Source organism: Phyllobates terribilis, unplaced genomic scaffold, assembly GCF_046119375.1.
Source record: "Phyllobates terribilis strain yellow unplaced genomic scaffold, ASM4611937v1 Scaffold_11__3_contigs__length_659146591, whole genome shotgun sequence".
NCBI lineage: Eukaryota > Metazoa > Chordata > Amphibia > Anura > Dendrobatidae > Phyllobates > Phyllobates terribilis.
In genome coordinates, this window is record NW_027362771.1 from 225,104,108 (window position 1) to 225,248,286 (window position 144,179).

A 144,179-nucleotide genomic window follows, 5' to 3' on the forward strand; every position below is an offset into this window, starting at 1 on the left:
TCAATATACAGGAAACCAACAGCAAAAAACAGCTTGTTGCATTGGGAGAGCCACCACCCGACTAATTTGAAACGAGGCATCCCGAAGGGTCAGTTCTGTAAATTATGCAGAAACTGTTCTAGTTTGTGGGACTTCTGTTCTGAGAGTAGAGATCTCAAAAGGAGATTTAGAGAAAAGGAAACCCGCAGATGGTCATAGACACAGTTTTTCATCAAGCACACAAAGAGGATAGGATAACTCTACTAATACCTAAACCCAAACAAAATACTGAATCACTTACCCTGATCATAGGCATGTATGATGACCATGTGGACCAGGTGATAAATATTCTAAGACGCCATTAGGGGATCTTGAAAGCCAATCCGGATATTAGCAACTGTATTCCATCTACACCATCAGTCACGTTTAGGCGAGGAAAATCACTCAAGGATCACCTTGTTCACAGCCACTAGGACGCCTCGAGGTCGATGGGGACGTGACTTGACAGAGGTGTGGTTGACACATATAGATGCGGTTTCTATCAATATATAACATAGTAACGTAGGTTGAATAAAGACCTATGTCCATCCAGTTCAACCTTTCTCTCCCAATTGTACTCCCTACACTAACATACTAACTTACTGGGACTAAGCCTCACAAATGTATTATTACCATTTTTAATATTGCTGCACTATTACAATTAAAAATTAACCCATTTATAATGTTTTAATTAGTTTTATATTTTGTATTACTCTTGTGATTCTAATAATGGTATTACTAAGATTACTAGGCCTAAAGCTGTTGATCCAGAAGAAGGCAAAAACCCCAGGACACATTCAGCCAATTTGCATCACAGGGAAAATTTCCTTCTTGACCCCGAGAAAAGGCGATCAGTCCTAGAACCTTGGATCAAACCTAATTATGATACTAGTTATGTAATTACTATTATCGTATTAAATGTACTATTAGGCTGTGTGCCCACGATGCGTTTTTTAAGCGTTTCCGCAGCGGCAAAAATGCTGCAGAAACGCTTAAAAAACGCATGGTAGAAGGCCTGCCATGTTCCCCAATGATAATCCGCATGTGCTGTGCACATGCTGGGGACATTTCCGCTGCGGATTATCATTGCGGAAAAAAACGAAGCACTACCAATTATTTTGCGGAAGTGCTGCGTTTTCGCTGCCATTGACTTGCACTAGAATGCATGGATTATGCATCACTGTATATGTAGATGCACATTCCATGCGTTCCAATGTGCGGATGGTTCCCAGGTCTAGAGGAGAGGAGACTCTCCTCCGGACCCGGGTACCATAGAAACTGTGAAAAAAAGAATAAAATAAAAAATAAATATGATACTTACCTTCTGACGGCCCCCGCTGCGCTCCTCCTCCCATGCCGGCAGATCACGATGGACTGAAGGACCTGCGCTGACGTCATAGTCATGTGACGGGTCACGCGACGCTGACGTCGGCAGGTCCTTCAGTGCAGTGTACCGCGAGCTGCCGGCAGTCAGCTCCGAGTGAAGCAAAACTGCGGGGGGCATCGGAAGGTAAGTATAGATTCATTTTTTATTTTTATACATTCTCTCGGGTCACACTATATAAATCCATGCCAGTTGCATGGATTTATATAGTGTGACCAAGTTGTCAAGCACTTTCCAAGTGATGCTAAAATCGCTTGGAAAGCGCTTGACAACCCGCATGCGGAAATGTATGTGAAGATCGCTTCACTTCCACATGTCCCTGGCAGGAAAAACGCATGTACAATCCGCATGCGTTTTTTTCTGCCAGGGAGATGCAGAAACGCTCAGGAAAAATCCGGAGCATTTCTGCATCGTGGGCACATAGCCTTATAGGTGTAATATTTTGTCTAATTTAACTGTAATCCACAATGTTATGTGTATCAAGGAAATCGTCCAGCCCTTTTTTGAAAGCTGTTATAGTGTCTGGCATTCTTCCACCTGTAATGAGTGCCCCCTGGTCCTTAGTATAGTCTTTGGAAGGAATGAGTCATGTGCTAGTCCTTTCTACTGACCACACATATATTTATACATGGTCATAAAGGAGGAACGAAGGAGCTTAAATGTTAGAAAACAGTGAACAATTTTATTACATCAAATAATTTAACACCACATAATAGTGTAACCATTGCATAGACAAAATAGTGTTGTAGCAGATTGATGCTCAGAAATGTATACTGATATTGCCCACAGCCACCTCTTATCCACTTAGCTTGCCTTGCCCTGCTTTCCCTAAACTCACTGATTACATGCAGTGGGTACGGGTCTGTGGGCTATAGGGTGCTGTGTTTCCTGACATCATGCACCCCTTTTTGTCTATGCAATGATTACACTATTTATTATATGGTGTTAAATTATTTGATGTAATAAAATTGTTCATTGTTTTCTACCATTTAAGCTCCCTCGTTCCTCCTTTTTGACCATGTTCCTGGAGTTGGTATACTTATGCTGATTCTGGCACTGTCCAGTTTGTCAGTAATGTTCCTCTCTTTTTGAGTATGTATAAGGCCGATTTGTGTATACTAATATATTTATACATGTAAATGAGATCTCTGAGGCGTCGTTTTTCTAAGCTAAACAGACTCAACTTTTTCAACCTCTCATCATATGAGAGGCCTTCCATCCCTAGTAATAATCTGGTTGCCCGCCTTTGAACTGACTAACTTTTGAATATCCTTTTTAAAATGTGGAGCCCAAAACTGGATCCCATATTCCCAATGTGGCCTCACCAGTGATTTATAAAGAGGTAACAGTACATTGGGATTGCCAGATTTTATTTCTATTCTTATACATCCTAAAATCTTGTTTGTTTTTGCGGCTGCTGCTTGACATTGAGTACTGCTGCTCAGCTTACTTGTAACCAGAATACCCAAGTCTTTCTCCTGTTCTGTAGTCCCAAGTATACTCCTATTTAATCTGTATGCAGCAACAGGATTACTCCGTCCTAGGTGCATTACTATACATTTATCTACATTAAACCTCATCTGCCAAGTGTTTGCCCATACAGTCATCTTACCCAGATCGTTCTGCAATATTGTAATGTCAAGATCAGATTTTAATATCCTACATAGTTTGGTGTCATCAGCGAAAACCGACGCTTTACTCTCAATCCCATCCCCAAGGTCATTAATAAAGAGGTTAAAAAGAATCGGTCCTAGCTCAGATCCCTGCGGCACTCCACTGCTGACTATATCCCATTTAGAGAACGTACCATTTATGACGACTCTTTGTTTCTTATCATTTTGCCAATTCCTTACCCATCTGCATATAGTTCCCCCAAGTCCTTGCTTCTGTAGCTTCAGTATAAGGCTGCTATGTGGTACAGTATCAAATGCCTTTGCAAAGTCCAGATAAATCACATCACCCACATTACCAACATCCAGATTTGCACTGACCTCCTCATGGAACCCCAAGATGTTGCTTAGACACAACCTGTTTTTCATGAATCTATTCTGATTATCATTTATTATATTATGATCTGCGATATAACTCTGCAGGTCATCTCTTACGATGCCCTCAAAAACTTTGCATACTACTGATGTCAGACTTATCGGACGGTAGTTACCTGTATCCACCTTTTTATCTTTCTTAAATATCGGTACCACATCAGCTATCCTCCAATCCTATGGCACTACCCTGTTACCAGATAGTCTAAGAATATGAGATACAGCGGTTTGTCAATTACTGAGCTTAATTCCCTCAGTATCCGTGGATGAATACCATCTGGACTGTGGATTTATCAATGTTTAATTTTCTCAGACGCCGGCGTACTTCTTTTTGAGTTAATCTATATTTATTATTTGGTGAACTTTGATTTTTGCCCTTATAAAAGATCCCTGGAATGGACGGTTTGTTGGTGAACATGGATGAAAAGTGCCTGTTTAAAATCTCAGCCTTTTCTTTGTCCTCTATAATTATCTTGTTGCTACAGTTTTTTAAGGGGCCAATACCATCTGATTTTTTTTTGGCATTATTGGAACATCAAAAACCTTTACAAGCGCTTCCACGTGGAGGACCTACAACATGAGCAGCTTTGCTAGTTGTAGAACTACTGGCGTCATCTATTTGTACACATGCTCATGTCCCATCAACTATGTAGGGAAAACAAAGAGACAATTAAGGATCCAAATAAGCGAGCATTTGGGCAACATCAGAAACTTCAGGGACACGCCTCTGGCTCGCCATGTCACGCAAATACACAACGGTGATCTTAGGTCTATCTTGTTTGCGGTACTAGAGGTTGTTCCCCGCTCTGTGCGTTTGGGCAACTGGGCTAGAAAAATACTACAGCAGGAGGCCAGATGGACTTATTGGCTTGACATAGTGTCTCCTAAGAGATTAAACAAACATCTAAGTTTTATTAGTTTCATTTAATCACCAACCCTTCGGTCATTTTTTACTTGTATATTACTCTGAGCATATAAAAATCTAGCCAATATAAAATATAAAAATAGGATGGCTTGAAACCCTAAAGAAACTATCTAGTTTCTGTCCCAATGATTATTATGGAAAAACATAGATTGACAATAAGAAAGATAGGATTGCTAATAATGATCCTATAGGATCCTTCATTTTACATGTTAAAGGTGTGTAATATACCCCTGTATCTACACTTTAATGCTTCCTGTACACTATGGACTACATCACCTCTGGATGGGGAGACATGTAACGCCCACAGTATCAAGCCAGGAAGACTGAGGTGGAACTCGATCTGTGCTCCAGTACGCAGAGGATCGCGTCACTTCCGGGCAAGGTACATAGGTCATTTCTGCTGACGCAAACAGCAAGACTGGGGTGGAACGCATTTTGCGTTCTAACATTCACGATGCTCCGGTAGGAAGTGAGGTCACTTCCTCCCTTCTATTTATGATCCACGTGCCACAGGCGGTGTGCACGCAGTGTTCCACTGAGTCACTTGCTGTGCACTTGGGTGCACATTGGAGCAACTAGGTGACTTTCTCTGCCACCCCTGATGAACCTCTACAATGAGGAAGGGGGGAAATGCGTTGGGTTTTGGTGTTTCTGCTAACTAAGATAAGTGTCACCTTTTCTATATTATACACTTATTGAAGTGTCATTCCATGCACATATATTAGAATGGACATTTGATACCCTTTGTCCTTTTTGAGCTGCAATAATCATTATCTATTTATCTGTAAATAGAGGACAGAAAGGAGTCCCGAATATTTAGATACCTCAATGTAGTGCGACTTGTGTATCTTGTATTTTCGTGTCTTTGTTGATATCTGAGCTGTCAATGATAATATGGGACCATTAATAACATTCACCCCCTTTTTTCTGTGCTGTCTGACTGGTTCCCTTTCCTTTCTATTAAGGGCCTTATAAGGAATTATAGGACTAGTCAACGAGGAGCAGGGGCGCCAACCTCCGCTGACAGGTAGGGGCAACTATAGGGTTGGACTTAGGCCTCAGATAGTTTGTTTTTCTTTTTCTAAATCACCTGTCTGACCTTGTTACCTGACATCAATTCAACAAGTGATTGGGTGAGGAGACACCACGAGTTACACATATACATATCCCTCTGCTCATAACTAATTGAGGATATAGGGACTTTCAAGGACCTATAGGGTCAGCCTACGTGGATCGGGGGCGCCATTTTGACCCACATTAGGGTTCCAACCTCAGCTGGCAGGCATGGGCAAGAACAGGTCTCCTACTAGGGACCTTTCAGTATTTTTGAGTCCCCTAGTATTTTAGCTACCTAACAGTTTAATGTGTTTGTGTGTTGTGACTTTGTATAAACTTTTAATACAATATATAATAAAGAATAATTTTAGAAAGGTTTTTTTTTCTGGTTATGTCAGCGGCAAGAAACACAGATCTGCCTGGTCTGTTATTCCTTTAAGTAACTCTGCCACGGTGTGCGGTTTGTCTCCTAGACAAATTAGTTTCAGCAGAGTCTGTTGTCGCTTTCCTGAGGTACTGCTGCAGAGCTTCTGGCTGATGTGAACGATGTGCTCTTAAATAGTACATCAGAGATTGAGGATGAGGAGGAGCCAAAGGGGGTGCTGGAACTGATGTAGGACGTGGAGAAAACTCCGATAGAAATAGGGCCAGCAATTCTCGGCATTGGGAGCACATGTGCTGTGCCAGGGTGTGACTCGGCACCAGCCTCCACAATGTTCACTCAGTGTGCCATCAGGGAAATGTAGCGTTCCTGGCCATAAGCGCTTGTTCACTTGTATGTCATTAAGTAGACAATACTAGTAAGTGCATTGGTAAGGGCATGGGTGATGTTTCTGGACACATGCTGGTACAAGGCAGAGATGCCACAGCAGGAGAAAAAGTGGTGGCTGGGGAACTAGTACCAACTCACGGCTGCCACCATGAGTCAGTGGAAATCCTCCGTGTCTACCAGCCTAAATGGCAACATTTCCATGGTAAGTAGCCTGGAAATGTGCCCATTTAGCGTTTGGGTGTGTGGCTGGGAACTTTTTTTTTCATTCCAAGGCCTGGGGTAGGGACAGCTGGACCCTGTGCTGGGACAAGGATTTGGAAGTGACTGATGCAGGTGCCTCAGAATGTGCAAGGACAGGTGCAGGGTGGAAGGCATCTGCACCAATGTCATGGACTGGGGATTGGCAAGCACCTATCACAGGGAAAAAAGCAGTGATGTCACCCACTGGCGCCAATCATGGACCCAGGCATTCGGCCCACCGAGTCGGGTGCTTAGATGATGTGCCTGATCATGCTGGTGGTGGTTAGGTTCTTAGTGGTCAAGCCCCTGCTGATCTTGGCATGGCACAGGTCTGTGCTTTGTGGAACAGTTTCCCGCCTCCTCCATCTGGTCACCCCTCTGCCTCTTTTTGTCTGTTTTGGTGCTTCCGATATCTCGCCCTCAGCGCTGCTGGCCTCGCTCTGCATGCCAGTGACGCGTCCCCTGGGCCGTGGGGTATTCCGTAGCTGGGCCGGTCCTGTATTGGGGTAGTCACGGTGGCAGTGACCCGGTCCGTGGCTCAGGGCGGTCAATATAATAAAGTGAATTGGGAAAGTCAATTTGAGAATAAAGAAAAGAGGAATAAAGTTTGTGACGCCACCCGTGGTATGCGGCTGTAGGGGGCCGCCGCTGCGGTGCAGATCCACTGGCGCTGTTGGTGACACAGCAGAGATAGTGCAGAGCTAAGCTCCAGAGCAGTACATAGGACTTGATGAGATAGATGTTGGCAGGGACAGTGTAGTGCAGGGCCGGTGACGCAGCAATAAATCAAGGACACTGGGGTGCAGTCTTCAGGCTTTACTCACAGTTCTTAGGCAGTTCCAGGTTACCGCTGCAGCCGGTTATAACCGCCCACGTCGTCCTGTGTTCTCCAAGGAAGGGATCCAGCCAACTCCCAGGCAGTTCAGGTACACTTAGTCGGGATCCCCTTCTTCTGTGCCTCTCTGGCCGTCTCCCTGCTCTGGCTCTCGCCCTCCTGCCCTGCACCTCACAATCAGTGTCCCAAGCCGAGTGGCCTCGGGCCTTGTCGGGCAACTTACTCTCAGTCCCCTGGACCCTATGTGGCCAACTTTTCTGGTGTTGTAATTGTGGATTTCGACTGCAACACCTTGAAAATGCTGCGGCCTCCGGTTGGCTAGCTGAGCCTGGTTGTTCTCCACTAGTCTGGGGCCGGTCCCCTTCTGCGGCCTGGTCCCTCCACTCGACGGCGGTCGGGTGGATGCGGGTCCCATGGAGAGAGTCCACGCTCCCGTGCCCCTGAGACCCCCTCTGTCTCTTCTTCCTTCTTCTGGGCTCCTTACTCTGGGCCCCCTCCTGTCTGGAATTTTCACTAGCAGGACCTCCCTCCTGGGCTTACAGCCCTGACTGAACTGAACTCCTTCTAGAAGGTTCCCCTTCTTCTTATACCCTCTGCTAGGGTGCTCCTCTTTGCTGCTTCCTCCACCCACACCCATTACATGGTTCCCTCTCCTTTGGTCCCCCCCCTCCAGCCAGAGACAGGACTCAGCCGTGACCAAGTGCATCTTGCCCCGTCTGCTGGTCTGAAGTGGTGTAGAGCTGGATGCAGGTGTGTCGGTCCCGGATAGTGTTCCTTCCTTACCTGGGAGTGGGGTACCACACCTCTGGGTGAGGTGCAGTACCTCTGTGGCAACTGGACCCGCAGGGGTGCCACATACCCCCCTTGTTAAACACAGCACGTCCGCGGGCTGGAACAGAGTAAAAAGGTTTGTAAGACATGTAAAAACTTTTAGGATGCATCCACATAGAAGACAGTAAAACTTTTTCTTCCCTTTATGGGAGGCACTTTCTCTTAAACGTTACACATAACTACTTCGTATATAATTCAATATAAGATCATTTTAAATAACATTTTATCAAACAAGTTCAGTAGGCCGTATTGAGATCCTTATCAGAGTGTCCATCTCACTGGTGTAAGTGCAAAGTGGGGGGACCCGTCCACAACAAACCCCCAACGTAGGCCCTGGGCGTGGCTGCAGGGCATATCTGATCCACGCATTGGACCACGTCTTCGACCACGCCAAACGGGTTTTTGTTCAGTGGTCTATAAAACCAACAAGAAGCACCTTAAGAAGTGCTAACTTTTTACAATTAAAGTTTGCGAGTTAATCATTGTCCTTAACCACAATGTCCTTTTTTTCAACCGGGTACACACAAAATGAACAAAAACTTTTCACACATGAATTATACTGATACCCTTCCAGGTAACTATATACAGTTTCAGATTTTTCAACTCGGTTTAGTTCAGTAGTGGTGCTCCCTCCGGGGAAACACCTGTCCACCACTGGATGGCCCAGCCAGGTCATCAGCCTTCGATAGCAGGGGTGCACTCTCCTCCTCTCACACATGTAGGGCGTACCACCCACGTTCTCCATGGTGATGGGTGTAGGTGACCCTGTCTCCAGGGTACTTAGCTGCAGCCAGCGCAGAAGCTGCTTGTGGGCGGCCAGGGTCAGCGACACCAGTTAGCTGACCAATTAGAATGCTGACCTTCTGCCCTTCGGCCAAGGGATAAACATCAAACAGGCTACGCAGTCTCTCTTTGAAATCGCTAAGGGTATGCGACTCCCCTGAGTATTGTGGTAACCGCTCCTGGGATATATGGCATAGACAGTGGAATTATGGGGGCTGCGGCAGCCCCTGCTGTTGGAGCTTCACCTAAGTTGGGCATCTTTCTTCCCCCTTAGTTCACCCTTGTCAGGGTAGGACTCACCACTCCGGATGCTTATGTCGTCACTCCTTGCACAGCCGGTCAACGAGACTGCTCTGCTGGTCACTGTACAGCCGCACTCTTGCTGCACAGCTTCTCACACTTGTGTTGTATTCACAGAGCTGCAGCAGCTGGGATCACACAGCACAGGGCTGCAGCAGCTAGATGGATGGGATTACACAGCCCTCTGCAGGGGGAGGAGACAATCTCCCCCCTCAGTCTGATGCAAAGGGGAAGGCTGGCACCTTTCAGCCTGAGTGACAGACAACTCTGTTACAGTCTATGCCAGTGGGAGGTGCCTATTTTGGCACCGTTTTCGAGGCTCCGCCCATTATGGGACACCCCACATATCATTAACTCCACATGTGCTACAGTAGTGACTGCGGTTTATACAGTTGTACACAGTCTTTGTGACACACAAGACCTAGTTAATAGGTTGGTTCATCTTGTTCGTGACGCCAAGTATGATGCGCCCCCTGGGCCGTGGGGTACTCGGTAGCCGGGTCGGTCCTGTATTGGGGTAGTCACGGTGGCAGTGACCCGGTCCGTGGCCCAGTGCGGTCAATATAATAAAGTGAATTGAGAAAGTCAATTTTGGAATAAAGAAAAGGGGAATAAAGCTTGTGACGCCACCCGTGGTATGCGGCTATAGGGGGCCGCCGCTGCGGTGCAGATCCACTGGGGCTGTTGGTGACACAGCAGAGATAGTGCAGCTCTCCACGGGCAGAGCTAAGCCCCAGGGCAGTATATAGGACTTAACCATAAGAAAGAAAAATGGGCTGCACTCACCAGTCCTTAAAAGCAGTATCTTTATTCCATGAGGATAAAAAGTCCGGCAAGCAGAGAGACCGGGAAGAAAAAAGCAGACAACAGCTGTTTCGCGTGAAAACCTTAAATTGAAATCCAAACCTTTGTCATCACCTATTTCTGTGGTTGCAATTGATAACACTCCTTTGAAATGTATTACTCACAAGACTGCTGCATTTCCCCTCACTATCAATGGAGTTCACCAAGAAATTTTGGACTTGGTTGTTTTGGATAATTTGCCCTCTCCAGTTGTTCTAGGATTGCCTTGGTTAAGACTGCACAATCCTTTATTGGACTGGTCTACTAATGTGATTAAGTCTTGGAGTCCGAAGTGCTATGATAAATGTTGTAATGGTTTTATTGTGGCTGTGGAAAAAGGGGAATTACCGATACCTATTCAAGATTTTTGGAGTTTTTTCGGAGGAGGAGTCGCAAGTTTTACCTCCTCATAGGGATTATGATTGCGCCATTGAGTTTGTTTCGGGTGCTACTCTTCCCAAAAGTTGCTTGTTTAATCTGACTATCCCTGAAAGAAAGGCTTTGGAGGAGTACATAGAGACTAGCCTGGCTGCTGGTCACATTAGACCTTCTAAGTCGCCTGTGGCAGTTGGATTTTTCTTTGTTAAAAAAAAGGACGGCGGTTTACGTCCATCTCTGGATTTTCGTGAAATTAATAAGATTACTGTACACAATTCCTACCCATTGCAGTTAATTCCTGTCTTGTTTAACCAGTTAGTGGGAGCCAAGTGGTACTCCAAAATTGATCTCCGGGGGGCATACAATTTTTTACGTGTGAAGGAGGGTGATGAATGGAAAACTGCTTTTAACACTCCGGTAGGTCATTTTCAGAATCTGGTGATGCCTTTTGGTCTTACCAATGCACCTGCATTTTTTTCAGAACCTTATTAATGACATTCTGAGACCTTTGATTGGTAAGAATGTGGTTGTGTATTTGGATGACATTTTGATTTTTTCACCAGATTTAGAGTCCCATTGGCAGAGTGTACGTGAAGTTTTGCAGTTATTGAGTGATAATTCACTCTTTGCTAAGCTGGAGAAATGTGAGTTCGCTGTGCAGAAAATTTGTTTTTTGGGCTACATTGTCTCCAGCGAGGGCTTTGAGATGGACCCTGTGAAGGTTCAGGCTGTGCAGGAATGGCCTAGGCCTATTGGTTTGAAATCTAAACAGAGATTTTTGGGTTTTGCCAATTATTACAGGAAATTCATTAAGAATTTTTCTGTAATTGTTAAACCTCTAACCGATCTCACCAGGAAAGGTGCGAATACGGCCCAGTGGACTACTGAGGCCATTGAAGCATTTGAGTATCTCAAAGAGAGGTTCAGTTCTGCCCCTATCCTTATGCAGCCTGATGAGACCAAGCCTTTTTTGGTCGAGGTCGATGCTTCATCTGTGGGGGTCGGAGCAGTTTTGTCTCAGGAGAACAAGGGTGGAGTACATCCTTGTGCCTTCTTTTCGAAAAAATTTTCAGAAACCGAACTGAATTATGATGTTGGAAATCGGGAGTTGCTGGCTATTAAACTTGCGTTTGAACATTGGCGTCATTTTTTGGAAGGCGCTAGATTTCCTATTCAGGTTTTCACAGATCATAAGAATTTGATCTATCTGGATGCTGCCAAGCGCTTGAATGCCCGTCAAGCTAGGTGGGCACTTTTTTTTTCTCGGTTTCATTTTTCTGTTACCTATATCCCTGGTACTAAGAATGTTAAAGCCGATGCTTTATCTCGCAGCTTCTCTCCCACGGTCAGTGCCGAGGAGGAGGAGAGAAGTTTACAGAAAGGAGTTTTGGTGGCGGCTTTGGACTCCCTTTTGGAGAATGGGATTCTGAAAGCTCAAGATGATGCTCCATCTAACACTCCCCATAGGAGGTTGTTTGTGCCTAGAGCCTTTAGGAGAGATTTGTTTGTGGAGTGTCATGAGTCTCGGTTGGCAGGTCATCCAGGAATTTCGGAGACTAAGAGACTTATCAGTCGCAGTTTTTGGTGGCCTGGATGGCAGAAGGAAGTCATCAAGTGGGTGCGTCAGTGTACTGTGTGTGCTAGGTCAAAGGCTTCACATACTTCTGCTGCGCGGTTGCTTTGCCCTCTGGAGGTTCCTAGTGCGCCTTGGACGCATCTCACGATGGATTTTATTACTGATCTTCCTGTGTCCGAGGGTTTTACTGTCATCTGGGTGGTCGTGGACCGTTTTAGTAAGATGTGTCATTTGGTTCCATTAATTAAGTTGCCCTGCACCAAGACACTCGCTAAGGAGTTTGTTAAGGAGATTGTCAAGCTCCATGGCGTTCCCACGGATATTGTTTCTGATAGAGAACCTCAGTTTGTGGCTCACTTTTGGTGTGATTTTTGTGACAGGTTGGGAGTCCATTTGTCATTTTCGTCTGGTTATCATCCTGAGTCTAATGGACAGACTGAAAGAAAGAACCAGGATGTTGAACAGTGCGTTGTTTTGTGGCGGACAATCAAGAGGTGTGGTCTGAGTTTCTGCTTCTCGCAGAATTTGCTCTTAACAGTCATACATCCTCCTCTGCTGGGTGTTCTCCTTTTTTTTGTTGTACTGGGAGACCTCCGTCTTTTGCTTCGTTCTCCAAATTGGGGTCGGCGGTGCCGGAGGAGGAGAATTTTTCCGGTGATTTGGAGAGAGTTTGGACTAATGTACATTGTAACCTTCAAGAGGCTAACAAGAAGTCCAAGAAGTATTTTGACAGGAAACGTAAAGAGGTTTTGTTTACTGTGGGTGACATGGTTTGGTTGTCCTCGAAGAACCTGCAGTTGAGGATTCCCTCTAAAAAACTGGGTCCTAAGATTGTGGGTCCATTTAAGGTGCTTCAGGTTGTTAACCCATCTGCTGTTAGGTTGGATGTCCCTACTTCCTGGAAGATTAATCCTGTGTTTCATGTTTCCTTGTTGAAAAAGGCTGACATATCTGATAGGGACGCAACTGTCACAGTTCCTCCTGTGGTGGAAGACGGCGAATATGAAATTTCTCGTATCTTGAATTCTAGATGGCATAGATGGAGATTACAGTATCTTGTCTCCTGGAAAGGTTTCGGTCCCGAAGACAACTCCTGGGTAAGGACGGATGATGTCTCTGCTCCTAGGCTTGTTAAAGCTTTCCACAGGAGGTTTCCAGATAGGCCTGGGCCTGGAGGATCTGGAGGATCCTCATAAAAGAGGGGGTACTGTTAGAACCCTCCTGTTTGTTTTTTTCTATCTTGTGGTTTGCGGTCACGTGACCATCTGCCTTTATATTCCAGCTCCGTCCTTCTGGCTGTGCTGGACTTCAGTGTTTTACTGTTTCTCTAGCCTGGTGCTTCTGTGTCTTTCTCTGTCAAGTTCGCTTGGTCCTCTGGGACCTCTAGTACTTTTTGTCAGTTTGTCTTTTTGAGTTCTGCAACAACTTCTGTTTAGGAGGTGTCCCATTTTTGTCCCAGTCCTTAGTTCTTTTAGGGATCCCTTCCTTAAATCTATAGGTCTTTGTTCAGACTAGCCGAGGACTAAGGCGGGTCTGTTCACTAGGAACAGGCAGCCAGCTACATCGTAGGGATTCAGCTTAGTCTTACTGTAGGGACAGCTTTCCCCTATCTTTCCTTAGTACATGTTGCAGATCATAACAGTAAGAACCTGTTCACACCTATTTCTTGTATTGGAAGTGCCGTCAATTTTTTCTGATCCCTCTACAGTGTGACAGCCCTTGAGATATTTGTAGACAGCAATTAAGTATCCTCTAAGTCTTCTCTTTTGCAAACTAAACATTCCCAAATCCTCTAACCGTTCCTCATAGAACATGGTTTGCAGACCAGTCACCATCTTGATAGCTCTTCTCTGAACTTGCTCCAGTTTTTTTACGTCTTTTTTAAAATGTGGCTCCCAGAACTGGACACAGTATTCCAGATGAGGTCTGACCAAGGAGGAGTAGAGGGGGATAGTTACATCACATGATCTAGACTGTATGCTTTTGTTAATGTAACCCAGAATTGTGTTTGCCTTTTTTGCTGCTGCATCACACTGTTGGCTCATGTTCAGTCTGTGATCTATTCGTATACCTATGTCTTTTTCACATGTGCTGTTGCTTAGCTCTATTCCTCCCATTCTGTATATGCTTTTTTCATTTTTTTCCCCAGATGTAGGACTTTTTCCCTGTTAAAAACCATTCTGTTAGTTGCTGCCCACAGCTCCAGTTTGTTTAGATCTTTTTGAGCCTTCCCTCTCTCTTCTCTAGTATTAGCTATACCTTTTAGCTTTGTGTCATCAGCAAATGTAATCAGTTTACCCTCAATTCCGTCATCTAAATTATTGATAAAGATGTTGAACAACACAGGGCCCAGGACAGAGCCTTGTGGTACCCCACTTGAAACATTCTTCCATCTGGCTGTGCAACCATTTATGACCATTCTTTGGGTCCGATCACTAAGCCAGTTATGAATCCACCTAACAGTTGTCTTGTCCATTCCATAGTTGGTCATTTTTTCAATAAGGATGGTATGAGATACTTTGACAAATACTTTGCTGAAGTCAAGATATACTGTATCTACTGCGTTTCCTTGATCTACCCAGTCAGGAATTCTGTCATAGAAGGAAATTAAGTTTGTCTGATATGACTTATCAGTTACAAACTCATGCTGGCTCTGGTTAATTACTGTATTCTTATCCAAGTACTTACATACATGCTGTTTAATAATTTGTTCAAAGATTTTTCCTGGTATAGACGTAAGGCTTATAGGCCTATAGTTCCCTGGGTCTACCTTCCTCCCCTTTTTGAAGATAGGGACAAGATTCAACAAGAAGAGGCCTTCACAAGGGAGCATCACACTGGTCCTACTCCTGGGATCATGGTGTGGGTGGAATAATGTACAGTAGCAGGACCCCTTAGTCTTTATTCCAGGTACACAAAGCACAAACTGCTCGACATTACATTGATTAGGTGATGAAACTAGTGGTACGGACATTTCTCCAAAGTGTCCTAGGAGTTGTTTTTCAACAAATCAACGCCAGACCACATGGTGCTTGTGGTATTGTGGCCAGCCAGAGTGGCCTAAACATACTACCATGTAAACCTATACAAAGAACTAGCAACCAGGAATATAAAAATCCAATGAAAGAAAGAAAAAAGTGGAGAAGTAAAGCCAATGTCCGCAGGCTATTATGTGGAAGGCACGACTCACACATATAGAGAACAGGAATACCATTTAAGGTGCAAAATAGTATAAATTTTATTGTACATAATATTCCAACTATAAAAATAGGTGCAAAATGTCAGACAATTAAGATACAAGATGGCTAAGATGAGATGAACAGTGAGGGATAAGATGGAAAAAGAGCCCCAGCAAAGAGAAAAGAAGGCTCATACCCTGCTACAGAAAGCACTCCAAAATTGATGCCTATGGGATTTATCACAGAGCCCCAGCCTGTATCCAAAAAGTATAGGAGGCAATGGGGTTCTGAGAAGGTAGATGTAGAAGGTAAAATGGGCTAACAAATAAATGCAACAGTGTATAACAAGAAATAACATATACATGGATAGTCAGCATTACCTTGAGACATGGCAGATAAAGGAGATGCAAATAAGCAGCACGGGTCAAGAGTGGCGCGCCTCGACACGCGTTTCACCTGAATGGCTTCATCAGGAGGCGTGGCCAAATAAGGCAGGTGAATATATTTATAGGAGATTACATGGGAAGCTGTCCAATGGGTGTGTGCCTCCGACTGCAGCGGCCAATCCCCTAAGACGCCCGGACGAGCCCACCGCCGCCCGGCAAGACAGGAAGAGGAACAACGTCACCTCCCCATCACCCGGGCAACCATGGGCACGCCCACGACGCTCAGGCCGCCGCACAGCAGCGGAGGACCGCAGAAGTCAGAGGCAGACCGAGAGGTAGGAGCCAAGAAACGCGGTCATGAACTCATCATCGATCGGCAAGTGGGTGGCCAGTCCACAAGCCGCCAGGGAGTCGTTCAGACACGCATATACAAAAAAAAAATAAATAAAATAATAAGAATACATCAATGGAAGTGAATAAAGAAACAAAAATTATAATTGTGAATAGAGAACAAAAATGAAAAAAATAAATAATACGAAAATCAAAATAACAGTAGAAACAGGTAAACAAAAACACATAAGAAAAATATATAACTGCAAAATATAAGAGTGGCCTAAACATACTACCATGGCCTGTAGTGTCTCTGGACACGTGTCCCATCAATCATATTTGGGACATCATTGTTTGGCAATTGCTAAGGAAGTTGAAAGCAGTGGATCCTGATGATTTGCAAATTGATTCATTGTTGTTTACTGTAGGTGCTGAATAATGATTTATTCACAATTATGTAATTCAAATACATATTTAACCTTGTCCAGGGACCCTACATTTGATGTTGCCAGAGAGATACATACTGTTGTAGACATATTTAAAAGTCAAGGTATTCTTGACACTAAACTAGCCGATTTTCTCATCAATGTACACCCAATTACTCCTGTGTTCTACACTCTTCCTAAAATCCATAAGGATATACTTCATCCCCCAGGCCGCCAAATAGTTGCTTCTATGAATTCATTACTCTCTCCCTTGGCTATTATTCTAGAGAAGATTCTGACTCCCCTTACACATGATATCCCTTCATATATTAGAGACAGATCTCATTTTCTGGACCATTTAAAGACAGTGGGTTTAGCGCCTTCATAATGCCTACTTGTAACACTAGATGTCAACAATTTATACACAAGTATTGACCACGATAGAGGCATTTCAGCCGTACGTACCTTTTTGGAGAACACTCCATTTTCTCAACCTCAAAAAGAATTCTGCTTGTCGCTTTTGACTTTAATTTTGACAAAAAATGTTTTTCTATTTTAAGACCAATTTTACATCCAAAAAACTGGCAGCAATGGAATTGAATGTGGCGCCTCCATATGCCAACATCTTCATAGCCCAATTCGAGACATCTCATATATATAACAATGTACTTTTCCAGAGACACTCGGTTTTCTGGAAAAGATAAATCGATGATATTTTTTTTATCTGGAGGGGCGACAAGGACACATTGACATCTTTTGTCCAAGAAATCAATAACAACATTCCTGGTATAACTTTTACTATGCATTGTGACACACAAAAATTTATTTCTTAGATACTGTCATTCTGAATGATGATGGCTCCCTTTTAACCTTAGAAACATACTGGTTAGGGCAGACATATTAAGGCTGATCCACAAACTTTTTTGGCCACTTCTAAGAAGGGCACCTTCCCATGTCTCCACTGTCCTCGGTGTTCTAACATTATTAAAGGGGAAACATTTATCCACCCAAGATCTGATAAAAGGTTTCAAATCAAAGGTTTTTGTACATGTGACTCCTCGTGTGTTGTCTACAAATAAAATGCCCATGCGGTCTCGGATATGTTGGTGAGACCACCCAACATGTCCGAGACTGCATATCCCAACACAAATCGACCCTCAGGTGCAAAAGAACAATGCTTTCAATTCCTGCATTTTTTATTTCTGCAGGGCACAATGTATCCCGACTTCGTTTCCAAGTTTGAGATAATCCCTATGCCCATACGTAAAGGCAATAGAATCCTAAAATTGAAAGAAAGGGAAGCATTTTGGATTCATAAATTACACACATTAGAACCCCTCGGTCTCAATATAGAATACAAGACTTTTCATTAATGTCAATTTATTAGGAGGTATTTCACTGTCCTTGTATTGTTATGACCTTAATAATTGTGATTATATGTTCTAATCTATATATTTTGCTTTTGTTCCAAGTTCCATAGGGCTCCGTAAGGTATTTGCCCCTTTTCTTTTCTGTTTCATTTTTCTTTGTTTCTCTGGTCTGTCGTCTCCCCTTTCCCACCTCATAGCTATTACAGGACTTGTTGATTTATATTTTATTCTTGTACCTTAGTGGGGCATACCCCTTTAAAAGAGCACTTCACTACTACACAAACCATCACGCAGGTCATTTGACCAATTCTGGATATTTTCCAGTTATAGCCATAGCACAGATCACACAGCGCATGCGCGTGTGTGGAACGCAACATTACACATCACTTCCAGTTTCTAGACACCCATGTCACTTCCGATGTTGCCGCAATACACACAACACAGTGCAAGTGCCACAGGTGGAACGCAGTACCACGCCTCACTTTCAATCCTGTCCCCGCCCACTTTGTACAGGGACATCCGCCCCAATGGCAGATTCACGCCATTCCCAGCTCGTCCTCGTTCGTTTTGGAGCACCAAGCACTCAAAAAGGAATCTTTATGATTATGCTATTCCACGTGTTCACACATTGTTTGTTAGATCTTTATCCACCATGTTCTTGCCTTGAACTCTTTCTGATATATCCACTTGGACAGCATTACATATGTTTATCTTATAAGGGACAGATGCCTATATATTTTTTATATTTTTAGTAACTCCCCATGGGTCTCATTTACCAATTTGTTTCCTTTATATTACAGGTATATCCTGACTTGAATGTGAATACAGCTGCTTGATTACTAGTTTACCATAATATAGTTCTACTTAAAGAGCATATTACATAAATAACATATATATATGATTTCATTTTATCTAAGTTTGTACAATCTTCCAGTGATTATTTGACTGAAAAAGTGACATTTATTTTCTTTTGTAGATAACCTTGACAAAGGCAAAAGCCGAAACGTTGGTTTACACTTTCTTGTCTCACTGGTCGCTTGAATATAATAAAGCATTTGCAAAGAAATAACTCTTTTGCTTATATATTGTGCCGAAGGTTAACATATTGGATAAAGTCTTTTCCGTCTGAGCACAGAATATATTGGCCGTGCGAACCCTCTTTTTCTACTATATTTTGAAAAGTTTGTTTACATTTTTCATCACCTACATATCATTTCCATAATTCCAGGACTTTTCCTTATTGATGCTTGAATGCAATGTTGAGTAATATACACTGCTCAAAAAAATAAAGGGAACACTTAAACAACACAATGTAACTCCAAGTCAATAACACTTCTGTGAAATCTACCTGTCCAGTTATGAAGCAACACTGATTGTGAATCAACTTCTCCTGCTGTTGTGCAAATGGAACAGACAACTGGTTGAAATGATAGGCAATTAGCAAGATACCCCCTATAAAGGAGTGGTTCTGCAGGTGGTGACCACAGACCATTTCTCTGTTCTCATCCTTTTTGGCTGTTGTTTTGGTCAATTTTTCATTTTCCCATCGCTCTCACCCCTAGAGGTACAGGAGCATGAGGCGGTGTCTACAGTACAACCCACAGAAGTTGCTCAGGTAGTGCAGTTCATCCAGGATGGCACATCAGTGCAAGCTGTGGCAAGAAGGGTATCGGTGTCTGTCACCACAGTGTCCAGAGCATGGAGCAGATACCAGGAGATGTGGAGGGAGCTATAGGAGGGCAACAACCCAGCAACAGGACCGTTACCTCCTCCTTTGTGCAAGGAGGAACAGGAGGAGCACTGCCAGAGCCCTGCAAAATGACCTCCAGCAGGCCACAAATGTGCATGTGTCTGCACAAACAGTTAGAAACCGACTCCATGAGGGTGGTATGAGGGCCCAACGTCCACAGATGGGGGTTATGCTCACAGCCCAACACCATGCAGGACGCTTGGCATTTGCCTCAGAACACCAGGATTGGCAAAGTCGCCACTGGCGCTCTGTGCTCTTCACAGATGAAAGCAGGTTCACACTGTCATGTGACAGACATGACAGAGTCTGGAGATGCCGTGGAGAGCAACATCCTTCAGCATGACCGGTTTGGCAGTGGGTCAGTGATGGTGTGGGGTGGCATTTCTTTGGAGGGCTGCACAGCCCTCCATGTGCTCACCAGAGGTAGCCTGACTGTACAATTTTCAAAGTCATGAAAATACAGAAAAATCTTTAAATGAGAAGGTGTGTCCAAACTTTTAGTCTGTACTGTATATATATATAATATATATATATATATATATATATACTATGAAAATTGTACATTCACACTGAAGGCATCAAAACTATGAATTAACACATGTGGAATTATATACTTAACAAAAAAGTGTGAAACAACTGAAAATATGTCTTATATTCTAGATTCTTCAAAGTAGCCACCTTTTGCTTTGATGACTGCTTTGCACACTCTTGGCATTCTCTTGATGAGCTTCAAGAGGTAGTTACCGGAAATGGTTTTCACTTCACAGGTGTGCCCTGTCAGGTTTAATAAGTATTATTATTATTATTATTTATTATTATAGCGCCATTTATTCCATGGCGCTTTACATGTGATAGGGATATACATAACAAAAGCATTTACATAATCTTAACAAAACGAGTCAGCGACTGGTACAGGAGGAGCGAGGACCCTGCCCGCGAGGGCTCACAGTCTACAAGGGATGGGTGAGGATACAGTAGGTGAGGGTAGAGCTGGTCGTGCAGTGGTGTTTACTGCAGGTTGTAGGCTTGTCGGAAGAGGTGGGTCTTCAGGTTCCTTTTGAAGGTTTCCACGGTCGGCGAGAGTCTGATATGTTGGGGTAGAGAGTTCCAGAGTAGGGGGGAAGCACGGGAGAAATCTTGTATACGATTGTGGGAGGAGGAGATAAGAGGGGAGTAGAGCAGGAGATCTTGTGAGGATCGGAGGTTGCGTGCAGGTAAGTACCGGGAGACTAGGTCACAGATGTATGGGGGAGACAGGTTGTGGATGGCTTTGTATGCCATGGTTAGAGTTTTGAACTGAATTCTCTGGGCAATGGGGAGCCAGTGAAGGGATTGACAGAGAGGAGAGGCCGGGGAATAGCGGGGGGACAGGTGGATTAGTCGAGCAGCAGAGTTTAGGATAGATTGGAGAGGTGCAAGAGTGTTGGAAGGGATGCCACGGAGCAGGAGGTTGCAGTAGTCGAGGCGGGATATGATGAGGGCATGCACTAGTGTTTTTGCAGAGTCTTTGCTGAGGAATGCACGGATCCGGGAGATGTTTTTGAGTTGGAGTCGGCAGGAGGTGGAAAGGGCTTGGATATGTGGCTTGAAGGAGAGATCAGAGTCCAGGGTTACCCCAAGGCAGCGAGCTTGTGGGACTGGGGAGAGTGAACAGCCATTGACGTTGATGGATAGGTCGGATGGGGGATGTGAATGAGAGGGTGGAAAGATGATGAACTCTGTTTTATCCATGTTGAGTTTTAGAAACCTGTCGGAGAAGAAGGATGAGATGGCGGACAGACATTGTGGGATTCTGGTTAGTAGGGAGGAGATATCGGGTCCAGAGAGGTAGATCTGTGTGTCGTCAGCATAGAGGTGATACTGAAAGCCGTGAGACTCTATGAGCTGTCCCAGGCCGAAGGTGTAGATGGAGAAGAGCAGAGGTCCTAGAACTGAACCTTGGGGGACACCGACAGATAGGGGGCGAGATGAGGAGGTGGTGCGTGAGTGGGAGACGCTGAATGTCCTGTCTGTTAAGTATGAGGAGATCCAAGATAGAGCCAAGTCCGTGATGCCAAGAGATGAGAGAATCTGGAGTAAGAGGGAATGGTCCACTGTGTCAAAGGCAGATGACAGGTCCAGAAGGAGGAGGATGGAGTAGTGTTGCTTGGATTTGGCATTTAGTAGGTCATTGGTGACTTTGGTCAGGGCAGTTTCAGTCGAGTGATGCGGTCGGAAGCCAGATTGTAGACGGTCGAAGAGGGAGCAGGAGGAGAGGTGGGAGGACAGTTCAAGGTGGACATGTTGTTCTAGAAGTTTTGAGGCAAAGGGGAGGAGTGATATGGGGCGGTAGCTGGTCAGAGAGGAAGGGTCAAGGGAGGGCTTTTTGAGGATGGGTGTGATTGCGGCATGTTTGAAACATGAGGGGAAGACTCCGGTTGTTAGTGATAGATTGAAGAGGTGGGTTAGGGTTGGGATGAAGACTGTGGTGAGGTTAGTGATGAGGTGGGATGGGATTGGGTCAAGTTCGCAGGTGGTGAGGTGTGATTTGGAGAGTAAAGAGGAGACTTGACCTTCTGTAATGGTGGAGAAGTGGGGTTTGGAGGAGGAGGGTTGAGTAGATATGAGGAGGGGTTGTGTGGACTTTAGGCCAAAGTTTTGTCTGATGGTGTCAATCTTCTGTTTGAAGAATGAGGAAAGTCGTCGGCTGAGATGAGAGAAGAGGGAGGAGGTGCTGGGGGACGAAGGAGAGAGTTGAAAGTGTTAAATAGCTGTTTAGGGTTGTGAGATAGGGAGGATATGAGAGATGAGAAGTAGGTTTGTTTTGCTGTAGTGAGTGCAGACTTGAAATTAGTGAGGGATTGCTTGAATGCGATGAAGTGCTCGATGGAGTGAGACCTTTTCCATCTCCGCTCCGCAACCCTGGAGGCCCGGCGCAGTTCTTTGGTAAGTTTAGTGTGCCAGGGTTGCCTGTTGAATGTGCGAGGTGTGGTGTGTGTGAGAGGGGCGATCGAGTCTAGAGCTGAAGCTATTGTGGTGTTATATGAAGCAGCAGCAACGTCTGCATCGTGCAAGGAATTTATGTCTGTGAGAGGAAGGAGGGATTCAGAGAGAGAGTGTAGGTCAAGGTGTTTGAGATTTCTGCGAGGGTGTGTGAGTTTGTGGAGTGGGGATTGTGCACCCGGAGAGGAGAGGGTAGAGAATGTGAGGAGGTTATGGTCAGAGAGAGGGAGTGGTGAGTTAGAGAGGTTAGATAGGGAACAGAGGCGGGTGAAGATGAGGTCCAGTGTGTGGCCATCTTTGTGGGTGGGTGTGGAAGACCATTGAGTGAGTCCAAAGGAGGAAGTGAGGGATAGGAGCTTAGAGACAGACGAGTGGGGAGTGTCAATGGGGATGTTGAAGTCACCCATTATGATAGTGGGGATGTCAGTGGAAAGGAAGTGAAGCAGCCAGGTAGTGAAATGGTCTAAGAAGGTGGTGGCTTGCCCTGGGGGTCGGTAAACGACGGCCAGTTGGAGGTTGGAGGGGGAATAGATGCGCACACAGTGCACCTCAAAAGAGGGGAGTGTAACGGAGGGTGGCAGTGGGATTTTGGTGAAAGCGCAGAGTTCTGATAGGAGGAAACCTACGCCTCCACCATGTTTGCCATTGGGGCGGGGGGTGTGGGAAAGGTGGAATCCGCCATATGAAAGGGCAGCTGGGGAGGCTGTGTCAGAGGGGGTGAGCCAGGTTTCGGTGATGGCGAGGAAGGAGAGTTTGTTTGTAATGAAAAGATCGTGGATGAAGGAAAGTTTGTTGCAGACAGAGCGAGCGTTCCAGAGAGCTCCTGTTAGTATAGCTGAGGAGGTGGGTATTAGTTGGATGGGTATGAGGTTAGAAGGGTTGCGACAGTTTGAGGAAGGTCGTGGATAGGAGGTAGAAGTGACTGTGGGGATATGGCGAGGAGGACCAGGATTTGGAGAGATATCTCCAGCAGTGAGGAGGAGCAGAGAAAGTGTTAGCAGGTGGGAGCAAGAGAGAGCATGAGGTGGCTGTCTGTGTTTGGAGATCCAGGATTGAATGTTGAGGAATAATTTGGAGGAGGAGGTGAGATGAATGGGAAGAATAGAGGGAGAGATGAAGAGTTTCTTACTTGGTGTAGGGATTTGAGGGGTTATTAGAAAGTGGAGGACTATAGAGGAAAAAGTGAGAGCTAACAGAAACATGGTTAAAAGAGAGTAAGTGGTCAAAGTGTTGGTTACCTGACTCCTGCCCTGACTAACTGCCACTGAAATAACTGCCACTTCTCTCCGAAGCCACTTTGCACAAGAAGACGCGTGCACACCCCAGCACGCGTGCACCCCTTACAGAGAGTCTAAATATATAGGCCACATTGAACTATATCAGGTGTAGGGCATTGTGGGAACGGCTTGTGGATAAATTAACAGCTGGTCATTTCAACAGGAGATGGCTGGGTGATCAAAGACAGAGCCAGGACGCAAGTCTCTGCAGTTTAGCACCTCTAAAAATCAGATAAGGTATATAGTGGGGAAAGGACAAACATATGTGAATATTGATTGGAGTGGGACAGATGAAGCAGGGGAATTATGCAGAGCATGTACCAGAGAGATGGGTCAGCAGAGCATTAGATGACAGCATACATAGGAGCAGGGGAATTATGCAGAGCATGTACCAGAGAGATGGGTCAGCAGAGCATTAGATGACAGCATACATAGGAGCAGGGGAATTATGCAGAGCATGTACCAGAGAGATGGGTCAGCAGAGCATTAGATGACAGCATACATAGGAGCAGGGGAATTATGCAGAGCATGTACCAGAGAGATGGGTCAGCAGAGCATTAGATGACAGCATACATAGGAGCAGGGGAATTATGCAGAGCATGTACCAGAGAGATGGGTCAGCAGAGCATTAGATGACAGCATACATAGGAGCATGGGAATTATGCAGAGCATGTACCAGAGAGATGGGTCAGCAGAGCATTAGATGACAGCATACATAGGAGCAGGGGAATTATGCAGAGCATGTACCAGAGAGATGGGTCAGCAGAGCATTAGATGACAGCATACATAGGAGCAGGGGAATTATGCAGAGCATGTACCTGTGGAAAGAGAAGAAGAAGACGAATGTTAGTCCATGGCCTCTGAAATAACTGCCACTTCTCTCCGAAGCCACTTTGCACAATAAGTGGGATTTCTTGCCTTATAAATGGGGTTGGGACCATCAGTTGTGTTGTGCAGAAGTCTGGTGGATACACAGCTGATAGTCCTACTGAATAGACTGTTAGAATTTGTATTATGGCAAGAAAAAGCAGCTAAGTAAAGAAAAACGAGTGGCCATCATTACTTTAAGAAATAAAGGTCAGTCAGTCTGAAAAATTGGGAAAACTTTGAAAGTGTCTCCAAGTGCAGTTGCAAAAACCATCAAGCGCTACAAAGAAACTGGCTCACATGAGGACCGCCCCAGGAAAGGAAGACCAAGAGTCACCTCTGCTTCTGAGGATAAGTTTATCCGAGTCACCAACCTCAGAAATCACAGGTTAACAGCAGCTCAGATTAGAGACCAGGTCAATGCCACACAGACTTCTAGCAGCAGACACATCTCTACAACAACTGTTAAGAAGAGACTTTGTGCAGCAGGCCTTCATGTTAAAATAGCTGCTAGGAAACCACTGCTAAGGACAGGCAACAAGCAGAAGAGACTTGTTTGGGCTAAAGAACACAAGGAATGGACATTAGACCAATGGAAACATGTGCTTTGGTCTGATGAGTCCAAATTTGTGATCTTTGTTTCCAACCACCGTGTCTTTGTGCGATGCAGAAAAGGTGAACAGATGGACTCTACATGCCTGGTTCCCACCGTGAAGCATGGAGGAGGAGGTGTGATGGTGTGGGGGTGCTTTGCTGGTGACACTGTTGGGGATTTATTCAAAATTGAAGGCATACTGAACCAGCATGACTACCACAGCATCTTGCAGTGGCATGCTATTCCATCCGGTTTGCGTTTAGTTGGACCATCATTTATTTTTCAACAGGACAATGACCCCAAACACACCTCCAGGCTCTGTAAGGGCTATTTGACCAAGATGGAGAGTGATGGGGTGATACGCCAGATGACCTGGCCTCCACAGTCACCAGACCTGAACCCAATCGAGATGGTTTGGGGTGAGCTGGACCGCAGAGTGAAGGCAAAAGGGCCAACAAGTGTTAAGAATCTCTGAGAACTCTGGGAACCATTTCCGGTGACTACCTCTTGAAGCTCATCAAGAGAATGCCAAGAGTGTGCAAAGCAGTCAACAAAGCAAAAGGTGGCTACTTTGAAGAACCTAGAATATAAGACATATTTTCAGTTGTTTCACACTTTTTTGTTAAGTATATAATTCCACATGTGTTAATTCATAGTTTTGATGCCTTCAGTGTGAATGTACAATTTTCATAGTCATGAAAATACAGAAAAATCTTTAAATGAGAAGGTGTGTCCAAACTTTTGGTCTGTACTGTATATATAATATAAATATATATATATATATATATATATATATATATATAAATATATATATATAATATATTTAAGATTTTTAAGCAAGCTAAAATTATTGGCCAGTCTAAATGCAACTGCCAGTGATAGTTTATGTACATCTTCCATGTCCATTATTTCTATTCAGAATGAAAATTCAGTCAGATAAGAGTAAGTAAAATAGGCTTACTATGACATTGCCCTTTTGCTGACACTGATACAAAGAAGTCATTGACTTGATGGGCCATCACTGTTATAAATGGCATTGTGGCAAACCACTATGAAATACTCTTACTATATGTTATGGAATGTCTATGGGCTTATGCACATGTTGATGTTGCATATCGGTATAATGTCTGGTATAGAAACCATAATATGGCACTCGAAATTTGTGAGACCCTAATGTATGTCAAATTGTATGCCTAAAATAGCATACAGATTTATAGTGGTGTGAAAAAGTGTTTGCCCCCTTCCTGATTTTTTAATCTTTTGCATGTTTGTCACACTTAAATGTTTTAGATCACAAAACAAATTTAAATATTAGACAAAGATAACACAAGAAAACACAAAATGCAGTTTTTAAATGAAGGTCTTTATTATTAAAGGAAAAAGTAACCCAAACCTACAGGGCCCTGTGTGAAAAAGTGATTGCTCTCCTTCCCCCTTAAAACATTAATTAACTGTGGTTTATCACATCTTTGGGAAGCTGAGATCAATTTCCCTAGCCACACACAGGCCTGATTACTGCCACACCTGTTCTCAATCAAGAACTCACTTAAATAGGACCTGCCTGAAAAAGTAAAGTAGACCAAAAGATCCTCAAAAGCTAGACATCATGCTACGATCCAAAGAAATTCAGGATCAAATGAGAAACATAGTAACTGAGATCTATCAGTCTGGAGAATATTATAAAGCCATTTTTAAAGCTTTGGGACTCCAGCGAACCACAGTGAGAGCCATTATCCACAAATGGCAAAAACATGGAACAGTGGTCAACATTCCCAGGAGTGACCAGCCAACCAAAATTACCTCAAGAATGCAGCTACAACTCATCCAAGAGGTCACAAAAGACCCCACAACAACATCTAAAGAATTGCAGGCCTCACTTGCCTCAGTTAAGGTCAGTGTTCATGACTCACCATAAGAAAGAGACTGGGCGAAAATGGCATGCATGGCAGAGTTCCAAGATGAAAACCACTGCTGAGCAAAAAGAATATAAAGGCTCGTCTCAGTTTTGGCAGAAAACATCTTGATAATCGCCAATACTTTTAGGAGAATACTTTGTGGACTGATGACACAAAAGTTAAAATTTTTGGAAGATGTATGTCCCATTACATCTAGTGTAAAAGTAACGCAGCATTTCAGAAAAGGAACATCATACCAACAGTAAAATATGGTGGTGGTAGTGTGATGGTCTAGTTCTGTTTTGCTGCTTCAGGACCTGCAAGACTTGCTGTGGTAAATGGAACCATGAATTCTGTCTACGAAATAATCCTGAAGGAGAATGTCCGACTATCTGTTTGTGACCTCAAGTTGAAACGCACTTGGGTTATGCAGCAGAACAATGATCCAAAACACGCCAGATAGTCCACCGCTGAATGGCTTAAGAAAAACAAAATTAAGACTTTGAAGTGGCCCAGTCAAAGTCCTGACCTTAATCCGATTGAGATGCTGTGGCATGACCTTAAAAAGGTGGTTCATGCTCGGAAACCCTCCAATGTGGCTGAATTACAACAATTTTGCAAAGACAGGGGGGCCAAAATTCTTCCAGAGTGTTGTAAAAGATTCATTGTCTGTTATCGAAAACACTTGATTGTAGTTATTGCTGCTAAGGGTGGGCCAACCAGTTATTAGGTTTAGGAGGCAATCACTTTTTCACACAGGGCCCTGTAGGTTTGGATTTCTTTTTCCCTTAAGAATAAAGATCTTCATTTAAAAACTGCTTTTTGTGTTTACTTGTGTTATCTTTGTCTAATATTTAAATTTGTTTTGTGATCTGAAACATTTAAGTGTGACAAACATGCAAAAGAATAAGAAATCAGGAAGTGGGCAAACACTTTTTCACACCACTGTATATGGAAAATTGCATATGGATGTAATATTTTGGTAGCATTCTCTTCTTGCAGCATTGATTTTAGGAAAAATTAACCTTGTAATACACTGTCATACATAGGACGCATATGAAGTGCTTATGGCTCAATGTGCTGTACAGAATTTATATACATGGCTCTGCTGTAATGAGCTCTTTAAACTGTCTTTTACCTTTTTCTCACTCTTTTTACGTGCCTGAACAGATCTACAATGTATATGTGAAGCAATGTTTTCTTTCGTTACTCACTGACACTATGGCAGCGTTTGCTGTAATTCTCGTGTTGTTCTTTTCTCTGAGAGCACATGTACTTGGTTTGCTGCTCCACAAGGTCATAGCTATATATAACACTACACTTCAGGTTTAATTTTAGAAGGCATGTATGGCCTGTGTGCTCCAGGCTTCTGCTCAGTAAAGGCCTCTGTTTAGTCATACTCTAATGAGGACTGGAAAAGGTGAGGAAAGCTTTATCTATTAACTTGAAACAAATTTAATGTAAAATAGGCAAACTGTATAACTGAACCGCCAACTTATTACATTTCAGTTATTCGAGATTTTCTCTGGGACTAGAAACTAAAGCTTTGTAATGTGTCCTCTATAGTAAATTGATTTGCTACGAGCTCCAACATAATGCAGTTTGATACATGTTGCTCAGATCTACACAAGCTTTATGTACTGTAACAGTAGCCTGCTCCCTGGGATCTACACATAGGAAGCCGAACCAAAACTTCCCTGTATATTATAGTGACAGTTGTGTTAGTGCTGGGCACTTTCTTTCACTAACTAACATATCACAGATATTGCAGTTGTGTGTCCACCATCAGAAATAGCAGTATTTTACAGCTATTTAAATGTTTTCTTTTCTACTTTATGTAAGGCCCCCTTCACATGTCTGTATAATACAGGTACTGGAAAAAACAGTACCGATGTCATCAGTTTTTGGATCAGTGTGTCATCAGTAAGCTATCAGTGTGCCATCCGTTTTTTCCGGTATGGCTTAAGAAAAATCAATTCCAAAGCTTCTCCTATACATTCATGGCCGAAAGTGTTCATACTCTTGAAATTGTTCCAGAAAATTAAGTATTTCCTCCAGAAAATTATTGCAATTACCCATAGTTTCTTATACTCATGTTTATTTCCTTTGTGTGTATTGGAACATCACAAAAATTGAGAAAAAAGGCAAATTGGACATAATTTCACACAAAACTCCAAAAATGGTCCGGACAAAATTTTTGGCACCTTCAACTTTAATATTTGGTTGCACACCCTTTGGAATAAATAACTGCAATCAATCACTTCCTATAACCATCAACAAGCTTCTCATACCTCTCAACTGTAATTTTGGACACTCTTCTTTTGCAAACTGCTCCAGGTCTCTCATATTTGAAGGGTGCCTTCACCCAACAGCAATTTTAAGATCTCTCTACAGGTGTTCAATGGAATTTAGATTCTGACTTATTGCTGGCCACTTCAGAACTCTCCAGCGCTTTGTTTCCTTCAATTTCTGGGTGCGTCTTGAAGTATGTTTGGGGTAATTGTCCTGCTGGAAGACCCATGACCTAGGACACAAACCCAGCTTTCTAACACTGGGCACTATATTGCGGCCCAAAATCCGTTGATAATCTTCAGTTTTCATGATGCCTTCCACACAGTGCCAGAGATAGCAAAACAACCCCAATACATATTTAAACTTCCACCATATTTGATGGTAGGTACTGTGTTCTTTTCTTTGTAGGCCTCATTCCATTTTTGGTAAACAATAGTATAATGTGCTTTACCAAAAAGCTCTATCTTAGTCTCATCTGTCCATAAGACGCTTTCCTAGAAGGATTTTCGATTACTCACGTACATTTTGGCGAACTGTACTCTAGCTTTTTTTAGGTCTCTGTGTCATTAGTGGGGTTCTCCTTGGTCTCCTGCTATAGCATTTCATTTCATTCAAATGTCAACGGAAAGTTCGCGCTGATGCAGCCTGAGCCTGTAAGACATCTTGAATTTCTTTGGAACTGCTTATCCACCATCCGGATTATCCTGCGTTGCAACCTTTCAGCAATTTTTCTCTGACGTCGACGTCCAGGGAGATTAGCTACAGTGTTATGAGCTGTAAACTTCTTGATTATGTTGCACACTGTGCACATAGGAGCAAAAAGATCTCTGGTGATGGACTTGTAGCCTTGAGATTGTTGATATCGTTTAACAGTTTTTGTTCTCAAGTCGTCAGAAAGTTCTGTTCTACTCTTTCTGTTCTCCATGCTTAGTGTGGCACAGACACAATGCAAAGATTGAGTCAACATCTCCCTTTTTTATCTGGTTTCAATTGTGATTTTCATATTTACCACATCTGTTACTTGCCACAGGTGAGTTTGATAACACATAGATGACACATGGATGCCATCCATCTGCTGTACGTGTTTTACACGGACTCATAGACTTGTATTGGCCCTTGTCATCCATGCTGCTAGTAAAAAACGGACATATCTCCATGTGGTTTGCACGGACACAAGGTATGTGCAAACAAATGGACATGTGTGCAGGACCATAGATTATAATAAGTAGGTGTGGTATCCGGGAAAAAAATGGATGACGTACCTGAAACACGGGCATGTGAAGAAGGCCTGATATAGCATCATGACAGAAAGGTGGTGCGTCTCTAATGAAGAAATTATTGTTTTCAAGTCAGCTATCCAGCGATGCACAAAAGGGATTGGGGAATTGATTCAAAGCAGATAGCTACAGAATATCACAAAAGTGAGTGCACCCCTCACATTTTTGTGAATATTTTATTATATCTTTTCATGGGACAACACTGAAAATATGATACTTTGATACAATGTAAATTAGTCAGTGTACAGCTTGTATAACAGTGGAAATTTGGTGTACCCACTAAATATCTCAACACACAGCCATTAATGTCTAAACCGCTGGCAACAAAAGTGAGTACACCCCTAAGAGAAAATGGTCAAATTGTGCCCAAAGTGTCAATATTTTGTGTGGCCACCATTACTTTCAAGCTCTGCCTTAACTTTCTTGGGCATAAAGTTCACTAGAGCTTCACAGGTTGCCACTGGAATCCCCTACCACTCCTCCATGACGACATCACGGAGCTGGTGGATATTGGAGACAATGCGCTCCTCCACCTTCCGTTTGAGGATGTTCCACAGAGCATTTAGGTCTGGAGACATGCTTGGCCTATCCTGAACTTTTACTATCAGTTTCTTTAGTAAGGCTGTGGTCATCTTGGAGATGTTTGGAGTCGTTATCATGTTGGAATACACAGTTTGTGAAGGGAGGGGATCATGCTCTGCTTCAGTATATCACAGTACATGTTGGCATTCATGGTTCCCTCAATGAACTGTAGCTCGCTACAGCCAGCAGCACTCATGCAGCCCCAAAGCATGACACTTCCACCACCATGCTTGACTGTAGGCAAGACACACTTGTCTTTGTACTCCTCATCTGGTTGCCGCCACATACGCTTGACACCATCTGAACCAAATAAGTTTATCTTGGTCTCATCAGACCACAGGACATGGTTCCAGTTATCCATGTCCTTAGTCAGATTACCTTCAACAAACTGTTTGTGGGCTTTCTTATGCATCAACTTTAGAAGAGGCTTCCTTTTGGGACGACAGCCATGCAGACCAATTTGATGCAGTGAGTGGTGCCATGCTGGCAGCACTGATACATCTACTTTGAAAAGACAACCTTTGGATATGATGCCGACAATGTGCACTCAACTTCTTTGGTCAACCATGGCAAGGCCTGTTCTAAGTGGAACCTGTCTTGGCCACCGTGCTGCAGCTCAGTTTCAGGGTGATGGCTGTCTTCTTATAGCCTATGCTCTCTTTATGTAGAGAAAAAATTCTTTTTGTCAGATCCTCAGAGAGTTCTTTACCATGAGGTGCCATGTTGACCTTCCAGTGACCAGTATGAGAGAGTGTGAGAGCTCCCAATTCACACCTGACACCTTGTAACACTAAGGAGTCACATGACATCGGGGAGGGAAAATGGCTAATTTCGCACAATTTGACCATGTTTACTTAGAGGTGTACTCACTTTTGTAGCCAACTGTTAAGACATTAATGGCTGTGTGAGTTATTCAGAAGGCACACCAAATTTACACTGTTATACAAGCTGTACACTGACTACTTTACATTGTATCAAGGTGTCATATCATCAGTGTTGTCCAATGAAAAGATAGAATAAAATATTTACAAAAATATGAGAGATGTATTCACTTTTGTGATACACTATAACTCATGGGACTAATATGAGAAATCTTAATAATATCACCTTATAAATTTGGAAACAAATTGTTATACTGGATTTAAAATATTATGCAGTATGTTTAATAAACCAGTCACAGAAAGTTAGAATAGAGTTAAAAATGAAACACGTCATTCTTCAAAGGAGTTGTCCAACAGTAAAATATTTTTTATACATAGATTGATTAAAAATAATAAACTGAAACAAACCACCCACTTCAAGTTTCCCCACGGATTCAATGGAGCCTACTTTGGAGATCTGGAAGTGGTGTCTGAAGTCACAGCACCACTGTAGCCTGTATTTGGCTGCAGCGGTCAGATGAATAGAAGAACGCATCATTGGGTGTTTCTTTGACAAAGCGCTCTTCTACTCAGCTGACCTTTGCAGCCAATTACAGAGTGCCGGATTGCTGTGACTTCCAAATGGAGCAGACACTTTCAGAGCCGGCATATTCCGTCAGAGTGGCCTACACTGGATCCGCAGGGACTAGAGTATGCCTCCAATTATTATTTTAATCAATTCATTTCTAAAAAAAAGTTATTTTACAGTTAGACAACCTCTTTAAAGGGATTGTGTTACCAGAAAATGACCTACTATTTAAATCAAGTTGTCATATTAAATGTATTTTATTAATTTTTTCCATATCACAATTTATATTAATACAAATAAAACAAATTGCAAATCCTAGCCACAACGCACACTTCAGTCAGCCAAGACTTTGCCAGTATTCCCATTCATTTGTATGTGAATTCAAACCATCTCTCCAATAAAATCAGCACTTGACAGGACCAGTTCTCGAGCTAGACACATATCCCATTGGTGGGACCCAACATCTACTATAAACTTATGGCATATACTGTTGATATGCTGTAAGTATACAAGATGGGAATACCTATTTGAACGCTATGTGGAAACTTCATATCAATTTTTTTTGTCCTAACACATCTAAAATGCAAAATCTTTACAGCAGATTTTACATTGGTTTGTAGCTACAAGTCCTATCTAGACCTATTCATGATATTGGACAACATAAAAGGCATTTGTAGTCTGATCCTGCTTTTATTGGCTCTTTGCCTCTTGTTAACTAACTTACTGTACATTTGCATAAAATAGAGTGCAGATGGAAGGAAATATGACTATAGGGTAAAGACTACACAGGGTTTGCTTGTTGTCTGTTATCATGCTCTAGGAATAATTGTGTTAAAAATCTTTCATTATTAAATTAGTGTGAACATAGCCCAAGTTTTGATAAATATGGGCCAGTTCAGACTTTTAAAGTTTGGTTTTTGTTTTTTTTTAACACAAAACTGGGAACAAATACAGAAAGGAGTTTAAACTTTAAAATTATGTTTGGCTATAAAATCAATATCACAGTAGAAAATGTGAATTGATGGGGACTAGTGATGAGCGAGCATGCTCGTTACTCGAGATTTACGATCATGCTCGAGTGTTTTCCCGAGTATCTTCAGCATGCTTGGGTGTTATGTTTTAGTCACTCCGTGCGCATGATTTGCGACTGTTTGACAGCTTTATTACATGTGAGGAATGCTTGTTTCCTAGCGATTGGGAATTTATCAGTGAATAGGGGGTAACTTCCAAACTTGAAAATACCCCCTTAATATTGTAACTAAATTCTCCTTAAAATTTCCATTGTTTAGTTGTTCATGTATTTATCATTTTAATATCAAATAGCTTTTAGGCATGGAGGAAACTGAGGAAGACCATTTAGACAGTTATGAAATCCAGTTGAGTATTCAAGAATCCCTGCAAGCTATTGTACCTTCTGTTCTTCAAGATGGGTAAGAAAGCAGATTTCTTTTTACAAGTAGAATAACCATACTGTAAGATTTTTTTTATGTTCATAGCCTTCCTAAGTAGCAAGCCAGGCATAATACAGCTTTGTGTTATAGGTAAAAAGTTCACTTCCTATACCAAAAATTATCTTACATACAAAAGAAGACTTACATTTTAATGACTTAAGTGTTATTTTCACAATGACAATATTGTTTACAAAGCAGTGTATATGCATCACTATTGCTAATGTACTGTACAAGCCCGATATAACGTTTCTTTCTTGTACCATAGTGTCTTTTTTTAAATTTTATCTCTTTTTGCTCCTCTGTGCAACCAACTTCACAGACCTGAATAGGCAGTCCTATTCTTGTCTGCTAACACTACATTTCCCAGCAGCACACTGCTTCTTCTCAGTGCTTCAGGTTTCTCTCTGTGCTTTCATGTATGCATTATGATAGACATATATATCTCAACATGGGCAATATTTATTTATATGCATGTGATGACCATTGATAGTTTAGAATATAGTGACTGTCACCAGCTATTTGACCAATATTTTTATTTGTAAACTCAACATTTCATTAGTAGTTCATGGGGATCTTCAAAGCTTAATCATGGTCTATAGCAGAGCTGAGCATACAATAGATCACCTGTTCTTCAACACAGCTGTCAGAGCAGTGAGGATGTAGTGACTGTCTAGGGGATGTTTTATTAGTTTTATTATACAGGGTCATAGGTGCATCTTTTTTTCATTAACTAGACAGTCATTAGATGCAAAAGCTGGTGTCAGAGAGATCTTCAGCATAGCATAGCTGAACTGTGCTACAACCCAGCTATCAGATGTTTTATAAGACAGGGTAAATAGGTGCATCTGAGCATGCTCATCTGACTGCATTAGAACTACTGGAGGACAGATCCAGTAGCAATGGAGGGTAAAAAAGACCTGGTGTGGGAGAGAAAGTCATCAGTTGGGGGTGATAGTTGCATATCTGTGCAGATTTAAAAATATGGTGTATTGGCACATGGTTCATTCTGTATGTACAGAAAACTGAGACCACATTATGATTGTGGAAATAACCCTTTAATTGAGTAAGGTTTTGTGTAGTTTAGGCACTCAGTAGAGCATGGTGGTTGTATAGATGCAGATGATTTTGTAGCCCAAAATAGCAAACTGGGAAGGTGCATGAAGCAAACATGAAAACAATTTAGTGTGCCAAAAACCTGCATGTAGACCAAAGATATAAGCAGGTTATAGCTGCTGTAAATTGTGGAAGTGAATAATGGATCCTGTTTGATGAAGAATATGAGAAGGCTAAGCTCTATTTTAGTATAGGGTGATAAGTTGGCTTGGATAAAATTACTAGGGGTCAGTTAGTGATCTATGCTTGAATCTGAGCTGTAGGATTAAAGACTGGCATGTCCATTTCACTATCAGATTCACTCCATTGTGTAGGCGTAAGTAAGAAGAAGCACTCTGAAATAAAGGGAGATGACTCAAGAGTAATACATGAGATGTACTGGCAGGATATAGAACTTGGTAGCAAAGTAAATGGACACGCACCTTTAGGAAAGATAAACTAGCATTCCACATGAAGGATCCAAAGAAGATTTTCATAATTTATAAGCCTATGCTCAGGAGCAGAAGCTAACAGCTTGGGGCACATATGCACAAAATGTGTCTCACCCCTCTTTTTTTTTAATAGCGACAAAGTTACAGATTTTCATTAGACCCGGAGAACTCCTTTAGTGCATTCTCCCCTTTTCAGCAGTGCCATACATGTTGACATAAGTGTGGTTTGGACATACTGCGGGGTCAGAAAGGAGACCATTTCACTTTTGAGTTTGGATTCTACTGGGATTTTTTTGGGAGTCATGTCGCTTTTCCAACACCTCACTTTTCCAATACTGGAACATGGACAACCTCTATTTTTCGGTTGAAAGACACATCTGAGTAGGGGTTAGTTTTTTATGGGGTGAGATGAAGTTTTTATTGGTGCCATTTGGGGGTACATAAAAAAGCTTATTTGATTTATATTTACATTTTTGAGAAACAGAATGAACAAATAAAAAGTGTAATGCACACGCCCGTGTGCGTGTTTAGTGGTTCAACTGTTCCATGAACCGGGCAGTGCCCGGAGGGGCGTAACTAAGTATCTGCTCGATCCGACCAAGGTCGCACGATGGCATAGGACGCCAGTGCACCAGGGAGGAACCGAGCAGAGGGACCAGGATCTACTCCAGGTCAGACTCCGGACACGGCTGTTGACCCACACCGGGGAATACAGGAACAGGCAGGCTAGAGCGCATGCTGGGTAGGGTCCAGTACAGACTGGGAGACGAGTTCAGAGCCGCAGATGCGGTAATCAAACAGAGTAAAGCGAAACCGCAGGTGCGGTAGACAAGGCTGAGCAGAGCGAAACCGCAGATGCGGCAGACAGGGCCGAGCAGAGCGAAACCGCAGACGCGGTAGACAAAGCTGAGCAGAGCAGAACCGCAGACGCGGTGGACAAGGCTGAGCAGAGCAGAACCGCAGATGCGGTAGACAAGGCTGAGCAGAGCAGAACCGCAGACGCGGTGGCCAAGGCTGAGCAGAGCAAAACCGCAGACGCGGTGGACAAGGCTGAGCAAAGCAAAACCGCAGACGCGGTGGACAAGGCTGAGCAGAGCAAAACCGCAGACGCGGTAGACAAGGTTGAGAAGAACAAAACCACAGACACGGTGAACAAGGCTGAGCAAAGCGAAACCGCAGACGCGGTGGACAGGGCTGAGCAAAGCGAAACCGCAGACGCGGTGGACAGGGCTGAGCAAAGCGAAACCGCAGACGCGGTGGACAAGGCTGAGTAAAGCGAAACCGCAGACGCGGTGGACAAGGCTGAGCAGAGCGAAACCGCAGGCACGGTGGACAGGGCTGAGCAGAGCGAAACCGCAGACGCGGTGGACAGGGCTGAGCAGAGCGAAACCACAGATGCGGTGGACAGGGCTGAGATAAATCGCCGAAGAGGTAAACAAAGACAAAGCAAAGGGGACAGAGCTCTGTTCACACGGAACAGACAGGAAAAGAAAGGCAGAACCAGATACACACAAGGTACTTGCGAAGAAGTAGCGAAAGGACTCCAACTCACAAACGCAAGTACAATGACAATGAGTAGAAGTTAGGTGCAGGTTCAGACTCTACAGAAAAACTGAGCAAACGGACATAAAGACAAAACAGGCAAGAAGCTAGGAGACAGTTCAAACAAGAACAGTTACTGCAACAAAATGCAGGAACGAGCCTAGGTAAAGCCAAGTGCTAGTTCAGACACTGCAGAAAAAGGGAGCAAATGGACATAAAGACAAAACAGGTAAGAAACTAGGAGACAGTTCAGACAAGAACAGTTACTGCAACAAAATGCAGGAACGAGCCTAGGTAAAGCCAAGAGCTGGTTCAGACACTGCAGAAAAAGGGAACAAACGGACATAAAGACAAAACAGGTAGGAAGCTAGGAGACAGTTCAGACAGGAACTGTACTGCAACAAATACAGGAGCGAGTCTGGGTATGCGGCCCCAGAGGGCGAGACAAACAGGCTAGGAGCGTGTTCAGACAGGCCTGGAAATACAGCCTCCAGGAAGGCAGAGAGACAGCTGGCTAGTGTGCACAGACAGGACACAGTTCAGACACGGGAACTGATACCGTAAGGCAGGAAACATAGACAGGACCTGGCATGTCAGCGACCAGAAGCCAACTGACAAAACAAGATGCTCAGGCATGTATTCCAAGAAGCAGCTGGTTTAAATACCAGGTGACAGACAGCAATAGGCTGAGGACGCATTAGGGGTGTGTCTGCAGCAGCTACAAGAATCAGGAAGTTCGGCGGGCGTCACCCTAAAGAGCAAGAGCAAAGCAAAGCAGACAACATGGAAAGAAACCAGAGTGGCAGTCTGGACTGGAGATCAAGTGCGCGCTCTTGCACAGTGAGAGATGGACCACTATGCAAGGACGCCACCAGGTATGTTACAGTACCCCCCCTTACGTCCCCTCTTCTTCAGGCCTGCCAGAATCTTCTGCAGGGAATTTGAGGGCCAATCCTTCTCTTCAAGGAGATTACTTCTACTGTCCACAGGAAGAGACAAAACTGGTATCATCTGGGTAGCTAGGATGCTACCTCCTATCCAGCCATCCTCAGCACCAGACGAAATGGATGGAATACCAGGAACAGCACACAAGGAAGTCTCTCTCCACTCATTATCAGGTAGCACCCCAGAGGGTTCAGGAGACAACTGGAAGTCCTCCCCCGGGTTGGAGGGGTGCAGAGACTCGGGGGTAACCTCTGCTTTGGGGTACATCTTGTCAAGCTCACAGGATGAAATAGGCGAGGTATCAGGTACAAGGTGTAGAAAAGTCACTGTCCCTTTGTTATCTGGTGGTACCCCGGAGGATTCAAGAAACAACTGGAGGTCCTCCGCCGGGTTGGAGGAGTGCAGAGACTCGGGGGTAACCTCTGCTTCGGAGTACACTAGGTCGGACTCACTGGACGAAGCAGGCGAGGTATCAGGTACAGAGTATAGGAAAGTCTCAGTCCATTCGCTACCAGGTAGCACCCCGAAGGGTTCAGGAGACAACTGGAGGTCCTCCGCCAGGTCGGAGGGGTGTAGAGACTCAGGGGTAACCTCTGCTTCGGAGTACACTAGGTCGGACTCACTGGACGAAGCAGGCGAGGCATCAGGTACCGAGTATAGGAAAGTCTCTGTCCATTCGCTACCAGGTAGCACCCCAAAGGGTTCAGGAGACAACTGGAGGTCCTCCGCCTGGTCGGAGGGGTGCAGAGACTCGGGGGTAACCTCTGCTTCGGAGTACACTAGGTCGGACTCACTGGATGAAGCGGGCGAGGTATCAGGTGCAGAGTATAGGAAAGTCTCTGTCCATTTGCTACTAGGTAGCACTCCGAAGGGTTCAGGAGACAACTGGAGGTCCTCCGCCTGGTCGGAGGGGTGTAGAGACTCCGGGGTAACCTCTGCTTTGGAGTACACTAGGTCGGACTCACTGGAGGAAGCGGGCGAGGTATCAGGTACCAGGTGTAGGGAAGTCTCTCTCCATTTGTCATCAAGTGGTATCCCGGAGGATTCAGGAGGCAACAGGAGGTCTTCCGCCAGGTTGTAGAGGTGCACGGACTCGGAGGTAATTACTGCTTCGAAGTTTCCTTGGACAGGCTCACCGGTTAAAGTGGGTGAAATATCAGATACCGGGTGCAGGAAGTCCTCCTGTGTGGATTGTGGGTGGGAAGCAGTCTCTTCGGGCAGGAGAATTGGTGCGCTACCCATGCACATTACCCGTCGGGGCTGCTCCGGGATACTGGGAAGTGAAGCTTCAGCAGGGACTTCAAGGTTGGGGTCAGGAGGTCTTTGGGAGGACAGACCCTGGCGTGACGGCTTGCCTCTACGCCTAGCACATCTGGACTGCCTCTTGAGGTTGGGAGAAGTATTCCGGAGAGCGTAGTCATCCTGTGTGGATTCTGGGTGGGAAGTAGTCTCTTCGGGCAGGAGGACTAGTGCGCTACCCACACGCATTACCCATCGGGGCTGCTCCGGGATATTGGGAAGTGAAGCTTCAGCAGGAGCCTCCGGGTTAGGGTCATCGAAGACCATTATGAAGGCCACCAGAAAGGCCTGAAGGTCCAGGAGGATAGGATCCTGTGTTTCCCATAGGGTGTTGATCCATTCCAAGGCATCACCCACTAGGTTAGACATCATGAATCCCACCTTAACCCGATCGGTGGGAAAACAAAGAGGGTAGAACTTGAAGTGTAGCAAGCATTGCTCCACAAATGCACTACTAAGTCTTGGATCCCCATAGTACCGTGGCGGATCCCCAAGAACGAGTGCAGATAGACCCATCTGGACGGGTGCGTAATTCGCCTGGAACTCAGCTGGTAGCAAAAAATAAAAATAAATAAATAAAAATAAAAATAAATTTCTTCTAGATGCACGTATTCGCTGAAAAACGTCTCAGAGAGCGAAGGCCGTGGGGCTCAGCGGGAACCATGGCCTGAGCATGCTGTAATGCACACGCCCGTACTGACTGGGGTGTGCGTGTTTAGTGGTTCCACTGTGCCATGAACCAGAGAGTGCCTGGAGGGGCGTAACTAAGTATCTGCTCGATCCGACCAAGGTCGCACGACGGCATACGACGCCAGTGCACCAGGGAGGAACCGAGCAGAGTGACCAGGGTCTACTCCAGGTCAGACTCCGGACACGGCTGTAGACCCACACCGGGGAATACAGGAACAGGCAGGCTAGAGCGCAGGCTGGGTAGGGTCCAGTACAGACTGGGAGACGAGTTCAGAGCCGCAGATGCGGTAATCAAACAGAGTAAAGCGAAACCGCAGGTGCGGTAGACAAGGCTGAGCAGAGCGAAACCGCAGACGTGGCAGACAGGGCCGAGCAGAGCGAAACCGCAGACGCGGTGGACAAAGCTGAGCAGAGAGAAACCGCAGACGCGGTAGACAAGGCTGAGCAGAGCGAAACCGCAGACGCGGTGGACAAAGCTGAGCAGAGCAAAACCGCAGACGCGGTAGACAAGGCTAAGCAGAGCAGAACCGCAGACGCGGTGGACAAGGCTGAGCAGAGCAAAACCGCAGACGCGGTAGACAAGGCTGAGAAGAACAAAACCGCAGACACGGTGAACAAGGCTGAACAAAGCGAAACCGCAGACGCGGTGGACAGGGCTGAGCAAAGCGAAACCGCAGACGCGATGGACAGGGCTGAGCAAAGCGAAACCGCAGACGCGGTGGACAAGGCTGAGTAAAGCGAAACCGCAGACGCGGTGGACAAGGCTGAGCAGAGCGAAACCGCAGGCGCGGTGGACAAGGCTGAGCAGAGCGAAACCGCAGACGCGGTGGACAAGGCAGAGCAGAGCGAAATCGCAGACGCGATGGACAGGGCTGAGCAAAGCGAAACCGCAGACGCGGTGGACAAGGCTGAGTAAAGCGAAACCGCAGACGCGGTGGACAAGGCTGAGCAGAGCGAAACCGCAGGCGCGGTGGACAGGGCTGAGCAGAACGAAACCGCAGACGCGGTGGACAAGGCAGAGCAGAGCGAAATCGCAGACGCGGTGGACAGGGCTGAGATAAATCGCCGAAGAGGTAAACAAAGACAAAGCAAAGGGGACAGAGCTCTGTTCACATGGAACAGACAGGAAAAGAAAGGCAGAACCAGATACACACAAGGTACTTGCGAAGAAGTAGCGAAAGGACTCCAACTCACAAACGGAAGTACAATGACAATGAGTAGAAGTTAGGTGCAGGTTCAGACTCTACAGAAAAACGGAGCAAACGGACATAAAGACAAAACAGGTAAGAAGCTAGGAGACACTTCAGACAAGAACAGTTACTGCAACAAAATGCAGGAACGAGCCTAGGTAAAGCCAAGTGCTGGTTCAGACACTGCAGAAAAAGGGAGCAAACGGACATAAAGACAAAACAGGTAAGAAGCTAGGAGACAGTTCAGACAAGAACAGTTACTGCAACAAAATGCAGGAACGAGCCTAGGTAAAGCCAAGAGCTGGTTCAGACACTGCAGAAAAGGGAACAAACGGACATAAAGACAAAACAGGTAGGAAGCTAGGAGACAGTTCAGACAGGAACTGTACTGCAACAAATACAGGAGCCAGTCTGGGTATGCGGCCCCAGAGGGCGAGACAAACAGGCTAGGAGCGTGTTCAGACAGGCCTGGAAATACAGCCTCCAGGAAGGCAGAGAGACAGCTGGCTAGTGTGCACAGACAGGACACAGTTCAGACACAGGAACTGATACCGTAAGGCAGGAAACATAGACAGGACCTGGCATGTCAGCGACCAGAAGCCAACTGACAGAACAAGATGCTCAGGCATGGATTCCAAGAAGCAGCTGGTTTAAATACCAGGTGACAGACAGCAATAGGCTGAGGACGCATTAGGGGTGTGTCTGCAGCAGCTACAAGAATCAGGAAGTTCGGCGGGCGTCGCCCTAAACGGCAAGAGCAAAGCAAAGCAGACAACATGGAAAGAAACCAGAGTGGCAGTCTGGACTGGAGATCAAGTGCGCGCTCTTGCACAGTGGGAGATGGACCACTATGCAAGGACGCCACCAGGTATGTTACAAAAAGCAATTCAGGAATTGTCTTTCATTTTTTTTATGTTATTTACATTGGGTCAGTACAATTACCGTGATGCCAGGGTTATTTAGTATTTTTGTACTTTGCTATTTTTGTACGCTAAAACACTGATTTACAAAAAAAGTATTTGTTATTGCATAACCCACTGATTTACAAAAAAAGTATTTGTTATTGCATAACCATAATCTGAGAGCTGAAACTTTTTTTATTTTTACACTGAATGAACTATGTGGGGGCTTAGTTTTTTGTGGGATGAGTTGACTTTTTTATTCGTACCATTTTGGAATACACATTTTTTGATCCCTTTTTTTCGATTCTTGAGTGGCAGAGTGAACAAAAAACAGAGATTCATAAATGTTTTTTATTTTTTTCACGTCATTCACCATGTGGTAAAAGTGATTAGGAAACTGTATTCTTCGGGTCATTCCGATCAACTGTCATACGAGATTTATATAGTTTATTTATGTTTTGCTACTTTTGCATCTTTTGCATGGCAAAAATTTTTTTTTACAAACAACAATTTTTTTTCTGTAATATTCTGTATTTTTTTTTTTTTTGTCAAAGGAGCTACAGTTAGGTCCATATATATTTGGACAGAGACAACTTTTTTTGAATTTTGGTTCTAGACATTACCACAATGAATTTTAAACAAAACGATTCAGATGAAGTTGAAGTTCTGACTTTCAGCTTTCATTTGAGGGTATCCACATTAAAATTGGATGAAGGGTTTAGGAGTTTCAGCTCCTTAACATGTGCCACCCTGTTTTTAAAGGGACCAAAAGTAATTGGACAGATTAAATAATTGTAAATAAAATGTTCATTTCTAGTACTTGGTTGAAAACCCTTTGTTGGCAATGACTGCCTGAAGTCTTGAACTCATGGACATCACCAGACGCTGTGTTTCCTCCTTTTTGATGCTCTGCCAGGCCTTCACTGCGGTGGTTTTCTGTTGCTTTTTGTTTGTGGGCCTTTCTGTCTGAAGTTTAGTCTTTAACAAGTGAAATGCATGCTCAATTGGGTTGAGATCAGGTGACTGACTTGGCCATTCAAGAATATTCCACTTCTTTGCTTTAATAAACTCCTGGGTTGCTTTGGCTTTATTTTTTGGGTCATTGTCCATCTGTAGCATGAAACGACGACCAATCAGTTTGGCTGCATTTGGCTGGATCTGAGCACACAGTATGGCTCTGAATACATCAGAATTCATTCGGCAGCTTCTGTCCTGTGTCACATCATCAATAAACACTAGTGACACAGTGCCACTGGCAGCCATGCATGCCCAAGCCATCACACTGCCTCCGCCGTGTTTTACAGATGATGTGGTATGCTTAGGATCATGAGCTGTACCACGCCTTCACCATACTTTTCTCTTTCCATCATTCTGTTAGAGGTTGATCTTGGTTTCATCTGTCCAAAGAATGTTCTTCCAGAACTGTGCTGGCTTTTTTAGATGTTTTTTAGCAAAGTCCAGTCTAGCCTTTTTATTCTTGATGCTCATGAGTGGCTTGCACCGTGCAGTGAACCCTCTGTATTTACTTTCATGCAGTCTTCTCTTTATGGTAGATTTGTATATTGATACGCCTACCTCCTGGAGAGTGTTGTTCACTTGGTTGGCTGATGTGAAGGGGTTTCTCTTCACCATGGAGATTATTCTGTGATCATTCACCACTGTTGTCTTCCGTGGGCGCCCAGGTCTTTTTGCATTGATGAGTTCACCAGTGCTTTCTTTCTTTCTCAAGATGTACCAAACTGTAGATTTTGCCACTCCTAATATTGTAGCAATTTCTCGGATGGGTTTTTTCTGTTTTTGCAGCTTAAGGATGGCTTGTTTCACCTGCATGTAGAGCTCCTTTGACCGCATGTTTACTCACAGCAAAACCTTCCAAATGCAAGCACCACACCTCAAATCAACTCCAGGCCTTTTATCTGCTTAATTGAGAATGACATAACGAAGGGATTGCCCACACTTGTCCATGAAATAGCCTTGCAGTCAATTGTCCAATTACTTTTGGTTCCTTTAAAAACAGGGTGGCACATGTTAAGGAGCTGAAACTCCTAAACCCTTCATCCAATTTTAATGTGGATACCCTCAAATGAAAGCTGAAAGTCTGAACTTCAACTGTATCTGAATTGTTTTGTTTAAAATTCATTGTGGTAATGTCTAGAACCAAAATTAGAAAAATGTTGTCTCTGTCCAAATATATATGGACCTAACTGTATATAAGTGCCTGTTTTTTTGCGGGACAAGATGGTGTTTTTACTTATACCATTTTTTTATATGCGATTTTTTGATCACTTTTTATTCCATGTTTTGTGTGTCAGTATGACGAAAAGTTATATTTTTGTTGTGTTTTTTTTTTTTTTTTAAACTGTCATATTATTTAACCCAAATAGGTTAAATGATATTACAGTTTTATAGATTGTTTCATTCCAGACCAAATATGTGTACTTTTTTCCTTCGTTACTTGCGTTTTTACTTGCAAAACATGTTTCCATTTTTTTCTACTTTCAGTTTTATTTTTTCACATTTTTACACACTTTATTTCACTTTTTTTTTATTTTTTTTACTTAGTCCCAGGATGGGACATCAACTTTCCCTTGTCTGATCGCTGATATAAGGCTATGTGCTCACAGTGCGTTTTTTATGTGGTATATCCACTCAGAATTGGTCCCAAAAACGCATTGCAAACCTTATCCCAGCATTTTCTCTGAGAATTTGCAAGATCTGTGCATATGATCCGGAATTTTCCTGACAGAATTTCATGTGTGTTTAAATAAGCAGCATGTCTATTCTTTTTGGAAAAAATGCATGGCAAATCCGCAGGCAAAAACGCATCAAAACCGCTGCGGAATATCTGCAGCGTTTTTGCTGCTAAGAGGTGCAGAACCTTGCAAAAACGCTGTAGAAATTTCTACAAGCAAATACTGATCGTGCGCACATAGTCTAATACTCTGCAATGCTTTTACAGGGCATTAGAGCTGTCAATCAGACACAGGCATGAGGAGTATCAGGTCCTGGTCATTATTCAGACCGGGGTCACCATGGATCCTATCGGCACAATGTGATTGCAATTGTGTTATGCCGATTGGAGTAAAGAGGGATCCCCCTCCCTCTGTAAGCAGATCGATGCAGCTGTTGACAGCATCTTCTTAGGGATTTAAAGGCCTGCTGTCTGCGCTAGCACCTATCGTGTGTGTTACTGCAGGGTGTCAGCTATGATGTATAGCTGACACTCGCTCATGATATTGCCAGCTTTGCTAGTGAGTTGGTGTGATCGTCACGTCATACTTGTACGGCGGTTTGCGGTAACGCACTTCCCACTCATGCCATGAAGGGGTTAAGGATGGCTGCTTGCCAGTCTAATAAATGTATGTTATTAAGAAGTAGGGTACATGTGAAAGGGAGAATTACTGCAGGATCCTACTACACAGAATTTGTTTGTTTATTTGCAATATTTCTCCTTTTCTTCTTATAAATGTATTGGAGGAGTAATGATAAATTGGTTGCAAAAGTATTGATGACCTTTGAAGGTCTTGTCCTCTTTCAACTCTTTGTAACCCTTAGGCTAAGTGATGTATAAAATAACAAACTGAGCTTTACTTCCAGCTACATCTCTGCCACTTCTGTGATCTTTGTTGATCGTCAGCATCAGTGACATCTTGTAAACAGCGCTGCAGCCAGTCACTTAGCTTAGTGGCTTGAACTACTGTACATCGGCTATTTAATAAAATAAAGTTTAATAAAAAAATATTTAATAAAAATTATCCAAAAAAAATTCTGGAAGTAGAAAAATAATATATGCTAAAGTATTTTTGAATACTTTTGTAGGCTTTGCTGTTATGTGTCTATTAGAACAGTAAAAAAAATTGGAAAAAAGTCAACATTATTATTTTTTCCATTCCCTCCATATATGACAGTAATAAAAGTTATTAAGTAAAAAATATATACAGCAAAATTATGCTTCTAAAAAATACTACTTTTACCTCCGAAACCTTGGAAAATAAACAATTTCCACATCCTTATGGAGTTAATAATATCTGATCATATAAAGCTAGGGATTGCGTTTGTACACTATGCCTTTAACATACGCGGAGATGTTTCATTTGGAGCGATGCCGCCATAAAATGTGCACTTGGCCTTTTAGACCATAGAGCGTGTAATGCTTCTTTATCTAGTGGGACCACTGATAACAATGATTTTCTCACTCACTCACACATTGCATTGATCAGAAGCTGTGCCCAACTCTTACACTTTTCCAATGGTTTTGATAAATCTCCCTTTGAAGTAACTAATGGAGCAAGCTTTAACACCCAGCGTGTCAAACACAGTCACGCACTTAAGCTTGTAGAGCTCAATAGAAAATGCTGGCCTGCTAGGAATTCTGTGTCATACACCAATAATGTCTGATGACCAAATGGTTTACACAGAACTGTCTCAGCTTTAGATGCTGATTTGTATGTTCCAAATGACTGGAATTGTTTTGTCAAGATAAAATTAGAAGAAGAACATCCTGGTTTAAGCCTATTGTTAGAAGTTATTTTAGAGGTTGTTATGGATTAATGGAATTATTGTTTGGATAGTGGATCATGGATTGGCTATTATAGAACATATTGCTTCTTACTAGTGTGAACAAATGGATAATACATGAGCATGTACAGATGTTTGGTGAATTTGCCTATTAAATTAAAGAGTTTTAAGACAACCATGTTACATGTGTCATATTAGGGCATATGGACACCAGCCTTGGTTACGGGGCTAATACTCAACATTCTCTGCTTTGGCAGATTTGGCTGTATTATATTATGAACAGGACTCAAAAAACACTAAAATTCACCCCGTCAAAAAATAACACCTCTGAACATAAAACATTTTAGAGGAGTTGTCTGGTGATGACTAATTGATCAATGGGCGCCGACTGATTTTACACGCACTGATCAGCAAAATGGAAAATCTTTATCCCCGTTAGAATGGAGCAGCTGTGCGTATGGCCAACAGCTGCTCCATTCATTCCCTATGCCGCTGCTGAGCGCAACACTGTTTCACACAACCGCTCCACTCTAATGGGATAAAAATAACATGTCTGGGATTAAAATTCCATGTTTTACCTTTCGGTCTGGGTCACAGTGATCAGACCCCACCATTCAAGTTATCACCTATCATCCGAATAAATGATAACTTGTTTTCATCAGACAACCACTTTAATTACACTTATAACTAAATCGTAACCTTGATTAAGAAGTATAAAAACTCCTTATTTTCTGGAGTGATTTACAAACACGTGTCGGTCTGTGGCCTCTGTATGGGAATGTACTGTCAATAATTGTATCCACTCTGGCAGGCGGTTTTCATATTGATGGGTGGTTGGGAGGTCATCCTGCCTAGCACTGACCCTGACCCCTAATACACCCCCATATTTCTCTGTATGCTTTTCAAATGTAGCAGTTGCTCATTACCCACTATCCCTGTTGATGAATTTAAAAATCATAGGAAGAAATACCAGGGTGTTTTAGGTTTGAATGCTCTTTCACGTTGATCAACCATTTATCAGACTGAAAATAGGTCTTGCAAGGGTGGATACAGGGAACGAACTGGACCTAAGTCCTAGCCATTTTTAAAGTAACACACACTAAGACTGGGATGTCAAACTCAAATACACAGAGGTCTAAAATAAAAAAACTTGTACAAAGTCGCAAGCCAACCTTGATATATACCGTATTAAAAAAATGCCTACAATTGAGGAAGTTTTTCCTTATCAAAAATAACAATGAACTTTTTTTATATGGAAACAAACTTAAAGGGGTTGTCCCACATGCAAAATATATTTTAATTAATAGATCTTAGGATAAAATAAACACATAATCACAAATGGGACATACTGTAATAATATATATTATGTAACAGCGGTAAAAAGCAGACGGCCCAATGGCCTAATTTAAATATGGAATCGCAATAGATAAAAAACCTTGAATTAATAAATACTGATAATAAAGTATGATGCCATCAAAAGTGCTCCCCCCCAAACACAGTATGATACCCTCACAGTGATTTATTCCATAGTACCCTCCACACACACGGTATGATGAACCTGCTGTTATCCCCCAGCAAAGTATGGTGACCTCAACACAGTATGATGCTCCAACTGTGATCCCCACACAGCCCTCCATGCAGTATAATGGGTCCCACATAGTTCTCCATAAAGTATAATGGGTCGCACATAGCCCTCCATACAGTATAATAAGCCCTGCATAGTCCTCCATACAGTATAATGGGCTCCACATAGTCCTCCATACAGTATAATGGGCCCCACATAGTCCTCCATACAGTATAATGCCCCCCCACATAGTCCTCCATACAATATAATGGGCCCTGCATAGTCCTCCATACAGTATAATGGGCTCCACATAGTATTCCATACAGTATAATAGACCCAACATAGTGCTCCATACAGTACAATGGGCTCCACATAGTCCTCCATACAGTATAATGGGCTCCACATAGTCCTCTATACAGTATAATGGGCCCCACATAGTCCTCCATACAGTATAATGGGCCCCACATAGTCCTCCATACAGTATAATGGGCCCTGCATAGTCCTCCATACAGTATAATGGGCTCCACATAGTATTACATACAGTATAATAGACCCCATATAGTCCTCCATACAGTATAATGGGCTCCACATAGTCCTCCATACAGTATAATGGGCCACACATAGTCCTCCATACAGTATAATAGCCTCACATAGTCCTCCATACAGAATAATGGGTCCCACATAGTCCTCCATACAGTATTATGGCATCACATAGTCATCCATACAGTATAATGGGCCCCACATAGTCCTCCATACAGAATAATGGCCCCACATAGTCCTCCATACATTATAATGGGCCCCAAATAGGCCTCCATACAGTATAATGGGCCCCATATGGTCCTCCATAAAGTATAATGGGCCCCACATGGTCCTCCATACAGTATAGTGGGCCCCACATAGTCCTCCATACAGTATAGTGGGCCCCAAATAGTCCTCCATACAGTATAATGGGCCCCATATGGTCCTCCATAAAGTATAATTGGCCCACATGGTCCTCCATACAGTATAGTGGGCCCCACATAGTCCTCCATACAGTATAATGGGCCCCATATAGTTCTTAATACGGTATAATGGGCCCCACATAGTTCTCCATACAGTTTAATGGCCCATCATAGTTCTCCATACAGTATAATGGGGGGCGGTCACAGGCAAAATATAATCACTCTGAAGGCCAGATTTGGCACACGGACCAGAGTTTGACATATGTGCACTAAGACCACAACCATTTTATCTTATGTTTTAGTTCAGTCGTTGTCAAATGCATACAAAGATGTTGTGGAAAGTGATCTAATAATCTTTATATAATGAAAGTGCTGCAATGTCTAAATAAAACTGCTATATGCAGTGGCGTACCGCCAATGGCGGCAGACCACGCGACTGCTATGGGGCCCGTGAGCTGGGGGGGCCTATAGCAGTCCAGGGGCGGACATACCGCTGCTGGTGCAGCTGTGCTGGGGGGCCCGCCGGTGCAGCGTCTCCCTGCTCGTGGCGGGCACGGAGCGATCCCTGCAGCTCTGCTGCTGACAGGACAGAATGTCAGCGGAGCTGCAGAGATCCGTCATTTGCTTCCTGCCCGCCGCTTCCTCCCTCACACAGGCACGCGCTGCTTGATGACGTCATCATGCAGCGCGGGCCTGTGTGAGGGAGGAAATTGCAGACAACAAGGATGCTGCGGCCTGCGGGGGAACGGGCAGAAAGGTAAGTGTTTTTTTTTTTTTTACTGAAACGCTGGGGAGAGCAATAATGGGGCTGATGGGGCTGGAGAGAGCAATAATGGGGCTGGGGAGAGCAATGGTGGGGCTGGTGGGGCTGGGGAGAGCAATCGTGGGGCTGATGGGGCTGGGAAGAGCAATCGTGGGGCTCATGGGGCTGGGGAGAGCAATCGTGGGGCTCATGGGGCTGGGGAGAGCGCTGATGGGTCTGTGGAGAGCAATGGTGGTGCTGCGAAGAGTGGTGATGCTGCAGCTTGCGGGGGAACGGGCAGAGAGGTAAGTGTTTTTTTTTATTTTTAATGAAACGCTGGGGAGAGCAATAATGGGGCTGATTGGGCTGGAGAGAGCAATAGTGGGGCTGATGGGGCTGGGGATAGCAATGGTAGGGCTGATGGGACTGGGGAGAGCAATCGTGGGGCTGATGGGGCTGGGGAGAGCAATGGTGGGTCTGGGAAGAGCAGTGATGGGTCTGATGGGGCGGGGAGAGCAATCATGGGGATTAGTAGACCAATGACGGGGATGGGGAGAGCAATGACGGGTTGCTGGGAGAGAGCAATGATGGAGGTGCTGGGAGAGTAATGACGGGGATTGCTGGGAAAGAACAATGATGGGGGTGCTCGGAGAGAGCAATGACTGGGGTGCAGGGAGAGTGCAATGACGGGGGTGCTGGGAGAGAGCAATGACGGGGGTGCTGGAAGAGAGCAATGATGGGGGTGCTGGGAGAGAGCAATGATAGTGGTGATGGGACAGAGCAATGATGGGGGTGCTCAGAGAGCGCAATGACGGGGGTGCTGGGAGACAACAATGACGGGGTGCAGGGAGAGAGCAATGAGAGGGGTGCAGGGAGAGAGCAATGACGGGGGTGCTGGGAGAGAGGAATGACAGGGGTGCTGGGAGAGAGCAATTACGAGGGTGCTGGGAGAGCAATGACAGGGGTGCTGGGACAGAGCAATGTTGGGGGTGCTGGTAGACAGCAATGACGGGAGGTGCTGGGACATAGCAGTGACGGAGGTGTTGGGAGAGAGCAATGATGGAGGTGCTGGGACGGAGCAATGATGGGGGTGCTTGTATATTTTCCGTGTGCACATAGCCTTACAGTTAATTGGGGAGAGTCACAGAGACTGAATCATTTATATTATTGGCAGGTGGAGATTATAGTTAATGGGGGGCACAGTGCTGCTTATTACTTTATATTTTGATTACTAAGTGGCTAATAGTATATTAATGGGGGGTTACAGATCTGTATTCAGGGGCGCAGTGCGGGGGAGACACATGTATATATACAGTATATGTGACCTTCTTATTATCTAGGCTGGAGATCATCATGACAAGACGAATGTCGACATGAAGGTCTGACCAGATGGAGAAGAAGCAGCAGAAACCGACTCTGATCAGACGAGATGTCAGCGGTAAGTGCCTGGATGTAAATATTATTCTGTATCTGCACTGTGTGACTTGGAGTGATAATGTTACATGTAAAATCCCTTAGGCTGCATTCTCACATTTGTGTGAAATGTCAGATTTTTCTATCGTATGGTCCACGGACTTGTAGAGTTTTATAGATCCATTCACACATCCGTGAAAATCACGGATCTGAGAATGAGATATGTGAGAGTCAGAGAATGTCCTGTTCTGATCCGATTTTGAGGATTAGAATAGGACATGCTCAATGCGTCTGTAAAACAGGGCAGCACACTGACACTGCACACAGATGCAGGAATGTAGCCGTATTATGTATAGCACAGTCCCTTAGTACATGGTGTACTCACTTATTATGTATAGCATACGCCCTTAGTATATAGTGTACTCGCTTATTATGTATAGCGCCGTCCTTAGTTATATAGTTTCATCTTTTATTATGTATAACACCCTCCCTTATTACCTACCATCCTCTCTAGCTCTAGGGCTCACAATTGGCTGATCATACTGTGTTGGGGTCAGCAAACTTTGCCCTGGGAGTTGAGGTGAGGTACAGTAGGGTCATTATGCTGCGCATGTGGAGGATTTCACCATGGGGATATCATACTGTGTTTGGGGGACACTTTTGTTGGTATCACACTTTATGGGACAATGAAAGAGGGGCCTAGGACGTCAGCAGGAGGAAAATTACTATGTAAAGGCTGGAAGGTTGTGTGATCTGCTCTTCTGTGACCCCGACAATTATTTACATTTTTTTTTGGGGGGGGGGGGGGATTTGAACTTCTGCTATGGGGCCCCATGAATCCTATGTACGCCCCTGGCTATATAGTTAATTTAAGACTCATGGTGGTCACAAGCTTAGGGCACCAGGTCTTCAGTGGTGCCCCCTTCAGAGCTAGTGCTTGATAACCCCTGTGTGATTGCACAGGTCACATACCTCTAAGGCTCACTCTGGGTACATTTCAAAATGTTTTTGTTTTCAAGGACTACTTTAAGTTAGATAACAAACCTCTATTATGATAGAAATAAAGATATGATGCTAAAATATTTTCACAGATTTGTACCTCCAAGTGATATAAACAGAAAAATAGTGGCTTCTATAAAACAAGGTAAGTTTCAAACTTGTGCTAATACATTTTGGTTGCAGAAATAAAATTATATTTGGTAGAGAAATAGTTAAATTTATCCTTTTTAGGAGAAATTACAGAATTGCAGAAATATATGGAATATAAGTACGCTTTAGATGAGGCTGATGAAAAAGGCTGGTTTCCCATACATGAAGCAGTTGTCCAACCAGTCCGTCAGATAACAGAAATCATCCTTGATGGTAAGTTGCTATGAAATTCAGAAAGATCCAAATTACTATGATATGTAATGTGCTTTTTAATATATTTTTACATGACACAAACAGAACTTAAACGGAAGTTTAATTTTTAGTCTTTCTCTGTTATACTTCATAACTGATCCATAACCATGCTCAAATATGGTACAGCATGCCACTTCTCATGATTGTAGCGTAATGATTCTGTTACAGCAAAGTGTATATGTAATATACTGTAATTGAAATATAACATTAAAGGGGTATTCCAGTCTTTCAAGATCCTATCCTAATATGTAGTAGGTGTAATAACAGTAATATTAGCAAATAATTACAATTATAAATGTAGTACAGTTCTTCAGATTCGCTATGTCTCTTTCCCCATAAAGGTTATTGCAGTAACTTAGGTATCCATGGTTATGACCACAACAACTAACTGTCATTATGTCAGTGGCTGTAACCATGGATACCTAAGCTACTACAATGCCCTGCATGGAGAAAGCGACATAGTGAATCAGAAGAACTATACTACATTTCTAATTGGAGTTATTTGCTAATATTATTATTATTATTACTACGCCTACTGCATATTGGGATAGGATCTTGGAGAAGGGAATACGTCTTTAAAGGCGTTATCTAGGACTAATATGTGTTTTCACTATGTGCCAAAGAACTAACTGCTAATTGCTAACTACCAGTCTGTTGTGCCCGGCGTCAATCTCTGCCGGCACAGTGCAGTCACAGACCACTCCTGCCAGCTGTTGATGGGGCGTGACTGCCGATGTCATGCTGATTGAAAGCTGGTACCATGCTGCCTAAACTGCTGGAAGCCATCTGTAAATCAACATAATGCCGGCAGTCTCGCCCCGTCGATATAGCAGCCCAAAATATGAATACTGCTCTGTTGACGTGTATCAACTGAATCGCCAGCAGCAGCAGTCAGTGACTGCAATGAGCCAGCGCCGGGTTGAACAGGCAGGTAGTTACCTCTGTTAGCAACTACCGGCCTGTTAGGCTTTAGGCCCATAGTAAGAAAAAATAATATGTCCTGGACAACTCGTTTAAAGGAGTTATCCCATGAACAAAGTACATTTTAATCAATGGATCGTATAATAGTAATAAGTGCCACAATTGTATGTGTTAAAAAAAATGTTCCTGTGCTAAGATAATCTTACAAATGCGCTCCTGCTGTGTACTGTGTAATGGCTGTGTCTGACTGTGCAGGAACATGGTCTGATCATACCACATCTCCTGGGCAGGAGAGAAGAATAAGTGATTATACAGATGACATAGCAGTGGCTATCAGCTGCTGCTTTCTTTGAGGTAAAACATTTCCCTGCCTGTTTTATCACATGAGCAAGTGTTTCTGTTGCTAAGCAGCAGCCGGAGCTCCTATTTCACTGACTTGATTTATGATGAGCTCAGAGTGCTGAAGATGCAGCAGAAATACTCGCTCCTGTGATAAAACAGGCAGGAAAATGATTTACATCACAGAAAGCAGCAGCTTGGCCGAGCATTCATATGTTTTCATTAGGAATAGTACCAAGGAAAAGATGAAGACTTGTCTCTAACTCCGCACTCCTCCGGAATAAAAAAAAAATAATAATAAAAAAAATTATTATTCTTTCACATGTTTCTCATCACAATTTGGTCAGAATAATTGATCTGTGTATATATATAGATGCAATACCTTGGGTTTTAGCATTGGCTATGTACCTAATAAAGTGGACAGGACGTCCATGAAACGCGTTGTTTTTAGCCTTATCATGTATGAATAAATAAGTTATTAATTTACTTATTTTATTAATCCACTGTTTTAATTCATCACACGCAGGAGTGCGGAGTTAGAGACACTTCTTCATTTTTTTTTTGGTACTAGTCCTCACCCACGGTGGGTTGGTGTCTGCTGCAGCACTCCGTAAGTCAGCTACATGAGTTCTGCATTCTCACAATAGAAGGTGAGCAAAGTTATTCCACTTTCTAACCTTGGTTATATCTTGGTAACGCCACTATTTGCGCCCCCTTCTTATCTATTTTCATTAGGAATAGGGGAGAAAGGTGCTGACAGACACCCTGGCCGCAGCTTACCACCACAAGAACTAAAGGATCTTGTGAATAAATTCAAACTCCCTAATTCTTATCTCCCCAACATCACAAGTGGGAGAAGATTCAGTAGATCTTCTTACATATCTAGTGGTCAGCCAGTACCGCTGAAATCTAATGTGTATAGCGGACTTTTACTTTTGTGTTATAGCTTTAATATCCTACTAATTTGGGCTATTATTAAATTCCTACAGCTATACATAAAACACAGTGTGAACAGAGGACAAATGATGGGGAGACACCACTGACCCTTGCTACGAAGTCTGGATTGATTGAAAATGTGAAAGCTCTTCTAGAGAAGGGCGTTTGGCCAAATACCAAGAATCGCAGAGGGGAATCTCCTCTTCTTACTGGTATGGCTTGCCCTTATATTTTTATAAGCTTTACCTTTTATTGATCCTTCACTGTCTTACATATTAAGTAATTGCATTTACAACACCAACGTATTATGTACCCAAATAGTTACTTTTAGGCCACGTTCAGTATTTGGTCAGTATTTTACCTCAGTATTTGTAAGCCAAAATCAGGAGTGGAACAATCAGAGGAAAAGTATAATGGTAACGTGCGCCACTTCTGTATTTATCACCCACTCCTGGCTTTGGCTTACAAATACTGATCAAAAATACTGACCAAATACTGAATGTGTGAAAGTGGCCTTAAAAGAAGAAATAAGAACTCTTCCTTACTCATCTTATCAGGTTAAATACACAGCTATACCAATATCTTCAGAGCTGCCGTGCCTAGTTCCTAAGGAGAATACAGTGGTGGCCAAAAGTATTGGCACCCCTGCAATTCTGTCAGATAATACTCAGTTTCTTCCTGAAAATGATTGCAATCACAAATTCTTTGGTCTTATTATCTTCATTTAATTTGCTTGCAAGGAAAAAACACAAAAGAGAATGAAGCAAAAATCAAATCATTGATCATTTCACACAAAACTCCAAAAATGGGCCAGACAAAAGTATTGGCACCCTCAGCCTAATACTTGGTTGCACAACCTTTAGCCAAAATAACTGCGAACAACCGCTTCCGGTAACCATCAATGAGTTTCTTACAATGCTCTCCTGGAATTGTAGACCATTCTTCTTTGGCAAACTGCTCCAGGTCCCTGATATTCGAAGGGTGCCTTCTCCAAGCTGCCATTTTGAGATCTCTCCACAGGTGTTCTATGGGATTCAGGTCTGGACTCATTGCTGGCCACCTTAGAAGTCTCCAGTGCTTTCTCTCAAACCATTTTATAGTGCTTTTGGAAGTGTGTTTTGGGTCATTGTCCTGCTGGAAGACCCATGACCTCTGAGGGAGACCCAGCTTTCTCACACTGGGCTCTACATTATGCTGCAAAATTTGTTGGTAGTCTTCAGACTTCATAATGCCATGCACACGGTCAAGCAGTCCAGTGCCAGAGGCAGCAAAGCAACCCCAAAACATCAGGGAACCTCCGCCATGTTTGACTGTAGTGACCGTGTTCTTTTCTTTGAATGCCTCTTTTTTTTTTTCCTGTACACTCTATGTTGATGCTTTTTCCCAAAAAGCTCTATTTTTGTCTCATCTGACCAGAGAACATTCTTCCAAAACGTTTTAGGCTTTCTCAGGTAAGTTTTGGCAACCACCAGCCTGGCTTTTTTATGTCTCGGGGTAAGAAGTGGGGTCTTCCTGGGTATCCTACCATACAGTCCCTTTTCATTCAGACGCCGACGGATAGTACGGGTTGACACTGTCGTACCCTCGGACTGCAGGGCAGCTTGAACTAGTTTGGATGTTAGTCGAGGTTCTTTATCCACCATCCGCACAATCTTGCGTTGAAATCTCTCGTCAATTTTTCTTTTCCGTCCACATCTAGGGAGGTTAGCCACAGTGCCATGGGCTTTAAACTTCTTGATGACACTGCGCACGGAAGACACAGGAACATTCAGGTCTTTGGAGATGGACTTGTAGCCTTGAGATTGCTCATGCTTCCTCACAATTTGGTTTCTCAAGTCCTCAGACAGTTCTTTGATCTTCTTTCTTTTCTCCATGCTCAATGTGGTACACACAAGGACACAGGACAGAGGTTGAGTCAACTTTAATCCATGTTAACTGGCTGCAAGTGTGATTTAGTTATTGCCAACACCTGTTAGGTGCCACAGGTAAGTTACAGGTGCTGCTAATTACACGAATTAGAGAAGCATCACATGATTTTTGAAACAGTGCCAATAATTTTGTCCACCCCCTATTTTAGGTTTGGTGTGGAATTATATCCAATTTGGCTTTAGGAGAATTCTTTTTGTGTTTTTTCATTGAAGACAAATTAAATGAAGATAATAATACCAAAGAATTTGTGATTGCAATCATTTTCGGGAAGAAACTGAGTATTATCTGACAGAATTGCAGGGGTGCCAATACTTTTGGCCACCACTGTACAGTCCCCAAAATGAAAGTAATGAAAAGAGCAGATAAGATATCATGTGTCAGCTCCTCTCCTTTCTACATTTAACTTTTAATAGCATTTTTATTTTACAAAATTGAAAAATTAGAATTTCCTGTAATTATTCTTACCATTTACCTTAAAAAGGAAGTGATCCATGCATAGTAATATATTAGCAATTGCTATATATAAAAGATTCACCAAAGGTGAGCAATAAATCCAATGATTTCTAAAGATTTTTTGTGTTAGTTTTTGACATTGAAAACACATCCCATTTATATCACCTAACTGTTCTTTAATTATTCTGCGTTTCAGCTGTTCGGATAGGAAGTTATGAAATTCTATCCCTTTTGATCAGTTACAACTGCACCATTAACCAGCCCTGTGTGAAAAGATGGTCAGCAATACATGAAGCGGCAAAACAGGGACGCAAAGATATAATCTCTTTACTCCTAAAAAATGGTGCAAATGTCAACCTTAGAGATGGTTTTGGCGTGACGCCATTAGGAGTTGCTGCTGAATTTGGTCACTGTGAAGTATTGGAACAACTAATACATAAAGGTATGTGAAATATATTAAAAATACTACTGACACTTCCATTTTCTAGATTTGATAAAGAAATTCTAAATATTTAAAAAGCACACATATAAAAGTTTCATGTCAAGTCTGTAGATGAAGGCAGCACCCCCTCCCAAATACACCATGCCTCAGCACACTGCAATTCATTAATAAATGAACTCTACTGCATTATATCTAAAACATAAGATGCTTAGTTAACGTTTTTTGATCAAAAATGCAACAGCAATCCAACCACGACAAGGTGTACCTTTTTATATGTGGCTTGACACATAGATAGGTGAGACATACAGTAAGTTATATTGGGGACTGTGGGTCCTCCAAGGCTGAGCTCCTTTTCCGCCCATTTTTTCCCAAACAAGGTCTTAATCATAAGCTATGCCTGGTTTCCTTTTACTTTCCCAGTGCAGATAAGACATGGCTTGTCACATAGAGAGGGGAGACATTAGGGATAGGGAACACCCATATTGTCACATAGAGAGGTGAGACATTAGGGATAGGGAACACCCATATTAAAGGTACACCTTTTCATGGTTGGATGGATTTTTTACTTTTTGTTTAAAAAATGTTAACTAAGTACCTTTTGTTTTTAACGTGTATTGCTATAGCAGAGTTCATGTATACGTTAATCACAGTGTGCTGACTCATAGTGTATGTATACAGTTGTGCTCAAAAGTTTACATACCCCGGCAGAATTTTTTCTTTCTTGGCCTTGTTTCAGAGAATATGAATGATAATAAAAAAACTTTTTCTCCACTCAAGGTTATTGGTTGGGTGAAGCCATTTATTGTCAAACTACTGTGTTTTCAATTTTTAAATCTTATTGACAACCAAAAACATCCAAATGACCCTGATCAAAAGTTCACATACCCTGGTGATTTTGGCCTGATAACATGCACAGAATTTGACACAAATGGGTTTGAATGGCTACTAAAGGTAACATCCTCACCTGTGACGTGTTTGCTTATAATCAGTGCGTGTGAATAAAAGCTGAGTGAGTTTCCGGGATCCAGACAGACTCTTGCATCTTTCATCCAACCACTGACGTTTCTGGATTGTGAGTCATGGGGAAAGCAAAAGAATTGTTAACGGATCTACGGGAAAAGGTAGTTGAACTGTATAACACAGGAAAGGGATACAAAAAAATATCCAAGGAATTGATAATGCCAGTCAGCAGCGTTCAAACTGTGATTAACAAATGGAAAATCAGGGGCTCTGTAAAAACCAAACCACAGTCAGATAGATCAACAAACATTTCGGCCACAACTGCCAGGAAAATTGTTCGGGATGCAAAGAAAAACCCACAAATAACATCAGCTGAAATTCAGGACTCTCTGAAAACTAGCGGTGTGGCTGTTTCAAGATGCACAATAAGGAGGCACTTGAAGAAAAATGGGCTGCATGGTCAAGTCGCAAGAAGAAAGCCATTACTGCGCAAATGCCACAAAGTATCCCGCCTACAATACGCCAAACAGCACAGAGACAAGCCTCAAAACTTCTGGTACAAGGTAATTTGGAGTGATGAGACCAAAATTGAACTTTTTGGCCACAACCATAAACATTACATTTGGAGAGAGGTCAACAAGGCCTACGATGAAAGGAACACCATTCCTACAGTAAAGCACGGAGGTGGCTCGCTGATGTTTTGGGGATGTGTAAGCTACAAAGGCACTCGAAATTTGGTAAAAGTTTATGGCAGCATGTTATCAACAAATACTGGAGGCAAATTTGCACTCATCAGCCCAGAAGCTGCGCATGGGACGTACTTGGACGTTCCAACATGACAACGATCCAAAATACAAGGCCAAGTCAACCTTTCATTGGCTACAGCAGTACAAAGTGAAGGTTCTGGAGTGGCCTTCTCTGTCTCCTGACCTCAATATCATTGAGCCACTTTGGGGAGATCTCAAGCGCGCAGTTCATGCTAGAGAGCCCAGGAATTTACAAGAACTGGAGGCTTTTTGCCAAGAAGAATGGGCAGCTTTACCCTCTGAGAAATTAAAGAACCTCATCCACAACTACCACAAAAGACTTCAAGCTGTCATTGATGTTAGAGGGGGCAATACACGGTATTAAGAACTTGGTTATGTGAACTTTTGATCAGGGTCATTTAGATGTTTTTGGTTGTTATTAAGATTTAAAAAGAGAAAACACAGTAGTTTGACAATAAATGGCTTCTCCCAACTAATAACCATGAGTGGAGAAAAAGTTTTTTTGTTATCATTCATATTCTCTGAAACAAGGCCAAGAAAGGAAAAATTCTGCCAGGGTATGTAAACTTTTGAGCACAACTGTATATGATTGTATATTGACCACAGCATATTTGTACACCTATACATGAATTTAATACTAACATTGTGGAAGCCTTTTTTTTTGTTTTTGTAGTCTTCCTTAAATGCAGTCACATGATTGCTTTAGCCAGTCCCCAGTCACAATGGTGGTCAACATGTCACATGTCTGAAAACGAGGAACAGGATAAAAAAAAGCCACTCTACCAGCATTTTTCTCTTAAGCAGATCTGTCCAGTCTCGTATGCTATCTGAGGCCTGCATTGGAGAGAGCTTAGCTTAGCAGACCTGAAAGAAGCAGAAAAATAATTACATGTTAGGGGTTAGTAATTTCTATTCTTTGAAATACTTAAAGGGAACCTGTCATGGAAAATAAAGCTATTAATTTGTAGATGTGGGGTTAATCTGCAGGTTAATAGTGTTCTGACACCATTCGGCACTGGCACTGAGAGCCCTGCTGCCAGGAGTAAATTAACTTTATTCCCCCGGCAGCATTTGCCTTCCAGTCACAGGGGTGGTGCCGGCCCGGGTTTAGTGTATAGAGAGCAGTGGCTGTAATCGCATCCACGACACTGACTGAGAGCAGCTCAGCATTATGGTCGGATGTCAGTCAGTGCAGGGGGTGCTGTTAGAGCCACCACTCTCTATACACTGAATGGTGACTGAAACCGTGCAGCGCCACCCTTATGACTGGAAGCTGAATGCTGCCGGGGGGGAGTAAAGTTCGGCTCTCAGTGCCAGCGCAGCAGTGTCAGAACGCTATTAACCTGCAGAATAACCCCATATCTGCAGGTAAAAGCGTTATTTTACATGATGGTTCCCTTTAAGTTATTTTTAAAATTCAGCCTGTTTCCTTAATGTTACCTTCCAATTTATTTTTCTTTAGTATCCCTTACTTAAAAATCTTCCAGGTGGCGATATCAACATAGAAGCAGATGATGGCTCCACAGTGCTCTCTGATGCAGCTACTGGAGGAAATCCAGATTGCATTGCTCTCCTTTTGGAATATGGCGCTAGTGGAAATATGCCAGATAAAGAGGGTTATCTTCCCATTCACAAAGCAGCCTATGGAGGACATTATCTGTAAGTATTCTACTGTTGGGAAGCTGCAGTGAGTACATTTAACAACACCAGATAGACTAGAAGAACATAAACTAAGATAAGAATTTTTATTCATATGGAACTTTTTGTCTTAGCATATGAACAAATCATTTTAGAATCATATATGTATGAATATATTTTACGTCATGATTATGCTTTACTATAGCTAATACATTGTGACCCACCTGATTTTACTTGGTATTTTTCAATTAAAAAGTTTGCCCAGAAATATTTTTTAAGGAATCAAGCCTTATGGGATACATAATATAGTCTTCCATGTAACCTCTCATTTACTACTGAGCAACAGTGGATATCATTGTTAGTGACATGACATCTGCTAAGGGATGGGTTAGTAGGCAAGATGTGAATAGCCAGTTTTTGAAGTTGATGTGTTTGAAAATATGTACAAGCATAATTAGTGATGAGCGAGTATGTTCTGTTAACCCTTTCGGCGAGTATGCTCGGGCCGAGCACCGAGTATTTATAGCTGCTCGGTGATATGGTTGAATCGCTCCCGTGTGCATGATTTGCGACTGTTTGACAGTTTTAGTACATGTATGGAATGTCTATTTCTTACACATTCCTCACATGTATTAAAGTTGTCAAACAGTTGCAAATCATGCACACGGGAGTGATTCAAACATAACACCGAGCAGCTGTAACTACTCAGTGCTCGCCCGAGCATATCCGGCGAAAGGGTTAACAGAACATACTCGCTCATCACTAATAAGGATCTAACTGACTGTGTCAAGGGCTAAAGTAGCATGGCTAGATGACTAGGACATAACATTGCCAAAAGATCAGATTTTGTTGTATGTTCACGATATGCAGAAGTTAGTACCTACCAAATGTGATTCAAGAAAAGAACACTAGTGATCTGAGAGGTTTAGCAACACCAAGACTGATTGATGCTTGTTGGGACCAAAGGCTAGTTCATTGGTACACCTACCAAAATATTGTATTAGCACTGTTTGCTAAATGCTAGTTGTGATAGAAAGGTGTCAGAACACAAAGTTTACTGGACATGGTACAGCATAGCAGCCATACTATTAGAGTGCTTATGTTCACTCCTGGACACTATGGAAAATGCCTACAATTGGTGTCAGAACTGAACCACGGGGCAATTGAAGAAAGTAACTTTGCCTCATGGATCAGTTTGTCTTTCACATCATGCAGATGGTCCATTGCGTGTGAAGCACTTACCTGGGGAAACGGTAACACCAGGATGCACTAGGGAAAGAAGGCAAACCAGGAAAAGCAGTGTGATGCTTTAGATCAGGGGTCTCAAACTTGGCTGGGTATATGGGCTGCACACGGAAAAAAAATTAATTTGGTGGGCCGCATTCTTTGCAGGACAAAGTGACATTTTTAGTGATACCATTTTTTTCTATACTCCTTTTGAACATTTTTGCTGTTTTATTTTATTTTTATAGCTTGGGTCGTTACAGATGTGGCAATAACAAATGTGCACTTTTTTTATTTACTTTAGTTTATATATAAAGCAGCATTTTTAGTGGCAAAATAGTTTTTCATGCTTTATTTTGAAGTTTTTCTGGCAAACATCTTGTAGTAATGTGCCCCATCCTGGGATGCATCTTGTAATGTCCCCCATCTTTGTCCCGATCTTGTAATATTCCATACTGGTCCCCATCTTGTTGTAATGTCTCCCATCCTGGGCCCCATATTGTCGTAATGTCCCATACTGGTCAACCATATTGTAGATATGTCCTCATCTTGTAGTAATGCCCCATCCTGGTCCCCATCTTGTTGTAATGTCCCCATCTTGTAGGAATGTCTCCATCATGGTCCCCCTCTTGTAGTAATGTGCCCATCCTGGTCCCCATCTTGTAGTAATGTCCTCCATCCTGGTCCCCATATTGGAGGAAGGTCCCCATCCTGGTCCCCATATTGGAGGAATGTCCCCATCCTGGTCCCCATATTGGAGGAATGTCCCCATCCTGGTCCCCATATTGGAGGAAGGTCCCCATCCTGGTCCTCATGTTGGAGGAATGTCCCAATCCTGGTCCCCATGTTGGAGGAATGTCCCTATCCTGGTCCTCATATTGGAGGAATGTCCCTTGTGCCGTTTTTCACATACACATACAGTACAGACCAAAAGTTTGGACACACCTTCTCATTTAAAGATTTTTCTGTATTTTCATGACTATGAAAATTGTACATTCACACTGAAGGCATCAAAACTATGAATTAACACATGTGGAATTATATACTTAACAAAAAAGTGTGAAACAACTGAAAATATGTCTTATATTCTAGGTTCTTCAAAGTAGCCACCTTTTGCTTTGATGACTGCTTTGCACACTCTTGGCATTCTCTTGATGAGCTTCAAGAGGTAGTCACCGGAAATGGTCTTCCAACAATCTTGAAGGAGTTCCCAGAGATGCTTAGCACTTGTTGGCCCTTTTGCCTTCACTCTGCGGTCCAGCTCACCCCAAACCATCTCGATTGGGTTTAGGTCTGGTGACTGTGGAGACCAGGTCATCTGGCGTAGCACCCCATCACTCTCCTCCTTGGTCAAATAGCCCTTACACAGCCTGGAGGTGTGTTTGGAGTCATTGTCCTGTTGAAAAATAAATGATGGTCCAACTAAACGCAAACCGGATGGAATAGAATGCCGCTGCAAGATGCTGTGGTAGCCATGCTGGTTCAGTATGCCTTCAATTTTGAATAAATCCCCAACAGTGTCACCAGCAAACCACCCCCACACCATCACACCTCCTCCTCCATGCTTCACGTTGGGAACCAGGCATGTAGAGTCCATCCGTTCACCTTCTCTGCATCGCACAAAGACACAGTGGTTGGAAGCAAAGATCTCAAATTTGGACTCATCAGACCAAAGCACAGATTTCCACTGGTCTAATGTCCATTCCTTGTGTTCTTTAGCCCAAACAAGTCTCTTCTGCTTGTTGCCTGTCCTTAGCAGTGGTTTCCTAGCAGCTATTTTACCATGAAGGCCTGCTGCACAAAGTCTCCTCTTAACAGTTGTTGTAGAGATATGTCTGCTGCTAGAACTCTGTGTGACATTGACCTGGTCTCTAATCTGAGCTGCTGTTAACCTGCGATTTCTGAGGCTGGTGAGTCGGATAAACTTATCCTCAGAAGCAGAGGTGACTCTTGGTCTTCCTTTCCTGGGGGAAGGACTCCATTAATTAATTGGGATGGGGAAGAGGACAATACAGGGCCTTAAAATGAATTGGGGGCTGTAGGAGAGAGAATAATGTATGGTCTTATAATGAATTGAAGAGGAGGAAAGGACAATCAAGGGTCTTATAATGAATTAGTGAAACAGCTGTAGGTGTCCTCCCCTGTTTCACATGTTGCAACTTCCTTAACATTGTTGTAAAACATTTACATCCTGAAGAAGGGTTCACATCACGTTTGACCCAACGTTCTAAGGTAGAACCTCCATGAATCAGGATTGTCAGGCTATGTCCACATAGTGTTTCGTCCTACGTTCCATGGCTCCAACTGGGCTTACATCCCTGTATTCGGGCGTATGCACTGACAGGGCCATTGACTATAATGATGCAGACAGAGTCACAGTGTGCTATCTTGTACATCATTTTTAGCCATATAGAAGACAGCATGATGCTACCAGCCTCAACTAGGCATAAAACAGTGCCCTATAGAACACACTGTGACTCTGTCTGCATCATTATAGTCAATGGCCCTGTCAGTGCAATCCTATGTTGCAGGTGTTCAAACGTAAACCCTGTTGGAGCCACGTCAGCACACCAGTCTGAATCCCATTTTGCGGGGGTTCAGACGTAAGCCCCGATGGAGCTGTGGACAGTAGGGTAAAATATTATGTGAACATAGCCTGAAAATCTAGATCCATGGAGGTTCTACCTTGGTACTTTGAGTACCTATAGAGTTTTCTTGTAATGTCACGCTGGCAGATACTATTGAAAACCTTAGGTCTTGTGGAGTTCATGCCTCGAAGGTTCAGAACTGTTTTAGTGGTACGAAGGGACCTATACAATATAGGCATGTAATTTTAATGTTATGTCTGCATAGGGATTATTCTAATTTATCTTTCATTTCTATTTCGTTCTTTATTCCATATTTTTCTCATACTCTGATTTGAAAGAAGCCTTGCCATTTGCTAAATGTAAAACATCATTAAGATACTAAGCTTTTACATACACATTTGCTAGTTTTTAGCAAGATTTTATGACTGTTTGACAATAGCGAAATACAATATATTGGCTCAATCATGTTGAGCTTTTTGCCAATAAGGTTGAGAGGGAAAATTAATTACATACAACACATGCTATAAAGCAGTGCACTCATAGATTGGAATTTTACATGTATTTCAAAAACTGCAGCAACTCATTAGAAGCCATCAACTTTCTTACAGGATTAAAACTCTTGATGAGCGAATTGCATCTGTGAATCAAATTTCTGTCAAATTTTATGAAATCCGAATGTCTCAACAAATTTGAGCAATTTGCTATTTAATGTGCATGAATTGACGAAAAAAATGTCTACTTTCATTTTACATTACAGAAATTTGCAATAACCACAGCCACAGAAAGTTGCAATGACTGCATGGGTTGCCCCATAGTGTTTTGCTCCTATGGCATCAAATGCAATAGCACAGTCAATCAGGAGGGACTATTATAGCCAGTATAAAAGCGAAAGCAGTGAATGCAACAGCCATTTTAAGATAATTTAGGATATTGAAAGTATGTCAGTGTCAGAGCACAGCAATAGAGATTGGGAGTGAAAGTCCTAAAACATTGGACAAAAACTCCAAAAAGTAATGTGTTATACAACTGCAACACTGAAGAAGATGAGTGTAGTAGCTTGTGAATAATGCAGAGATTTAATTCATAGAGGGAGAAATAGAACAGGTGTCAGCAGCAGTAACAGACCCAGTGTGGTTGATCAGTGACATTGCGTTGCTGGCAACTTCTTTTGAATTCCTATTGCACTTTTTTTTCCCTTCACTGTTAGTCCACTTTAACCCCTTCATGACATTTGACATACTTATACGTCATGGTCTGATAGGGGTTTCCGACCAATGAAGTTTAGGTACGTAATGGCGATCATGTGCGGCACAGAAGCTGTGCCCCAGCTCTCACAGCCAGGATTGGTGCCTGCACCGTCTCTGGCTGTTTAACCCCCTCAATATCGATCGCAACATTCAGGAGACGGGGAAAGGGAGGGGGTTCCCTCTCCAGTCTGATCAGAGCCCCCATGACATCGTCGCGAGGGCCTTATCGTCGTCATGGCAACCCAAGGTCAGCCAGCTATGCAAGCCTGTTAGACTATGTAGCACTGACACTTATAATATTTTGCAATGCTGATGCATTGGAATGCATTATACCAATGATCAGAGTGATAAAAGTTAAAGTCCCATAGGGAGATTAAGTAAAAAAGTAAAAAAAATTGTAAAAATATTTCAAAATAAATAATTACAAAATAATAAAAAAAATAAAAAAATATTATACCTATATAAAAATAACCACATATTTGGCATCGCCACATCTGGAACGACCTGATCTATAAAACTGTCACACTAGTTAATCACTTCAGTGAACACCGTAAAAAAAATAAAAAACGAGGCAAATAAATATACTTTTTCATCAAACTGCCGAACAAAAAGTGAAATAAAATGCAATCAAAAAGACAAATGTAAGTAGAAATGGTATAGCTGAAAAAGCGATCTTGTCCCACAAAAAAATAAGCCACCATATAACTCCATCAGTGGAAAAATAAAAAAAGCTATAGCTCTCAGAATACAACAATGTAAAAACAATTCTTGTTCTATATACATTTTTTATTGCATAAAAGCAGCAAAACATAAAAAAATATATAAATGTGGTATCGCTGCAATCATACTGACCCAAAGAATAAGCTGTCATATTAATTTTACCACACGCGGTACGGCATAAAAAACAGAAAACAATTGGTGTTTTTTGTTCATCTTGTCTACCAAAAATCAGAATAGAAAGCAATCAAAAATGTTATGTGCCCAAGAATGGTACCAATAAAAACGTCATCTCATCCCTCAAAAAACTATCCCTCAAATGACATGAAAAATTATAGCCTTCAAAATATGGCATGGCAAAAACTTGTTTTTGCAAAAAAAAGCGTCTTTTAGTGTGTGACAGCTGCCAAACATGAAGAACTGATATAAATCTGGTATCTCTGTAATCAAACCAACAGGAAGAATAAAGTCTTCTAATCACTTATACCGCACGAGGAATGGCATAAAAAATAAATGAAACCAATTCTTGACCTGCTATTGATTTGTTCATTTTGCCTCCCAAAGATTGTTGTAAGCCTGGGCGCACATTTATCCTGCGCCCTACGCTAAGTGCTTACATCGGAGTTTCTGTGAAAATCTCTGAAGTATGTGATATGGAACCTTATGAATCCTTTCTTTGTCTTCTCTAATGTTAGCTATCCTTCCTAGCTTTGCATCATCTGCAAATATGATTAGTTTGCCATTAGTTCCCTTATCTAGATCATTTATAAAAATGTTAAACAACACTGGGGAAAAGACAGAGCATTGTGGTACCCCAATTGAAACTCTTTCAATTGGATGTGCAACCATTTATTACCACTCTTTAAGTACGATCACTGAGCCGTAGCCTTGTCAATCCCATACTTGGTCATTTTTCAATAAGGATAGTATGAGATACTTTATCAAATGCTTTGCTAAAGTCGAGATATACTATATCTACCGCATTTCATTAATCTACCCAGTCAGTGATTCCATCATAGAAGGAAATTAGATTACTCTGGCATGACTTGTTTGCTAAAAACCCATGATGACTCTGTTTAATTACTGTATTCTTATCCAAGTACTTACATACATGCTGTTTAATAATTTGTTCAAAGATCTTTCCTGGTATAGAAGTAAGGCATGTAAATTCCTGGCTCCATCTTCTTTCCTTTTTTGAAGATAGGGACAACATTTGCAATACTCCAATCTTCTGGGACTTCTGTTCTCCAGGAATTTTCAAAGATTCTGGCTAGTGGATCTGCAATTTCCTCTGTTATCTCTTTCAGTACCGTAGAATGTAATTCATCTGGACCAGGAGATTTAAATTCATTTAAATTAGCTAAGTGTTCCCTCACCATCTCAGATGTCTTTGTTCTCAAAAAATTACGACATAGTGATCATGGGAGATTTTAACTATCCAGATATTTGATGGGAATCTCTTTCAGGCAAAAATAATGTGTGCAGAAAATTCTTATATTCTCTTGCTGACAACTTTATCTTTGAAAAGGAAAAAGAGATAACAAGAGTATCTGCACATGGACCTTATCCCTATCGACAAGGAGGGAATGGTTTAGGAAGTAAAGGTGGCTGGGAATTTAGGAGGCAGCAATCATGTTATTCTCTAATTTTGGATTACAAGAGAAGGAAGACCTGCGAGGACTCAGACTATAAGGTTGGACATCAGAAAGGCAGATTTTAATGAACTCAGAAAGAAGGTAGGAAAAATCCAATAGCTGGATGTTCTAAAGACAGAAATGTCCAAGAAGGATGGGAGATTTTGCTAAATGAAATTACATTGCACAATCAGTAACAATCCTGAAAAGAAGGAAGAATTGGAAGCATTTAAATAGACCAGGAGTGATGAACACAGAACTTAAACACTTGCTAAAAAGGAAAAAAATAAATGTATATCAAATGGATAGAGGGGGGTAAATCTAAAGAAGAATATAATGCTATCTGCAGGGAATGCAGGGCAAGCGTTAGAAGAGCTAAAGTCAGTAATGAAGTGATGCTTGCAAGAGAGACCAAAAGCAACAAAGAGGGATTTTGGGGGTATGTCAAAAGCAAAAGAAAAGTCAAAGATGCTATAGGATTTTTACAGGATGAAAAGTGTGAAGTGGTCAAAAATGATGTTGAGAAGGCTGAACTTTTAAATTCCTATTTTGCATCTGTGTTCTCTAAGAAAGAAAATGTTACATTAACTGATCTTCAATGCACTATCGAAGGAATAAAAGAATCCACGCTATCTATAAACAGAGAGATGATGAGGGAACACTTAGCTAATTTAAATGAATTTAAATTTCCTGGTCCAGATGAATTACATCCCAGGGTACTGAAAGAGATAGCAGAGGAAATTGCAGATCCACTACCCAGAATCTTTGAAAATTCCTGGAGAACAGGAGAAGTCCCAGAAGATTGGAGAAGGGCAAATGTTGTCTCTATCTTCAAAAAAGGAAAGAAGATGGAGTCAGGAAATTACACACCAGTGAGCCTTACTTCTATATTAGGAAAGATCTTTGAACAAACTATTAAACGGCATGTATGTAAGTACTTGGATAAGAATACAGTAATTAACCAGAGCCAGCATGGGCTTTTAGCAAACAAGTCATGCCAGAGTAATCTAATTTCCTTCTATGATGTAATCACTGACTGGATGGGTCAGGGAAATGTGGTAGATATAGTATATCTCGCCTTCAGCAAAGCATTTTTATTAAAGAATCTCATACTATCCTTATTGAAAAAATGACCAAGTATGGGATTGACAAGGTTATGGTTAGGTGGATACATAACTGGCTCAGTGATCCTACTAATAGAGTGGTAATAAATTATTGCACATCCAATTGGAAGAGTGTTTCAAGTGGGGTACCCCAAGGCTCTGTCCTGGCCCCAGTGTTGTTCAACATTTTCTATAAATGATCTACATAAGGGAACTGAAGCTCAACTAATCAAATAGGCAGGTGATGCAAAGCTAGGACGGATAGCTAACACTAGAGAAGACAGAGAAAGGCTCCAGAAGAATCTAGGTAAGCTTGAACAATGGGCAATGACTAATAGAATGGTATTTAACAGGGAAAAATGCAAGATTCTACATCTGGGAAAGAAAACAAAAAAAACTTCTAAAGAATGAGAAGAATAGAACTAAGCAACAGCATGTGTGAAAAAGACTTGTGTATATTAATGGATCACAGACTGCACGAGTCAGCAGTGTGATGCAGCAGTAAAAAAGGCAAACAGAGTTCTGGGATGTATTAAGAGAAGTATAGAGTCTAGATCACATGACGTAATCATCTCACATCCTCCTTTTTCAGACCTCATCTGGAGTACTGTGTCCAGTTCTGGGCACCACATTTTAAAAAAGATATAGAAAAACTGGAGCAAGTTCAGAGAAAAGTTACCAGATGGTGAGCAGACTGTAAACTACTGTATGTCCTATGAGGAATGGTTAAAGGAGCTAGCAATGTTTAGCTTGAAAAAAAAGGGCTAAGAGGAGACTTAATAGCTGTCTACAAATATCTGAAGGGATATACTTATTCTCATTTGCACATGGAAACATGATAAACAATGGAATGAAACTGAAAGGGAGAAGATACAGATTAGATATCAGAAACATTTTTTGACAGTGAAGGTGATTAATGAGTGCAACAGGCTGCCACGAGAGGTGGTGAGTTCTCCTTCAATGGAAGTCTTCAAACAGAGGCTGGACAGACATCAGTCTGAGATGGTTTAGTGAATCCTGCATTGAGCAGGGGGTTAGACACAATGACCCTGGAGGTCCCTTCCAACTATAACATTCTATGACTCTATGAATCACTGAAATACGTTGAAGCATTCCAGAGTTCATACCTCATAAAGTGACACTGGTCAGAATTGTAAAATTTGGCTTGGTCTGGAAGATGAAAACAAGCTCAGGGGTGAAGTGCTTAAGTATCAGTAAGCCACAGAAAGAAAATCTGAAATAAATTTTGGTCATTGCAAATAAATTTTTTAGAAAAAATATATGAACTCTGAAAATTTAAATCTCAGAAGATTTGATCATCTCTAGTTAACTCTTTTATAAACTCTATAGAACTCCCTTTATACTTCTGAGTAAGCCCTATAGACCTCCCTTTACACTTCTGAGTAGATTAGTGATGCACTAAATTACCAAGTAATTTGAGAAGTAAGTATTTTGTGTGGTGTCAAATTTTAATATTTTATTTTTCCTTTTAGTGCACTGAAGTTCCTTATTCCTGTAACATCACGACATGCAATTCAAAAAAGCGGATTAAGTCCTATTCATTCTGCTGTGGATGGTCAAAACATGCAGTGCCTTGAACTACTTATTGAGAATGGTTTTGATGTCAACGAGCTCTTAGCTGAACATTTATCTGAAAATTATGGTGATAAAAGAATGACTGCATTGTTTTTTGCAGTATCTAATAAAGATGTTTTATGCACAGAGATACTATTAAAAGCTGGCGCTAATCCAAATTTGGACCCTCTGAACTGTATTTTAGTAGCTGTACGATCTGGAAGCTATGAAATTGTTAGACTCCTCCTAGTTCACAATGCCAATGTCAACTGCTACTTCATGCTTGTGAATGATACTCATTTTCCAAGTGCTATACAGTATGCTCTAAATGATGAAATCATGCTACGGATGTTGTTAAATAATGGATACCAAGCTGAGAGGTGTTTTGATTGCATACATGGGGACATGTATGGAGGATCATTTACGTGGACAACCTCTGAAGAAGTGCTGCCTGGTTGGACATCATGTGTCATAAAGGACACCCATGTGAGTTGTCATACTAGATGAAAGTATTTTTTTACTATATATACTTGCACGTAATGTACAAATTATTTTTACTTGCCCGTCTCAGCTATTAACCCCATCCTATGAGATAAAATGGTACAGTAAAACTATACCTGTCGATATAACTATTTGCTTAGAAGGGATAGGAGAAGAATGTCCGATTAGCTCAGAGCAGACAGCACCACTTTGTTATTACATCAGGAAGACTATATCTTCTCAGCAAGCAAAGAGAGAGAGAGAAAATCTAAGAATATGAAGAAACCAGCTAAAGGAAGTAAAATGAACCAATTGAGGTTATAGACAAAATCTTTGACTATGCAACAACTAGTATCTAGATGTTTCTATATTACATGTAATGAATCTAGATGTTTCTTTTTTATCCTTACTGAGTATAGTTCCAATGACTTGTCATATCCATTAACCCCTTTAAGGGTTATTCTGAATTTTGAAAGTTATCCCCTATCGTTACAGGGTTTGACTCCTGAGACCCCCACTGATCCCAAAAACCAGGCCTCTACACAGCACCGTGTGAATGGAGACATGATTGATCATGCACACTGTCACTCCATTCATTCTTATGGGAGTTCTGAAGACCAGCCTAGTGTAGCACTCGGCTATCTCTAGCAGTGTTCTGCTATCCTTCCTCCGAGATTAACAACAGCATTTAAATGGTATATAAGTATAAATTAAAGCTCTGCTCTGACCACTGCTATTAGACACAGATACTAGCTATGTAATTGTCACGCTAGTGAATCACACAGTTTGTAACCGCAGTCTTACTCATTACGTTCACTGCACTGCTCCTCCCAGTGTCAGACCATCTTGCTGAGCTGCTTCTTGCATCACGTCCAGCACAGCTACATCCTCCTGTTGCTGGAGAGTCTCCACCCATATATAGAGAGGTGTGTCAAGACTCTGCAGGAATTTAAAACCTTTGTGTCCTGCAGAGTTTTGCTTCCCTGGCCTATCCCCTGTCTGCAGTGGATAGATAAGGCAGCTCCTCCCTCCACACCTTGCCTGAGCTTAGGTTCTAGTTCAGTTCGTTACTAATTCCCTGTCAAGGTTCTTTATCGTTTTGACTCTTCTGTTACCAACCCAACTAGTTTACTCATTTTGTCTGATCTCTCCGCTCCTGACTTGGGTTCGTAATTTGAACCTGTGCTGCCCACCCAGACCTCAAAGTTTTTGACCACATCTCTGTCTTCATCCTCTGTACTTCATATCTATGACTTGACCCATTGGTAAGCTGCTGCAGATCCGGGTACTGCCCTGGAGTGGCACCTGGGGACTCCCCCCAATGGCGCAAGCCTATCATCAGAGACTTTAGAGAAGACCAGGTAGTCACTCAGTTATGCCCCTGGGTAAGTCCAGCCAGTGGGGTCCACACCCACCTCCATAACAGTAACATAGATGGCATCAACCAATTGTGGAGGGAGCTCAACTCCAGTGTCTCAACACACAATAACTCACGCAATTACATACATTTGCTTGATTATGTATTAAGGGGTTAATTTAATTAATCTTCCTGGTTCTCAAAATGTTTTTTTCCCAAGGCTATGTTCATATACATATTGTGCATTTGCAACTGTATGATGTATGCATAGGGCATATTCATCAAATTCATATGCAAGCATGTGCTATACTTCGAACTATATCTGTCTGAATTTTGACATATATGTCATCTGTGTCCATTTATATCCTCCCGCAACTATATACTTTAAAATTATATATATATATATATATATATATATATATATATATATATATATAGATATATATATATATATATATAGATAGATAGATATATACTGCTCAAAAAAATAAAGGTAACACTCAAATAGCACATCATAGATTTGAATGAATGAAATATTCTCATTGAATACTTTGTTCTGTACAAAGTTGACAACAAAATCACACAAAAATCATCAATGGAAATCAAATTTATTAACCAATGGAGGTCTGGATTTGGAGTCACTGCCAAAATTAAAGTAGAACACATTTTATAACATATATATAATATAGTCATTTTATTATTTTCTCAACTAGTTTTCAATGGTATAGACAGGGAAACATATTAAATGTTTTGAAACGTCTATACAGTGGTGGCCAAAAGTATTGGCATCCCTGCAATTCTGTCAGATAATACTCAGTTTCTTCCTGAAAATGATTGCAATCACAAATTCTTTGGTATTATTATCTTCATTTAATTTGCTTGCAAGGAAAAAACACAAAAGAGAATGAAGCAAAAATCAAATCATTGATCATTTCACACAAAACTCCAAAAATGGGCCAGACAAAAGTATTGGCACCCTCAGCCTAATACTTGGTTGCGCAACCTTTAGCCAAAATAACTGCGAACAACCGCTTCCGGTAACCATCAATGAGTTTCTTACAATGCTCTGCTGGAATTGTAGACCATTCTTCTTTGGCAAACTGCTCCAGGTCCCTGATATTTGAAGGGTGCCTTCTCCAAACTGCCATTTTGAGATCTCTCCACAGGTGTTCTATGGGATTCAGGTCTGGACTCATTGCTGGCCACCTTAGAAGTCTCCAGTGCTTTCTCTCAAACCATTTTATAGTGCTTTTGGAAGTGTGTTTTGGGTCATTGTCCTGCTGGAAGACCCATGACCTCTGAGGGAGACCCAGCTTTCTCACACTGGGCCCTACATTATGCTGCAAAATTTGTTGGTAGTCTTCAGACTTCATAATGCCATGCACACGGTCAAGCAGGCCAGTGCCAGAGGCAGCAAAGCAACCCCAAAACATCAGGGAACCTCCGCCATGTTTGACTGTAGGGACCGTGTTCTTTTCTTTGAATGCCTCTTTTTTTATCCTGTACACTCTATGTTGATGCTTTTTGCCAAAAAGCTCTACTTTTGTCTCATCTGACCAAAGAACATTCTTCCAAAACGTTTTAGGCTTTCTCAGGTAAGTTTTGGCAAACTCCAGCCTGGCTTTTTTATGTCTCGGGGTAAGAAGTGGGGTCTTCCTGGGTATCCTACCATACAGTCCCTTTTCATTCAGACGTCGACGGATAGTACGGGTTGACACTGTTGTACCCTCGGACTGCAGGGCAGCTTGAACTTGTTTGGATGTTAGTCGAGGTTCTTTATCCACACAATCTTGTGTTGAAATCTCTCATCAATTTTTCTTTTCCGTCCACATCTAGGGAGGTTAGCCACAGTGCCATGGGCTTTAAACTTCTTGATGACACTGCGCACAGAAGACACAGGAACATTCAGGTCTTTGGAGATGGACTTGTAGCCTTGAGATTGCTCATGCTTCCTCACAATTTGGTATCTCAAGTCCTCAGACAGTTCTTTGGTCTTCTCTCTTTTCTCCATGCTCAATGTGGTACACACAAGGACACAGGACAGAGGTTGAGTCAACTTTAATCCATGTTAACAGGCTGCAAGTGTGATTTAGTTATTCCCAACACCTGTTAGGTGCCACAGGTAAGTTACAGGTGCTGTTAATTACACGAATTAGAGAAGCATCACATGATTTTTCAAACTGTGCCAATACTTTTGTCCACCCCCTTTTTTAGGTTTGGTGTGGAATTGTATCCAATTTGGCTTTAGGACAATTCTTTTTGTGTTTTTTTCATTGAAGACAAATTAAATGAAGATAATAATACCAAAGAATTTCTGATTGCAATCATTTTCAGGAAGAAACTGAGTATTATCTGACAGAATTGCAGGGGTGCCAATACTTTTGGCCACCACTGTAGATTTCAATAGGTCTCCCATTGAGAATAATATACACATCTTTCCCATATTTTTTGGGGACCTATGTTTTTTGTACGTTCAAAAATGGAGTTAAAGGCTGAAACACAGAATTCAGGGATGTGTCACTTGTCAAAGTGTGTGCTGTTTACTTACTGTGAAGGATTTATCACAGATTAACATTGCCTGACTACATCAGTTTGGTAGTGCCCCCTCTCCCTGTGATGAGCACCTCACTGTCTATGGACTTTGTACAGGGATAGCCTGGTGTGGGCAGGGTTAGCTCTGATTGTATCACAACTGCTGCACCCAGTAATCTAAGTGATACACCATTGGATTCAGCTTCTCTTTGCCTACATCATGCTGCTCTCAGATGAGGTAGCAAAAACCTGCTGACAGATTCCCTTTAACTATGTTTACGTCACATAAAAAAGAACAGTGATTGTACTACATTTTGATGATATTTTCCAGTTTTCTATGTTTTTTTTTTAGTTTTGTGATTTCATCACAGTATCATGGATGAGGCATTTGGTCGGAAAAGTTATTCGAGTGTTAGTGGATTACATGGATTATGTTCCAATTTGTACAAAACTGAAATCCATCCTTGAAGTACAAAATGAATGGACAGAGATCCAGGAGATTATAGGTAAAATAGCTTACATCATAATTTACACATGCTTTCTTGAAAGCATCAGCATTTTTACTCTCAACAGAGGCAATCACATTGCCCCCCTATGAGGTACGCAAATTGTGTGCTGTGTCAGTAATGACATGACTGTGAATCCCATTGCAGAAGGAACTTGCTCTGTGATTTCAGCCTCCTGTACTTGTCTGTGTATGTAGATCACTAACTCCCTATTAGTGAATCTAGGCTGTTACCATTAGATCACTGTTATCAAAGATCTGTATGTACGAAAAGCATGGCACACATAGATAACGTGTTCTTTGCTAACCTGTTTCCCCATAGTAAAGGCCCCAATACATATTACACTAATGTCGGTGAAACCCACCGATATTGATGAGTTTGGCTGACTGTCTAATGTGTATGGGGTCGCCGGCCAACTGATTGTCGAGGACTGCTGATCATTGTTCTTTCAGAGATAAGCCGCCAGCCAACATGTAGGAGATCCCCTTCTCATAGAGACAACAGGAGTGCTCGGCTGAATGAACACTCTTGTGTGTGGGAGAGTCAGGCTAAGATGGCTGTTAGCCCAATGATCGTCTGAAGCATCGTTCGGCTGACAGCTTTCTAATGTGTATGGCCGGCTTAAAAAGAAAAAAAAAAAATTGATTAATTCATATACTAGAATGCACAAAAATACCTACAAAATAATGAGCAAAATGTCTTTTGGGGCACTCCTCAATAATGTACACCTCTTCGAACCTAAAATTACCAAATTTAGACATTTTGTGTGGTACAAACGTGTTTTGCATGGGTGGCGAGTGCTCAGGTATTAATATGTACTTGACATCATTTATTTGCCTCAGCCTTCAAAGTTTCTTCATTAGCCCTATCAGCTTTCGCACCTGCATTTCTGTACTTGGATCATTATCATTTACATTATATAGACAGTTGAATTCATTTTTCTGATTATAAGTGTAATTTATTTGTAGGAAACCCCCGTCAACTGAAGCATTTGTGCCGGCTTAAACTGCGTAAACTTTTTGGTTTGGAGAGATTACAAAACCTGTCATCTGTGAAGAGAGTTCCTGTGCCTCCTCTCCTGAAGTCCTATATATTGTACAAAGAGTATGATTTATATGGGAAGGGATTACATTTTGACACCTAATGAACTAAGTGTACTTTCTTGTTTACAAGTTGGCTTACAATGATTGATAACTGCCCGTAAACGTGGTGGAATTTTAAATAATAATAATATTACACTGTATGCTGCCTTTTTAAGTATTTAGTATTTTTAGTATTTTATATTATGCATATGTATCATGGTGGAGTTTTCTAGTCTCCGATTAGAAGAAAACAAAAATTACTTATTGTGCCATTATGGGAGTTCACTGCATACTAATTTATTGTAAAAAGCTTCAAGCAGGCAGAAGTCTATCATTTAGGCGGGTGTCATGCGAGAGAATTGAGCCCATTATGCTAATAACACTCGGCTCAAACTCTGCCAGAGCTTAAGCCGAGTTTCATCTTAGTGTGAACCGATTCTCTCCCATGAGAGAATTATAGCACAGGTGTGGAGAAGATGGAGAATTTAATTTCTCCATCTTCTCCATTGTATGAATTTGCAAATGTCGGACTACACTTGATGACATCCGAGTGCAGTCCAATGTTTCACATGCACGCATAGACTTGAATGGGTGCACGTGATCCGAACTCCAGAGCCACTCACAGCATGCTGGGATAGTTTTCTCATCCCGAATCGGCATGAGAAAAAAAATAGCAGATCTGCACTGCCCTCATAGAATAACATTGGGCCAAGTGTTATCAAATAAACCATTGCATAGCACCTGGCCTTGTCATATGTTCATGTTAGCAAGACCTTCGCTGGAAAGTTGTGTAAAAGCATGGGATGTTTGGAGTTAACAAATCATCCCCTTAAGAGAAGTCTGTCACCCTTGAAATGCAAATTGAACTAATTAAACCGTTATCTAGTGGAGTTAGCACTTATAAAAATCATATTAGCAGTATATATTTCACTGTTTTAATTAGTTTGAAAACTTCTTATATGTAAACGAGGTGGCTTTGGTGCAGCCAAGATCTTGATGCACCATTACGCCCAGAAGTTTAGCAAGCAGCTCCAGAGGGGAGGAGAAATCAGTTTCGTACTCCTCCTACATTCAGTGTAAACCTACTCTGTGATGCACTGGAGGCACAAATAACTGATCTCTCCTACCCTATGAAGCTACACTTCTGGGTGTAGACGTGTCGGTGTCAAGACTGGAGGCAAAGATAAGAGTGGACCCAGCTGCCCATACTGTGTGTGCATCGCTGACTCCTGCATAGTTAGTGTGCACGCACAGCATTGCTGTTATGGTTCAGGCAGAGCTTGCTCTCACAAAGTGAGCACCGTCAATCAAAGTGAGGGAACTGCTCAGGATGCAAATTAAGAGAGGCATAACGGTGCACCAAAGCATCTTCACTTGCATATGGAATATCAACGGTTTTCAACTTAATTACAATAGTGAAATGTATACTTATTTTTATAGGGGTTAAGTCCCCTACATAACTGTTTAATTAGTTCAATTTACATTTTGGAGGTGACAGTATCCCTTTAACTTTGATCTTTAAAAGAATTATTGACTTATCTTATGACATTCTCTTATATAAAAAATGAAAGGAATGTTCTAAACTATTAAAAGTAAGTATAATCAACAGTGCACCGGCAACAGCAAGTGATGATGTCCCATTCAGTCACCTGACCTCCGAGGCCTGTGATTGGTTGCAGCAGTCAGGTGGCTGGAACAGGAAATTATCATATTCATAAACTATACTGTCTGATTCCAGTCACCTGATGTCTGCATCAAATTACAAGGTACCTGGAAGTTAGGAGAATTTTTAGTAATCATAATAAAATATTTTAGCTATTATTATGCGCCGGCTATATTTGAGAGGAGCGAAGGATATTCTTACTGGAAGGCCCATGATGGGGAACATTATACCAGAAAGGGACCCAAGATGGAGGACATTATTATATGATGGGACCCAGGATTGGGGACATTATTAAATAAAGGTGCCAGGATGGAGGACATTATTACAGGAAGGGGTCCAGTATGGGGACATTATTAAATAAATGGGCCTGGATGTAGGACATTATTACTGGAAGGGGCTCAAGCTGGGAAACATTATTACGGGAGGGAGTACAGAATGGGGGATATTACTAAATAAAGGGGCTAGAATAGAGGATATTATTACAGGAAGGTGTCCAGCATGGGGGAAATTATTACAGGAAGGGACCCAGGATGGGAACCTTGTTAAATAAAGGGGCCAGTATGTAGGGCATTATTACAGGAAATGGCCCAAGATGGGTGACATTAATACTAGAAGGGGCCCAGGGCGGGGGACATTATTGTAGGAAAGGGCCCACGATGGGGAACATTATTAACTAAAGGGGCCAGTATGAAGGACATTGCTACAGGAAGTGGTCCAGGATGAGGCACATTATTAAATAAAAGACCCAGGATGGGTAGCATTATTACAGGAAAAGGCCCAGGATGGGGGGACATTATAATAGGAAGGAACTCTGGATGGAGGACATTATAACAAAAAGGTGCCCAGAAAGGGGGACATTATTAAATAAAGGTGCCCATGATAGGGAATATTAATACGGGAAGGGGCCCAGGATGGGGGACATTATTAAAGAAGCTGCTACCACTTTATATAACACCACAACAGCTGCCGCTCTCAACTCGGTCGCCCCCCTCACACATACCAAAGTTTGCACAATCAACAGGCAACCCTGGCACACCAGCCTGACTAAAGAACTGCGACTCCCTCTCATCTCAGCTGAAGACTTTGCCTCTTTCTTCAAGCAGAAGATTGGCAACATCAGACAAAGCTTTTGCCTAAAGTCCCCACAGCCCCTCCTCCTATCTACCCAACCTTCCTCCTCCAAAACCAAATTCTCTACCATTACAGAAGATCAAGTCTCCTCTTTACTCTCCAAATCACACCTCACCACCTTCTAACACTCTCACACCCGTCCAATGTATCCTAAACTCTGCTGCCCGACTTATCCACCTGTACCCCCGCTACTCCCCGGCCTCCCCCCTCTGTCAATCCCTTCACTGGCTCTCCATTACCCAGAGACTCAAGTTCCAAGACCCTAACCTTGGCATACAAAGCCATCCACAACCTGTCTCCTCCATACATCTGTGACCTAATCTCACGATACTTACCTACACGCAACCTCCGATCCTCACAAGATCTCCTTCTTTACTCACCTCTTATCTCTTCTTCCCACAATCGCATACAAGATTTCTCCCATGCATCTCCCCTACTCTGGAGCTCTCTACCCCAGCATATCAGACTCTCTCCCACCGTGGAAACCTTCAAAAGGAACCTGAAGACCCACCTCTTCCGGCAAGCATACAACCTGCAGTAACCACCGCTCCATTATACCGCTGCTCGACCAGCTCTACCCTCACCTACTGTATCCTCACCCATCCCTCGTAGACTGTGAGCTCTTGCGGGCAGGGTCCTCTGTCCTCCTGTACCAGTCGCTGACTCATTTTGTTTAAGATTATTATAAGTGTTTTTTGCTATGTATACCCCCTTTTTCACATGTAAAGCGCCATGGAATTAATGGCGCTATAATAATAAATAATAATAATAAATAAAGTGGCCAGGATGTGGGACATTATTACATTACATATTATGGGGGAGAGCAAACACGTATGTCTTTATAGGAACTAGAAAGGTACAAGGAAGGGCCTGTGCATCTTTCCAACATGCAGGTGGGGGCCAGGTCCAAATTTTGCACAGGGGTCCATCGGACTCTAGTTACGCAAATTAATTAAACTAAAAAGGTGTGTAATAAGAATAATAAAAGGCATTTTTAGTTAACAAGATATTTTACAAAGTCTGTTATCTTTGCATGCACTACTGATTTATGGAACTATTAAGTATGAACCATTTAAACCATCTTCTGACTTTAAGTATAAAAATTACTTTAATTTAGGAAGCAGGCTATGTGGTTGGTGTCAGCAAGCTAGTTATAACAATTCTTCACTGATATAGCTACTACTAGCACTAGATCTCTCAGAAACACACAATGGTATTACCTAATGGCTCCAGGTGCTATTGCTAAGAAATGGAATAAAGAAACTTAGACTATTTTATTAGATGGTCTGGAGGATTCCCTAATCAATAATTAAAATAGGAAGGTATATGTAAGTTGTGTATGTGTAAAAGATACCACTTTGATCATATCAGAAAGGTTCTATAAATTGTTAAATTAGTTTCCAGAATTGAGACCCTTTTCGAGAGCAGCCAGTTGCCCTTATGCATTATTAAACCACTCTAAGCCATTTGAGATCATTGGGTCTTTGAATTGTGCAGTATCATGGAAGATAAAACATGATGTTCTGTCTGTGTGTACAAAGTCTGCTTGGCGAGTTAAAGGAGCTTCTCATGTCTAGGCAACTGAAGTCCTTCATACCTTACACTTATACTGATATATTTACCAAACATTGTACATTGATGCAAAATGCAAAAGGGATACAGTAGGTATTAAGTACACAGATATTTACCTGGACTTAATACAATTGTAACAAATCCAATTCACTGATAGCAAAGGCCGGTGTTTTACATATGAAAGTGATTATTTGGTTGTTTTTTTAATTAAAGGCCTTAGAAAGCTAAAGAAATAGATTGTTGGGGTCCAACTCTCGGCTCCCCCTATGATCAGCTGTTTGACATTTTATGCCATTCACTTAAACTGCAAAGCTGTAATATGGAGCATAGCCACTACTACACGTACAGTAAACAGCATTTGCAAAAAAACACTCAAACAGCTTATCAGAGGGGGTGCTAAGACTAGTCCTCTGTCTCATATTTTAAAGGCTTACTCTAAGGACCATGAGATTTAGAAAACTGTACAACCCCTTTAAGGTATTGAAAAACAAGGTATTTAAAAACATTTCAGTTCTTATACATGGCTTAAACTTAGCTTATATAAATCTGGAAGTCCCTTTTGATGCTACATAAGAATAAGGAAGTAATACTGGTGCTTAATTGCACTCATATTATGCTCGCTATATTTGGACCTCCCACAGGTCATCAGACTTGGCGGTATTGCATCATAGAAGCTTAGGCTCAAAAAAAACAGCCGTGTTACTAAAATCTGAAAGCAGCCTTAATGTGGATCTGTCATTTACAATATGATGCTCTTATAAGGGTAAAGCGAAGGTCCACTGTGTATCTGAGCCAAAAGGCACAAAGAGATATGCTGCAGTTTGTGATTGCAAATACTTATTCCTCACTCTTGGGCCAGCTAACACTCAAGAGTGAAAAAAGCCTATGTTACTTGGGTGTAATGTCTGCAATCTTAGGCAGGGTCCACATGTTGCGGCTTCCATGCCCTTTGTCACAAAAACATAAAAAATGTGCCTTGGTTGCAACATTAGAACCCAGTCTGGACCTCAATATTCATGTGAATGTTGACATCTACTGGAAAAGGCTAGACTGGGGAAACTTTATAGATCTGGAAAACTGTGCCGTGGATTTACTAAAGCTGTCTTTTAGACAGCGCATACTTGCACTAGACAGTCTTATAATATGCCAGATTTAGCACAGTAGCTATCTGACTGCTGACTGATAAACTTGATACACCTTAAGTCTACATAATTTAAGTTTACACCATCTTTTAGTTGGCTTAATTTAGGCAAACTGTGGTGTAAGTATAAATCACGATTAGAGCATGCCCCTTTTTTCAAACAATTTTCAGATAGACCACGTCCCATTGATCAGCGTGTCAGTAAATTGGTCTAAAACAAATAATAAATGTGGTGCAAGGCATGAAAGACAGTTTGTTGGCACAAATTAAGCCAGATTTTTGGGGTAGGTAGCTTAGTAAATCAACCCCATTGTACACTGTGTGCACAATTATTAGTCAATTTGTATTTCTGATGATTAATTTTATTATTGAACAAGTGCAGTGCTGTTAAGGTTAATAAACATGGAAATATTTAAGCAAGTAAAAGTGAGGTTTTTTCTTTCTTTTGAGAATGTCTATGTGTGTATAATTATTGGGCAACTATTAATGTGCTGAATTATTATGCAACTAAATTAAAATGTACATTTTCCCATCTCAGTTGTTTTATTTTCATCAGATAAAGTGAGAATAATAACCAAACTCAAAATGTACAAAAATATATTTCTGATTTCATTGAAAAAAAATATCAGTGACCAAACTAGCCACCCTTCTATTCAATAATAATCATAAGCCTTCCATCCATAGAGCCTGTCAGTTTCTTAATCTGTTGATAGTCAACTTTTTGGGCAACATCAACCACACCCAGATACTGTTCAGAGAGGTGTACTGTTTTCCTTCACCATAAAGCTCCTGTTTAAGAAGGGCCGTCAAGTTCTTAATAGGGTTTAGCTCAGGCGAGGAAGGGGCAGGATCATTATTCTTTCATCTTTAAGAACTTTATTGGCTAGCCAATCAGTGGAGTACTTTTATGCAAACGATGGAGCATTGTCTTGCTTAAAAATCATGGTTTTCTTGAAAGATGCAGACTTTTTACTGTAGGTTTTGGAGTTGATTTTGAATCTATCTTCAACTCAAAAAGGTCCAACTAGCTCATCTATAATAATACCAGCCTATATCAGTATCCCATCTCCAATTTGCTGGCTTCTGGAGTCCAAGTTGGGGTCTGTGCCCGTTTCTGATCCAGCCATGGGTCTATCCATCTGGTCCGTGAAGTGTCACTCATCTCATCAGTGCATAAAACTTTTGCAAAATCTGTATTCAGATATTTCTTAGCCCAGTCTTGACGTTTCTCTGTCTATGTCTTGTTCAGTGGTGGTCGGGTTTCAGTCTTCCTTACCTTGGCCATGTCTCTGAGCACTGAACACCTTGTACTTCTGGGCATCCAGGGAGGTTGCAGTTCTGGAATATGACAGCACTACTGTAGAGGATAATGGCTTCCTGGTCGCTTCACGTTTGGAAGTTAATGTTCGTCTTTTTTTCTCAATATAGTTTTTTGCGAGGAAAACAAGGTACCTGATAATTCTGCACACCTGGATAAAGGTTGTTGATATCCTTAGGCTACACGCTCCCTCATTTTGCAAATACTCATCACCTGATCTGCTTCATCCACTAAGAATTCAAGTTTATATGGCTTGGAGTTGGAAAATCTGCATTAAAATGATAATACGGTTAAAATACTCACTTGCCTAATAATCGAGTATACAGTGTAAGGCTTATTTCTCTTTTATTAGCCACTAGTAAATGATACATTAGATTCATACAGAAAACCCTCTCTACAGCTTTTCCCACGCTTCGGATCTTGCCTCAATCTATGCACACACAATATGAACTCATCTCCACGCTTTATTCTACTTTTCTATGGGATTCATTCCTTTTCCTTCTACACATTTGCGGTCCACCACAATAAATTTACACAACCAGATACTGTACTATATTTTGATCCATTTCCACAGAACATATAAAATATATATATTTTTTATAGATAAGAATACATGTGTGCACACAACTTGTTACTGCTATTTGCAATTTCTTATTTTATTTTCCCTTTGGCTCCTTGTCAGAAAGATTCCTTTTACACATTTTATTATTTCACTTTGTCTAAAATAAAAAATGGAGAGGCTGAAATTCTCCAACAATCTCTAACTCCCCCTTTTTTTCTCCACTAAATCATGTATTTTCCAGACTATACACTTCTTTCAGGCAATTTTTCTACATTCTTAAGAATTCTCTCTCTCTTCGACACACTTACCTATCAAAACATATCACCAGCACATGATTTTGAATCCAATTTTTATAAACAACACACAAACACAAGTTTTTCTTTCTCTCTATTGATACATGTTTTTCCTTTTATTTAGTTTATTAACAATACTGAAAAGATCTGACAGGGCGGGCAATGACAATATTTTGTTTTTATTTCACATAATAAAGTGTTCACAAAGTCAAACCGACTCCTTCTTCAGGACACCCACATGTAAAGGGAATACTTTACATGTGGGTGTCCTGAAGAAGGATTCGGTTTGACTTTGAAACGCGTCGACAATAAACTACTTTTATTAATCTCTGGTCTTTGGCTCTTTTTTTTTGGCAATCCGGCAGATAGCTCTACAGTATACATTACAGCGATGATGCTGATAATGTAGCACCCCGAGGGCTCGGCTGCTACAGGGGTATTGCACCTCAAACCAGAGGTGTGATATTCCACTCCCAGGTAAGGATGGAGTGTGGACCAGGGCTCGGTAGGCTGCATGCACCACACACACCCCATTTCCGAGGAACAGACCAACGGTGCTCCCACTAGACAGAGTGCAGGCACGACAGCTTCTGTTCCTGGCTGGAGTGGGGAGGGGAAAGTACACCCAGTGGTGTAGGAGCAGATAGGGGTGGGTTTCTGGGCATAGATAGGAGCCCATTGGTTGCTAGTCACCTGGGCTCACACATAGAGGGAGGTATATAAGGTGGGCACCATCTTAGATCAGTGTTCAGTTCAGTGGAGACAGTCTGAGGAGAAGACAGGAAGCAGAGCCCCTGCATGGGCTCTGCTCTGCAGGCCGGCCTTGTCAGGAGGCTGGAGCCTGAGAGAGAGAGAGAGAAGAAGGAACAGAAAGGAAAGTAATAAAGGAACTGGAACAGAGGAGAAAGGAAGCAAGGAACACAGAGAAAGGCCCAGAGACACGAAGGCAGAAGGAACCCCATATGCCCAGAGGAGATACTGGGTGAAGGGTTGGCAGAATAGGGTACCAGAACCCAAATTGGTGGAGGCGACTAATCCTCAGCCAAAACCGGAGGTTGTGACCACATCTTGGTGCGACCCCTCACTACATCCACCAGAAAGGCATACCGCATAGGGTCAGGGAAACCGGGAGAGGTTTCGCCAACAGAAGGCCCGAGGAAGCTGGACAAAGGTGGGTCACTGGTGGGGACGGCCAGAGAAAGGAAGAGAGGGGAGCTCTGAACCACGCTCTGGAATTGCCTGGGAGTTGACCGAGTCCCTCACCTGGTGGACGCAGCACGGCTTGGGCAGTCATCGCCTGCAGCATTGACCTGAATAACAACCGTGAGTAAAGCTTTGGAAACTGCAATTACAAGTCTCTGTGTTTCATCGCCGCACCAGCACCATCAGTACTGGGACACTCACACCATCACTACCACCGTCATCCACATTAGCTGCCCTGAGGCAATACTCCTCCCGTGGGGAGTTATCCCATACTCAGCTGCGCAACCAACACCAGCCTCAGCGGTCGGCAGCGCAGCGGCGGTCCCCACTGACCGCAATCCACGGGTGGCGTAGTCGGACACTTATTACAATACAAATAGACTGCCACTGGTTTGACCACCCTGGGCACGGACCGGGTCACCGCCACGGAGAACTACAACCCCCAGCGATCCGGCTCCGGGTATTCCCCCTGCACAGCAGCAGCACAACACAGGCCCAGGGGGCGCGTCAACTTTGGCGTAGTCGGCAGGATCATTACCAACCCGCCACAAGTGGGTATTGCGTGCCTGAAGAAAATTGCACATGTACCTTAAAAAGAAGTCTCCCGCCATTTCCAGAAGTTTCCCGCCGTCCGGAGTCGTTTCCCGCCATCCGGAGCCGATTCCCGCCATCAGACGCCATTTTGGACCGTTTCCCGTCATCTTCATCAGTTTTTCCCGCCCTGGCAGAGCGGACGCCATTATGTGCGCACCAAAGGACAGCAGGAAGCCACCTCCCATCGTGGGCCAGGTCCCAGAGTGGCGCCAAAGAAGGAGCCCGCCCCCACCAGCCATGAATGCAGCAATGGAGATGTCCATCAACGTGGGGGGCCTGCCCCTGAAGGTGATTGTCAGCAGATGCCCCCAAGACCAACCCCCATGGGGGCGGATAGGAAAGAAAACTGAGGGGCTGGGTGCGGCCTGGATCAGTCTGGACCTGCTGCACCCGGAGATGGAGGGAGCAGAAAACTCCACCAGCACCCTGGCCCGCAGCCTGCTGCAAGCGGAGCCACCCTGCAGCCTGACAGAACTGCTGGCCCAACTGCCTAGAGACCCGGATCGTGCGCGCGCAGCGCTGGAAGATCTGAATAGGAGGATGGTCCGGGCGCGGCGGGATGTGTTTGCCGGGTGGAGAGAGGAGATGGCCCGGCAGCACGGAGGTGACCAGCAGAGGACCCCGCCGGAACCGGGCAGCGCGCTTACCACTGGGCGCGGAGAAGAGGGACCGGCAGCTGCAGATGAAGCCGCGGAGGAGGCCACGGAGACCGAGGCAGGTAATGGGGACGCCACCACTCCAAGCACTGGGAAACACCAGCCTGCCCTCACCCTCCGTTGCGGGACCCGAAGCCCCGGGGACCGTACCTGACACCACGCCTCCACCGCCACCAGCTAGGCCTCAGGCAGCAAGCACCGTCGTCACGCCCCGCCCCGCGCTGTGCCCTCTGAACCCTGGCGCCGTACAGCGTGAGACGTCACGGGCCAGGACGCAAGACCCAGCACACCCGGGCGCCGCTGCCTCACCAGCGCCCCCTACCTTGGCGGTGCCACCCCCGGGCGCGACCAACAAGCGACCACCGGCCTGGTCGCAAGGCCGAGTGCCAAGAGGGCCCGGACGGGTCTGAAGAGTATGAAGCAGGAGGACATCGCCACTGAAAGGTGATGGTACACAAACTGTACATAGTTACCCGTCAGGGTACAGGAACTGTTTACTGTTGTGGAACTGTTGCTGAGTGAAGTGTGGTCCCCGTTGGGACTCGTGTGGAATAGTTAAAGGACTGTTACCTGTGTGCCCCTAATCCCTAACCAGGCTGAGGACTGTGAGCAGCCATTCCCCTATCCCCACTGGCCGAGGACTGAGAGCGGCCATACCCTTGTACATAGTTGCGCTTCTTAAAGCGCCCCCTACTGGTTTTATACAAGAACCGCAACGTCTACCTCAAAATTAAAATGGACTGTTGCACCTTTACCTGGTCGCAAGTTGCACAGCGGCCAGAGCTCAAGAATATGTTTTGAAAATGTTTATGTGAAAATGTCTTATAATGGAAAGTTTAATATGCTGCTAAAATAGTAATGCCAAAAGTTTTATATTGTGTTTTGCAAAAAGAGTTCCAGTGGCATTAGTAGAATGTTTTATAAAAATGTTTTATACCAGTAACGTTAAAAAGAGAAGGGTACCTCCCATAAAGGGATGGGTGAAAAGTTAATGTCTTATATACAAATGCATTCTAAAATTTTGTATGTTTTTGAATTGTCTTTGCTCTTTTCCAGCCCGAGGACGTGCTGTGATTTACCAGGGGGGAATGTAGCACCCCGAGGGCTCGGCTGCTACAAGGGTATTGCACCTCAAACCAGAGGTGTGATATTCCACTCCCGGGTAAGGATGGAGTGTGGACCAGGGCTCGGTAGGCTGCATTCACCACACACACCCCATTTCCGAGGAACAGACCAACGGTGCTCCCACTAGACAGAGTGCAGGCACGACAGCTTCTGTTCCTGGCTGGAGTGGGGAGGGGAAAGTACACCCAGTGGTGTAGGAGCAGATAGGGGTGGGTTTCTGGGCATAGATAGGAGCCCATTGGTTGCTAGTCACCTGGGCTCACACATAGAGGGAGGTATATAAGGTGGGCACCATCTTAGATCAGTGTTCAGTTCAGTGGAGACAGTCTGAGGAGAAGACAGGAAGCAGAGCCCCTGCATGGGCTCTGCTCTGCAGGCCGGCCTTGTCAGGAGGCTGGAGCCTGAGAGAGAGAGAGAGAAGAAGGAACAGAAAGGAAAGTAATAAAGGAACTGGAACAGAGGAGAAAGGAAGCAAGGAACACAGAGAAAGGCCCAGAGACACGAAGGCAGAAGGAACCCCATATGCCCAGAGGAGATACTGGGTGAAGGGTTGGCAGAATAGGGTACCAGAACCCAAATTGGTGGAGGCGACTAATCCTCAGCCAAAACCGGAGGTTGTGACCACATCTTGGTGCGACCCCTCACTACATCCACCAGAAAGGCATACCGCATAGGGTCAGGGAAACCGGGAGAGGTTTCGCCAACAGAAGGCCCGAGGAAGCTGGACAAAGGTGGGTCACTGGTGGGGACGGCCAGAGAAAGGAAGAGAGGGGAGCTCTGAACCACGCTCTGGAATTGCCTGGGAGTTGACCGAGTCCCTCACCTGGTGGACGCAGCACGGCTTGGGCAGTCATCGCCTGCAGCATTGACCTGAATAACAACCGTGAGTAAAGCTTTGGAAACTGCAATTACAAGTCTCTGTGTTTCATCGCCGCACCAGCACCATCAGTACTGGGACACTCACACCATCACTACCACCGTCATCCACATTAGCTGCCCTGAGGCAATACTCCTCCCGTGGGGAGTTATCCCATACTCAGCTGCGCAACCAACACCAGCCTCAGCGGTCGGCAGCGCAGCGGCGGTCCCCACTGACCGCAATCCACGGGTGGCGTAGTCGGACACTTATTACAATACAAATAGACTGCCACTGGTTTGACCACCCTGGGCACGGACCGGGTCACCGCCACGGAGAACTACAACCCCCAGCGATCCGGCTCCGGGTATTCCCCCTGCACAGCAGCAGCACAACACAGGCCCAGGGGGCGCGTCAATAATTTATCAGAATGTTTAAAAGTTTCTTAAAATTTAATCTTATAAAGAAAAGGCCCACATTCCTTACAGTAAAGAATTATATATTTGATTTTTGACAACTGTCAGGAATTCTAAGGTTATTTATCAGTGTACCCTTTATAAGGAAGCATATAGTGTGTCAGCAATCCCACAGTATGTAATTCACATGTGATGTCACTATGTCACTGTCCCTCTATCCAGCTGACGTTTGAGGCTTAAATAGAATATGTCTTCATCCCATTTGTTGTAAGGGAACACCCATTGAGCATTTCTTTAAAGGCTGCCTCATCCCATCTATTTTCTCAGTTGGTGCTCACAAAGGACAGTGCAGACAGCTCTGTTATTTTGATCTTCCCTTTTGATACTTTTTAGCTCCCCGTATTGACTGGTTTGAACCTTTTCTGTAGCACCCAAGGGGACCATGTCTGCCTTTGGATACAGGAGAGAGATCAGCAAGTATGAAGATATTGATGAAGATGAGCTACTTGCTTCCCTGTCACCAGAGGAGCTCCAAGAGCTGGAAAGAGAACTGGAGGACATTGAACCAGACCGCAATCTTCCAGTTGGAATGAGGCAAAAAAGCTTAACCGAGAAATCTCCAACTGCTAACTTCAGCAGAGAAGCACTAATGGCATACTGGGAGAAAGAAACCCAAAAGTTAATGGAGAGAGAAATTGGCGCAAGTTCGGAGGTAGGTTAATATACTGTTTACATCTAACCTTAGATATGTGTAAAAAGGAACAATCAATGTTTTACTCTGCAAATGGCAAATATATTTTATCACATAATATTATAATATTAGTTGAATACTCATATGGTATTTTGTTTAATAACTTCTGATCTAAGAAAATAAAATGTTAAGATATTCTATCTATGAGTCATGAATCCATTCATTTACATATATTTTCATTTACATATTTTTGTTCTGAGGATTCAACAAATATTATTTGATAAAGTATATGTATAGATGGATAGATATACAGATATATAAGTATCTATATATATATGTATGTATCTTAAAACGTTAAATAAAAATGGCTGAAAATGAGTATACATACTTTCAATGATATAAAGTCTTATAGTTTTAGTTATCAATATAAATACTATAAGTAGATGCAAATTACTACTAATACTATGTACAACATAATTTTTTAAAATAATCGAATGAAATATAGGGACATATGTAATAATTTACACAAAGAGGAAGGACAAGGCTCCGATAAAAAGCTTGCAGTTGTCTCTTGGATTCCCGCCTGCTTAGTCAAAGCCCTCCACTGGTCTCTGGTATGTGATTGTTTTCCAAACATGGTAGTTATTGGGGGCTATTATTTTGCTTCTATATATAGCCACCTTATAATCTCACTTCTGGTTCTGCCTCAGGAGGATGACAATGTGTTGGATGACAGTTACCATCATTTGTCATCATTTGTAGGGTGTCCTTGAAAACAGGTTTCCTTTTTAGCTTTTTAATCATTTATAGCGGACAATCCATACAATGAATACATTTAGTGTACAGTATTTTGTCAACAAAGAAAAATCCCAATATCCAAAACTAATACTAATCGCTTTAATAGCTAAAAAAGAAAATAGTAACTACACATTTTAAGCCTTACCACTTTTAGAAATAGACAAACAATGGGAACAATTATGGTCCTTGTAGGATCACTATGCTTTTTCAAAAGATGATCTGTAGGACAATGACGTGGCAGAGACTAGGGTATATTCACATAGAGCAGATTTGTTGCAGAAATTTCTGGGTCTAAAAATGAATTCTATACATCTGAATGGGGCTATTTTAGAAGCATATAGATTTGCCTGATTTAGATGAATGAAACAGTTGCAGAAAACGTATTCACCCTTACTGTATGAATAGGTAGAGTCTCTAAAAGCTTAGATTTCATAGGAAATATTGTAAACTGCGGCTTGTTTGTCAGTATTTATTGCAGTGTATATTGATGTTCTGCTAAAATTCTGTTAATCACTTTTTATAATCTTTTTTTTTTCTTTATAAAATGTCACTTTAAATTGTTTCTATTACTTGTTGGCCTAATTGCATCCAAAATTACTATAAAAGTATTCTAAATGTATAGTAGTTTTTGAAAGATGTAGACTCCGATAAGAATTGAATTAATTTTGTAAATGCTTCTAGAGGGAGAAAACTACGTACACGTTGATATATCTCCCATTCTGCGGCAAACAAGAGAGAGGAGGATATTTTATGAGAGTCATGAAAATTCATGAACAGATTTCCCTCTCTTAGGCCTTCCTTATTCACACATCAGTATTTCATCATTATTTGTATGCCATAACCAGAAATATCTCTAAAATACAGAACATGTGTCAATATTTCAATGATACGAGGGTCAGTCAATAAGTAATGCCTCCTATTTCTTTTCTCCTTTTAATTGGCAAGAAATTCAAATGCAATTACATAGGTTGAAAACCACAACATTAACGATTAATTTGTCACTTTTCAATATAATCTCCATCCATTTACACAGTCTTGGTCCACCGTTTAACAAGGGCATGTATTCCAGCATGGTAAAAAGCATTCTTGGGACCCACCGTGCACAAACTTTTCTGTATCCCAGTTGTCCAACAATTTTCATCACACTGTCTTTCCTGAGGCAGATAATGCCACACAATTCATCTGCAGTCACCCGGCGGTCACCACGAATGATGTCATCGACTCGCTGAATGTTGCTTGGAGTCACTGCGGTTACTGGCCTGCCACTCCGCATTTTGTCAGCCAACGGTAATGGCCCTTCAGCTGTGTTACAGCGACGAACCCATCGTTTAACAGTACTGACATCCACTGTTGCATCACCGTACACATTTTTTAGTCTCTCATGAATTCGAATGGGCGTTTCACCTTCTGCATGCAAGAATTCAATCACAGAACATTGTCTAATACGAGCATCGATGTCAGCCATTTTGCAAACGGATACAGTCCTGCCACCTGTTGGTGCAGGAAGTTGCAATTGCTATGGATTGGAGAAGAAGGTTTGAGGAATTGTGCCAAATTCGAATATTAAACATAACTACCTTATTTAAGGAGAAAAAAAAAATAGGAGACATTACTTATTGACTGACCCTCGTAGTTTTTCTCTGTAAGTTCCACCCCTGGTTTTGACATACTAACACTGCTGCAAAATACTGACCAAATCCTGACCTGTGAATAAGCCCTTAGCAGCAGTCAGCTGAAATTCTTATTTATAGACGGTTTCACACCAGCTTAAAAATTAGCGATTTTCTGAACCTATACAGGTCTGCAAGTCAAGCACAACTGCAGGCCTAATGAGAAGAAATGACAGCATGAAAGGGTTCTACAATGCTGTCACTTTGAGTAGCTAAACCTACTGTCGGTCAGGACTTGATGGCTTTAAAAAGACATAAACGTTATGAGACTGACACAAATTTGGGTTTTCACAAACTTTGCTTCTTGAGTCGGATGTTTCTATGGCTACTGAAGTACAATTATAAGCATTTCGTTACTTTTTAAATTTTTACTGACAAATATATCAATTTTATGCAAAGACTCAATATGGGTTGCCTTCAGTCAGGATTTGGCCCAGAAGCTGATATCCAGCATGAAAGGACAAGTTCCAGAAGTCTTGAAAAATAAGGGTCAAGACTGTAAATATTGAGAATTTGCATAAACTTGATGTATTTGTCAATAAAAGTATACAAACTTATGAAATTATTATAGTTGTACCCCATTAACCATTGAAGCATCTGAATAAAAGATCTCAAAACAATGAAGCTGCAAACTTTGTGAAAAGCAAAATTTGTTTTAGTCTCAAATCTTTTGGACATGACGGTATATACTGCAAAACCACAATATTGCAGCTCATAGTAAAAATCGCAGTCTCCAGTTTAGTCTTCATAAGAGCCCTGTAATGGAAGGCATATGGGTCTTCAGCAGACCCCTGGCTGCCATGGCAACCCATTGGCATCCTAAGATTGCGTCACAGGAGAGCCAATGAGTGCTTTGAATGACATGCCCCTGGGCCACGCCATATAAAAGATTGACAGTGGCAATTAAGGAGTTAAAAGCAGCAGATAGAGCTGGGCTCCACCCACTGCAGCTAGAGGCAGATGATGGATGAATAATGCAGCTATCCTCTGCCAGCAACAATGCAGGCTCAGCTTCTGAGCATGCTTCAAAAAAGGGGAAATGGCATATGACCTACCAGTAAGTCATAAAGCTAGCATAACAGAATAAGGCTAGATCTGCACTGTACAATGAAAACTGACAACACAAAGGAAACATTTAATCATTTAACTTGACACGCTTTTTCCTTCAGAATTACAAGGAAGGGGAAGATGAGGGAAGTGAAGAAGATGACTTTACAGGAAGTAACAGTGAGATTTCTGAGGAGGTTTATACAGAAGAAGAGGAAGAAGAAGAGGAAGCCGTGACTGAAGAAGAGGAAGTAGTGACTGAAGAAGAGGAACAGGAAGAAGAAAGTGAAAAGGAGGATAGTGAAAAGGGAGACATGAAAGAAGAGGCTGCATATGTAGAAAATGATTGCCAAGCTATAAAAATCCCTACTCAGATACCAGAAATAAAGTGCAACGGAGTTGCTATTGAGAAATCAACATGCAATGGCTTCAGTGCGAATCACAGCAAATATAACAGACAAGCTGATGAAATAATGAACAATAAGACATCTACAAGTCTTGGGCTCTCAAACCCAACTGTCATTGAAGAAGCTCTAGAAAGCATCAAAATCAATGATCCTGAAACTTTCGAAATCAACCTAAATAACATGGAAAATGCAAAAGTAGACACCTTGGTAGCATTTGCAGAAGCTCTGAAAAACAACACTAATGTTAAAATATTTAGTTTAGCCAACACTCATGCTGATGACAATGTGGCACTAGCTATTGCTAATATGCTGAGGGTTAATAGAAGTATTACATGCCTAAATATAGAATCCAATTTTATAACAGGGAAGGGAATATTAGCCATCATGAGAGCTCTTCAGTATGCAAACAACGTGCTGACAGAACTGCGATTTCACAATCAAAGACACATTATGGGAAGTCAAGTAGAAATGGAAATAGTAAAGTTACTAAGAGACAATACAAGTATTGTCAAGCTGGGTTATCATTTTGAGCTGCCAGGACCTCGCATGTCTATGACAAGCATCCTTACTCGAAATATGGACAAACAGAGACAGAAAAGAATACAAGAACAAAAGGAATCCGGTTATGACCCCGCATCTAACCTAAGGACCAAGACTCTGCAGAGAGGAACTCCAGGGTCCTCGCCATACCCTTCACCTAAAAGCTCACCATGGTCATCTCCAAAAGTCAATAGAAAAGTTCAATCTACTGTCACTATACCTGCACCACCATCACCACCCCCTCCACCACCACCACCACCACCACCACCACCCCCTGCTCCTCCAATACTTCCAATAATTCAAGAAAAAAAGATTCCAACTAGAAATATAGCTGAAGTTATTAAGCAACATGAAAGATCAGCCAAAAGAATTCAAAATGGACACAGTAAAACAAAGGGTAAAAAAAGCAAAAAAGAACAAAATAATATTTTAAAGGAAATTAAAAATTCATTAAGATCAATTTCAGACAAGAAAGGTGAGGAAAATTCTAGACCATCTACGCCACAAAGATCTGCACATGATGATCTTATGGAAGCTATACGAGGCAGCAGCATGAGACAGCTTAAGAAGGTATGTATAATCACGTATACATATACAGTACGTTTCAGATGGTGAAGTGTATACATAGCATCCGCATCCTGTGAGTTAAAACAAATGAATGAATTGAATATATTTAAAGTGACGGTTATATATGGCCCAAAAAACAAGCATATAAATCAACATTCATATCACCAGTATATAGAAAAGTATCTATTCTAATTGAGTCAGAATATCCTTCAAAGACTGTCTAACACCAGCTGGCTGTAATCTGAAGACTGCTACAAGTTGTAGCTTTCTTTTCATTAAAAATATCTTTAACCACTTCCGCCCGAAGACACTTTCACGTTCCTGTCCAGGCATGATTTTCAAATCTGACATGTGTCACTTTATGTGATCATAAATTTGGAATGCTGCTAGATATCCCAGTGATTCTGAGACTATTTGTATTTGCATCACAAATTTTACTTTATGTTAGTGGTACATTTAGGTCAATACATGAAATAATGAAAATATCTCAAATATTTTCAAAAATGTTGAAAAATTAGCAAATTTTGAACTTTGAATTTTTATGCCTTTAAAGGCAACCTGTCAGTCGATTAATGCTGCCCAAATGATGTGCATAATGAATCGGAGCCTGAGGCTGCGTGCCCACTATGCGTTTTTCAAGCGTTTTTGCCTGGAATTTCTGCAGCGAAAACGCTTAAAAAATGCTTGGCAATACGTGCCCCGAAATTTCCGCTGTGGATTATCATTGCGAAAAAATACGCAGCATATCCATTAATTTTGCGGACACACAGCGTAATTGCCGCCATTGACTTGCATTGAAATGCTTAATATCCGTGTCAGCACATTTGCACACACGGATATTAAGCATTTCAATGTGCGGATGGTACCAGGGTCTGGAGAAGAGGAGACTCTCATCCAGACCCAGGTACCATAGAACCTGTAAAAAAAAGAAATTAAAATAAAAAATAAAGATTATACTTACCTTCTGATGGCCTCCGGCCTCCTCAGCGATGCGTCCGGTCTCTTGTACGGCTTGCAGTGATGTGAGGACACGTGACAGCTGACGTCGGCGGTCGCGTGACCTGTCACGTGACTCAATGACGTCATCGCAGGTCCTTCATACCACTGCGACCGATACAACACACCGGACGCATCGCTATGGAGACCGGGGGCCATCGGAAGGTAAGTATAATCTTTATTTTTTACCATTCTTATTGCTTTTTTTAAATTATTACTTGGTCACACTATATAAATCCATGCCGGTTGCATGGATTTATATAGTGTGACCAAGTTGTCAAGCACTTTCCAAGTGATGCTAAAATCGCTTGGAAAAGCGCTTGATAACCCGCATGCAGAAATGCATGTAAAAACGCTTGACAAACGCGTCTACCTGGCAGGAAAAACGCATGTAAAATCCGCATGCGTTTTTCCAGCCAGGGAGAAGCGGAAAAAATATGCAGCATTTCTGCATCGTGGGCACATAGTCTGACTACACGGTGGTCCCCAACTGGATCTTTAAACTACGTTTCAGACATTAAACTTTGTTTCTGGCATTTCAAAGAAAAAAGCTCCTGAGTTTTTTGTTCAGTGAGGTTCTTATTCATTCTACCCATGGTTTAGGCAGAATTAATTGATTGACAGTGGCCTTTTAAAACGGATCATGACTCCGCACAATATAATAAATAAGATTCACCACAAGTGTACTTTACGTCAGCATAATTTTTTAAAAGCCTTTTTCTTAGAATCTCAGACTGGGTAAAAGTTTTGCAGTAATTTTTGATTTCTTTCAACAAAATTTAGAAAACTTGTTTTTTTAGGGCCCACTTTACTTTTGAAGTGACTTTGGGAGTTCTCAATACCAGAGAACTCCCAAATAAGAACAAATTTTAAAAACTGCACCCATCAAAGTATTTAAAATCGCATTCAGAAAACACAAAGTAGGAGGAAGAAATGAAAAATTAAATTTTTTACTAAAATTTTGCTTAAGCACAAATTTTTTTTATTTTCACAATCTTAATAGGATAAAATGGACCCCACAGTCTGTTTTGCAAATTTTCCTGAGTATGCTGATAACCCATATGTGGTTGGATTTTGCTGAAATGGTCTGCGGGCACCATGCCGCATTTACACAATTACTGCTATTGCCATAACAACAGAACCCCCAAAAAGTAACCCCATTTTGGAAACTACACTCCTCAAGGAATTCTTCTAGTAGTGTAGTGTGCATCTTGAAGCCACAAGTGCTTCACAGACCTTTATAAAATTGGTCACTAAAATGAACAATTGCTTTCTGACCAAAAATATTGTTTTGGTCCCAAATTTTCCATTTTCACAAGGATAACAGGAAGAAAATGGACAACATAATTTATTTTTCAATTTCTCACGATTTCACCAATACCTCATATGTGGTCAGAAATAATTGTTCAGTCACACTGCAGAGCTTGGAAGGGAAGAAGTACAATTTTGGAGCACAAAATTTGGTTTATGGCACCATGTTGTATTTGCAGAGCTACTTAAGTGCCAAAACGGCATAACTCCCACACAAGTGATCTTATTCTTTAAACTACATACCTCATTTTCACAAAAATGTTGCTTTAGACCCAAATTTAAAATTTTAACAAGAATAACAGGTGAAAATGGAGCCCAAAATTTGTTGTGCAATTTTTATTTACAACACTAATACTCCATATGTGTTCGGAAACTTCTGTTTGGCACACTGCAGAGCTCTGAAGGAAGGAGATCAATTTTGGAGGGCAGATTTTCCTGGAGTGGTTTGAGCGCATCATTTTGCTGAGCACCTGAATTGTCATAACTGCAAAAAATATAAGTGATCCAATTTTGGAAACTACACTTCTCAATGAACTGATTTAGGGTTATAGTGAGATAGTAATTTGAAAGGGGTTTAATGGTATTTGAATTTATAATGAGGTGGCATATGTAAGGTGTGCAAAGTGCATCAAGGTATAATGAAGAAGTGCAATAACAGGGTAAATCATAAATAAATCTTGTACTCCATGGACATTTGGTATACTTTGAATCATTCCCTTTGGCATAGGCCTTGTTTTTAGGGTAGTTGTTGCATTGCCAAGTGGTGTCCTTTGTTATTCCTCTTTTGTAACATACCCTGCACTTTTTTGTGATCTTTGTCTCCTTTCAGTTTAGGTGATGTCACCAGGGAAATGTATGCCTTGTTACAATACAGGCAACTTCAGTTCCAGGAGCACTAGGAACTAGTACTGTAGCCCCCAACTTCCTGATATACAAAGATTAGGGCCTTGATTATTACCTCCTAAAACTGAAGCACTATGCAAGTCTGGCCTCCACATCATGATCGCACTTAAGCAACCAGCTTTTTTACAACACTTTTTTTGGCATGGTACATTAAAGGTTTAACTCCACACATGTTCTTATTGTACCCCAAAATGCATTCTTGTTTAGGGGTCTTTGTAGAGGTACCTTGTACAGGGTTGGCGGTGCTGTCAATGTATTGTGGTCAAGATAAGTACGTCCCTGTTGTCTTTACAGTTGACCACCAACATATTGTCATTACATTGGGCACTTATTTTGCCCTTTGTGAGCAGTTCCCCAATTAGCAACCTAGGGAGGCCTCTCTGGTTTTTGAGCACAGTACTGCATGTCGTGCTAGCTCAGGCTGCGAGGGACTTGGTGAGTGGGATGCTGGTGTCGAATTTATACACATAGAGGTGGTAACCCTTGGCCAACAGTGGGTGCATCAATTCCCACACAATTTTACCACTTACTCCCAGGACAAGAGGGCATTCAGAGGTTCAATCTGAGTGTCCCAACCTTCATAAACATTAATTTTATGGGTGTATCCTGAGGTACTTCTACAATGTTTCTACATTTGAATTCCTTACGGTGCCCTCTGACTGGACCGGTATTGTTGGAATTTAAAGGGGTTTTCCACGAATAAAGTACATTTTTATCAATAGATCTTTGATTAATAATAAGTTCCACAATTTGATGTGTTAAAAAATTGTTCTTGTGCTGAGATAATTTTATAAATGTGCCCCTGCTGTTTACTGGGGAATGGCTGTGTCTGACCGTACAGGGACATGGTCTGATCATACCACATCTCCTGGGCAGGGAAGGAAGCAAAAGAGTATACAGACAGGACAGCACGGGATCACAGCTGATTCTTTTTGCGATGCAAAACATTTCACTATCTGTTTTTCCGCAATGATTTACCTCAAAGAAAGAATCAGCTATGATGCCATGCTGTAATGACAGTATACTCTTTTTCCTGGAGCTGTGGTATGATCAGACCATGTTCCTGTACGGTCACACACAGCCATTACACAGTACATAGCAGGGGCACATTTATAAGATTATCTCAACACAGGAATATTTTATTATACAAATATCTATTGTTTAAAATTTTGATTAGCATTTACTTTGTTCGTAGGAAAACCCCTTTAAGCCTCCCCTTGAAGCGGATTAGGAACTCATCTATGCAGATATCCTTTTTACCTTTTGGCATATGTAGACTTAGGCTGTGTGCCCACGTAGCGTTTTTCAAGCGTATATGCTGCGGAATTTCCGCAGCGTAAACGCTTGAAAAACGCATGTATATCCGCACCCCATGGTCCCCAATGGCATTCCGCAATGTCAATGCCCATGCTGCGGATTTTTCCGCAGCGTATATGTTGCGGTCAAAAATCCGCAGCATGTTCATTAATTTTGCGGAAGCGCTGCGGAATCAATGTGCGGATGGTACCCAAGTCTGGATGAGAGGAGACTCTCATCCAGACCTGGGTACCAAAGAACCTGTAAAAAAAAGAATAAAGTTTATACTTATCTTCTGATGTTTTCCCTCCGTCGCGCTGTTGTCTGAAGGACCTGCCACGTCATTGAGTCATGTGACCCACCACATGACTCAATGACGTCACCGCAGGTCCTGCACACAACAGCGTGAGCCGCTCAAGCCTCCGGACGGGGCAGAGAATGCATCAGAAGGTGAGTATAAACTTTATTTTTTTATTTTTTACCATTCTGAACAAGTTGTCAAGCACTTTTCCAAGTGATGCTTGGAGAAGTGCTTGATAACCCGCATGCGGAAATGCATGCAAAGACACCTCACAAACGCTTCTACCTGGTGGGAAAACCGCATGTAATATCCGCATGCGATTTTCCCGCCAGGGAGAAGCGTAAAAAATATGCTTCAGGTCCGCAACGTGGGCACATAGCCTTAGGCTAATTTGTTACTGAAGTGCTCATTGATTGGCCTAATTTTGAATAGGCGGTTAAAGTTGGGAGTTGTTTCTGGGCGGGCACTGTGCATTATCTTTATTATGCTAAAATTTCAAAATGGCCTCACAGCATGTACGGGTCATAGCTGTGCGGAACACTGGAGTGTTGTATAAAATATTAACACTCCAATATTGCTGAATCTCTAGCTTTTTCATTATCACCATGTGAAGCACAAGGCACCAAAACGTCATTTTTTCCACTGTACCTATGGATGTCCAATTCACAAATGATGAAGTGGGGTTTTGGGCAAAAAATGGTGGACATATAAATTTATAAAATCCTCAGAAAATAAGAATATGAAATAGTCAATTTCTGCATTTTCAAATTGGATTCCAGGGGTAGGCACACAATCAGGAATCGGAGGCTCATAACCTTCGGAAGGAATGAGAGGTGGTCCTCAGGTGATCACTGTCCTGTAGCTCTGGGGCATCTTATGAATTCAATTTCACTAAAGGACTAAGAGGAAAAAGTAGAGTAATGGGGCATCCCCTCCCTCTTCTGTGTTGAAGCCAAGAAATGTGTATGAGTCCTCAGCTGAATACAGCCATTGGAATGATTGAGCCATTTTATTTGACATGGGCGAGCTGTGTGCGTCTATAGTGTTTTTCATGTAACCAAACTTTATTTTGATTTTTTTTTTTTTTTTTTGTGTAACCAAACTTTATTATAGGGTGTGTTTAGTGCGTACTTGATTAGATTAGAATATAAGAAAAGATTAAAATATAAGAAAAGAGAAGAAAAAAAGAAAACGAAAAGAATAGAATTGAATTGAAAAATATAAGAATAAAAAAGGACAGATTATAGAAATGAAAACATATAAATAGAGAAAAAAATAAAAAAGGAGAATAGAAAAATGTAATAAAATATAACATTTACTTTGGGATCATCAGTAAACGCAATACTGAATGCCTGCAACGAACTGACGCTAACTGTACTTCTATATATTATTGTTAAAAAACTGTTGTACAAATCCAAGCAGAAAGCTGGCACTCACTTCTTCAATAAGAACTATGCTATATTAATCCATTGTTAAAATCAACAATGTAATTGTAATTCTATGTATCAGTAAAAATACTGTAGTATACACTAATTACTACAGTATTTTTTTTTACTACAGATTATGCTGTCACTGTAGCTAATCATATTTTTTAATCTAAATTATATATATATATACACAATAAAAAAAAATCCTGCAACAAAATTTTAACATGGACTCTGATCCGAAGCACTCCCATCAAAATTCTTATCCTCTTAACATATTGCAGTCATCATGTTATACAGCACTGTGTACTTACAATTGCTCATGTTGTTCTTCTACCCACATAATTCTTCTGTTTTCCATTAGGTCTATGACATCACATGATTAAAAACTGACTAGCTGAACCCTTCTAAGCTCAATGTAGAAACAGGAGGTCTCTTCCCTGCATGACTCATGAGTCATCACTGCAAAATTCCCTGGCTGGGGGAGGAGGGAACAGCTGTATCAGGAGTTGAAGAGGGGGATGATAAATGCAGGGACATTTGACTTCCTGTTTCTACATAGAGCAGAGAAAAGAGGAGAATTATCTGGGTAGAAAGGCAAAATGAGCAATTCTAAGTACAAGGTGCTATATAATATGATGATTGCAATATATTAAGAGGATAAAAACTTTCATGGGAGGAGTGCCACTTTAAACTCTAATCAGATCACAGCAAGCAATGGCAAGTTGTGCACACTTAGTTGATGTGAATAAATTATAAAAAAATAAATAAATCCTGGAACAAAGATAGCACAGATGCCAATCAATGATGTGCGTCAATGATAAGTGCTCAGCGCCCACAAGACAGAGACAAAGAAATGGTACAAAAATCCAAAGCTGACAGAAAAATAAAATTCCTGACCACAAATTGAGCACGGTTGGCAATTACTGATGTACAGTCAGGACCGGCTCCAGGTTTTTCTGGGCCCCGGGCGAAAGAGTCTCAGTGGGCCCTTTTAACACATACCACGATTCATGATGCACAGATACGGCGGAGAAATATATATATAGTACACAGGGCCCAGCCTGCCCCCTCATCCTTCACATATGCAGACATGCGCACACACGGTACGCAGACATATGCACGCACACACGGTACACAGACATATGCACGCACACACGGTACGCAGACATATGTACACACGGTACGCAGATATATGCACGCACGGCACGCAGACATATGCACGCACACACGGTACGCAGACATATGTACACACGGTAAGCAGACATATGCATGCACACACGGTACGCAGACATATGTACACACAGTACGCAGACATATGCACGCACACGCGGTACGCAGACATATGTACACACGGTACGCAGACATATGCACGCACACACGGTACGCAGACATATGCATGCACACACGGTACGCAGACATATGTACACACAGTACGCAGACATATGCACGCACACACGGTACGCAGACATATGTACACACGGTATGCAGACATATGCACGCACACACGGTACACAGATATGTACACATACAGACATACACACATTTTTACACAAATTCTTAAAGACATATATAAAACAGACAAATATATATACACAGTCATACACACTGACATTCACATACAGTGCCTACAAGTAGTATTCAACCCCTTGCAGATTTAGCTGGTTTGATAAGATGCAAATAAGTTAGAGCCTTCAAACTGCAAACGAGAGTAGGTTTTATGAACAGAAGCATAAATCTTACAAACCAAAAAGTTATGTTGCTCAGTTGAATTTTATTAAATTTTAAACATAAAAGTGTGGGTCAATTATTATACAACCCCTATGTTTAATATTTTGAGGAATAACCCTTGTTTGCAATTACAGCTAATAAACATCTTTTATAAGACCTGATCAGGCCGGCACAGGTCTGTGGAGTTATCTTGGCCCACTCCTCCATGCAGATCTTCTCCAAGTTATCTAGGTTATTTGGGTGTCTCATGTGGACTTTATTCTTGAGCTCCTTCCACAAGTTTTCAATTGGGTTAAGGTCAGGAGACTGACTAGGCCACTCCAACACCTTGACTTTTTCCCTCTTGAACCAGACCTTGGTTTTCTTGGCTGTGGTCTTTGGGTCGTTGTCTTGTTGGAAGATGAAATTACGACCCATCTTAAGATCCTTGATGGAGGAGCGGAGGTTCTTGGCCAAAATCTCCAGGTAGGCCGTGCTATCCATCTTCCCATGGATGCGGACCAGATGGCCAGGCCCCTTGGCTGAGAAACAGCCCCACAGCATGATGCTGCCACCACCATGCTTGACTGTAGGGATGGTATTCTTGGGGTCGTATGCAGTGCCATCCAGTCTCCAAACGTCACGTGTGTGGTTGGCACCAAAGATCTCGATCTTGGTCTCATCAGACCGTAGAACCTTGAACCAGTCTGTCTCAGAGTCCTCCAAGTGATCTTGAGCAAACTGTAGACGAGCCTTGACATGACGCTTTGATAGTAAAGGTACCTTACGGGCTCGTCTGGAACGGAGACCATTGCGGTGGAGTACGTTACTTATGGTATTGACTGAAACCAATGTCCCCACTGCCATGAGATCTTCCCGGAGCTCCTTCCTTGTTGTCCTTGGGTTAGCCTTGACTCTTCGGACAAGCCTGGCCTCGGCACGGGAGGACACTTTCAAAGGCTGTCCAGGCCGTGGAAGGCTAACAGTAGTTCCATAAGCCTTCCACTTACGGATGATGCTCCCAACAGTGGAGACAGGTAGGCCCAACTCCTTGGAAAGGGTTTTGTACCCCTTGCCAGCCTTGTGACCCTCCACGATCTTGTCTCTGATGGCCTTGGAATGCTCCTTTGTCTTTCCCATGTTGACCATGTCTGAGTGCTGTTCACAAGTTTGGGGAGGGTCTTAAATAGTCAGAAAAGGCTGGCAAAAGAGATCTTTAATCCACACATGTGAAGCTCATTATTCTTGGTGCCTGAACTGCTTCTTAATACTTTAGGGGGACCAAACAGAATTCTTGTGGTTTGAGGGGTTGAATAATAAATGACACTCTGAATTAACTTTTAACGTTTTAAAAAAAAAAAAAAGAAAAACACAAAACCAAAATTTGCTGCAGTGCATTTCCCACTTCGAGGCTGATCTACAGTACAAATGTCACAATGCCAAGTTAATTCCGCATGTGTCAACCAGCTAAATCTGCAGGGGGTTGAACACTACTTGTAGGCACTGTACATGCACTCACACAGACCCAATACAAATATTTTTAATATGGGGATTGGGGAAGCCTCACTCACCTGTCCCCGGTCCAGTGTCCTGTCCAGCAGCTCCTCAGGTATGGGGCAGTGCAGGGCCCCCGGCGTGTCACAGACTTCATGGCCCTGGAACATCAGAGAGGCCCACTTGCGGTCGGGTCCGGGCCGCTCCCGCCCATCTGTGCAGGACCTCCGCTCCGACGGTGTTTGATTGCCGGCACTCCCCCAGACATAGCCGCGCGCTGTGCGGCTGTGTCTGCTAGTAATGACGCGACAGGGGCGACACACAAGCACAATTAAAGGTGCACTGCCGTCGACCCTGCCGCGTCATTACTAGCAGACACAGCCGGACAGCGCGCGGCCATGTCTGGGGGGAGTGCCGGCAATCAAGCAGCGCCTGCGTCCCTGAACAGGTGCCGAGGAAGCGGCAAGGGCCCCGGCAGTGAGTGGGCGGTGGGCCCCTCTGATTTTCCAGGGCCCCGGCACTTGCCCGGGTACGCCGGGTGCTGACGCCGGCCCTGTGTACAGTACATCACTAATCAGCACTTTGAAGCTGTAGGATGCTCACATAGAGGTGGTGCAAAGTAAAAAATAACACTAAGGCTATGTGCCCACGATGCAGAAATGAAGCAGAAAATTTCTGCATCATTTCTGCATCTCCCTGGCAGAAAAAACGCATGCAGATTGTGCATGCGGATTGTACATGCGGATTGTACATGCGTTTTTCCTGCCAGGGACAAGCGGATATGAAGCGTTCTTCACATGCATTTCCGCATGCGGGTTGACTAGCGCTTTCCAAGCGATTTTAGCATCACCTGGAAAGTGCTTGACAACTAGGTCACACTATATAAATCCATGCAACCGGCATGGATTTATATAGTGTGACCGTATAAGAATGTTTAAAAAAAAAAAATAAAGCTATACTTACCCTCCGATGGCCCGACGTGTGCTGCCGCGTTCGTTCCTGGCTTGTTCCTGGCTGCCGGGATATCGCAAGACACTGCGCTGAAGGGCCTGCGGTCACATGACTGTGACGTCACCGAAGGTCCTTCAGTCTTGCACGCGAGCAGAGGGAAGGAGACCGGGGTCCGTCGGAAGGTGAATATATCTTTATTTTTTATTTTACTCTAGTTTTTACAGCTTTTTAAATGGTACCTGGGTGTGGAGGAAAGTCTCCTGTCCTCCACACCCGGGTACCATCCGCACATTAGAACGCGCCAATAACGCAAGTACAGATGCAGTCTTGCAGTATTGGCGCGTTCTAATGCAAGTCAATGGCGGCGAAAATGCCGCGTTTCCGCAAAATTAATGGACATGCTGCGGATTTTTGAGCGCAGCATAAACGCTGCGGAAAAATCCGCAGCATGGGCACAGCACATGCGGATTATCATTGGGGAACATTGCTGCCCTTCTACCATGCGTTTTTAATGCGTTTCCGCAGCGTTTCCGCAGCTGCAAAAACGCTGCGGAAACGCATTAAAAACGCATTGTGTGCACACAGCCTAACAGGAAAAAATTCCCTGCAACAAAGAAATGAGCATAAGGCTTCATTCACACATCTGTGTTGCAGGCACATGTTGTATCCATTTTTTTTCACGGATATACGACGTACCAATTATAACCTTTAGGGTTCATACTCATCTGCGAGAAAAACGGACGAGTGCAATCCGATAAAAAATAGCTGAATACTTAGCCTTTACTGGCTATTAAAACGGGGGACCCCCCAATAAATGACGTGGGGCCCCCCTATTTTAACAGCTAGCAAAGGCTATGCAGACAGCTGAGGACTGCTACTAATAGCCTAGGAAGGGGCCATGAATATTGGGCCAGAAACAGCAGCCCTCCGCTGCCCCAGAAATGGCGCATCTATCGTAGCTGGACGCAACCATCCAGCCTGCCATCCTGCAGAGACACTGAGGAGCTCAAGCATGCTGGAGCCTGGAGGACAGGGTGAAATTTGTTTGGAACTTGATTGGGGCTACTTATCCACCATCTGGACTATCCTGAGTTGCATATTATGTCCGATTTGCCTTTTTCTCTCTGTTTTTTGTGCTGATCCAATACACACAAAGGAAATAGACATGTTTATTACAAAACATGTGTAATTGCAATAATTTTCTGGGAGAAATACTTCATTTTCTGGTACAATTTCAAGGGTGCCAACACTTTCGGCCATGTCTGTATATCTGTAGGAACATTCAGTGCCTTTGTCATCTTTTTGTATCTTTTTCCTTGTCTGTGCAAGGCAATGATATTTTCTTTTAACCTTTTGGACCACTTTCTTGACAACCCAAGAATATTAGTGAACTGAAATCCATTTTTCATAAGGAATCGGACAAGATTCCTCAGGAGTGTTGCCAGAAGCTGCTGTCTGGTTAAGCATCATGTTGGCAGCAGGTCATAACAGTGATCTGTTAAAAAAGTTGTCCACAATTAGGGCAACCTCTTCTTAATTTAAATGTTTTCCCCTGTTAAAATAAAAACACCTCCGGGGGCGCTGCTGTTCCAGCAGTGTCGGCACTCACGATCTTGGGGCTCACATGAGGTTGTTAGTTGTGGACAACCCCTTTAAGTACTAAGGATGATTGTCATGGAGAGGGTAAATAATTCTGAGACTGCGGTAGTCATTAAAAATGCCATCTTGCATTTAAATTTGGAGAAACTACTCCTTATATTAGTTGTGTTGAGGACATGGACCAGCCGGGGTTCTCCTAACCTGAACTCAATAGCTTTATACATGCCTATGTGGCTGTTGAGTTCAGGTCACGAGCCCCGCTGTTGGTCTGTGCATCATTGATCTGTACTCAATCCAGTTTTCCACATGCTGGTTTGATGGTCCATATGACACACCGCTAAAATGAGACATTATCCCTACATTATGCTCCTCTCAAATGGGCAAAAGAAACCTGGTGACAAACTCCTTTTAATGATTGGATGAGTCCGTATAACATATTCGTATAACCTCTTAAACATACAGTACCACAGAACTTGTTGGTCATGTGTAATCAGAACATGCATAACATAGTAACAGGGTGGGTTACATGTCGACATGGGGGAGAATATGCTGTGAATTGGGCTCAAGCAAAGTGGATGACATTTCACCAAAACTCATCTGCAAAAAAAAACCTTTGTGGAATCTGTATGGAAACTGACCTGCAATGTGGATTTTAAATCGGGAGCAAGTGAATGTTTTCTGTGGATCGTCACTGTGCGAATGTACCTTGAAAAGTGTAGGTGCCAACAAAAGGAGCAGGAACACATGGAGGTTGATGGGGGTACAATGTAAGTCTATAATACGGATGTGTGCATGAGCCTTACGATCTGGAAGGTTTTTTATCAGGGAGATTTACAATATTTTATTGTCCAAAACAAAGTATACAATTTGTAAAAGAATAAAACCTCCACATTGAGATAACCATTCTGTGGTTTTGGAAAGAATGTTGAGCACTGAAATCTTCCATTTAACTAAGCCTGCGACTACTAAAACAGGGAACACTAAGCCACAGGCATTGCAGCTGTCTCTAGACTTCAACAGTTCACATGCAAGGAAAATGCCCACAATTTTCTTTTAGCCTGTAACATACACATTAAATGGTTCCCATTCATGTATTAGGAGAACATTGTCAGTTCTACTTAAAGGCAGTCATCATTATTCTATAGAAGGAAGAGAACTATATGTGCCCACAGTTGGAATGAATTCTGAAGTCATGTATCCATTGAGGATAGATCTCTAGGACTGAGAAGCTTTCTGCATAATAGCAAGCAATACAATTTTAGCTTCTACTAAATGTTTGAAAATGTGATTTCATTGTTTACCTCTGTTCACACTAAGGTTATTGCAATCAGTATTCCCTCTAAGATTAGCAATCTGGAAAAGAAAGCGTCAAAACAATAAACTTATCAGGTCAACAAGGCTTTCTGGGATTTCTGACACCATAAATAATGCTGTCTGCATTGATATTAATGGCGTCAATAATATCGGAAACCTGACAGACCCCATTAACGTCAAGAGGATCCATCAGCATTCACTGGTATCTATCTCAGAAACTGAAGCCATAAGTCTAGTGTGAACAGAGCCTAACGCTTTTTTCCATTAGCTTGGGGTCACTGCGTGTAATTAAATAGTAAACACATACAGCTTGCATACAGAACATATACACTTTGATTCAATGAGCTTTATTTTTTTAAAGAAAATAACATTTTTCTGTAGTGAAATACCAAATACCACTGCCTGGATGTCTAGTAACAATCTCTTTGTTTTGCAGGTGGATATACCAAATGTACTCCGATAAGAATACATTCTAGAAAAAAAAAAAGTTGCAAAACAAAAAGCTTTCCCAAGTTATATCAGTTTATGAAATATATCCGTGAGCTAGCAACCTGCACTCTTCAAGCTGAAACATACATCTCCAGCATGTAGCCGACTGGAAAAAACTTATGTAAATAACTTTTTTTTAATATTTACTTTTGTGTAATGTAGAATAAACTATGTTCAAAATGCTCACGAGCCTTGTGTTTTGCACTAAAACGCTTTATTTCTTTGGCTTAATTTTTTTTTAGGAATATGCAATAAAATTGATAATATTTCTGTCGAAAAGTTATTCCCCTAATCAATAAGAATTGCAGTGGCAATATGAAGAATTTGCAATAATTCTCTGTCTATAAAAGCATCCTCTTTGAAAAGTATTTATTAGGCTTAAGAGTGAAGGTTTGGGAATTTGAAGAACTGACCACTATAACATTTTATAATGGGAATCTAACAAAATTCACATAAATTCTCTTCTAAAGAACCTGATGATTCACCCTGCATTGCTGCTTTATGATTATATCTGCAGAAAAGGGGGAATACAACTTAAAGGAATTTACTGTATTGACTTGTTTGTTTGAATGAATACTTGCATTCCAATTGAAATCTCCAAGCATATTTTCTTAGCCATCTGCATTGTGCTATTCCTCAATTGACAAGTGAGTATTAACATTCCTCTTGTCAATAAAGTATATTCATTTATATATTCCTAGGAGAAATAATGGAGGAAGGCTATGTGCCCACGTTGCATTTATGAAGCAGAAAATTTCTGCTGCATAAATGCAAGTCCTCTCCCGGAAAAACGCATGCGGAATTCCGCACGCGTTTATCGCGCATTTTTCGCGCGTTTATCACGCGTTTTCCACATGCGGAATTGCCTTGCGTTTTTTATGCATTGGACAAAGGCAATTCCGCTTGCGGAAACGCAAAATTAAATGACATGCTGCGGATTTTTGAACGCGGCATAAACGCTGCGGAAAAATCCGCAGCATGTGCATAGAACTTGCGGAATCCCATTGGGGACCATGGGGTGCGGATATACATGCGTTTTTCAAGCGTTTACGCTGCGGAAATTCCGTAGCATATACGCTTGAAAAATGCTACGTGGGCACACAGCCGAATGGTACAATGCCGGGTTCCATGAAAAGCTCTAGCATTTCACGAGGAATAGAAGTATTTAGAGGTAGCCTGCCATGTTGAAAGTGGTATCTGATCTGCAGACAGGATGATATAGAGCAGGAGGAGCTAATCAGATTGCGATATATATTTTTCTGGGGAAAGTTTTAGTAAAACTTTTATTCATTGAAATCCCTGTTTTTTTATACGTGAGTCAAGTGGACAGTCCTACTCAATGACTGACAGTCTTTCTTGTTTGACTGTGCATACAGAAATAGCTGTCAATCACTAGTAGGTCTGCCCACTGGACTCATATGCATGCATACACCAGGGATTTCAAGGAATAAAACAAGACTTTTTGCACTTGGTTTTATCCTGATGAAGAAGTCTGAAGATTTCAAAACGCATTAATAATAAAACCGCATAGTCTACCTTGTATCCTGGACCATGCTTTCGGATCTCCTTCAGCAGCGTAGACGACCCACCAATTGTTCCTTTTCTGGCAATGAATAAAAGAAGTCACACTGAATCTTTTTTCAACAAACCTATATAGCATTCTGTGAAACTTCTCCTCTATATGGTGCTGTCCTCAGATGGGACTGCATGCACAACATGACAGGTTCCCTTTAATCAAACAGTCATATTAGGAAAGCTGATGCTACCCATCCTCTCAGCCATCTTGCTAAGACTCATATAGGATACAGGAGAAGTATACACTCATATGACCAGATGGTCACATTTTATGTACACTGTGTTTCAAATTATTATGCAAATAATATTTTCTCAGATTTTCCCAAATTACCTATATGAATTGCAGTCATTGTAATTTTCCAGTCAAATAACTATTAGAGTACAATTGAAAGGTTTTTGTACAAACTGCCTATGATAACAGTATATTTAAAAAAAAAAAACTCAAACTGCACTCAAAATGCATGTTCCAAATTATTATGCACAGCAGAGTTTTCAACCTTTTCATTTTAATAAAGAACAAAAAAATGGTCATTTTTGAAATTATAAGCATTAGCAGGTTATTACAAACTGAAATCAAACAGTTTTCAACTCAAAACTTTATTCTAGGTGATGTTACATTTGCACATAGGACCCCTTGTTCGAAAGGAGCTTCTGAACTCTCTCGTCCATTGAATTTGTCAGGTTTTGGATGGTTTCTGCTTCAATTGTTTTGCATGAGGACAGAATACCCTCCCAGAGCTGTTGCTTAGATGTGAACTGCCTCCCGCCATCATAGACACTCCTTTTGATGATGCTCCAGAGGTTCTTAATGGGGTTGAGGTCAGGGGAGCATGGGGGCCACACCATAAGTTTGTCCCCTTTTATGCCCATAGCAGACAGAGATGCAGATGTGTTATGTGCAGCATGAGACGGTGCATTATCATGCATGAAAATTATCTTGCTGCGGAATGCACGGTTCTTCTTCTTGAACCATGAAAGGAAGTGCTGTTTGAGAAACTCAACATACATTGTGGAGTTCATCTTTACCCCTTCAGGGATCCTAAAAGGGCCGACAATCTCTCTCCCCATGATTCCAGCCCAAAACATTACTCCACCTCCTCCTTGTTAGCGCCGTAGCCGTGTTTGCATGGGGTGTCCATCAACCAGCCATCCTCCACTTCATCCATCTGGACCATCGAGCAGTCGGACTGTGGAATGTCCTACCACAAGAGGTAGTAATGGCAGATATGAAAACAGCTTTCAAAAAAGGGCTGGATGACTTCTTCAGTGCACAGCATTGTGGATTATAGCTAAATTAGACAAAATGTACAATTGGGGGAGAAAGGTTGAACTTGATGGACCTAGGTCTTTATTCAACCTACGTTACTATGTTACTATGCTCCTTGTGGAGCGAGCTTAGCTCCTGAACCCGCTCCAAACACCCTGACACGTACCCTAATCATACATCATGGGGTGTTAAGGGGTTAAAGTAAGCCAAAACATTACATGATTGGTTTTGGTAGTGGTGCATAGTAATACTGATTCCTAATTATCAACATAGAAGTAAATATGCCTGTGGTTGCCCTTCGAGCAAACAAAATGCTCACCTGTTGGGTGAGCAAATCATTTATGCCTGCAAAAAAGAAAATCGATGTTATCGCCAGCACATCGTCCCATGTAAACAGATAATGTGCTGCTGAGAACAATACTGTATAGGGATAGAACAATCATATTAGTGATGGTTTTGTCCCCATCAGTGCCCTTTGACCTGTGTAAGCATGTTGGTAAACGAGAACCGAACTTGTATAACGATTGGCGCATTGAGTTAATTGTGCATTGAGTGGCTGAAATCAGCACTTCTAAAAGCATCAGGAGAGGGATTCAGCCCACTTTATGAAGAGGAGCTGCTTCCACACCAATTTTCTACAATATTCGAATACGGAGAAATAACTCCCACTTCCTGTTCATATCATAACAATTATCCTTGAAATCCACTGTGTATGCATTTTCCTAATAATAGTGAACTATACACTTAAATTATACTGTTTGTTATTAATAAGAAACATTTGGAGCAGGAATGATCAATATGTTGCCCAATCAGAATGAATAATTGTTTCCTTTAGTAGATGCAAGTATTTAAAAATTAGCTTGAAGGGTGAGAATTATCATCATGTCTAAGGCCAGATTTAGACAAGACTCGTGGTTGGGGGGTTAGTATTCCAAACTGCTGACAACACTGAATATCTACTTTTTCCATGAGTGGATATTATATGGGCAGCTTGTTAGCTGTCTAAAGCCAACTAGAAAGAAAAACTTTTGTTTCCAACCTATATATCTACAATACTCCCTTACTCATTTAAGGAGAACCTTTCAATGGAATTTTTCATTTAAACTGATTACCGTATATACTCGAGTATAAGCCGACCCGAGTAGAAGCCGAGGCACCTAATTTTACCACAAAAAATGGGAAAATGTATTGACTCGAGTATAAGCCTGGGTGGGAAATGCAGCAGCTACTGGTAAATTTCCCCATCCTGGTATGCACGGCCCCCTCATCCCCAATTCTGATATGCATGGCCTCCTCATCCCCAATCCTGGTAAGCATGGCCCCCTCATCCCCAATCCTGGTATGCATGGCCTCCTCATCCCCAATCCTGGTATGCACGGCCCCCTCATCCCCCATCATGGTATGCATGGTCCTCTCATCCCCAATCCTGGTATACATGGCCCCCTCATCCCCAATCCTGGAATGTATGACACTTTCATACCCCAATCCTGGTGTGTATGGCCTCCTCATCCCCAAATCTTGGTATGTATGGCACCCTCATCTCCCAATCCTGGTAAGTATGGCCTCCTCATCCCCAATCCAGATATACATGGCCTCCTCATCCCCCAATCCTGGTATGCATGGCCCCCTCACCCCCCAATCCTGGTATGTATGGCCTCCTCATCCCCCAATCCTGGTATGTATGGCACCGTCATCTCCAATCCTGGCATGTATGGCACCCTCATCTCCAATCCTGGTATGTATGGCACACCTCATCCCCCCAATCCTGGTATGCATGGCCTCCTCATCCACAATCCTGATATACATGGCCTCCTTATCCCCCAATCCTGGCATGCATGGCCCCCTCATCCCCCAATCCTGGTATGCATGGCCTCCTCATCCCCAATCCTGGTATGCATGGCCTCCTCATTCCCCAATCCTGGTATGTATAGGACCCCTCATCCCCCAATCCTGGTATTTATAGGACCTCTCATCCCCCAATTCTGGTATGCATAGGACCCTTCATCCCCCAATCCTGGTATGCATAGGACCCCATCATCCCCCAATCCTGGTATGCATGGCCTCCTCATATCCATTCCTGGTATGCATGGCTCCCTAATCCTCTAATCCTAGTATGTATGGTCCCATCACTGCACGCATAAAAAAATAAACACTTATACTCACCTTCATTCCTCAGCTTTGCTCCAGCACTGCGTCCTGTTCTCCTGCTGCAGCTCATGTCAGCATCTGTGAGCGCATGGGGTCACTGCCATGCGCTCTTAGACGCTGTTGTGAGCTGCCGGCATATTAATTCCTCTCCACGCCGGGACTATGGGCGTGAAGAAGAGTGAAGAGCGTTGCGGCGGTGAGGGAGCGGGGCACACGCAGTAGCCGGCTGCTGCAGCTCCTCTGTGCCCGCTGCTAAAGAGAATGAATATTCCCTCTTCTCCACACCCATGGGCGTGGAGAAGAGGAAATCTTAATTTCGCTTTAGCAGTGGACACACGTGGAGCTGCAGCAGCCGGCTACTGCGTGTGCCCCGCTCCCCCACCGCCGCAACGCCACCCCCCACCCCCACTATCCACCAACGGAATTTCTATATACTCGGGTATATACTGAAGTATAAGCCGAGGGGGGCTTTTTCAGCACAAAAAATGTGCTTAAAAAACTCGGCTTATACTCGAGTATATACGGTACCTCCTTCTATTGATGCTGCTCCACTGATTCTGGAATAGTTTTTCTTCTGTTTCCCTACGTTCCAAAATTATGCCCCTCTTTAATAATGGTGCAAATTTTCAAATCGACCAATTGGGCTTATACCAAAGAACCTCTCTGTTGCGCTTTGCTTTTTCTCCTGTTATGTTGGCCAATCAAACCATGGCCGCACCCATATAGAAGTTCTATGGTATATGCCCAGTTGGATGAAGGGAAAATTGGCACCATTATTTCAGGAGAACATATCTTGAAATGGAGGAGCACAGAAAAAAAAACATGTACAAAATGATTTTAATATACGAAATGATTGACCTTATAAACTCAGCAGCAGCTGCAGGATCCTGTGGTCAAGTGAAACCTTAACCTGTATAGAGTTCTGATGGGAAATTAGCTAGAGAAGTGCTAGATACTAATTCCCAGGCTTATCATTCCCAGTTTAAAAGAAAATGTGACCACAAGAGATATAGGAGAAACACTCTTTTTCCGATTTCACATAACTTCTAAACTAAACTACTACTTAGACTAAACAACTGAGGGATGGTGATGAGCATAGTGTAATCCATGGCACACAGATATTCTATGTAATCTACCTTAACCCCGTAAAGCAATATCCTGTATAGGTATGTAATTGTGGGGGTGGCAGCTTGTGAAGAGAGCTCAGGATATTACATAGCCGGCATCTGTGTCTAACAGCAATGGCTGGAGCTCCGATTGCTGCTGTTTGATTACTGCAAAAAAAAAAACCTTGCGTTGATTGCCCATATATGGCAGGCAATCCACACATGTTTTTTTGGCTGTCTAACAGCTGTGAAACATGCAGTGTGGGGACTCCAGCATGTCACTCAAGCAACCGTGATACTTGGTACATACCTGATCTGTTTAGTCATACTGACCTGGAGAACCATATTGCCTGGTCAATTTTACCGTATAGTGAACATGGTATATAAATCCCCTCCCTCCCCCCCGCCCAAAAAAATTGTGAAATTGTACTTTTTTTGCAATTTCAACGCACTTGGAATGTTTTCCCTCTTTACAGTGCATCACATGATGAAATGAATGATGTCATTCAAAAGTACAACTCGTCCCACAAAAAAAACAAGCCCTTATATGGCTATGGGGACGGAAAAAAAAAAAGTTATAGCAGTTGGAGGAAGGGGAGGAAAAACTAAAACTGAAAATTTCCCTGGGTGAAGTGGTAAATAAATAAATAAAAAAATTGATGCAAATTTGGAATTGCTAGCCATACTGACCAGTAGAATCCTGCTCCTCACAATCATTTTAACAAGACCCCACAAAACAATGGACGGAATTGCATTTTTTTTATTATACATGGAATTTTTTTCTAGTTCTCCATTACATTGTATGGTAAAATGAATGGTGTTAAAACTACAACTCATCACGCAAAAAACAAGCCCTCGTACAACTATGACAGGTAGGTGGAAACAGAGTTATATTGGTTTAAGAAGCATAAAGTTTATTCAACATAATATTAAAATTGTACAACAAACAGAAAAAGCGAAAAGTCCACCGCAGCATTCAGCCCCATACAATGTATAATGTAACAAGTAGAAAGCATGTGCCCATAGTAATATGGTAAGCCAGAGGTCCCCAACCGCCGGTCCGCGGACCAGGACCGGGCCGTTGGGGTTTTTCAGCCGGTCCGCGGCGCCGCTGACAGTTGTAGAGGATCAGCAGGGAGGAAGCCAGCATGTGATCAGTAGCCTATAAGAAAAGAGGAGGAGGGACTGGCAGTGAATAGATAATTAGCCATGCGGCCCTACTCGCAGAATGTGCTCAGGCAGGAGCAGGGACAAGCAGGTCATGTGTGTCCAGCGCTCCTTCCCCTCCTGCTAGCTGCGAGTTGGAGGGGGGGAGGGGCTCTGGATGCTAATGGGCAGCTAGATATGACGTCAGGTGTCCCACCCTTATGACTCCTGTAGCTGTGTTCTGGTGTCGTGCGGCCCAGCAGCAGATTTTCTGGTTAAAGTGAAAAAAGCAAATAACAGTGAAAATTCATAGCAGCAGTGGCTGTGTCCAGTAGCAGCAGTAGTGGTCATCATCATCAGATGGGACCTAGATGGGACCGTCTTGTTGCAGGAAAACAAGCCCAGTGCTCCCACTGATCCAGGGAAACAAGCCTGGTGCTCCCACTCATTCTGAACCTATGGTAAGTTGAATCACATTCTCATTATAAATGTCATAATTATATGATAAGTATGCACTAAGCTCCACCCCTCCATAACCCCACCCACATATGACCAAAGCCCCGCCCCCACCCCCACCGGGCCATTGAAAACCGGTCTTGCTTAAAGCCGGTCCCTGGTGCAAAAAAGTTTGCCGACCACTGTGGTAGGCGACCCCCTTCAATGTGACCCAATATGAAATTACTGCAAACTGTCCAATGGCCGATAAACAAAGCAAGTGTCAAAGCAAAACAATATATAAAAAGGGGAAACCAGCAGGGGAGAGCCTTACCAGAGTGGGGCTGACGGCCTACGTGAACCTGAACGGATGATGGACAATGAGCCTGACGCGCTTTTTGCATGTTCCCAGTAACGCTTTCTCAAGGGCCTCGTACAACTATGTTGATGGAAAATGAAAAAGAAGTCTTCGAAGAAGGGGAGGAGGTCTTTAAAGGGTTAAAAGGGATGTATGACATTATTCTCAATAACTAAAATTGGATACTGATGAAAAAAATAAGTTCATAATTATGAGACAACAATTTTCTTAAGCTGCTGGCAGCATTCAGAACTGTGACTTAAATCAGCAAAATGGTTCATAGGAAAAATTAGATTGGCTTTGACTCATTGTCCTGTACAAGTGAGATTTCTGCACATGCTCTGCAATTTGTGACCATCAGCTATTGTGAATGGTGTGATCCTGTGTGATATACTGTATATGTAGGAGTAATACCGCATGTGGGTTGACCGACCGTAGCCGTTAGATGACCACTGATTGGCTACATTCAAGTCTATTGGAAGTCACTTAGTGGCCTGTTTACACCCGCAGACCACACTTCCATGCACACAAAGGGATTGTTAATACGATCGTTCTGTGTGTATAGCATATTGTTGTTCTCAGCAGCACGTCCTGTTTACACAATATGATATGTTGCTCAGAACGATTTTTAAGCTTGCTTAAAAAACACTACCTCCGATGAACAAGCGTTTTGCTCAATGCCAGCCTGCTTAGACAAGCCAAATACTGTGAAAAGACCATTTCTAGGAACGCTCATGGGCCCTTACTATTCACTGTAATCCTACACTGTGTGCACAATTATTAGGCAATTTATATTTTTGATGATTAATTTTATTATTGAACAACTGCAGTGCTGTCTGTCAATCCAAAAGGTTATAAAACCTGAAATACAAATATTTAAGAAAGTAAAAGTGAGGTTTTGTCATTCTTAGGAGAATATCTATGTGTGTATAATTATTGGGCAACTATTAGGCCACGTTCACACATACAGTATTTGCTCAGTATTTGGTGAGTTTTTTACCTCAGTATCTGTAAAGCCAAAACCAGGAGTGGGTGATAAATACAGAAGTGGTGACCTGTTTCTATTATACTTTTCCTGTGATTGTTCCTCACCTGATTTTGGCTTACACATACTGATGTAAAATACTGACCAAATACTGAACGTGTGCACATGGCCTTAGTGTGCAGAATTTTTATACAACTAAATGAAACAAGTACATTTTCTCATCTAAATTGTTTATTTTCATCTGTTATAGTGAGAATAATAATCGAAAACTCAAAGTGTACAAAATACATTTCTGAAATTTCAAATAAATATCATTGACCAATGTAGCCACCGTTTTTTTCAATAACAGTCATAAGCCTTCCACACATGGAGTCTGTCAAGTTTTTTATTCTATTGACAACCAACTTTTTTGGAAGCAACATCCACAGCCTCCAGAGACTGTTCGGAGAGTTGTACTGATTTCCTCACTGTAAATCTCCTGTTTAAAACGGATATCTGGGACTTTAAAAAAAAAAGACAAGTAGTTGCTAACAGAGGCAACTTCCTGCCTGTTGTACCTGGCGCCAGTCATTGACCGCTTCTGACGGAGATTCAGCTGCTCCCTGTCAACAAAGCAGCAGTTTCTCTTCCTGTTGTCAGGGCGGGACTACTAGTGTCAGACTGATTGACAGTCGACTCCCCGCTGCCTAATTGGGGGAAGCTGGCTGTCAATCACAGTATTTTTTCACAGTAGCTTGTGAAATTATTTACCCCCTTGGCATTTTTCGTGTTTTGCTACCTCACAACCGGGAATTTCACTGTTTTTTTGAGGGTTTCCATCAGTTCATGTAGAGAACATGCCTATAACTGTGAACATTTTGTTTTCTTTTTATTGTGAAGCAAACAACAAATAGGACAAAATAACTGAAAACGTCAGTGTGCACAACTATTCACCCCCCTAAAGTCAGTACTTTGTAGAACCTCCTTTGCGGCAATTACAACTGCAAGTCGCTTTGGATAAGTCTCTATGAGCTTTCCACAACTTTCCACTGGGATTTTTGCCCATTCCTCAAGGCAAAACTGCTCCAGCTGCTTCAAGTTAGATGGTTTCCTGCGGTGAACAGCAATCTTCAAGTCTTGGCTTTGACAAAGCCACTTCAAAACATTTACACATTTCCTCTTAAACGACTCGAGCGTTGCTTTAGTAGTATGCATTGGGTCATTGTCTTGTTGGAAGGTGAACCTCCGTCCCAGTCCCAAATCACTTGCAAAATGAAATGGGCTTTGCTGAAGAATATCCCTGTATTTTGCACCATCCATCTCTCCTCGACTCGGACCATTTTCCCTGCCCCTGCTGCCAAAAAACATCCCCACAGCATGATGCTGACACCACCATGTTTCACTGTGGGGATGCTGTCCTTGGCGTGATAAGCTGTGTTGGTTTGGCGCCAGACATAGCGTTTACCTTGGTGGCCAAAAAGTAAAATTTTGGTCTCATCGGACCACAGCACCTTCTTCCATACATACATTAGTAAACTCAAAACGAGCCTTACATTTTTTGTGTATGAGTAAAGGCTTTTTTTTTTCTGGCCACTCTTCCATAAAGGTTACCTCTATGGAATGTATGCTTATGGTCATATGGACAGATACTCTAGTCTCTGCTTGAGAATTCTGCAGCTCCTTCAGGGTTAACTTTGATGCCTCTCTGATTAATGCTCTCATTTCCTGTACTGAGAGTTTTGGTGGGTGGCCCTCTCTTGTTTTCAAGTTTATTGTGGTAACATGTTCTTTCTATTTGATAATAATGGATTTGATGGTGCTTCTTGGGATTATCAGAGATTGGGATATTTTTTTATAACCCAACCCTGACTTGGAGTTCTTAACAACTTTGTCCACCCTTACTTGTTTGGAGATCTCCTTGGTCTTCATGGTGTTGTTTGTGGTGCCTCTTGTTTAATGGTGTTGCAGCCTCTGTGGCCTTCCAGAAAAGGTGTGTATATATTGACAGACCGTGTGACACTTAGATTGCACACAGGTGAACTTCTTTTCACTAAGCATGTGACTAATGAAGGTAATTGCTTACACCAGAAATTTTTTGGAGCTTCATAGCAAAAGGGGTGAATACATATGCACATGCCAATTTTTAGTTATTTGATCCCATAAATTTAATTTATGCCTATATTTTTCTTACTTCACTTCACCAACTTAGACTATTTAACTGACGCATCACAAACAAATCGGATTGCAAAAATATTTAAACACAGGTTGTAATGTTACAAAATACGTAAAAAGCCAAGGGGGGTGAATACTTTTGCAAGCCACTGTACATATTACGTTTGTTATGCTCTAGGGTATAGAGAGACCCTAGAGCATAATAAGGGACATTACATTTCCAAGGAAATACCATCCACTCATCTCTAATAGACATCCTAATAATGAGAAAATGGAAACAGCATTTTCAAAATATCTATGTTTATTCGGTATTGAGTATGAGCACCATACGCAGAAATACACACATTTACATGCCTTGGCATGCTATTATTAAGGTTAGTAATGGTTGTTAGAAGAATGTTATGTCATACAGAATGCACTTCGATATGCAAATCATCAACATCCGATGTTGGCAGCTCCCTTTGCAATTGCTGATGTTCCAGATGTGTTGAATTGGAGACAAGTGCAAGGACACTGCAGGCTATGGCAGCATGTTTAGACCATGCAGGCTGCTTACAGTAGCACAAGCAACATGTAGCCTGGTGTCGTGCTGAAAAATGGCTCCTGGGACCCTTTGGAGAAATGGCTGTACTATTGATTTCATGACCAAATCAATTTAACTGTCAATGTACCTGGAATGAAGACTATAGGGGTCTGGCTACTGTAAGTTTTGCCTCCCCACACCATAATTCTAGAAGTAGAACCGGTCTGATGGTACCTTGTGAAGGCCTCTTGATGGCATTGTGCAAGAAATTGCTGTGCCAGTAGTTCTACGACAGAATCAATGTAATACCAAACTGTTAGCGTACCTGGAATGATGAACGAGGGTCTGGTTCTTATAAATTATGCAACCCCTCTCCATTATGTCGGGAGTAGGATAGTTATGATGTACCCTCGTGAAGGCCTCTATATGGTGTTGCCCACAAGGTATTGACAGATTAAAGTTACAGTCAGTCACATAACAAGCCTACAGCGTCAAACAGTGTCTACAGAAACCATCAGAAGGCGTTTGCAAACATTAGTCTACGAGCTACAAATCTAGCTGCAGGCGTTTTATTAACCTCACGCTTATGCTTTCAAAGATTATCATGATGCAAGGCTAGACAGCAATGAGGCTGAAATGGAGGTCTATCCTCTTCAGAGATCAGTTTCGCTTTTGCCTTGGATGCAATCATAGGCGGAGATTGGTCTGTAGGATACATGGGCAATGATAATGTGAAAGAGTTCCAGGAGCTGTTTTCAACACAATGCCAGGCCACATGTTGCTCAAGTTACCGAGGACAGCCAGCATGGCCTAAACATGCTCCAATTGCCTTCAGCATCTCCAGACTTGTCTCTTGTTGAACACTTCTAGGATGTCATCGGACAACAATTGCAAAGAGAGCTACCGGCGGCGGATCTTAATGATTTGCATGCCCAAGTGCATGGCAGAACATTCCTCAGACAACCATTAATAACCTCATTAATAGCATGCCAAGACATGTAACTGCATGTATTTTTACATGTGATGTTCATAATTGATAATGAATAAATGGAAATGTTTTGAAAATTTAGCTTCCATTTTTTCAATGTTTTCATATCAATAACATGTCTATCGATCCCATGATTTACATAATTCCACAAATTTATCTTCTAGGTGTTGCAATTTTAATATTGAGAAGTGTATTTATGACAGTCCTTTATACTTTCTAATATTGTTGTACACCCATGTACAGATTCTTGACAAATAAATCAGGCTACATAGCAGTATTATGTGAGGATTTACAAATGTTTCAGACTGATCCTTTTGTACCCTGGAAACAATTCAAGTTAGCAAGATATCATGTATTATTCTGCTGCTACCACATAATCTCAGATAGTCCTAGAGTCAGAAGCTATACATAGTATAACATATTATGTTGCAGTTGTAAATCTGCCAGCATTTCCTCCCTCCAAATATCCAAAGTACAAGTGGTCTAGACCTGTAAATCACAGGTTGAGAACTGAAAATCTGAATACTTATTTTTTTCCTTGAGACTGTAAAGCATAGCTACAGTGGGTACGGAAAGTATTCAGACCCCTTTAAATTTTTCACTCTTTGTTTCATTGCAGCCATTTGGTAAATTCTAAAAAGTTCATTTTTTTCTCATTAGTGTACAGTACAGACCAAAAGTTTGGACACACATTCTCATTTAAATATCTTTCTGCATTTTCATGACTATGAAAATTGTACATTCACACTGAAGGCATCAAAACTATGAATTAACACATGTGGAATTATATACATAGCAAAAAAGTGTGAAACAACTGAAAATATGTCTTATTTTCTATGTTCTTCAAAGTAGCCACCTTTTGCTTTGATGACTGCTTTGCACACTCTTGGCATTCTCTTGATGAGCTTCAAGAGGTAGTCACCGGAAATGGCCTTCCAACAGTCTTGAAGGAGTTCCCAGAGATGCTTAGCACTTGTTGGCCCTTTTGCCTTCACTCTGCGGTCCAGCTCACCCCAAACCATCTCAATTGGGTTCAGGGGATAGCACCCCATCACTCTCCTTCTTGGTCAAATAGCCCTTACACAGCCTGGAGATGTGTTTGGGGTCATTGTCCTGTTGAAAAATAAATGATGGTCCAACTAAACGCAAACTGGATGGAATAGCATGCCGCTGCAAGATGCTGTGGTAGCCATGCTGGTTCAGTATGCCCTCAATTTTGAATAAATCCCCAACAGTGTCATCAGCAAAGTGCCCCCACACCATCACACCTCCTCCTCCATGCTTCACGGTGGGAACCAGGCATGTAGAGTCCATCCGTTCACCTTTTCTGCATCGCACAAAGACACGGTGGTTGGAACCAAAGATCTCAAATTTGGACTCATCAGATCAAAGCACAGATTTCCACTGGTCTAATGTCCATTCCTTGTGTTCTTTAGCCCAAACAAGTCTCTTCTGCTTGTTGCCTGTCCTTAGCAGTGGTTTCCTAGCAGCTATTTTACCATGAAGGCCTGCTGCACAAAGTCTCCTCTTAACAGTTGTTGAAGAAATGTGTCTGCTGCTAGAACTCTGTGTGGCATTGACCTGGTCTCTAATCTGAGCTGCTGTTAACCTGCGATTTCTGAGGCTGGTGACTCGGATAAACTTATCCTCAGAAGCAGAGGTGACTCTTGGTCTTCCTTTCCTGGGGCGGTCCTCATGTGAGCCAGTTTCTTTGTAGCGCTTGATGGTTTTTGCAACTGCACTTGGGGACACTTTCAAAGTTTTCCCAATTTTTCGCACTGACTGACCTTCATTTCTTAAAGTAATGGTGGCCACTCATTTTTCTTTACTGCTTTTTTCTTGCCATAATACAAATTCTAACAGTCTATTCAGTAGGACTATCAGCTGTGTATCCACCTGACTTCTGCACAACACAACTAATGGTCCCAACCCCATTTATAAGGCAAGAAATCCCACTTATTAAACATGACAGGGCACACCTGTGAAGTGAAAACCATTTCCGGTGACTACCTCTTGAAGCTCATCAAGAGAATGCCAAGAGTGTGCAAAGCAGTCATCAAAGCAAAAGGTGGCTACTTTGAAGAACATAGAATATAAGACATATTTTCAGTTGTTTCACACTTTTTTGTTAAGTATATAATTCCACATGTGTTAATTCATAGCTTTGTTGCCTTCAGTGTGAATGTACAATTTTCATAGTCATGAAAATACAGAAAAATCTTTAAATGAGAAGGTGTGTCCAAACTTTTGGTCTGTACTGTACACTCTGCACCCCATCTAGACTGAAAAAAAACAGAAATGTCGATATTTTTGCAAATTTATTAAAAAAGAAAAACTGAAATATCACATGGTCATAAATATTCAGACCCTTTGCTCAGACACTCATATTTAAGTCACGTGCTGTCCATTTCCTTGTGATCCTCCTTGAGATGGTTCTACTCCTTCATTGGAGTCCAGTTGTGTTTAATTAAACTGATAGGACTTGATTTGGAAAGGCACACACCTGTCTATATAAGACCTCACAGCTCACAGTGCATGTCAGACCAAATGAGAATCATGAGCTCAAAGGAACTGCCCAAGGAGCTCAGAGACAGAATTGTGGAAAGGCACAGATCTGGCCAAGGTTACAAAAGAATTTCTGCAGTACTCAAGGTTCCTAAGAGCACAGTGGCCTCCATAATCCTTAAATGGAAGAAGTTTGGGACCACCAGAAGTCTTCCTAGACCTGGCCATCCAGCCAAACTGAGCAATTGTGGGAGAAGAGCCTTGGTGAGAGAGGTAAAGAAGAACCCCAAGATCACTGTGGCTGAGCTCCAGAGATGCAGTAGGGAGATGGGAGAAAGTTCCACAAAGTCAACTATCACTGCAGCCCTCCACCAGTCGGGCCTTTATGGCAGAGTGGCCCGACGGAAGACTCTCCTCAGTGCAAGACATATGAAAGCCCACATAGAGTTTGCTCAAAAACACATGAAGGACTCACAGACTATGAGAAATAAAATTCTTTGTTCTGATGAGACGAAGATAGAACTTTTTGGTGATAATTCTAAGAGGTATGTGTGGAGAAAACCAGGCACTGCTCATCACCTGCCCAATACAATCCCAACAGTGAAACATGGTGGTGGCAGCATCATGCTATGGGGGTGTTTTTCATCTGCAGGGACAAGATGACTGGTTTCAATTGAAGGAATCATGAATGCTGCCAAGTACAGAGATATCCTGGATGAAACCCTCTTGCAGAGTGCTCTGGACCTCAGACTTAGCCGAAGGTTCACCTTCCAACAATACAATGACCCTAAGCAAGCACACAGCTAAAATAATAAAGGTGTGGCTTCAGAACAACTCTGTGACCATTCTTGACTGGCCCAGCGAGAGCCCTGACCTAAACCCAATTGAGCATCTCTGGAGAGACCTGAAAATGGCTGTCCACCAACATTTGCCATTCTTCCTTGCAGATCCTCTCCAGTTCCATCAGGTTGGATGGTAGAGGATCCTCAAATCCAGGTGTGAAAAACTTGTTGCATCATTCCCAAGAAGACTCATGGCTGTACTAGCTCAAAACGGTGCTTCTACTCAATACTGAGCAAAGGGTCTGAATACTTATGACCATGTGATATTTCAGTTTTTCTTTCTTAATAAATTTGCAAAAATGTCTACATTTCTGTTTTTTTTCAGTCAAGATGGGGTGCAGAGTGTACATTAATGAGAAAAAAATGAACTTTTTAGAATTTACCAAACGGCTGCAATGAAACAAAGAGTGAAAAATTTAAAGGGGTCTGAATATTTTCCGTACTCACTGTACATCAGAACAGATCCCAAAAGGCACTTCAGTCACGCAATACAATTGTAACACGTTACAAAAACTTCCGTTTACTTTATCACTCATTGTAAGAAGGGTGACAACAATAATGTTCCGTATAGTACTTGTGTCGCACGACGCGGGGCAGTCTCTTTTACGCTACAAGAACGGGTGGGTCCTGGCTGGGTGTTGGTGCTGTAAAGGCCTTTCACCTGTGCAGGCCGCCTAAAGCCTGTGGTGTTGGCTGGCCAGGACCATGGGTTCTGCAGTGCAATAAAGTAGACTCCCATTCTATAACACAGTTTTTACGGTAACTTGGTTAGGGTTGTGTACAAAGGATAGCTATCACTGACCGCACACAGGCATCAAGTGACCCCTGACTGCAGCCTCCGCTGGTATCCGCTGATGTCACGTCAAGTCGGGCATGACCCAGTGACGCGCTCCCCGCTGATTGATGGGCTGTGGGTGGGGTTTCCCCATGCGTCACAGCCCAGCATCCACTGCGCGCTTTCCCAATGAATGTAGGAGAGGGAAAGAGCGCGGTGCATGCTGGGCTGTGAAGCGCAGGAAACCCCGCCCACAGCCCAGTATCCACCACGGGGAGCGCGTCACTGGGTCATGCCCGACTTGACGTGACATCAGCGGATGCCAGAGGAGGCTGCAGTCAGGGGTCACTTGATGCCCGTGTGCGGTCAGTGATAGCGCCACTCACAGGCAATATTCACAGTGTAAGGTATTTGCTAAAAGTCTTATTTCCATCGGTTACATCAATGGGGGGCATGTTCAGTTGAAATGGACAACTTCTTTAAATCTCAATACCATTGAGAATCTGTGGTCAATCCTCAAGAAGTGGGTGGACAAATAGAAATACAGAAATTATGATAAACTCCAAGCACTAATTAGGCAAGTATCGGTTACTGTCAGTCAGGATTTGGCCCAGAAGCTAATATCCAGCATAACATGGCGAATTGCAGAAATCTTGAGACATAAGGGTCAACACTGTAAATAGTTTTCAAAAACTTGACGTATTTGTCAATTAAAGTATAAAAACTTATGAAATGATTGTACTTCAGTAACAATAGAAACATCTGACTAAAAAATCTAAAAACACTGAAGCAATAAACTTTATTAAAACCCAAATTAGTGTCAGTCCCATAACTTTTGGCCTGTGTCTCAAGTGTACGAGCAGCTGAGATGTGGGAAAAATGTAATCATGGACATGACACACAGATATTCTGCGGTGTCATGCTTTATGCAGAGTTCCAAGCACTAAAAAGTTAACAGGGGATGCCTTGATATTGTGTCTGTAAATTTAACTGGGATATATTAAAACAAGGGTTCAATCAACATGATGGAGAATTACTAGACAGAGATCTGAGATTGCAGTTATCATTTTTGAAAGTTTTTATCCCAGTGGAAGGACAGCTTTCCTGGTCACATTGCTTATCTGTGTCTTTATTATTTATGAACACAGCACTTGCATAGAATTCTAGGAATTCATTAGAGATAAGATTAGACATGTTTTGGAACATAAGTAATCTTCATCTGCAAGCCGGGTTCTACATGTTCAGCCAGTTTGTTTTTGACATACAGTACTGTGCAAAAGTTTTAGGCAGGTGTGGAAAAAATGTTGCAAAGTAAGAATGCTTTCACAAATAGGCGTGTTAATAGTTTGTTAGAGAGCGAATGAACAAAAGGGAAATCTAAATCAAATTAATATTTGGTGTGATCACCATTTGCCTTCAAAACAGCATCAATTCTTGTAGTTATGTAGCACCCTGAGGATTCGGCTGCTACAGGGGTATTGCACCTCAACCCAGAGGTGTGATATTCCACTCCCGGGTAAGGATGGAGTGTGGAACTGAGCTCAGATAGACTGCATGCACTACATACATCCCATTCCAGAGGAGCAGGCCGACGGTACTCCCACTTAGAAATGTGCAGGTACAACCGAGCCTGTTCCTGGCTGGAGTGGGAGGGGGGTGGTACATCCCATGTAGTGTAGGGGCAGATAGGGGGAGCAGTCTGGGTAGTGATAGGAGCTCATTGGGTGCTGGTCACCTGAGCTCACACATAGAGGGATATATAAGGAGGGCACCAACTTAGATCAGGGTCAGACGCTGAGAACAAGTCAGTTGGAGAGGAGAGAGAAGGAAACAGCAGCCCTGGAGAGAGAGAGAGTGGAGCAGAGAAAGACCCAGAGGGGGAAGACTGAAGGGACCCAAGAACCCAAATTAGAGCACCGGGTGAGGAGTCAGCAAGAGGGTACCGGAACCCAAGCTGGTGGGGGCAAAGACATTCCCCAGCCAGAGACCGGAGACCGTGGGCAGTGTCTGTCACGGTCACCCACCACATTCACCCCGAAGGCACACCACATGAAGGGTCAGGGAACCCAGGGCCAAGGGTGTCCCAAAAGAAGGCCCGAGGGAGCTGGACCTAGGTGAATCACTGGTGGGGACGGCTGAAGAAAGGACAGAGGGAGAGCTCAGGGCCACGCTCTGGACTTGTTTGGGGGTTGGCCGGATCCAGGACCTGGTGGACGCAGCACGGCTCGGGTGGTCACTAGCAGCTGGAGTGACCAGTACAACATCAGCAGTAAGTAAACACCCTTAACTGCACAACCCGAGTCTGTCTTCATTGCCGGCTGCATCGCACCACCACAACCCCCATCCTCTGCGCCTGTCCCCTCTGAGGCTATACCCCTCCCGTTGGGGGTTATCTCACCAAGCTGCGCACCCACCATCAGCCTCAGCGGACCCTGCAGCAGCGGCGGCCACAGTGACCGCATCACAACGGGTGGCGTAGTCGACACAAAAGAACTTTAGTAACATCTGTAAAGCTGCCACATAACACTTAGCTTGACGCCCTGGGCACGGGACCGGGTCACAGCCGCTCGGAGACTACAACCCCCCATCTGATCCGGTGCCGGGTATTCCCCTCAAAAAGGAATATGTCCCAGGGGGCGCGTCAACTTTGGCGTAGTCGGCAGGATTACGTGCCCGCAACACCCGGGTACTGCGTGCCTGAAGAAAAGTGCAAGTTTACCTCAGAAAGAAGTCTCCCGCCGGTTCCGGGGGGTCCACGCCATCGGACTCCATCACCAGTCGTTTCCCGCCGATTGTCCGCCATTTCCAACTTGTTCCCGCCATCTGCAGAGTTTCCCGCCACTGGGCGACGCTTCCCGCCAAAACCGCAGATTTCCCGCCTTGGAAGAGCAGCGGACGCCATTATGGGCGTGCCAAAGGAGGGCAAGAGGCCACCTCCCATCGTGGGCCAGGACAGAAAATGGCGCCAAAAGTGGAAACCGCCCCCACCAACAGAGACTGTGATGCTGGAGGTGTCTGTCAGCGTGAAAGAACTCCCCCTGGAGCTGACAGTCACCGAGTTGCCCCGGGACCGCCCTCGAAGTGGGGGGAGACGAAAGAGAAGAGAAAAGATGGGTGTCGCTTGGAGCAGTCTGGAGCGAGCGCACCCGGAGGCAAGAGGTCTAACAAGGAGTAGCGGAGAAGCTCACCCGGAGATGGAAAGAAAGCAGAACAGCACCGGCCCGCTGGCCAGGAGTCTGCTAGAGACCGAGGAAGGAGGGCAGAGCAGCACCGGCCCAATGGCCAGGAGCCTGCCGGAAGCCGAGCAGAGCAGCACCGACCCGATGGTCAGGAGCCTGCTAGAGTCCACAACCCCGCTAGGTCTAGCGGAGATCCTAGCGCAGCTCCCCCGAGACCGGGAGTGTGCACAAACTGCCCTGGAGGGCCTCGCAAGGAGGATGGCCCGGGTACAGCGCGAGATACTGGCGGAGTGGGGCCGGGAGATGACCCAGCAAGCAGAGACCAGTCAACGGAGCACGCTACCCTGGAAGAGGAAGCAGACCGCCTCTGAGGATGGCGCAGGAGGACCCAAGGCCGGAGACGGCGCCGAGGAGGGAGCCGAACGCATGGAGGCAGGTAAAGGGAACGCCTATACCCCAAGCCGTGACACCGCTTACCTGCCCCAGCTCCCCGTCGCAGAGCCCGAAAGTCCCCCTGCTGTGCCCGTAGCCGCCAGGTCACCGCCATGGACTAGGCCCCAACCGGAAGCCGCCGCCGCGACCCCTGTGACGTCACACGCCTCGACCCCGAGCGTGACCAAGCAGGAAGTACCACCAGCCTGGTCGCAAGGCCTAGTACCCCCGGGCGCCGCAATACCAACAGCGCCCCCTACCTCCGCGGAGCCTCCGGCCTGGCCGCAAGGCCAGGTAGCCCAGGGCGCCGCCGTCCTAACGGTGCCCTTCACCTTCCAGGTGCCCCAGGCCTGGCCACAAGGCCTGGGCAACCCGGGCGCCACCACCACCGCGCCCGCGCCCGCAATACCTAGGGTGCCACACCTGGGGGAGGACCTCTTCGGCCAGCTCACATGGCCGGACGGGTCTGAAGTAACAACCAGCTGTAAGCAAAGAGCAGGAGGAAGACGCCGTTGAGTGCGGCAGAGCAAGTGATGTAAATAGTTACCCGACCGGGTACCAAAGAAACTGTTGATACATATATATAGTCCCCGTTGGGACCAGCTAAGTGAACTGTTACCCGTTAACCCCTTCATCCTACAGGCTGAGGACTGTGAGCAGCCATTCCCTACCCTCTACCTGGCCGAGGACTGAGAGCGGCCAACTTCCAACTTCCCTGTATATAGTTGCGCGTCCTAAAGCGCCCCCTACCGGTTTTATAGGAAAACCAGTTTTTCTAAGAGACTGTCGCACTTTTCCCGGACACACGTTGCACAGTGTCCGGAGGAGGAACCAGAGACAAGAGAAGTCTACGAGAATGTTTATATAAAAAAGTTTTATATATATAATGTTTTATATGTTTTATATGTTTATATGAAAAAAAAAAAATTGTATGTTTTGGTGTTTTATGTCTTTACAGCCCGAGGACGTGCTGTGATTTACCAGGGGGGAATGTAGCACCCTGAGGATTCGGCTGCTACAGGGGTATTGCACCTCAACCCAGAGGTGTGATATTCCACTCCCGGGTAAGGATGGAGTGTGGAACTGAGCTCAGATAGACTGCATGCACTACATACATCCCATTCCAGAGGAGCAGGCCGACGGTACTCCCACTTAGAAATGTGCAGGTACAACCGAGCCTGTTCCTGGCTGGAGTGGGAGGGGGGTGGTACATCCCATGTAGTGTAGGGGCAGATAGGGGGAGCAGTCTGGGTAGTGATAGGAGCTCATTGGGTGCTGGTCACCTGAGCTCACACATAGAGGGATATATAAGGAGGGCACCAACTTAGATCAGGGTCAGACGCTGAGAACAAGTCAGTTGGAGAGGAGAGAGAAGGAAACAGCAGCCCTGGAGAGAGAGAGAGTGGAGCAGAGAAAGACCCAGAGGGGGAAGACTGAAGGGACCCAAGAACCCAAATTAGAGCACCGGGTGAGGAGTCAGCAAGAGGGTACCGGAACCCAAGCTGGTGGGGGCAAAGACATTCCCCAGCCAGAGACCGGAGACCGTGGGCAGTGTCTGTCACGGTCACCCACCACATTCACCCCGAAGGCACACCACATGAAGGGTCAGGGAACCCAGGGCCAAGGGTGTCCCAAAAGAAGGCCCGAGGGAGCTGGACCTAGGTGAATCACTGGTGGGGACGGCTGAAGAAAGGACAGAGGGAGAGCTCAGGGCCACGCTCTGGACTTGTTTGGGGGTTGGCCGGATCCAGGACCTGGTGGACGCAGCACGGCTCGGGTGGTCACTAGCAGCTGGAGTGACCAGTACAACATCAGCAGTAAGTAAACACCCTTAACTGCACAACCCGAGTCTGTCTTCATTGCCGGCTGCATCGCACCACCACAACCCCCATCCTCTGCGCCTGTCCCCTCTGAGGCTATACCCCTCCCGTTGGGGGTTATCTCACCAAGCTGCGCACCCACCATCAGCCTCAGCGGACCCTGCAGCAGCGGCGGCCACAGTGACCGCATCACAACGGGTGGCGTAGTCGACACAAAAGAACTTTAGTAACATCTGTAAAGCTGCCACATAACACTTAGCTTGACGCCCTGGGCACGGGACCGGGTCACAGCCGCTCGGAGACTACAACCCCCCATCTGATCCGGTGCCGGGTATTCCCCTCAAAAAGGAATATGTCCCAGGGGGCGCGTCAGTTACACTTGCACAAAGTCAGTAATTTTGTAGGATTATAGTCAGGTGTATGAGAAACAATTATACCAAACAGGTGATCATCGATGTATAAGTTGAAACAGTAATTAACTGAGACAGAAATAGCTCCATAGTAGGCTTAACCCTTTCATGATATATGACGTATATTTGTCATGTCGTGCTTTTGATGCGGGCTCAGACGCTGAGCCCGAATTTTTCACCGCACACGATGGCTTATTTAATCAGCCATCATGTGCCTTTAACAGCCGAGGGTGGAGCACAGCTCCTCCCATGGCTGTTAACCTGATAAATCCCACTGATAAATCCATGCCTGTCATTACGATTCTCCAGTGAACGCCGGCTGAAGCACTGTTATGCATGGCGCAAGCAATCAGACAATTGCCGCTTCAAGTCCCTTAAGAAGACTATTAAATACAGTAAAAAGTTAGAAAAAAAGTTTTCAAAAATATGAAAAAAATAAAAAAACACAAAAATTAAAAATCACCCTCTTGTGTACCACTGAAAATAAAAAAAAAAAGAGAAGAAAGTACACATTTTTGGTGTCACTGTTTTCAGAAATGTCCGATCTATCAAAATATAAAATAAATTAATCAGATCGATAAACAGCGCTACGAGAAAAAAATTGAAAGGCCAGAATTAAGTTTTTTTTGGTCGCTGCAACAAAATGCAATGAGAGGCAATCAAAACATAGTATCTACCCCAAAATGGAATCAGTAAAAATGTCAGCTCAGGGTGCAAAAAATAAGCCATCACACAGCCCCATATAATGAAAAATAAAAATGCTACGAGTCTCGTGAAAATGGTGGTAAAACCCCCCAAAAAATTTCATACAAATTTCTGAATTTTTTTCACCGCTTAAAAAAAACCCTATACATGTTTGGTATCTGTGTACTTGTACTGACCTGGAGAATAATATTGCTAGGTTAGTTTCACCCTGTAGTGAACATGGTAAATAAAAAACCTAAAAAACAATTATGGAATTGCATTTTTTTTGCAATTTCACTGCACTTGGAATTTTGTTCCCATTTTTCAGTACACTACATGGCAAAATGAATGGTGTCATTCAAAAGTAAAACTCGTCCCGCAAAAAGCAAGCCCTCATATGGCTATGTTGATGGAAAAATAGAAAAGGAAAAACTTCTTGGAAGGAGGGGAGAAAAAAACAAAAATTAAAAAAGTAAAAATGGCCTGAGGTGAAGGGGTTAAAACATTTATGTAATTTCACTTTTCTTTTTATATATATATATATATATATATATATATATATATATATATATATATATATATATATATATATATATATATATATATATATATATATATAGTCATGGCCAAAAGTTTTGAGAATGACACCAAAATTATATTTTCACATGATCTGCTGGCCTCTGGTTTTTATTAGTGTTTGTCTGATGTTTATATCACATACAGAGATATAATTGCAATCATATTATGAGTACCAATAGGTTATATTGACAGTTAGAATGAGTTAATGCAGCAAGTCAATATTTGCAGTGTTGCCCCTTCTTCTTCAAGACCTCTGTAATTCTCCCTAGCATGCTCTCAATCAACTTTTGGACCAAATCCTGACTGATAGCAGTCCATTCTTGCATAATCAATGCTTGCATTTTGCCAGAATTTGTTGGTTTTTGTTTGTCCACCCGTCTCTTGATGATTGACCACAAGTTCTCAATGGGATTAAGATCTGGGGAGTTTCCAGGCCATGGACCCAAAATCTCTATGTTTTGTTCCATGAGCCATTTTGTTATCACCTTTGCTTTATGGCAAGGCGCTCCATCATGCTGGAAAAGGCATTGTTGGGCGCCAAACTGCTCTTGGACGGTTGGGAGAAGTTGCTCTTGGAGGACATTCTGGTACCATTCTTTATTCATGGCTGTGTTTTTAGACAAGACTGTGAGTGAGCCGATTCCCTTGGCTGAGAAGCAACCCCACACATGAATGGTTTCAGGATGCTTTACAGTTGGCATGAGACAAGACTGGTGGTAGCGCTCACCTCTTCTACTCCGAATAAGCTGTTTTCCTGATGTCCCAAACAATCGAAAAGGGGATTCATCAGAGAAAATGACTGCCCCAGTCCTCAGCAGTCCACTCCCTGTACCTGTTGCAGAATATCAGTCGGTCCCTGATGTTTTTTCTGGAGAGAAGTGGCTTCTTTGCTGCCCTCCTTGAAACCAGCCCTTGCTCAAAGAGTCTCCGCCTCACAGTGCGTGCAGAAGCACTCACACCAGCCTGCTGCCATTCCTGAGCAAGCTCGGCACTGCTGGTAGTCCGATCCCGCAGCTGAAACAGTTTTAAGATACGGTCCTGGCGCTTGTTGGTCTTTCTTGGGCGCCCTGGAGCCTTTTTGACAACAATGGAAGCTCTCTCCTTGAAGTTCTTGATGATGCGATAGATTGTTGACTGAGGTGCAATCTTTGTAGCTGCGATACTCTTCCCTGTTAGGCCATTTTTGTGCAGTGCAATGATGGCTGCACGTGTTTCTTTAGAGATAACCATGGTTAACTGAAGAGAAACAATGATACCAAGAACCAGCCTCCTTTTAAAGTGTCCAGTGATGTCATTCTTACTTAATCGTGACTGATTGATCGCCAGCCCTGTCCTCATCAACACCGACACCTGTGTTAATGGATCAATCACTAAAACGATGTTAGCTGCTCCTTTTAAGGCAGGACTGCAATGATGTTGAAATGTGTCTTGGGGGTTAAAGTTCATTTTCTGGGCAAATATTGACTTTGCAAGTACAGTAATTGCTGTTAAGCTGATCACTCTTTGACATTCAGGAGTATATGCAAATTGCCATTACAAAAAATGAAGCAGTAAACTTTGGAAAAATTACTATTTGTCTCATTCTCAATACTTTTGGCCATGACTGTACTATTGACCACATACAGTATTTCTAATCAACTGTAATCCGCTTATTGTGCTGACTTATCTTTGGGATTTATATTCATACAAGGATGTATGTTTTAATAGTATTTAATAAATACTATATTTTATTTGCTAAAAGTGTGGCCTTTTTTCTATAGGATGTACAGCCTCACCTTTGAAGCATAGTTTGGCTGTTCCTCACCTAGAGTTATTCATCCCACGCAACTGTTTCTATTTCAGTTAATGACAGTTTCAACAGACAACTGATCATTACACGTTTGGTATAATTGGTTACTCATACAACTGACTATAATTCTACAAAATCCCTGACTTGGTGAAAGCGTATATATAAGAACTGATGCAGTTTTGAAGGCAAAGCATTATTACTTTGCAGAAGTTTTTCAAAACCTAAAACTTTTCCACAGACACTGCTCAACACTGAAATTGCAACAGAAAGAAGGAAAAGTTGTGGAATTCTGTCAATCACAGGATGATCAGCAAATGATGAATAAAAGTGGAAACAAACTTTTCAAAACATCTTGATTTAGTCAATATCATATGAGCACCACACACAAATACACGCACTTGCATCCTATCAATAAGGTTATTAATAGTTGTCTGAGGCAAGATCTGCTACACTGATTACATTGGGGCACGCAACTCCTAAAGATCTGATGCTGGCAGCAATCTTTGCAATTGCCAACTAATGTCTAGTGATCCTGTGATTTCCATAATCTCACAACTCTTCCTTCTTGGGTTTGCAATTCCAATGGTGAGAAGTGTGTGTGTGCGTGTGTGTATGTATGTATATAAGTAATTATATATATATATATATATATATATATATATATATATATATATATATATATATACAGTACAGACCAAAAGTTTGGACACACCTTCTCATTTAAAGATTTTTCTGTATTTTCATGACTATGAAAATTGTACATTCACACTGAAGGCATCAAAGCTATAAATTAACACATGTGGAATTATAAACTTAACAAAAAAGTGTGAAACAACTGAAAATATGTCTTATATTCTAGGTTCTTCAAAGTAGCCACCTTTTTCTTTGATGACTGCTTTGCACACTCTTGGCATTCTCTTGATGAGCTTCAAGAGGTAGTCACCGGAAATGGTTTTCACTTCACAGGTGTGCCCTGTCGGGTTTAATAAGTGGGATTTCTTGCCTTATAAATGGGGTTGGGACCATCAGTTGTGTTGTGCAGAAGTCAGGTTTATACCCAGCTGATAGTCCTACTGAATAGACTGTTAGAATTTGTATTATGGCAAGAAAAAAGCAGCTAAGTAAAGAAAAACGAGTGGCCATCATTACTTTAAGAAATGAAGGTTAGTCAGTCCGAAAAATTGTGAAAACTTTGAAAGTGTCCCCAAGTGCAGTTGTAAAAACCATCAAGCGCTACAAAGAAACTGGCTCACATGAGGACCGCCCCAGCAAAGGAAGACCAAGAGTCACCTCTGCTTCTGAAGATAAGTTTATCCGATTCACCAGCCTCAGAAATCGCAGCTTAACATCAGCTCAGATTAGAGACCAGGTCAATGCCACACAGAGTTCTAGCAGCAGACACATCTCTGCAACCACTGGTAAGAGGAGACTTTGTGCAGCAGGCCTTCATGGTGAAATAGCTGCTAGGAAACCACTGCTAAGGACAGGCAACAAGCAGAAGAGACTTGTTGGGCTAAAGAACACAAGGAATGGACATTAGACCAGTGGAAATCTGTGCTTTGGTCTGATGAGTCCAAATTTGAGATCTTTGGTTCCAACCACCGTGTCTTTGTGCAACGCAGAAAAGGTGAACGGATGGACTCTACATGCCTGGTTCCCACCGTGAAGCATGGAGGAGGAGGTGTGATGGCTTGGGGGTGCTTTGCTGGTGACACTGTTGGGGATTTATTCAAAATTGAAGGCATACTGAACCAGCATGGCTACCACAGCATCTTGCAGCGGCATTCTATTCCATCCGATTTGCGTTTAGTTGGACCATCATTTATTTTTCAACAGGACAATGACCCCAAACACACCTCCAGGCTGTGTAAGGGCTATTTGACCAACAATGAAAGTGATGGGGTGCTACGCCAGATGACCTGGCCTCCACAGTCACCAGACCTGAACTTAATCGAGATGGTTTGGGGTGAGCTGTACCGCAGAGTGAAGGCAAAAGGGCCAACAAGTGCTAAGCATCTCTGGGAACTCCTTCAAGATTGTTGGAAGACCATTTCCGGTGACTAATTCTTGAAGCTCATCAAGAGAATGCCAAGAGTGTGCAAAGCAGTCATCAAAGCAAAAGATGGCTACTTTGAAGAACCTAGAATATAAGACATATTTTCAGTTGTTTCACACTTTTTTGTTAAGTATATAATTCCACATGTGTTAATTCATAGTTTTGATGCCTTCAGTGTGAATGTACAATTTTCAAAGTCATGAAAATACAGAAAAATCTTTAAATGAGAAGGTGTGTCCAAACTTTTGGTCTGTACTGTATATATATATATATATATATATATATATATATATATATATACAGTGCCTACAAGTAGTATTCAACCCCCTGCAGATTTAGCTGGTTGACACATGCGGAATTAACTTGGCATTGTGACATTTGTACTGTAGATCAGCCTGGAAGTGGGAAATGCACTGCAGCAAATTTTTTTTTTTTTTTTTTTTTAAAAACGTTAAAAGATAATTCAGAGTGTCATTTATTATTCAACCCCTCAAACCACAAGAATTCTGTTTGGTCCCCCAAAAGCATTAAGAAGTAGTTCAGGCACCAAGAATAATGAGCTTCACATGTGTGGATTAAAGATCTCTTTTGCCAGCCTTTTCTGACTATTTAAGACCCTCCCCAAACTTGTGAACAGCACTCAGACATGGTCAACATGGGAAAGACAAAGGAGCATTCCAAGGCCATCAGAGACAAGATCGTGGAGGGTCACAAGGCTGGCAAGGGGTACAAAACCCTTTCCAAGGAGTTGGGCCTACCTGTCTCCACTGTTGGGAGCGTCATCCGTAAGTGGAAGGCTTATGGAACTACTGTTAGCCTTCCACGGCCAGGACAGCCTTTGAAAGTGTCCTCCCGTGCCGAGGCCAGGCTTGTCCGAAGAGTCAAGGCTAACCCAAGGACAACAAGGAAGGAGCTCCGGGAAGATCTCATGGCAGTGGGGACATTGGTTTCAGTCAATACCATAAGTAACGTACTCCACCGCAATGGTTTCCGTTCCAGACGAGCCCATAAGGTACCTTTACTTTCAAAGCGTCATGTCAAGGCTCGTCTACAGTTTGCTCATGATCACTTGGAGGACTCTGAGACAGACTGGTTCAAGGTTCTATGGTCTGATGAGTCCAAGATCGAGATCTTTGGTGTCAACCACACACGTGACGTTTGGAGACTGGATGGCACTGCATACGACCCCAAGAATACCATCCCTACAGTCAAGCATGGTGGTGGCAGCATCATGCTGTGGGGCTGTTTCTCTGCCAAGGGGCCTGGCCATCTGGTCCGCATCCATGGGAAGATGGATAGCACGGCCTACCTGGAGATTTTGGCCAAGAACCTCCGCTCCTCCATCAAGGATCTTAAGATGGGTCGTAATTTCATCTTCCAACAAGACAACGACCCAAAGCACACAGCTAAGAAAAGCAAGGCCTGGTTCAAGAGGGAAAAAGTCAAGGTGTTGGAGTGGCCTAGTCAGTCTCCTGACCTTAACCCAATTGAAAACTTGTGGAAGGAGCTCAAGAATAAAGTCCACATGAGACACCCAAAGAACCTAGATAACTTGGAGAAGATCTGCATGGAGGAGTGGGCCAAGATAACTCCACAGACCTGTGCCGGCCTGATCAGGTCTTATAAAAGACGATTATTAGCTGTAATTGCAAACAAGGGTTATTCCACAAAATATTAAACATAGGGGTTGTATAATAATTGACCAACACTTTTATGTTTAAAATTTAATAAAATTCAACTGAGCAACATAACTTTTTGGTTTGTAAGATTTATGCTTCTGTTCATAAAACCTACTCTCGTTTGCAGTTTGAAGGCTCTAACTTATTTGCATCTTATCAAACCAGCTAAATCTGCAGGGGGTTGAATACTACTTGTAGGCACTGTATATATATATATATATATATATATATATATATATATATATATATATATATATATATATACAGTATATATATATATGTATACAGTACAGACCAAAAGTTTGGACACACCTTCTCATTTAAAGATTTTTCTTTGATTTTCATGACTATGAACATTGTACATTCACACTGAAGGCATCAAAACTATGAATTAACACATGTGGAATTATATACTTAACAAAAAAGTGTGAAACAACTGAAAATATGTCTTATATTCTAGGTTCTTCAAAGTAGCCACCTTTTGCTTTGATGACTGCTTTGCACACTCTTGGCATTCTCTTGATGAGCTTCAAGAGGTAGTCACCAGAAATGGTTTTCACTTCACAGGTGTGCCCTGTCAGGTTTAATAAGTGGGATTTCTTGCCTTATAAATGGGGTTGGGACCATCAGTTGTGTTGTGCAGAAGTCTGGTGAATACACAGCTGATAGTCCTACTGAATAGACTGTTAGAATTTGTATTATGGCAAGAAAAAAACAGCTAAGTAAAGAAAAACAAGTGGCCATCATTACTTTAAGAAATGAAGGTCAGTCAGTCCGAAAAATTGGGAAAACTTTGAAAGTGTCCCCAAGTGCAGTTGCAAAACCCATCAAGCGCTACAAAGAAACTGGCTCACATGAGGACCGCCCCAGGAAAGGAAGACCAAGAGTCACCTCTGCTTCTGAGGATAAGTTTATCCGAGTCACCAGCATCAGAAATAGCATGTTAACAGCAGCTCAGATTAGAGACCAGGTCAATGCCACACAGAGTTCTAGCAGCAGACACATCTCTACAACAACTGTTAAGAGGAGACTTTGTGCAGCAGGCCTTCATGGTAAATTAGCTGCTAGGAAACCACTGCTAAGGACAGGCAACAAGCAGAAGAGACTTGTTTGGGCTAAAGAACACAAGGAATGAACATTAGACCAGTGGAAATCTGTGCTTTGGTCTGTGAGTCCAAATTTGAGATCTTTGGTTCCAACCACCATGTCTTTGTGCGACGCAGAAAAGGTGAACCGATGGACTCTACATGCCTGGTTCCCACCGTGAAGAATGGAGGAGGAGGTGTGATGGTGTGGGGGTGCTTTGCTGGTGACACTGTTGGGGATTTATTCAAAATTGAAGGCATACTGAACCAGCATGGCTACCACAGCATCTTGCAGCGGCATGCTATTCCATCCGGTTTGCGTTTAGTTGGACCATCATTTATTTTTCAACAGGACAATGACCCCAAACACACCTCCAGGCTGTGTAACGGCTATTTGACCAAGAAGGAGAGTGATGGGGTGCTACGCCAGATGACCTGGCCTTCAAAGTCCCCAGACCTGAACCCAATCGAGATGGTTTGGGGTGAGCTGGACCGCAAAGTGAAGGCAAAAGGGCCAACAAGTGCTAAGCATCTCTGGGAACTCCTTCAAGATTGTTGGAAGACCATTTCCGCTGACTGAGAATGCCAAGAGTGTGCAAAGCAGTCATCAAAGCAAAAGGTGGTTACTTTGAAGAACCTACAATATAAGACATATTTTCAGTTGTTTCATACTTTTTTGTTAAGTATATAATTCCACATGTGTTAATTCATAGTTTTGATGCCTTCAGTGTGAATGTACAATTTTCATAGTCATGAAAATACAGAAAAATCTTTAAATGAGGTGTGTCCAAACTTTTGGTCTGTACTGTATATATATATATATATATATATATATATATATATATATATATACACACACACACACAGTACTGTCGTGAACTTTTTTTTTTAAAGGGGGAATGGAGTGGGAATTAAGCGGTCATAGAAAACCCATTAATGTGTGCACTCTAAGCATTTCCCTTACACTAATGACAGTATCAGTGAGAGACTAAACTATAAAATTAACCTTACTTTTTTTCTTTTTCTAAAGGCATCTTGCTCATTGGAAGAAAGATCTTGTAACTTTTGAAGAACATACAGGAGCATCTCATAAAATTAGAATATCATCAAAAAGTTAATTTATTTCAGTTCTTCAATCCAACAAGTGAAACTCATATATTATATAGAGTCATTACAAACAGAGTGATCTATTTCAAGTGTGTATTTCTGTTAATGTTGATGATTGTGGCTTACAGCCAATGAAAACACAAAAGTCTTTACCTCAGTAAATTAAGATAATTAACAAAAAACACCTGCAAAGGCTTTCTAAGCATTTAAAAAGGTCCCTTAGTCTGTTTCAGTAGTCTCCACAGTCATGGGGAAGACTGCTGACTTGACAGATGTCCAGAAGGCAGTCATTGACACACTTCACAAGGTCCCAGAGTTTCAATTTTCATTTGGAAATCAAGGTCCCAGAGTCTGGAGGAAGAGTGGAGAGGCACACAATCCAAGCTGCTTGAGGTCTAGTGTGAAGTTTCCACAATCAACGATGGTTTGGGGAGCCATGTCATCTGCTAGTGTAGGTCCACTGTGTTTTATCAAGACCAAAGTCAGAGTAGCCATCTACCAGGACATTTTAGAGCACTTCGTGCTTCCCTCTGCCGACAAGCTTTTTGGAGATGGAAATTTAGTTCTCCAGCAGGACTTGGCTCCTGTCCACACTGCCAAAAGTGCCAATACCTGGTTTAAAAACAACAGTATCACTGTGCTTGATTGGCCAGCAAACTCGCCTGACCTTAACCCCATAGAGAATCTATGGAGTATTGTCAAGAGGAAGATGAGAGACACCAGACCCAGGGGTGAGATTCAAATTTTTAACAACAGGTTCTGTGCCACACCCTTTTTAAGCCACACCCATTTACACACACCTTTTCCTCAAACATATACAAGCAGGGGCGCAGTCAAACAGTAAGCCGAGGTATCTAATTTAACCACAAAAAACTGGGAAAACGTATTGACTCGAGTATAAGCCTAGGGTGGGAAATGCAGCAGCTACTGGTAAATTTCCCTATCCTAGTATGTATGGCACCCCTCATCTCCAATCCTGGTACGTATGGCAACCCTCATCTCCCAATCCTGGTACACATGGCCCCTCATTCCCCAATCCTGGTATGCATGCCCCCTCACCCCCTCCGATCCTGGTATGTATGGCCCCCTCATCCCCCAATCTTGGTATGTATGGCCCCTGTCATCCCCCAATCCTGGTATACAAGCCCCCTCATCCCTCCAATCCTGGTATGCATGGCCTCCTCATCCCCCCAATACTGGTATGCATGGCCTCCTCATCCCTCAATCCTGGTATGTATGGCACCAACTCATCCCCCAATCCTGGTGTGTATGGCTTCCTCATCCCCCAATCCTGGTATGCATGGCCTCCTCATCCTCCAATGTCATGGGTGTGTCAGAGGTGACAGACAGTCGCCCTGCAGTGGTTTGCAGGAGATCTCCACATTTGGCAATGCAGACAGCTGCCTAGATAGGGGGCTGTGTTTAGGATCCAGCGACTACCTCCCTTTAGTCTGGGTGTATATATACCTGGTGTGTCTAGGTGGGCATCGCCGGTTATACTCATTTCTACTTGGAACTTGGCTGAAGCAGCATCACGTCCTCTCTGGAGTCTTGATGCCATGTGCCCTGTTGGAGTTCTTCTAAAGCTAAGTTGTTATTCCCCTGTGTTGTCTTCCCCTTTTGTCTTTAGAGTGCTAGTGGAGGTTGACTAGTGCTCATCTCCTTCCACCCCCAGCTATAGCCTTACGCCAGGGATAGTAGGGCGAGGCACGTGATCGGCGACAGCTGCGGAGGCTGTATAGGGACGTTGGGGGGAGACAGGGTGACGCTAGTCCAGATTAGGAGGTCACCTCTTCCCCCTTTCCCTAGTGTCTGGGCTCCCTTTCCCCTCTGTGTTGCACTCACACCTGGCGTGACTCTCTGTGTTGCACTCACACCTGGCGTGACTCTCTGTGTTGCACTCACACCTGGCGTGACATTATAACCGGCCGAGCGCATTTTGGAAAAAAAAAGAAAAAAAAAAAAACGACGCAAGATTGACATTTTGTTTGTTTTTTCTTTGTGTGTTTTTGGGCGTGCACCTTTTTTTTCTTACAGCCTTTAGTATGGGATTAGTTGCAGAGCTCGCAGAGCAGTTCCGCTGTCTGTCTCTGGAGGTGATTGACCTCCGCTGTGAGGTTCAGCAGCAGTATCACCAATTACAGGCCACCAATGTAGGGGTTTCTGCTGGTAGACCTGTCCTCTCCCGGACAGGTTTTCAGGAGGCAGGGACAAGTTTTTTGTATTTAATTAGGCATGCAAATTGTACTTCAAACTTCGTCCCTACTCCTCCGGTATTGAGGAGCAACGGGTTGGTATTGTGATCTCTCTACTGCAGGGTGATCCTCAGTCACGGGCGTTTTCATTACCGCAGGACTCAGTTTGTCTCCAGTCTGTGGAGGGGTTTTTTGGAGCTCTTGCCCTCATCTATGATGACCCTGACCGAGTCGCCTTGGCTGTGTCTAAGCTACGTCACCTTCAGCAGGGGATTCGTTCAGTAGAAACATACAATTCAGAATTCTGCAGATGGGCAACGGATTCCAAATGGAATGACTCAGTCCTTAAAAGTCAATTTTGTGAGGGACTTACTGAAAGGTTGAAAGATGCCTTGGCTGTATATGATACCCCTCAATCCTTGGAGGCTGCCATGTCTTTGGCCATACGTCTGGATAGGCGCCTTCGGGATAGACGAGTGCAACCTTCTTCTCGGGGTTGTGTACCTTTGCCAAGGGAGCGGTCTGGGGGTGAACCAGTACTGGTGGAGGTGGAGGAACCTGTGCAGGTAGAGGGTGTCTCTACATCATACATCTCCCCGGAGATTCACAAGAAAAGAGGGGTATGTTTTTTTTGTGGGGAAAAAGCGACACTTTGTTGGGACCTGTCCTTCAATTTCTAAACAAAAGGAGACTCGTTTAACTCTCAGTAGTCTGGAGTTGGATAAACAAGGGGTGCATTTGTGGCCAAAGTGCAGTTCCCGCTTTGTCCTGACAGCAGAGGTGGTGCTAGAGAGCAAAGCCGAAAAAATGTCTGTGCTTGTTGACAGTGGAGCTGGGGTCAGCATGGTTGATGCTGAGTTTGTGAAAACTCATGGTCTTGCTTGCTGTGCATTAGCTGAACCTATTCCCATCTTTGCCATTGACTCGGCGCCACTTGCACAGAAAACATTTACTCAGATTGTACATAATGTAAAACTGAGGGTGGGGTCAGTTCATTGTGAAATCATCTCTTGCTATGTTTTGGAAAATCTCCCTACTCTGATTGTTTTAGGTATCCCCTGGCATGTTAAACATAATCTATTGGTGGATTGGCAAACTAGGGAGATTACTG

At 42.8% G+C, this 144,179-nt stretch overlaps 2 protein-coding genes across 2 annotated transcripts; both read left to right on the plus strand.

Moving 5' to 3' along the window:
• Positions 1–28,391: 28,391 nt before the first annotated feature.
• Positions 28,392–83,134, plus strand: ASB15 (ankyrin repeat and SOCS box containing 15). Its single transcript, XM_073652076.1, has 10 exons — positions 28,392–28,459; positions 33,963–34,069; positions 52,472–52,524; positions 52,611–52,742; positions 55,031–55,189; positions 57,556–57,801; positions 61,016–61,187; positions 71,173–71,740; positions 75,976–76,129; positions 77,098–83,134. The coding sequence occupies exons 2-10, from the start codon at positions 33,972–33,974 to the stop codon at positions 77,271–77,273; spliced, it is 1,758 nt and encodes a 585-aa protein (XP_073508177.1). The 5' UTR covers positions 28,392–28,459; positions 33,963–33,971; the 3' UTR covers positions 77,274–83,134.
• Positions 83,135–90,031: 6,897 nt separating this feature from the next.
• On the plus strand, positions 90,032–109,433 carry LMOD2 (leiomodin 2). Its single transcript, XM_073650718.1, has 3 exons — positions 90,032–90,453; positions 94,070–95,464; positions 109,197–109,433. Exons 1-3 carry the CDS (start codon positions 90,184–90,186, stop codon positions 109,221–109,223), a joined length of 1,692 nt encoding a protein of 563 aa, XP_073506819.1. The 5' UTR covers positions 90,032–90,183; the 3' UTR covers positions 109,224–109,433.
• The last annotated feature ends 34,746 nt before the right edge of the window (positions 109,434–144,179 follow it).

Excerpts from the sequence above, each read along its gene's own strand:
- ASB15 (XM_073652076.1), top strand. The coding sequence starts at position 33,972 with ATGGAGGAAACTGAGGAAGACCATTTAGACAGTTATGAAATCCAGTTG. Across the intron at positions 55,190-57,555 it reads GGAATCTCCTCTTCTTACTG|CTGTTCGGATAGGAAGTTAT; the intron begins GTATGGCTTGCC and ends TCTGCGTTTCAG. Across the intron at positions 71,741-75,975 it reads GTGTCATAAAGGACACCCAT|TTTTGTGATTTCATCACAGT; the intron begins GTGAGTTGTCAT and ends TTTTTTTTTTAG.
- LMOD2 (XM_073650718.1), top strand. The coding sequence starts at position 90,184 with ATGTCTGCCTTTGGATACAGGAGAGAGATCAGCAAGTATGAAGATATT. Across the intron at positions 90,454-94,069 it reads AAATTGGCGCAAGTTCGGAG|AATTACAAGGAAGGGGAAGA; the intron begins GTAGGTTAATAT and ends TTTTTCCTTCAG. Across the intron at positions 95,465-109,196 it reads GCATGAGACAGCTTAAGAAG|GTGGATATACCAAATGTACT; the intron begins GTATGTATAATC and ends TTTGTTTTGCAG.